Source organism: Microtus pennsylvanicus, chromosome 15, assembly GCF_037038515.1.
Source record: "Microtus pennsylvanicus isolate mMicPen1 chromosome 15, mMicPen1.hap1, whole genome shotgun sequence".
NCBI classification, from domain to species: Eukaryota; Metazoa; Chordata; class Mammalia; order Rodentia; family Cricetidae; genus Microtus; species Microtus pennsylvanicus.
The window spans coordinates 9,252,262-9,396,440 of NC_134593.1; the positions used below are offsets into that span (position 1 = coordinate 9,252,262).

The window sequence follows — 144,179 nt, forward strand, 5'->3', positions numbered from 1 at the left end:
TTTATCAACCAACGAAAGCAACACATACTCACTGTGTACATTCTATAACAATGCTCAACACATACAGTGTACAGAAAGACGTCCTATGACAATCCTCAGTCTTAAAGCATTGGTAACTCAGAAGTGGGTTTTTTTGTTTGTTTGTTTTGGTTTTTTTTTAATTTTATTTTTTATTTTTTGGTTTTTCAAGACAGGGTTTCTCTGTGGTTTTGGAGCCTGCCCTGGAACTACCTCTTGTAGACCAGGCTGGCCTCGAACTCACAGAGATCCTCCTGCCTCTGCCTCCCGAGTGATGGGATTAAAGGTGTGCGCCACTGCCACCCGGCTTAAATACCTCATTTTTCATTTTGAAGTTATAAAAACATTCATTCTCAGTCCTGAATAAAGCAATAACTGAAGAACTTTAAAACTAGATCTTTCCTTGTCATTGGGAAATATTTTCACGATGCCTATTTTCAGCCCAGCAGAACACTGGCTTTCTTGAATTGTCATCATAGCTGTAAAAATTAAACAAAATTGGTATAATAATAAAGTAACAAAAGTGACTGGCATGGTGGTACATGGCTTTAATCCTAAGGCTTGGGAAGCAGAGGCAGGTGGATCTCTGTGAGTTCAAGGCCAAGGCCAGCCTTGTCTACATAGAGAATTGTAAGCCAGCCAGGGTGATAGAGTGGGTTTTAAAATAAAACAAATTAAAAAGCAATAGAGTGTCTCAAAACAAAACGAAAAAAAAAAAACAAAGAAAACAAATTTGGTGGTGTATTCACCTGTAATCCCAGCACTCAAGAGGCAGGGGTAGGATTCTGAGTCTGTCTGGATCTTGGAGTGAATATAGTTCACACACACACACACACACGCGCACACACACACACACACACACACACACGCACACACACACACACACATACACACGCACGCGCACTTTAATGAATACCAGGTGAAGGTGGTACGTTTTAGTGTGCATATGAAAAGCATTAATGAGGATTTATCCACTCAGTGGTGGTGACTCAGGGTTCTTCAGTGTTACCATTTTAAATTGCAATTGCTTGTCTGAGCTTGAATTGATCCATGACCTTTTGGAGTAGCCCTCTCCCACAAGAGGTTGTCTTGCATGGGATCCTCTCCAACTTCATTACCAGCTTAATGAGGGGAAGAGAGTACATCCAATGGGAGGAATAAGCCATTTACTGTCATATCAATGTGATGGGCTGGCTGATCTCAAGTGGCTTAGCATCTCTGACCAATGAGCTGGCCTGGGACCACACATTGAGAAGGACTGTGAAGGCAGGAACTTGATGAAACAGTTTTTTCCTTCATCTTCAGCATCTCTATTACATATACTGTTTTCTATATTTTAGGTGGCTTGATACATGCTAGAACCTTGGCAATAGCCTACATAATAACATACTGTTCTTCTCTAAGATGGGTTTATGATTTTGTATTAAAATAGTATATATATGTACATATATATATATATATATATATATATATATATATATATCTTAGACTGTTCTTAAACTTGGAATCCTCCTACCTCAGTCTTCCAAGTCCAAGTGCTGGGAGTATATGCATGCATGACGTCAGACTCATATTTTTGTTTTGAGATGGGCTCTCATGTATTCCAAACTGGCTTCCAACTTTATATGCAGCCAAGGATGACCTTGAAGTTTCATTTTCCTGTCTCCACCTCCAGAGTTCTTGGATTACAGGTGTGCACCACCAAGTCTGATTTATTCTGTTCTAGGAATTGAACCCAGGACTTCATGTGTGCTAGGCAAACATGTTACTAACAAAGTTACATCCTCGTCTCTTCAACTCTGGTCACTCCTATTTTTAAAGGATTTTGTGAGAGAGAAAGGAAGCATACCGATGTAAAGCTAACTTGCAGTGGTTTATAGTCTGCCTTTACTAGGTTCTGATAATGTTAGAGGTTAAATTCTTAATTTCTTAAGTATTAAATAATGACCACAGTGAACCTGTTAGTCTTGTGATGAGTATAAATGAGAGAAAACCTAGAACGTTCTTAGCTTTGGACCTGGAACAAAGGGCACTCTAATTTTAGCTGTTCCTTTAAAATAGCTGTAAAACACATTTTAGAATTATAATCTTTGCTAACGTAGGGAGAATATATCCAGATGCAGTTTGTTTTTTCTCATCCTTTTTCAGGCTTTTAAGGATTATTTTCTTTCTTTATTAAAGATTTAGTCATTATGTATACTATGTTCTGCCTGCATGTGTGCCTGCAGGCCAGAAGAGGGCATCAGATCTCATTACAGATGGTTGTGAGCCACCACGTGCTTGCTAGGAATTAAACTCAAGACCAGTGCTGGGACTCCCATTCACACGGGTGACTGAATACAACTTATCCCTCAGCTGTAAGGTGTTTCTGTGTTCCTCCTGGATGCCCTGTTCCTCCGGGAACTGTACAGGAGTGTCTTGCCCTGGGGTTAGCTTTGGTGTGCAAGCTGGTCACAAGTTCTCTAAGAGCAGGAAGCCTGCTCCAGATAAACACACGCAAAGCTAGAGGCAAATTCCTTGTTGTAGCCTTGTACTAACAGTAAACCTCTCTCACTCTTTGGTTGAAATAAAACTGCTCTCTTTGGAAAGTAAAACTTTAATACTCTATGTAACGGCGTAAATGAATGCAAGCAGATTGTAAAGAATATATACTCAGCTTTAATGGGGAAATTAGACTTACATTACCACGGTTCAGAAGCAGGAAGGGCACGCGGGCTCCCGCAAGCCCGATTTATAAGTAAACATTCGCCGAGGCAAGCCCGCCCCCTAAGGGGCTGGCTTAACCCTACAACTCTAAACTCAGAGACTGGGTGGGGGGGGGGGGTTCTGCTCAAAGGCACAGAGTTTCTCTTATCTCTTAGTAACTTTTTCTTTTGGTTTTTCAAGGCAGGATTTCTCTGTAACTCTTAGTAACTTATCTTCCTCGCCACTGCCATCTTTCAGAATGGAGATCTACAAACAAAACTCCCTAGCCAGGAATAAATACTATCTTTTCTTTTAGCAGGCAAAATAAAAAAAAAAAAGTAAACACATTAGATTTACAAGGACTCCCTCATTATTCAAGAATTTTTAAAATAGGATTCAAATAACAAACTTAAGAGTGAACTGAGCTGCTGGGCAGTGGTGCACGCCTTTAATCCCAGGACTCAGGAGGCAAAGGCAGGCGGATCTCTGAGTTCAGGGCCAGCCCGGTTACAGGGGGAGTTCCAGGACAGCTACACAGTGTTTGGGCTTTAGTACTTTCAGTGCTCTGAAGTGTGACTGTGACTCTACTCCAGTTCTGAAACTTTTCCATTGCTCTACATAAATCCTGTAGCACTGCACTGTCCCCGATGCTTTCCAGCAGCCTCCAGCCTTCATTGTCTTCACTGTACAGTCTGTGCTGCACACCTGCCCCAATCCCGGCCTGCGCTATACACCTGCAGCGATCCCGGCCTGCGCTGCACACCTGCCGCAATTCCAGCCTGCGCTGCACACCTGCTCCGATCCCAACCTGCGCTGCACACCTGCCCTGATTCCAGCCTGCGCTGCACATATGTCGCGATCCTGGCCTGCGCTGCACACCTGCCGCAATTCTGGCCTGAGCTGCACACCTGCCGCGATCCCGGCCTGCGCTATACACCAGCCGGCCTGCGCTATACACCAGCCGGCCTGCCCTATACACCTGCCGCTGCACTCCTGCTCTGATCCCTTCCTGCGCTGCACACCTGCCGCTATTCCAGTCTGCGCTGTACACCTGTCCTGATTCCAGCCTGCTCTGTACACCTGCTTTTGTTTCTCTGAAGGGTTCACCCAAGTGGAGTCGCTGAGTTGTGTGGTGATTCCTTAATTTTTGAGGAGCTCCCACGTCAGGAGCTGAACCCAGCTCACGTTCCCTCCAGCAGTGCAGAGAGTGCTGACCTCCACACCCTGATGTCAGCTGTGTTTTCCTTTAATAAAAGCCTTGTAGCTCATCCGTGAATTCTGGTTGATCCTCTTTTTGGATCTTCTCTCTCATTAGGACGGCAGCTAAGCCAGATAATCACTCTCATATTTCCTTCTCTCTTCCTTTCTAGCTGCAAATCTCTGAACAGTCTGATCCCTCCAGATGTTTCAAAGTATTCACACACTAACAGGTGGTTGTTTTTGCTTTGTTTTTGAAGCAAGGACAGCTACATAGCTCAGGATGACTTTGAACTTAAGATCCTCCTCCTCCAGCCTCCCAAATGATAGATTATAGGCTTGCATCACCACACTTGGTGCTAACGGGTTTTTATTGTTTCTTCCATTAACCTCCTTTCTTTGCTTTCTGTCCCCCAATATATCAGATACCAATTTTTAATTAGCAAAGCCCTGCATTCACACAAGAACAGTCTATAACCCTCCCTGGGGTGTGCCCTACCTACTTTGGAAGGTGGAGAGGATGGTGGTTGAGGGCTGTTGGTGAGAGATGACTAGGGAATGATAGTTCTCGTTTCTGATCTGTTTTCAGTGCTATAAATCCATGTCAGTCATGTCATAGTTACTGACTGCTGACACCTAAGACTAAGAATGACGAGGGTGTAAATTTTCCCTCTAGTTACTCATATGTGTTGAAATCAAAACTCAGGGCTCAAGCCGGGTGGTGGGGGCGCATGCCTTTAATCCCAGCACTCAGGAGGCAGAGGCAGGCGGATCTCTGTGAGTTCAAGGCCAGCCTGGTCTAGAAGAGCTAGTTCCAGGACAGGAACCAAAAGCTACGGAGAAACCCTGTCTCGGAAAAAAAAAAAAAAACAACTCAGGGCTCAGATGGCTCAGAGGTTAAGAGCACTGATTGTTCTTCCAGAGGTCCTGAGTTCATTTCCCAGGAACCACATGGTGGCTGTTATGGTTTTGGTCCCTTTAAGAGACAAGCCACGCCCACTCCCTCCCCCATCTGCTGAGGCAGGCTGATCTTCAGCTTCTGGCCTGAGCTTGCTCTCTTTTTCATCTTCCTCTCAGAGAGGCAGCTTCGTTTCTGCCTCTCTCCCCACTTCTCTGCTTCCCCCCTTCTCTGTCTCTTCCTCCTCTTCTCTCTCCCTCTCTCTCTGTCCCCCCCCTTCACCCTTCCTCCTCCATAACTCCCTGAATAAATATTCAACCTCACCCTGCATGTCATGTCTATCCATGTTTCTGTCTTCTGCCCTCCCGCCATGTATCTCCCTGCCTGGGACCAGCCATTGCTCAGGGACCAGCAGCCGTCTCTGCCTGGGGCCCACTGCCTACTGCCACATGGCCCGCCACCACTGCTCTGAGACCAGCAGCCATCTCTGCCTGGGACTGGCTGCTTCCAGGGCCCGCTGTCTGCCACCACATGGCCCGCTACCACCATTTGGGACCAACAGCATTTCTGCTGCCTACTGCCGCGGGGATCTTACAGCATTTTTTAAAAAAGAATATTAGTGGCTCACCATCATCTTAATGAAATCCTGTGTCCTCTTCTGGCCTGAAGGCATACATGCAGACAGAACACTGTATACAAAATAAATAAATAAATCTTTAAAAAAGAGAAAAATATTGGAAACTCTTAAAACAGCCACACCTTGTCTAGGGACAAATAGGGAAAGAAGACATTAACCAGCAACGGGTGGATCCAAATAAGTTGTTTTTGCTGATAGCTGTGCTTACCGGTGTTGACAACAGCGCCCTCAGGCTTGTGGCAACACACTTGACTAACATTCCATTCATACTTCTACTGAGCCACGCGTGACTGAAGATGCAACCCACAGGGTGGGACTACCAAAGGAATGTCTGCTCTCGGGCACGGGTTTGGGGAGGCTGTGGGGACTGTGGCTATAGTGTCCCCTCAATTATTTTCTTCACTGGACAGAAAGACCAGTTATCAGGGACAGCTAAAGATATGTCATATGGAAACTATCAGAAAACTGGGTGTGGAGCTGGGTGGTGGTGGCACACACCTTTAATCCCAGCAAGGGGCGGGGGGGGGGTGGAGACAGAAGTAGGTGGAACTCTGTGAGTTCAAGGCCAGCCTGTCTACACAAGAGCTGCTCCAAAGTTTCCCTGTCCTGTCTTGAAAAAACAAACAAACAAAACCCAAAACAACAAAAGAAAACTGGACACGGTGTCACGTGCTTGGAATCCCAGCACTGGGGAGGCTGACACAGGTGCATCTAGACTGTGTCTGCCTTGGGCTCCTTAGCTTGACCATTTCCAAAACAAACAGCCATGGTAGTTAAACATTACATTCTATTTTGGCATTAAGAAAATGTTGGCACTGTTCTTATGTTAAAGATTTCTTGAATTTCTTTATAGGTGCCAAAGATGGTTCTGAGATCTACAAAGCATTTGAAAACCTGTGCTTATTCTAAAAAGGTTTAGGCAAACTTGAGCAAATCCTCGGGCTGCTCGACTCATGGTGATTTGGACAGGCGCACAGCAGACAGTCTGGGCTTTCTCCACACATTTTGTAGTCGTCTCCCATGTTTTCTCTTGGTCACCAAGATTGTTATTTTCTATTAGTATGCTAAGAGGATTGTGGTTTTTGTTTGTTTGTTTTGTGTGTGCCTTGTTTTAGAAACAAGGTCTGCTGTGTAGCTCAAAGTGCACTTATCTAGTTCTGTGTGAATAACCATACAGAAGAAATGGCAATTTCTTGCTCAAAATGACTCATGGGTTATTTAATTTAAAAAAGAATAAACTTATTTTAGAATTTGAACTATTCCAGGCCTTTCAAGACTGAGGAGTTAAATCAACACTTTATTTTTAAACATGTAATGCATTAAAAAGTGTTCTCTGAAGATAGCAATACAGAAAACTGCATATCTGGGTACTGTCTGTAATATCACAGCTATCAGTAGAAATCATGTATAATATTTTGCCTTCTAAAGTGCAGAAGAGACAGTATGCCGACCTTTAGTAACACATATTGTAAAGTCCTCTTGGGAGAGCCAACAAAAATATCCCAACCCTTAAAATTGTGGTTTGAAATGACCATATAAAATTGTTTATTTTAAAATCTTAAACTTTCAGGCTTAGGAAGGCTATTTAGAAAACGATACGGGGAATTTGGTTTTTTAAAAATTACTTCCAAACCTACCTGAATGCATTTAAACAGACCCTGGAGAAGGGGCAAAGAGTTCAGACCAGAGATCTCGCTGCGTTCTAGTCACTGACATTTGACGGCCAGCAGGGGAAGCTTGCAGGTAAGGGACTTGTGTGATTCAGGCTCTAGGCAGACTTCAGTCCCAAACTGGAGTATGTGGAAAACATAACTTGGTACCCAGGAGGTAGCTCTGAGTGCTGGGATGTGTGACATGGGGGAGAAAGCCCAGCTGGAGAGCAGTCAGAACTACTGAAGCATCTTTGAGAATGCCTAGTCCAGCTGGACGTACAGCGTCGCTTCTCTGTTCCCCTTTGGTTTAGAGGCACCTCCAACACTGATAAAAACCTCCGCCCTCTGAAGAAACTTGGAGGACATTCTAACAAATGAGCTTTGATTCTCTGAGGTCATGACCCAGGGGGCAGGGAAGGACAAGAGCCATTAGAATTCAGTTTTCTGATTGTGCTGCTGGTACTTGCCTGTAATTCCCTCACTCAGGGCCCTTCCACGGGAGGATGGGGACTCCAGGCAAGTGGAGGCTAAAGAAGGCAGTTTTCAAAAATATACAACTTTGATTTCCACCTTCCGTTTGGTTTTAATTGACGTGTAAAGTGTTAGGCTGCTATGGAGGTTTTTGATTAACCCTCCGGGGTTATGGATGTACAGCAATTATATCCACGAACCCCGACCAAGTCAGGCAGAGGTGTTAAAGGATTTTCTTCAAATGCCACAGCTATTAAGGAGGAAGGTGACTCAAACTTCAGCTCGTTCCCAGATCCAACGCTCTCCCAGATTTGCTTGTTGCAGTTTTAGTCAAAAACCTAAAAGTAACCACTTTCATGAAATGAATTCCCTTGTTGTGTTCCCGCGCCTTTCACAGAGAAGGCTTGGGGCATCCATTGCAATACTTTGCCTGACGTTCTGGAGTTGCACAGCTCCAGTCGGTGTGCCGAACTGCGCAGCCGCCTGGGGTGGGGGACGCCGGGGAAGAAGACCCTGGGAGCCCGCACCCCACGACCGTGGGCCTCCAGGTCCCGCCCCGGGCCTCTGAGCCACGCCCCCACCCTCCGCCCCGGCCTCCAGGCCCCGCCTCCGGGCCCAGGATGCACCTGGATGAAAACAAAATCCCACGTGACTGGGCCTGCGCTCAGACCATCATGGCGTCTCCCAGTGGGAAGGGATCCTGGACGCCCGAGGCTCCTGGCTTCGGGCCGCGCGCGCTAGCTCGAGAGCTGGTGGACTCGGTGGACGACGCAGAGGGGCTGTACGTGGCGGTCGAGCGGTGTCCGCTGTGCAACACCACTCGCCGGCGGCTGACTTGTGCCAAGTGCATCCAGAGCGGTGATTTCGTCTATTTCGACGGCCGCGACAAGGAGAGGTACGGCGGCCGCCACGGCCCTATTGTTTCTGCCTGTCTGTTTTCTTTGCTCTAGTGACCAGAGTCTGGAGCCTGGACACTCCAGTCCTGGCCCTGGAGCCGGGCGACTGTGGACAGAGAAAGTGGCTGTTCTGCGCCGGCGCTTTGTTGCCATTGAGTAGGGTGGGGGTGGGAACCAGGTGAGCGGAGGTCGCTGTCTTCCACCACCCACCAGAGTTTCTCCACGGCCCACTTGGGTAATAAGGAACAGGAAATAGTGTCCTGCTGGAGAAGTCTGTGCAGCCGTGTAGAGGAGTACTAGTTCTTTGCTGTGCTCCCACTCAGAAACTTGGCTTAACCTTTTCCCGTTTTCAGACGTCTATACTTTACTACATAAGGCACGAGTAGAGAATTTAATAGGTTAGGAGGGATTGAGTCCTGGGCGCCTGTGTCACAGGTGGACCTTGTCAGCTAGCTCTAATGTGTGAACAAGGACTCGGAGGTTGCCTCATCTACCGTAATCCCAAAGGTGATTTTGTGTCACTGGGGAATTGGGAATATGTTTTGAGTTGCAAGCCTAGAGTTTAGTACAACATTTTGTCTTTCTTTTGAATTAAAATAATTGAAAAATAACGCCTGGCGGTGGTGGTGCATGTCTTTAATCCCAGCACTCAGGAGGCAGAGACGGGTTAGTTCTGGTCTGCAAAGTGAGTACCAGGATGGGCTCCAAAGCTACAGAGAAACCCTATCTTGAAAAACCAAAAACCCAAACCAACCAAACAAAAAAAAATAATTAAAAAATAAATGCTTAGCCGAAGTCTTTGTCTCCTAACTTTTGTTTCAACAATGAGCTTCAGTGATAGTAAAGCATGTAATTTTTGTTTGGCTAGTTTGTTGTTTGTTTTATTCAAGAGTGTCTCACGAAGTAGCTTTGGCTCTTCTGGAACTTCTATGTAGACCAGGTCGGCCTAGCTCACAGCGATCCACCTGCCCCCTCCGCCTCCCAAGTGCCAAGAGGCAGGCTGGGTGCTGTGAGTTCAAGGCCAGCCTGGTCTACAGAGCTAGTGCCAGGATAGGCTCCAAAGTGACACAGAGAAACCTGGTCTCGAAAAACCAAACTAACCAACCAAACAAAAAAAGTCATGTGCCACTATGCCTGAAAAAGATAAATTTTTTTTTTAAGAATTAAGGTTGAATTTATTCCTTTACAGCAACCACACCTGTTATCCTTAACTGGCTACTGAGGAGAATTGTAATTTTCTTGTCCTGAGGTCACACAGAATTAAAATCCAAGCATCTTGTTTGTATCTGTATGCCTGTACATTTAACTGCTAAACTATACAACATGTAGATTTGGGGATGTTTTGAGTTCCCAGTATTCCTGTGATCATAGGTGGGGCTCATTTCTTTTTCATCTGAAGGTATTGGTCTAACAAAATCCTTTTAGTTTATTGTTGTGTTTTATGGATGAGCTTGATGATTTTAGACCATGGACTGCTGTCCTAAGTGATAGCTCTAAATATTATTTATTTATTTATTTAGGTTTTTTGAGACAGGGTTTCTCTGAGGCTTTGGAGTCTGTCCTGGAATAGCTCTTGTAGACCAGGCTGGTCTCGAACTCACAAAGATGTTCCATTCCGCCTGCCTCTGCCTCCTGAGTGCTGGGATTAAAGGCGTGCACCACCACCACCTGGCTGATAGCTCTAAAAACTAAACCAGTTCTGTTTTAAGAAAATCAGGTAGGAAAAGGGAATGTCTAGTTGTTAAATCTTATCAAGTATTTAGCATCTACACTTTCCCAGATTTATTCTTGTAATTTTAATACCATTTAGATGTTGAAGATGGTCAGTCCACTAACGGCCAGAGCACAGAATGTTACTCTACATCTGTATTTTCATTTTTTCCCCTCTTTTCCCTTTATCATTCTGATAGTTCTATTTTAACATGACCGTCTGAACTCCTAACTTTTCATGAATAAGTCTGTTTTTCACATCTTAATACAGTAAATTGTAATACCATCCTTCCTGTATTCAGTACTCGAAAACCCCTCCAGTCTTCAGAAGGCACCATGTCTAATCCATCAACAAATTCTGTCTCTGCAAAGCCCATCCTCAACCTGCAGCTTTGATCATTACACAGTCTAACCCGCTGGAGGATTGTTGCTTTCCTGTACTCTTCTTGTTGGTGTACGTTTTATAAGCAGGAGTAATGCCGCTCCATTCTTCTGTTCAAATCTTTTGGTTTTGTTTTATTCAAAGTGAAAGCTGAAATCTTGAACCAAAGTCCTGCATATAATTCCTCTGACATAATCCTTGTTATCTTCTCCCTTACCTATTAAGTTATACCTTTTGGCTTCCATGACGGTCGAAGCACACTCCTCCCTCAAAGCCTTTGCAGTTACACACAGACTGCCTAGAGCTTTTGCAGTAATCTTCATGACTGCCCCCTGTTCCCTTCAGACCTCTGGTAATACATATAAGACTCTTTTGGACCCTTCAACTAATGACCTCATTCCTACTTCATGTGCTTCATTGTCATCACCATTTGATTACTTATTGATAGTCTGATCCCCTTAGGTATGGACTCTGAGGGTGACAGTATTTTTTTGTACACGATTGTATCCTCACATAGCAGATTTAAGAATTCAGGGAATCTAGCCCTATTTCCGTCTGTTTCCTATTCCTACTGACCATTTCTGTATCATGTCTCTTGATCACTGGTTACTAAAGGCAAATCATTGAGTTTTCTTGGACTTTGCTTTTTATCTCTTATTCCTAGCATCCTAAGTCACTAACCAGCAGCCAGTCTAATTCTCCCCAACACCAAAGTATACCTTGATCTGTCTGTCTACAATCCAGGTCATCACCAGGTCTGTGTAGTCATGTAGTCCTTTCCTTATGCAGTTATGACCACCCCTGCTTTTCACCTAAAAAGTAAGCAAGATCCATGTCAGTCTGTTGCTTAAACCCTTCTCTTGCGTTCCACTGCATTTAAAATTAATCTGTTGCTTTGGCATTTGAATCCCCTTCCTTCCTTCTTTTTTTTTTTTTTTTTTTTTGGGTTTTTCGAGACAGGGTTTCTCCGTAGTTTTTTTTTTTTTTTTTTTTTGGTTCCTGTCCTGGAACTAGCTCTTGTAGACCAGGCTGGCCTCGAACTCGCAGAGATCCGCCTGCCTCTGCCACCCGAGTGCTGGGATTAAAGGCGTGCGCCACCACCGCCCCGCTGAGTCCCCTTGTGATCTGGATACTGTGTATTTCTCTAACTTTGGCTGTAAGGTTGAGTTAAAAAGATGTGCTGAGGATGCATGCTGCCTTGACTGGAATCCAAATTCCACAATTTGCTTTCTGATTTTGAGCACATTTCTTTGAAACTTATTTCATTTTGAAAATAGTTGAGTATAATATACTTCATAGGTTTCTGGGAGTGATTTTTAGAGCATGCTTTTAAAGAATCTAGTGTAACATCTAGCATGTAATAGGTACTAAAAATAGACTCAGGCCATGATTGCTCCATAGTTATGAGCCCATCCCCAGTCCTCAATTCCACAACTGAACATAGCCCTTTCTCGTTCCCCATTTTGAACATTTTTTCCTGTTAATAGGCACTTTATCTTTTGCCTCTGAATTTTTAGAATTAGCATACAAAGTAATCAGTTTCCTTCTGCATTTTCTTTATTTTAGACAGGGTCTCACTACATAGCCCTTAGCTGGTCTGGAGTTCACCGTGTAGACCAGGCTGATGGTGAACTCAGAGATCTGCCTGCTTCTGTCTCCCAGGCTCCGTACTAAAGGTGCGCACCCTCATGCCCGTCCCTCTCACAGCATTTTCACACGCGTCATCTCTGTTTCTCCTCCCTTCCCATATTCCTGCTCCCTCCCACTTGACTTTCCGCTGTTCTTTGTCTCCCACAATCATATTGTGAGTTTTGTCACCCTCCACTACATTTCCTAAAGCCTCTTTTTCCCTCTCCCCTCCACGAGCTCCTTTCTAGTTTTCTGGCCTGAGCCCACAGTCACGTGCGCGCACACACTCCAGCAGCTAGGATCCACGTATGAGCGAGCTCGTGCACTATTTGTCTTTCTGTGACAGTGTTATCTTGTTCACTACTGTATTCCATCCAATTTCCTGATAATTTTTATATATGACTAGATAAAATCTCACTGTGTTTTCATTATCTCTTGGTGGACACCTGAAGTTCAGCGTCACATCCTGATCCTCCGGCAAGGCTCTCACTTCCATCATCCCGTTTGCCATCACATCACTTGTGTGTTTTGTGGTGAGTGATGCCCCTTTTATGTGCAATATTATTTGAGTATAATGCCAGCAACTGAAGATGCCTTTCCATGAGGGCATAGCTTCCTTTTTGGAGGGGAGGGGTTGGTTGTTTTTTCGAGACAGGATTTCTCTGTGTAACAGCTCTGGTTGTTCTGGAACTTGTTTCATTGACCAGCCTGGCCTTGAACTCAGAGATCCACCTGCCTCTGCCTACCAAGTGCTGAGACTAAAGGTGTGCTCCACCACCACCCAACTACTTAGACATTGTTTTGTTTTGTTTTCCTTCTGGAGCCTGTTGTTGTTGGCTTTAATCCCAGCACTCAGGAGGAACAGGCAATCCCTGGGAGTTCAAGGCCAGCCTGCCTGCCTTTCTGAAGAGGGGTGTGTTTATAGTGGATTTCTTTTCCTAATTAAGCAGGAAAACGAGCAAGTCACTCGTTTAGACCGCGCAGGTCACCACAGTTATCTTCTGGGCAGCTCCCTCATTTGCATCCTTCCCTTTCTTGAGCTGTGTGTGCCTTCAGGTACAGTCTGTCAGTCTTTCTTTGTTTCCAGAACATTCCCTGGTGTCTTATAGGATGAAAGACTCATGAGACCAGAACCACTGTCCTGATAGCCAGGTGCTTGTAAGGCGTGTATCAGCTACGAGTTGCTGAGGAGAAAGGCTGGTTTGCTCTCAAGGATTTGACTGATTCTAGCAGGCCTCAAACCTAGAGAGCAAAGGTTGCTTGTGCTACTGTCTTTGTTATCTGTGAATAATTTTGTATTCTGTGCCTGTCTTTAGAGTCCTTTTCCTTTTCGCTTCATGAAAACCTCTGACTGTGCAGCCACTTGGAATGAAACCTGGTACAGTTAAGCCCTCATTTAACCTGGACCAGCTGAATATGTGGAGTTGAATAGTTTGGCAGTTAGGGAAAATTAGATAATAAAGTTGTAAATCTCACAATAATTAGGTCCTTTGAAAGAAATATGTGTCATTGTTTTGATTTTGGGGAGTGGACCTGGAATTATGTAGCCTAGGCTATTCCTGATTTTACGTCATCTCCCTGTCTTAGCTTGCCAAGTGCTGAGATTCTGAGGTTATAGGCATTGACCATCAACCTAACTAATATGTCTACTAGAGATGGCCTGAGTTTGAGAGACATGGAAACATTTCTTTTTATTGTTCAGGATTCTGTTGGTCTCGCCTGCCTTGTGTCTTGTCTACTTCTGCCTTTGACTCGCATAGGAACGTGCGTTCCTCCACCACTCCTGTGATGTGAGGCTTTACTTTCTCCCAGCAAGGTCTTCTCTGCATCTTGTGCTGCTGGATGTTTATGCTTCTTAACAGGAGTCTGATTTTCCTGGAATCTGCGCTTATCAAACTCCCCAAATAGCACTGTTGTGCAATAGAAGACTGACAGGTTGAGTAATTGTTTCCTCATCTGGGAGCACTTGTTGATCAGGTCTCAGTAGGTGGAAGATGGGGTGGGGGGTGGGAACGTGATCTGGCATTGGGGGTCTGCGTTAGTAGCAGTGGTCTTCTAGTGGGAGTAGAGAGAAACGCCATATGGTGAAGCCATGTTTAGAAGTACACGTTTAGGAATGGCGCTGTCTTACCTTCACCCATGACTTAGAAATACACGGTTGCATTTTTTGCCTGGAAGCAGAAATACAGGGACTACCCAAATTGATCTGGATTAAAGTCAGGAAAGGTTTAGCTGTTACCATAGATTTCAAGGGAAAGGCATGGCCAAAATGCATTTAGCTTCCTCTGCTCTTCTTCCAGTGTCTTCTTGGTTGTTCATCGCTGTCCTGTGGACTCACTTCCTGGGGTATCAGATGATTGACTGCCAGCAAGGAGTCTGTGTTTGCTGCGACTTTTCTCTAATTCTTGTAGACCAGGCTGGCCTCAAACTCACAGAGATCTGACTGCCTTTGCCTCCGGAAGGCTGGAATTAAAGGCAAGCACCACCACCGCCCAGCAATTTTTTTGTTTTGTTTTGTTATTAACAACATGGTTTCTCTAGCTTTGGAGCCTGTCCTGAAACTAGCTCTTGTAGGTCAGGCTGGTCTAAAACTCACAGAAAGCCACCTGCCTCTGCCTCCTGAGTTCTGGGATTAAAGACATGTGCCACCACCACCCAGCTCTGACTATAAACTGTTTTAATACTATGGCAGCGTGGTATCATTTAACTTTCCTATTGAATATTTTAAACACTAACATTTGGCTACTGTGACTGTAGTTGAATCTTCAGATGTAAATCTTTACTCATGGTTCCTTGGTTTCTTGCACTAAATTAGCTGATTGAGAGGGCTGAATATTTTTCAGAGTATCGGTTTCTTATTCAGAAGGTTACAGTATTTTGCCCCTCTGGGGAGAAAATTAAAGTTCATGAGTGTGTATCTCAGACTTCTGTTGTGGCAATCCTAGAGTCTAAGCTTGGCTGCGAAATGAGGGCCAGGACTCAGGCAGATTGTCATCTCTCTAGGGTTCTTTGCCTAGGACACGGGAAGTGCTCAGTAGGTGCTCGTAGCTATTGCTCATTGCTAATTACCCCTGCACCAAATCAGTACAGGTAGATCATGGAGCCTGTGGTTTTTTAGAAGCCCGGGCAGATTTCTGTGACTGGTCTGCCATGAGGGTAGATCTGCTCAGTTGCCCACGGCTGTGACTGTGGAATCAGGGCATTATGAGATTTTCTGCATCACTGCTCTTTTTGACATTCATAGCCCTGTCATAGCTAGCTGCTTGGTACAGAATCTCCTCTGCCTGGGAGGCCTGCTATTTTTCTGTCATCCTCATGCTTCAGTGTAGACGGGCGTTGAGTTCTCAGGAAGATCCTGGAGTTCTGAGCTGTTTCCACAGGCCACACTGAGTTGTGAACACCCTCTCCCACTTGACAGTTGGTTGGAAAGACTGCTGTGGTGGTTTGAATGGGATTGGCCCATATGCTCTTGTAATTGCACGCTGAGTTCCCAGCTGATGAGCTGTCAGGGTGGGATTAGGAGGTGTCACTAGAACTAGGCTTTAAAGTGTTAGAAGCCCATGCCAGCCAGGTCCAGTCTCTCTTTCTCTGTCTGCTACCTGAGAATCAGGGCGTAACTAGCTCTCAGCTACTTCTCTAGCACCAAACCTACTTGTGCGCCACCGTGGTCCCCATCATGTTCATGGACAAAGCTTCTGAAACTGTAAGCAAATCCCTGATTAAATGCTTTCTTTTAGCAGTTGCCTTGGTCATGGTGTCTCTTTGCAGAAATAGGACACAGAAGTACTTTTTAATGGGAAAAAGTCACAAAATTGTGGAATAATTTAAGAAACAGCAGTTAAAGAAATAATTATTTAAAAAAGGAATATATGCTAAAAATGTAAGTAAGGTCATAGAGTGGCACACGTTTATCCCAACAGGCTGGGCAGTGGTGGCGCACGCTTTTAATCCCAGCACTCCAGAGGAGACAGACGCAGGCAGGCGGATCTCTGTGAGTTCAAGGCCAGCCTGGTCTACCAGAGCTAGTTCCAGGGCAAGTTCCAAAGCCACAGAGAAACCCTGTCTCGAAAAAGGTGTAAGTAATGAGGACTGTAATGACTATCTCGATCTGAGAATATTGGCCTGTGCCACCACACTTGACTTTAGAAGCATTGAACTCCAGTCCTGGAGTCCACACCTTTAATCCCAGCACTCAGGATACAGAAACAGATGGAGTTCTCTGAGTTCAGGGTTGGACCACACATATAGTGAGTTCAAGTCAAGGCTATTTAGTGAGACCTTCTTTCAAAAAACAGGCTTTTTTGTTAGTTTAGGCTTGTTTTGTTTTTCAAGACAGGGTTTTTCTGTGTAACAACCCTAGCTGTTCTGGAAAAATAGGCATTTTTAACTTGGGAGGGAAAACAAAGTTTTCTGGCAGATGGATTTTCGGAAACAGCACAGCTAGAGTTTTTAAACAACAGCAATAGAGGGAGGCAGAATTTTCACAAGCAGCAAGAAAATCAGGATTTCACTGAATGAAAGTAAAATAGCTAATTTCGGTGGTAATCTTTAAAGAAAAAAGATATAGAGAATGGGTGAAGGGTGTTGAGCGAATGGCGGAACAAGGCGCCGGCTGGCTTCGACAGTGAAGTACAGGCAGGTAAATGAGCCAAGAGGATTGCAGAGACACTTGTTCAGGACTGGGGAGTAAGAATGGTCCTGTTAACCCACTCTTGAGGAGGTGACGTGTGTGAATGTTCTAGAGGAAGTTTTGAATATGAGTAGTCTTTGACCAGCGTCTTGTCCCATTTGTAAGAATTTCTCAGAGAGAAAAATGTAGAGCTCAATTAATATCAATAAAATAAAAGACAAAAAAGAAAAGAATTTCTCAGAAAATAAAAAGTGTGTAAAGAGTGCACTGTGGTGTGCATCTGTCCTGTTATGGTAGTTGTTAGAAATATTCCTAACAGGAGCTCTGTGCTGATGCAAAAATCCCAACGAAGCCAAATCACAGTAAACCTAATTAAAGGAGTTTCAGGTTTAATGGGATTCCTGCACTCTCGGGTAACACCCCCCCCCCCAAGGAAACCAGGAGGCCGCAAATGTGAACACTGGGGGGAGGGGGGAGACCACGAAGGGACTTTCCGGGGAGCAGTTTAAATAGACTGGGGGAGTGATCAAAATTTTGGCAGGCTGCCTCATCCCTCCTCTGGGGAGGGGTCAAGGTTTGGCTGGCACAGGGATGGGGCCTGCAAAGATGAAGACCCCAGATGGGGGACTTACATTACAGACTGTTTGTATAAAGGGTGATAGGAAGCTGAGGTGATATTTTGATTAACATTTAGGCTCTCTTAGGAAAAAGGGGCATTGGCTCAGAGATCTGTCTACTTCCTCCGGGCATGTGGTGAAGTGGGGAAGGGGAGAGCTGGGTGTAGGTGGGTCCATGCTCAGCGAGAGGTGTAGCTGGAAAGGCATCCTGTGTACTGTCATTCTGGAGATGCCAGGCGTCTCTTCCTTGGGGAAGGCAGGTGTCCTATGAGGTCCTGTCCATTGAAGTTCAAGAGACCTAGGAGCTAGCTAAGGATATCTCTACCCAGTAAAGGTACTGGGCAAGCAGGTATTACTAAGAAAGAATGAGCGAAAAATTGTCCTGCAAGAATGCAGGGCAGGCCGGGCGGGCGGTGGTGGTGCACACCTTTAATCCCAGCACTCGGAGGCAGAGGCGATCTCTGTGAGTTCGAGGTCAGCCTGGTCTACAAGAGCTACTTCCAGGACAGGAACCAAAAGCTACGGAGAAACCCTGTCTTGAAAATCAAAAAAAAAAAAAAAATGCAGGGCAGTGGCAAAATTTTAAGTGGGGAGGAATGGGCTTTGTCTACTCCCATAACTGAAATTGGTGAGAGGAACGTAAGGCCCGAGTGAGATGTTAGAACAGAATAGGTAGCTCCCATGTCCTGTAGAAAAGTAATGGACTTACCCGCTATCTGCAGCTTTACCCTAGGCTCCGATAGGGTTACGGGATGTAACAAGTCTGGGCAGCATCAATCCTCTGCAAGGCTGAGAGTTTGAAGGCAGGCACAGTTTCACTTGTCTATGTTGGTGGGGCCAGATGTCCATGGTGTGGCATAGAATTTTTTTTTCTGCTGTACAGAACTCCATTGTGCAAGTGTACCACATTTTCCTTATCAATTCTTTGGTTGAGGGGCATTTAGATTGTTTCCAGGTTCTGGCTATAACATAGTGCTGCTTTGAACATAGTTGAACACATGTCCTTGTGGTATGCTTGAGCATCCTTTTGGTATATACCTAAAAGTGGTATTGCTGGGTCTTGGTAGGTTGTTCCCTAATTTTCTGAGAAATCGCCATACTAATATCCAAAGCGGCTGTCCCATCCATTTAGAGGTAAGTATCTTGTATGTGTTAAACATAAGCATTTTAGAGAGAGTTGTCTGGCTTGATTTTTCTCCCATGACGGTGGTTCTGTTCCATGGATTTGTTTATGCTGGGATTTCAGGAGACACCAAGCTCTGTTCTTGGACTCTACACCATGTTAGCTGTTATTTGCTCATTTCCTGATTGCTTGCCTGTATTAGCCATACTTTCACTCTCAAATCCTAATTGCTTATCAAGCCACAGGTGTCCGGCAGCTGCATGTGTCTGGTGGCCACCATATCGAACAATACATCAGAAGGTCTGAGATTATCAGACACCAGCCACTGTCAACTCGCAGTTTATCAATATATATATCTATATATTGTAACCAACATATATATATATATACATAATATATATAGTACCCAATTACTGTAGAGATATTCTTTCAAGTGTACATGGAACTTTCATTCAGAATCTCATGGAGTATAGTCTGACATAACAATATTAAATTAGAAAATAGTAATAAGACTTAATCCCAGCACTTTAGACCGAGGCAGGTGGATCTCTGTGAGTTCCAGGCCAGTCAGGGCTCTGTGTGAGATCCTGTCTCAAAAACTGACCAAAGAAAGAAAGAACAGGCAGTGGTGGTGCACGCTTTTAATCCTAGTACTATGGAGGCAGAGGCATGCCGATGTCTGTGAGTTCAACAAGGCCAGCCTGGTCTACAAGTGCTAGTTCCAGGGCAGGCACCCAAGCTAAGGAAAAACCCTCAAGAGGGAAGATGGGAGGGAGGGAGGGAGGGAGGGAGGGAGGGAGGGAGGGAGGGAGGAAGAAAGGAAGGCGTAATAAGAAGATGTAATAAGAATGGCTACAAATATGGAAACCGCAGTGACCCTTTTATTTATTTATTTATTTATTTATTTATTTATTTTTGGTTTTTCGAGTCAGGGTTTCTCTGTGGTTTTGGAGCCTGTCCTGGAACTAGCTCTTGTAGACCAGGCTGGTCTCGAACTCACAGAGATCTGCCTGCCTCTGCCTCCCGAGTGCTGGGATTAAAGGCGTGCGCCACCACCGCCCGGCGCGCAGTGACCCTTTTAAATAATTATGTGGTGAAGCAGTTTTAAGCTAAATGATAACAAACATGCCCCTCCTCAGAAATTGTAGGCTGCAGCTGAAGTGATGCCAGGAGGGGACGTTTATAGTTTCACAGTCTATTAAAAAAGGAGGGGAGTGTTCTCAACAAGATGGTTAGAATTAGAGGTGATAAGTACCTTACACTCTACTTGCATGTGTGATCTAAGAGAGTTGGTCTTGGTTGAGAGTCTGACACTTACAGAGGCTGGGAAGGAGGGAGTGAGCCGCAAGCTAGATCAGTTATGGTTAGGAAAGAGCTGGGCCTCCTGGTGTGGAGTAGAATTGACTGTAGATAATTGTGTGAGATTTAAAAAATCTTGAAAGAATTTATCTGTACCATAAAGACACGACAAATATCTGAGGAGATTGATAATGCTTAATCAGGTGCAAACATTACACAATCCACTTATGTATAAAAACATCACCTGGTAAGTTTTAAAATAAAAAAATGTTTTTAGATTATTGTTTTCTGTATATGAATGTTTTGCCCGCATGTATTTATGTTTGTGCCTGGTGTGTGTGTGTAGGTTAGAAGAGGACATTGGGTCACCTAGAACTGGAGTAACAAACACCTGGTTGTGAGTTGCCATGTGGGTGCTGGGAATCAAACCTGGGCCTTCAAGAACAGGTGCTCTTGCTGGGCGGTGGTGGCACATGCCTTTAATCCCAGCACTTGGGAGGCAGAGGCAGGCGGATCTCTGTGAGTTCAAGTCCAACCTGGTCTACAAAGGGAGTTCCAGGACAGGCTCCAAAGCTACAGAGAAACCCTGTCTCGAAAAACCAAAAAGAAAAAAAAAAAGAGAGAGAGAGAAAGAACAAGTGCTCTTAACCACTGAGCCAGCCTTGATTTGTAATTTTATTTTATTTGTTTGGTTTTTTTGAGACAGGGTTACTCTGTAGCTTTGGAGACCAGGCTGGCCTCGAATTTACAGAGATCCACCTGCCTCAGCCTCCATAGTACTGGGATTAAAAGCGTGCACCACCACTGCCTGGCTTGATTTTTAATAATTAATGTGTCAGATTTTAAATTGAGGGGGTAAATTATTCTAAGTTACCTCTTTAAACTAAATAGAAACAAAACAAAGTGAAGTCGCTAGAAGGAAATAAAAATGATAGCAGTAGGCGACGAAGAAGCCTAGGAACTGAGTAGTGTACACACCTTCCTTCACTAGCTTGTAAGCATCCAGTGACTCACAAATTAATGAAATCAATTCTATTTAGAAGCTATAAGGACTCAATTTGTAGAGGAAAGCAGGGTTAAATTAAGTTTGGCAACTTAATATTCCTTTTGTAATGAAGCTCTGAATTTCCTTGCATTCAAATCCGCATTAGTGGCGCTGTACATGGTCATGCATTTCTTTACTCTCGTGCGGGAGGCGGAGGCAGGTGGATTGCTGAGAGTTCAAGACTAGCCTGGTCTTCATAGGGTATACAGTGAGACCCCGTTTCAAAAACAAAAGTTCATGTTAGTATTCTGATGTTTGCTTTGGAAAGCAGTGTTAAGGTACAAAATAGAGTCTACAAACATACATTATTATAAAGCCAGGAATGAGCTTTAAAGTTGATAATTCTAACTTGATTTAAAAAAAAAAAGTAACTGTGTGGTGGCGGCGCACACCTTTAATCCCAGCACTCCGGGAGGCAGAGGCAGGTAGATATCTGAGTTTGAGGACAGCCAGGGTTGCTACACAGAGAAACCATGTCACAAACAAACCCAGCTATTGTACCCTATTGAGAAAGTTTTTGCTTTCAGGAGATGGGCGTTTAGCAGGAGTTTGCAGAGTGATTAGCTCATGACTGGTAAGAGTCTCTCTAAACTTGGTGCGTCCGGGAGGACGCGTAAATAAAACAAGGCTCTTTCTTACAGGTTTGTTGACAAGAAGGAAAGGCTGAACCAGCTCAAGAGCAAGCAAGAGGAGTTTCAGAAGGAGTAAGTTTTTATTTTTAATCTCTAGAGGTCTCTAGCCAACCACTTAGTTTAGTCTTGCTGTGCTGTGCAGATATGGAAATTGCCAGCTCATTTAGCAGACTATCTTTTTAAATGTTGGAGCACACCCTGACAACTCAGTGGGTGGAGCACCAGGCCTTTAAAGTATGGGGGAAGGAGGGAGAGTTGTCTGGGAGAAGTGAAGCCCAGAATAGAAAATCCTGGCCCAAGACCTGAAGTCTTTCTCACAGAAGTGATCTGTGTTTGGACAGAGAAGTCACCCTTGGCCCCGCTCACTGATGGTGGCAGATGGGCCTACAGCAGCAGGTTTTATGAGATCCAAGTTAGTGTTCACAGAAGTGGGTCCCATAGGATGGTGGTCATCAGTGTAGGGCAGTAGAGTCCCAGGTGTCTGTGCTGAGATAGGTTTTCGGATGCAGATCCTTGAACTCCTAACCTCAGACATTCTGATGAAGTAAGTCCAAGTGAGGCCCACGACTCTGAGTTGTTAACCAGCACCCTGTGATTCCCTTACCGTATAGATTTTTCTGTAGAACTTCTGCCTAAACTGACCTGGTAGCTATCCTGTGGTGCCTGCTGGCATTGGACTCTTACTAAAAATTGTTCTTAGCCAGGGTTGGCAGTACGCACCTACAACCAAAAGGCTGAGTTCAGATGAGCCTGGGCACACAGCAAGAGCCAATATTGAAAACAAACCAATAAACAAAACAAAAAAAAACCAAAAAGATAAAGGGCTGGAGAGATGCTCACCCTTAAAGGGCTTCCCTTCTCCTGCATGTCTGCCCATCACTTGAGGCCCTCTGCCAATACTTCCCAAACCAGACCAATATGGACATGTCTTTACTGGTGAAGACAGCTGGCATCTGTCTGTACAGCGATCTTCACAATGGACTCCTTAAACACATTCGTGTGCAGAAGAAAATCCTCTAAAAAACATGCTTCATAAAAACCTGCCTGGTGTATTGGACCCGGCAGTGTATCCATCCGGAACCTTTTTCCCCAGAGTACTTCATTCCTAGGACGAATATGGAGAGGCACTGTCTTTGCCCTTTCTCTGAGAACAGATCTTTGTGTTTTAAGATTAAGAATTATTTTGTGGCTATTATTATTGATTATGACTCATAGAAATTACTGATTATGTCTGAGGACTGCAAGTTCTTGTTATTATTACAGGTGGTAAAGGAAGAAATGAGAAATTGTAAGGAATAAAGAATTTTGAAAATAATTTTTAGACCCACTTTGGCATTTCCAAGTTTTTCCAAACACCTACCTTAAAAGTTGATCATTAACCAGGCAATATGCACCTATAATCTAATGGCTACGTTCAAGACTAACTGGGCACATAGCATCAGGCAGTACTTAAAATGAAAAGGAAAGGAAGGGCTGGAGAGATGGCTCAGCTTTTGGGAGCACTGGCTGTTCTTCCAGAGGCCTCTGATTTCATTCCCAGCACCCGGATGGCAGCTCACAATCGTCTGTAACTCCAGTTTTAGGGGATTGAGCTGATGTCCTCTTCTGGCTTCCTCTGCTACCAGGACAAAATAATATTTTAAACATTGATTTATATCTTTTGAGCCTTTTTTATCTTAAGATTTTTATTAAGAACTTCAATCTGTCTTTTTCCCATACAGAGTACTTAAAGCTATGGAAGGAAAACAGCTAACAGATCAGTTGGTAAGTTCTTAAAAGTATTTAAGCTAATATTCTTCATACATGAGGCTATATGTTTTTAAGTTGATAGAGCTCAAAGGAATAATTTAACTTAGTTTTTCACCACATTTGGTGTTTAAATAGTGTGGCCTTCTAAACTGTTACATGGAGATAAACCAAATGGGATAGATAGGCTTGTTATGTAAGGATGACTAGACAGGACCGCTCTTTGCATAGTAATACAGAACCAGGCAGATCATTCGTCTTAAAAAACTACAATAAACACATGTGCAGGTAAGTTACTGATGTGCCCTTGGAGCTGAAGGAGGCTTGGGATGTGAAGCCAGCTGGGCTACGTGAGATGCCAGAGTAGGACAAAAAAGAATGTAGTAGTGGACTTCTCTAGTTTGGTGTTGATAGGACCTTTAGAAGCCTCAGAAGAAAGCATTTGGCACAGTAAACTAATTTATAAGTCTGTACATTAAGACTAACCGCTACGCTGAGAAAAGGAGCACAGATGTGTGAATTAGGGACTTTGACAGGACTCTGACACCTAATCCTGTTGGCAGCATCCCAGAGACACACTTGACTTGGGTAGTCTGGGGTGCTTACAGAGCATGTGTGTGCTCAGCAGGTTCCTCCTAAGAACTACACGGATACAGAGACCATGGGTAGCCAGCTAACTGTAGCGTGTTCTAGGTTCATGAGCTTAGAAGGACCCATGGCCTGTGGAGCTGCTTTGGTATTCATGGATTGAGATATCCCTGAGTCCCGTAACTATCCAATTAGTGTGGCAGTTCGAGTTTTAATGATATAAAAAACATGGTTAGCATACATATATCCAAAAGAAACTATGTCTGAGAAAATTTTTAATGAAAAAAAAGTAAGGGAATGCCATTCCCTCTGTGTGTATGTTAACTCTGCTCTAAAAATGGTACATGGTGCACTGGGGTGCCCAGCAGAGGACCATGCACTGAGCGCTCACAAGGCTCAGGCTGCTTCAGCCATATGAAGAAGAAACTTATCCCCGTAGAGGACAGACTCCGTACAACAGCCACATCTTCTTCCTGCAGTCTCTAATGGTTTTATAGGAGGCATCTTGTATAATTTTTCATGACACTTAAAGAATATTTATAATAGAAGTGACTCATGCTGTGACTATTATAATTAAGATGTTTGAGGAAAATTCTTTAGAAATCCTTATAACATACACACCTATCTGTAGAATCCTGACTTAGGGATGTGCATCAGAGAGTCGGCCTCAGCAGCAGGGCACACGTTTTTACAGCGAGACTGAGGGCAAGAGCACAAAAGCAATATCTGTGCCTTCGTATAAGCTGCCATGAGGTGTGGCCCATATCAGGATGGGTCTTCCAACCTCAACTGATCCAATTAACTAAGTATCCCTCACATGTATGGCCAGCTTGGGGTTTTAGTTAATTCCAGATGGAGTCAAGTTGATCATCAAGAATAGCCATCATAAGTCCACCACATCTTGTCATCTGGACACATGATTGTGCCTGCTTATGTCATAGTAATTTCCAAATGAAAACAATAACCAGGTCATGCTTATACCTAACATGATATAAATATCCCACATACAACTGCAAACATTTAGAAAAGGTGGCAGTGTCACTTGGGACTTTTTTTTAGTATTTCATAACGTAAATATGATAAGCATTGATATATCTCAATTGATGTTGAAACCAAGGAAAGGAAAAATGCCTATAGAAGCACATTCTTGACAAAATACAACAGAAACACTCGTGTCTGTTATAACCTATATTATTGCAGCTAGTCACATGGCCTTAGCTGATATTTATGATTGCCTTCCTGTACTGCCCATTCTGTTTCTTCCACCCTCAGCAAGCCCCTCAGCAGTTCTTGAAGAGTTGCCCACATCTTCATTCCTGAGGGTCTGTGACCTTTGTTACTTTACCTGGATTGAATTGTAGTTTTCCACTGACTTTAATCACAGGATACAATAGTACAAAGATAGGATCCCCTGCATTCCATCCTAAAGGATCTGCTGAGAAGCAATACAGATTTCCTTTGGTAATCTAGATCAATCAGCCCTCCTAACACTGTTATTCCTTTCTTCGCCTGATCGCTCAAGGGCACAGAAACCCAAAGTGACCAGGAGCAAGTTTGAGCTCCCAGTTCAGTGGAATGTTTGTTGCGTCTCCTGGCAGGAGCACTCCCCTGTCTGGAACCAAAACAAGAACAGGAAGCAAAAACTTGGTCACTAGGAGCAAGAATAGAACCGCTCCCTTTTCTACCCCTTGATTCATGAAGTCATGGATTCTGACTATGGGAGAAACTCTATGTTCCTGCTAATGTAAAGAGACGGCTTCAGTTCATGTAATTTCCAAGTCATCTTAGAAAACTGTATTTGCATTGTGCCTCAGCCAGCACAGAGTGGAACTCAGTCTGTTTCTGATGACACAAATTCTCTGAATTGCTGATTGTACAGTAGCCTTTAGCCATGATGTGTGGATAGTAGAGAAAGTGAATCTTTATTCCATGTATTATAATTGTATTTTGATGGCTTTGAAACTGGGCCTTATGTAGCTCAGGGTGGTTGGTCTTGAAATGGCCTCCCAAGCACTAGTTTTCTCTGTAAGCCAGCACGTCAGCTTAGGCAGGCCGTGTACTTGGTAGGAAAAGTTTAGAAGCATTTTTCTCTGCTCTAACCCATGGGAAGGAACTGAGTGCATTCTTTCTTGTTCATTTCCCAGCAGCTACTGTATTGAGCCAGGAAAGTGCTTTTCCTTGTAATTCACCTCAGGTGCAGACAGTTGTGGCAAATGCAGTTGTGACAGCTTTTTCCTCGCCGTCTCCTACAGTAGACCCGAGAATAAGCAGTAATTCGAGGTGGATAATCCGTGAGACTAACATTTGTGACATTTTTTTAAGAGATGGAAAATAATGTCATGCAAGATGAGGATTGAGCAGCTGAAACAAACAATATGTAAAGGAAATGAAGAAATGAAGAAAAGTGAGTAATTTCCCTCCCTGCTGCCCCAGTAAGAGGCCTGAGTGAGTCGCATGGGTTATGAGCTAGAGGGATAGTGAGAGGCAGGGTTGGGACAGGAAGTCTTCTGTTTTCTCATTGCTTCTGCAAAAAGCACCTTCTTTAAAGAAGGAAGGGTTTATCTGATTCACAATTGGAGGCTATGGTCCCTCCTGCCAGGGAAGTCATGGCTGCAGGGGCCTGAGGCAGTGGACACATGCATCCAGGCAGGAAGAAGAGAGGTGAGTGCTGACACTTAATGTGCTTTCTCTCTCGGTCCCTGACAGGCACGCCCAGGGTTTGTCTCTAGTGATACCTGGTCCTGTTGACTTGGCAATATTGACCATCACAGACTATCAGTGACTTTGAAGAGTTTACTATGGTTTTTTTTTTAATTATTTATTTATTTATTATGTATGCAATATTCTGTCTACATGTATGCCTGAAGGCCAGAAGAGGGCGCCAGACCCCATTACAGATGGTTGTGAGCCACCATGTGGTTGCTGGGAATTGAACTCAGGACCTTTGGAAGAGCAGGCAATGCTCTTAACCACTGAGCCATCTCTCCAGCCCTTTACTATGGGTTGAAAATATCAAATCCCTAATTTGAAATGCCTTTACAAGTATTTTGTATTTCAGATTTGAAATTTACGCGTGCGTGCGTGCGTGCGTGCGTGCGTGCGTGCAGAGGTGTGGTAGCGGGAGCTACCTGCTTCAAAGCAGGAAGCAGAGAGTTCAGTGGGAGTGGCAGGAAACTTTTTTTTTCCACTTTTTATTTTTTTTTGTGTATGTGTTTTTTAAGTGGGTTACATTGACAGATTTTTTTTTATTGAGAAAAGGAAAAAAAGTTTCCTCCTCCTCCTCAGCTTCCCATTTCCCTCCTCCTCCTCCCACCCTTCTCCCCCTCCCCCCACTCCTCTCCCCCTCCCTCTCCAGTCCTGTTGTAATAAGAGCGGCAGGGCTGCGTCCTCCAGTCCTGTTGTAATAAGAGCGGCAGGGCTGCGTCCCCGGCACCTGGCCGCCCACATGGCTAGCTCTAGCTTATGCCCCGAAATAATTACACGGAAACTGTATTCTTTTAAACACTGCCTGACCCATTAGTTCCAGTTTCTTATTGGCTAGCTCTTACATATCTATCTAACCCATTTCTATTAATCTGTGTAGCTCACTAGCTGGCTTACCAGGAATGATCTTAACCTGGTCTGCCTGGAGTGGGAGAATCATGGCAACTCACTGACTCAGCTCCTTTCTCCCAGCATTCTGTTCTATTTACTCCACCCACCTATGTTCTAACCAATAAAATGGGCCAAGGCAGTTTCTTTATTTTTTAACCAATGACCTTCCTCCATCACAGTCCAAAGAGCAGTCAGGGTTCCCTGCCCTGTGGAAAATCCAAGGTCCTCCCCCCTCCTTTCATGTCTAGGAAGGTGAATATCTAAACTGGCTAGGCTCCCACAAAGCCAGAACATGAAGTAGGATCAAAACCCCATGCTTCTCATCCTTGGCTTCTCATCAGCCCTCATTGTCCGCCACGTTCAGAGAGTCTGGTTTCATCCCATGCTTTTTCAGTCATAGTCCAGCTGGTTTTGGTGAGCTCCCAATAGATCAGCCCCACTGTCTCAGTGGGTGGGTGTACCCCTCGTGGTCCCTCATCTTCTCCCTCCTTCTGCTCCTCATTGGGACCTTGGGAGCTCAGTCCAGTGCTCCAGTGTGGGTCTCTGTCTCTATCTCCATCCATCACCAGATGAAGGTTCTATGGTGATATGCAAGATATTCGTCAGTATTGCTATAGGATAGGGTCGTTTCAGGTTCCCTATTCTCATCTGCCCAAGGAACTGGGGACATCTTCTTGGGCTCCTGGGAGCCACTCTAGGTTCAAGTCTCTTGCCAACTCTAAGGTGGCTCCCTTAACTAAGAATTGTGCTTCCATGGTCCCCTAATGGCAGGAAACTTTTAAACCTCAAAGCCAACCCCCGAGCCACACTCCCCAATTCTTCCTAAACATTTCTACTAACTAGAGACCAAATTTTCAAACATAATGAGTGTATGGGGCCATTCTCATCAAAGCTACCATAACTGCTCTACAAAGTTTAGAGTCCCCATCATGTCTATGAAGCCCTTCTCACTTAGAAGTTACTTTATAGTGGTGTGTGATGGTATCAGAGCTTCCTTGAAAGGTCCTCACTCTTATGAGGTGCTTGCATGGTATTGGGTGGGTGGGCTGGACAGTTAGAGCAGCAAGGCAGCATGACAGAGATGTGGATCATCAGGGAGAAGGGACCCCAGACTTTTGCTGGTATTCTCCAGGACTTGGGTTCTGTGGCTACACCATGGCTCGCCATCCCCCACCAATTTCCCGTGATGCTCAGGCATGTCTCCCAGCCTATTGATTCTGCACAGTATGCTGAACATGTCCATGCATAAAGTTTTCATCAACTCATGGTCACAGCTCTCTAAACTTTAAAACAAGGACTGCAGCGCACTATGGGAGTGACATTATGACTGGGACTACAGTGGCCGAGAAGTCTAGGGTCCACCTAGGTGTACAGCCACTTCATATTGCTCTGTTGTGAAAAGGTTTTGTATACGCTTACTGCAGATTCCCATACTGCTGTCAGCTCCAGTCCACGGACCTCACTTGGGCTGCTGTAGGTGGCTCAGATGACCCCCGGAGTTAAACTATTGCTTACTAGAAGGTGGCTACAGCCTTGGTGCCTGCCTCTAGAGCCTCGCACTGTGTGTGGGCTGTTTTAAAGGAGTTCACAGATTCTAGAAGTATTGAGAAGCCTAAGCTCACAGACGGAGAAGTGGCTACCCAGTATCCTTTCTCTTTATGCTGTGTTGTTGGAATATACTCCCTGTGTCCAGGAAAGGGCACAGACTGGCGGCTGTCGAGCCTCGTAGATGACTTCTCCAAGCCTTTAAGGGTCACAGTGCAGAATGATGCAATTACATTGAACCGCATGGCCAGGAGAGCTGGTTATGTGCATTTGAAGATGAGCTTGATCTGGCTGCGGACTTATTAGAAATAGCATCAAGTGCTTTGATGTTTTATGGGAGACACGGGGGGCGGGGGAGATAAGGGAGCCCTGAGTCCATCAGCACTGGCTGCAGGTGCGGTGCCTGAACATCCTGTCACCTGTGCTGGGGGAAGGTACTCTCTCAGGACCGTAGCTAGACAGGTTCTCATGAGTACTTTGAGGGCAGTAGAAATCACGGACGTGAGGAGAGAAAAGTAAGTCAAAGCAAGCTTATATGAGGCTAAGACCCAGAATGTTTTGCCAAGACGGGAGCTGGCTTGGGAAGAGGTGTTTCTGAGAGGAAATGGAAGACTAAGAAAGTTCATGCTTGTGCTAAACCATGAGCTTAGTCCTGAGAGGAGCAGCTCATGTCCACAGGTGCCTGTTACAGCCTGCTAGGAGGCAGCAAGGCTTCAGTGGGCCCTGGTGTGAAGAACTGAGAGCTGTATGCTTTAGAAGGCTAACACAGGGTCCAGATTGTGAGGAACAGGTCTGGGGGGCACTAATGGGCAGAGCCTTGCTAAGGAGGAAAAGAGTGGGAACCTAGTAAATAACAACGCGAACAATGGAAAGAGGGAAAGTAGGAGCAAACACGGCCCAGTCCCAGCAGGTAGGATTTGAATGGCAGTGCGGGGTGAGCCTTGTAGGACGGAAATTCCTCCAGTGTTCATTCGTCCGCTGCTCACTGCCAGTAGGGCTCCTCTGAGAAGAGGACCTGCAGGATGGAGGCACTGAACGTGGGGCAAAAGGGAACCGTGGCTATGCCAATTTGGAAGTTAAGTTTGGTTTGTGTTCAAGATCTGTCAGTCATTGGCTGTAGTTTATAGATTGTGCAAGGCCGTGCATGGTGACACTTCCTGTAATCTCAGCAGGCTGAGGCAAGAGGAGCACATGCATGCATGCACGCACCCAGGGAGAGGGAGGGGGCAAATAGGTTGGAATTGAGCCACCCTGGAGATGGGCAGCATTTAAGTGAGAGTTAATTAGCAACCGCAGTAAGAGTGGAAAGAAAGGCATGGGTAGATTGTAGACTAGCTAAGAGAACACAGCAGTGAGAGTGGAAAGAAAGGCATGGGTAGATTGTAGACTAGCTAAGAGAACACAGCAGTGAGAGTGGAAAGAAAGGCATGGGTAGATTGTAGACTAGCTAAGAGAACCACAGCAGTGAGAGTGGAAAGAAAGGCATGGGTAGATTGTAGACTAGCTAAGAGAACACAGCAGTGAGAGTGGAAAGAAAGGCATGGGTAGATTGTAGACTAGCTAAGAGAACACAGCAGTGAGAGTGGAAAGAAAGGCATGGGTAGATTGTAGACTAGCTAAGAGAACCACAGCAGGGGATTGCCAAGGCAACGCACAGGTGAGACGGAAGGGCTTCACACGTGTTCAGAGGTGGTGCTCCTGGAAGGCTCTGAGCTTGGTTTTGAACTTGAGATTGTGGTTCCTAGATGTCTGTCTTAGAGTGCAGTTTGGTTTTGTGACTCAGTTGAAGCTTAACTTGAGTATAATGATCCTAGCAAGCCCCATAGCCCACAGGCTCTCTCCAGGAAACCCTTAGTGAAAAGTATTCTTGGGCTTTACCCTGAGTGTACAGTGGGAAGGGAAGCAGTGCTGTACGGTGGCCTGCAGGGCTCATGAGGCATGTGATATGTTGTTAGATTCTGAAGGCCTTCTCAAAAACAAGGAGAAGAACCAGAAGCTTTACAGCCGAGCCCAGCGGCACCAAGAGAAAAAGGAGAAGATTCAGCGGCACAACCGCAAGCTTGGGGACCTGGTGGAGAAGAAAACCATTGACTTGAAGAGTCACTACGAGCGGCTGGCGTGTTTGCGAAGGTCCCGCATCCTAGAGCTCACCTCCGTCATCTTCCCAATGGACGAAGTGAAGACTTCTGTGAGGTACATGAAGTGAGAAGGCTTTGGTGTGGGGACTGTTTTCCATATGTCAGCACTTACTGGGCCTTGTTCTAGGGTCCTTGTTTTCCTGGTATGAAATTTGATTCTTATCATCCTCAGCAAACAGTAAGCCAGGGAGGCAGCCAGGGCACGGGGTGGGGCAGCCGTGTTGTCACAGAGCGCCCAGGTTACATGCTGACTCACCCCTGGCATGCCATCCCAGTGCTAGCCAGGACGAGACACAGCCTTGAACCCACGAACCCGATCTCTTTGTTAAATGACCTTGTATGGAAAGGAAGAACATACCTTGTGCCTAGACTCAGCCTTTCCTTGTGCTGACTTAGCCTTTCCTGGTGGTTCATTCTGCATGGCTGAGACAGCATGGTGATTTTAGTGCAGAGGGACTCCTCGCCTCGCCGTTCATCACAGGTATGCCTGGTGCTTTTGACAAAGCTCACCAGGGCCTAGTGCCTGACACCCGTAATCCTAGGGACTTGGGTGGTAAACCACGAGGACTGCAAGCTGGGGAACTTAACTGAGATCCTGTCTCAACTTAAAGAGAGGGCTGGGCTGTGTCAGCTATTGGAGTGCACACTCCTCCCTCCCCTCCACGTCTCAGAATTGTGTAGATGAGCGTGCACACTCCTCCCTCCCCTCTGTCTCAGAATTGTGTAGATGAGCGTGCACACTCCTCCCTCCCCTCTGTCTCAGAATTGTGTAGATGAGCGTGCACACTCCTCCCTCCCCTCTGTCTCAGAATTGTGTAGATGAATATGCATACCCCAGCCTCCCCCATGTCTCAGAATTGTGTAGATGAGCATGCACACTCCTCCCTCCCCTCTGTCTCAGAATTGTGTAGATGAATATGCATACCCCAGCCTCCCCCATGTCTCAGAATTGTGTAGATGAGCGTGCACACTCCTCCCTCCCCTCTGTCTCAGAATTGTGTAGATGAATATGCATACCCCAGCCTCCCCCATGTCTCAGAATTGTGTAGATGAGCGTGCACACTCCAGCCTCCTCCTCCATCTCTCAGTGCCAGAGACCCGTGTGATTCCAGATACTTGAGAGTTTTATTAGGTAGACTGCACATTAAGGCTAACCTGGGCAACTTAAGGAGACCCTTTTTCAGGGATATAGCTCAGTGGTAGAGCCCTTAGGCAGCTAGCAAGAAGTCCTAGGTTCAATCTCTGAGTGCTGATAGAAAGGCCATATACAAAATTTAGATACAAAGTTGCTAAGTGTTTTGGAGCAGTGAAGAAAAGTTAAATTACTAAAGTTTGCATAAAGACCACTGGTCAGGCCTTAGAGGGAGCTGGTGGAACAGAAGCCTTGTGCCAGCATTCCATCCTGGTGGATCAGCAGGAACCCAGCACCAGGCATGATTCTGGGTTTCCCTTCTGGACTGCAAATGAGGATCTTAACAACTTCAGAGTTGGATCGGGTCTGTAGATGAGTTGATAGCACTGTGCTGTAAATGACCCGATTTCTTTTTTTTTATTATTATTTATTTATTGTGTATACAATATTCTATCTGTGTGTATGTCTACAGGCCAGAAGAGGGCATCAGACCTCATTACAGATGGTTGTGAGCCACCATGTGGTTGCTGGGAATTGAACTCAGGACCTTTGGAAGAGCAGGCAATGCTCTTAACCACTGAGCCATCTCTCCAGCCCCTAAATGACCCGATTTCTATACCACAGTAGCTCGGCACACACTTTAGGAGTTCAAGACCAGTCTAGGATACATGAGACCCTGTCTTAAAAAAACCAACAAACAAAAAGATACCAAACGAATTCCTTCCTTACTGTATTTTGCTTGTTTTTCAGTATGGGAATTGAATTTAGGCTTCCTAATTTTGATTGTTACATTTTCCATAATTGGTAACTTGGGTAAAACTTTAAAACTTTTGCAATTTTCAATAAGGTTGAACTTTTTTTTCCAAAGAAAACAAGTACACATGTAGTTATGTGGCTCTTGATGACTGTGGGTTAACAAGACCACTTAGTGATGTGGTCTTCATTTGCACGAGGTCCTCTGCTCTTCCCAGTGCCACACTTGAGTGTGTTCCTCTTGACTGTGGACACATTTGTAGGGCTGCACAAGACGTGAGGAACAGCTTGCCTTCTTTGTTGTTGCCAGTCAGTAACCTTTTCTTAGCCTATAGTAGATACACTGTTGCTTTTTTAAAAGCTCAGCTGGCTCTGGAGTTCCTTGCAATCTTGCCTGTTTGCAGAGATCCTGCGGACGTGTCTTCAGAGAGTGACAGCGCAATGACATCGAGCATGGTGAGCAAACTTGCTGAGGCCCGGAGGACAACCTACCTCTCTGGAAGATGGGTCTGTGATGACCACAACGGTGACACCAGCATTAGCATTACAGGCCCTTGGATTAGCCTCCCAAACAACGGGGACTACTCTGCCTACTACAATTGGGTAGAAGAGAAGAAAACAACCCAAGGGCCCGGTGAGAAGCAAAACATTCTCTGAAAATGTATTGTATTTTGTGAGGTAAAATCTTCATGCCAGAGTGAACAGGGCAGGAGTGACAGCTGGGTTGCCCGCAGCACAGCAGTCTGAGAGCCTGAATTCTTCCTAGTTCTGAAAACCATTTCCTCATCTCAGAGGCCACATGCTGTGAGAGTGTTCTCGTCCCCTCTTCAGCTCTTCTAGCAATAGGCAGTCTATCCTAGACCACTCGGGAGTGAAATCATGCAGCGTGTGCATTTTTTTGTCTGCTTTCTTTGATTTAGCCTTCTTTTACAAAGTTCATACCATGGCTTATGTTAGAATTCCATTGCGTTAAGTGGCTGACTAGTGATCCATTGTTTGCATATACCACATTTTATATTTTCAACACTTGCTAGACCAACGATGTTTCACCTTTGTGCTTAATATGACTTAATTCATGAAAAAGACATCCTTAGACGATTTCTGGTAATTCATGCCTGTTTACCCTAACATTTGGAAGGCTGAGTCCAGATGTTAACTATGTGTACCTGTGTGTCTGTGAGTGTCTGTACACAAGTGTGGAAGTCGGTAGAGGGTTTCGGATCACCTTGGAGCTGGGGTTACATACAGTTGCCAGCCACTCGGCACTGGTGTGGGGAACTGGACTCTGGGCACTCTTAACTGCTGAGCCACCTCTCCAGCCCCATTATCCCTCCCTAGGCCCTGGTTTTGAGGAAGGGTCTCATGTAGCTCAAGATGGCCTCAGACTTCTGATTTTCCTGCCTCAGCCTCCCAATGTTGACATTAACAGGAGTCACCACAGTGGGCTAATCTGGTCACTTAGCAAATACATTGCCAGGCCCAATCAAGGACTGTTTGCGTCTGACCACGCAGGAAGAGTGAAACTATAAAACCACAAGTGAAAATCTTGGTATGTGTACTGATGTGGAGGTCCTCTGTGCCCTTTGTGTCCCTTCTCAGACATGGAGCACAACAACCCTGCCTACACTATCAGTGCCGCGCTGTGCTACGCCACTCAGCTCGTCAACATTGTGTCTCACATACTCGATATCAACCTTCCCAAAAAGCTGTGCAACAGGCAAGTGCCAATCCTGTCTTCATTGATTTCTCATGTTCCTGGTGTGCCCTTACACGAGCTAAGAGAAGGGCTTGACAGAAATAGAAATATTAAGATTGTTTCAGAAGATGTCGACAGTTTGATTGTGTTACAGTTGTGCGTGAAATCTGAGGAGTCCACAGAGAATCCATCTGGTTCTTGGAAATAACCAAAGGAAGGACCAGGGTGTGCAGGGAGGATGCTGCAGACCCGTGCACTGGAGCCAAGGGAACGAGACAGGACGGGGGGGGGGGGGGGGCTCTTTTGTTCTTATGAAGCTTACATGTTTGCATTATTACTTTTTTTTCCCAGACCGATTTTCTCTGTAGCCCTGGCTGTCCTGGAATTCTCTGTAGAGCAGGCTGGCCTCAATTCACAGAGATCCACCTGCTCTGTCTCCCAAGTTCTGGGGTCAAAGGAGTGTGCCAGCATTGCCCAGCTTTTTGAGACTTTGTTTCTGTATGTAACAGCTCTGGGTGTCATGGAATGGAATTCAATTCTGGTGTGGCCTGAAGGCTCCTCCTGCCTCAGTATTGGGATTGCTGGGCTTTTAGGCATGTGCTCAAGTAAACTAAGCGTAGCCTCTCTGAGGGTGATCCCTCACCGTGCAGGTGGGGAGCATTGAAAGCAGGAGGCGTGGGTGGTTTTTTTCTCCTGTTTTTGTTTGTTCATGTACTAGGGAATTGAACCCAGATGAGCAAATGCTCTTCCCTAGCTCAAGGCATGAAGAGAAAAAGCCATGGATGGGGATGCTAAGGAAGAAAGCTGCAGGCAGAGAAGGCGCAAAGTTCTGGGAGATGCGAGGCAGCAGAGATTTGTCCCATGGGACCCTAGTAAAAAGTTTCCAGCTGTCATTCTCCACAGAGCGGCTGGTGGTTGAATTTTTCTTACCCACAGTCCCCTGTTGGATCCTTCATAGAATGTGCCTCCCCCGTGTATCAGTTCATAGCATCCCTGTTTGTGTGACACGAGCTCCTGGCAGAGTTGCTCAGTCACCCAGGGACATGCATTTGTAGTTTCTGTCGATGACGGGAACTGCTCCCCATAAGGGCATAGTTCAGTACTTAGGAAGTGTCTGTTCCCAGCCGTTTACTATGGGGGAAGAGGGTGTGCTGTGCTGGCGCCGAACTGCAGTTAAGACGTGGCCTTCAAAAGGAACGTTGTAACAGACTTAGAAGTCCTACCCTTGCCTGGCGGTGGTGGCGCACACCTTTAATCCCAGCACTTGGGAGGCAGAGGCAGGCGGATCTCTGTGAGTTCGAGACCAGCCTGGTCTACAAGAGCTAGTTCCAGGACAGGCTCCAAAACCACAGAGAAACCCTGTCTCGAAAAACCAAAAAAAAAAAAAAAAAGTCCTACCCTTGTCTTACAGTGAGTTCTGTGGAGAAAACCTCAGCAAGCAGAAACTGACGCGCGCGGTGAGGAAACTGAACACAAACATCCTTTACCTTTGTTCCTCGCAGGTATGAGCCTGGGCTTTGCACTCTTTATTAATTTGCTGTGTGTTTGAAACTAGTAACCAAGCCTTTGCTTCTTCTAGCATGTGAATTTAGATCAGCTGCAACCACTGCATACACTCAGAAACCTAATGCACTTGGTGAGCCCACACTCGGAGCACCTAGGCAGGTAAGTTGTGTGTGTGTAGCTTTTCTCTAAGCGTTGTTTCTCTGTGGCTGCTTTAAAGTAGAACCAGGATGCACGCTGGTGTAGTATCTAGTGTTCCCAAGTCCCCGATTCTCTGGCAAGGACGAAAGTTGTACATACTCTGCAGAAGGAAGCAGTTGATCGCGCGTGGTCTTCTACGAGCGTGTTGCAGTCACTTGAGAGAAAGTTGCAATACAGTACGTTTAGCATGTGACATGAAGTAGAGGAGTCCCGATCCCTGCCCACCGCCTTGTGCTTCTCTTGACCCTGCTCATTTCTTTTCTAACTGGCTCCTGCAGCTGTGCTGTCTTTGTCCGCTTTCCTTTGTGCTTGCATATCCTCTGTCTGCTCACCATTTGTTAGAACTATTGAAAGTTTATAGACCGAGCTCACTTGAAATTCATCTGCTTAAAACAGAAATCAGCCAGATGTAGTGGTGCATGTCTTTAATCCCAGCACTTGAGAGGCAGAGACAGGTGGACCTTTGTGAGTTCGAGGCCAGCCTGGTCTACAAAGCGAGTTCCAGGACAGGCAGGACTGTTACACAGAGAAGCCCTATCACAAGGAGAAAAAAAAAAAGGAAAGAAAGAAAAGAAAAGAAATCAGTAACAATGAACACCACGCTGGTCCATGGTTTGCTCTAGATAACTTGTCAGTCACTCAGCCCCAAAGAGTGGCTCATCTTTTGTATCCTGGTCTAGGCTCTTCCCATCGTCCTTGCTCTCATCAGTATGCACATCATTTTGGTAGATGGGAGGCAGCAGATGTGTCTACACTATGGAAAATGGGGTTTTATTTGGTGATTCTGCTCAAACTGTAGGCTAATGTGAGCACTCTGTTTAAGTTAGACTATACTAAATGTTGCTGTTTCTTACTATGGTATATTAGAGTTTTTGAGCTGGCTAAATTGGCAAATGCCTGTAATCTAGCCACTCAGGAGTTGAGGTAAGAGGACCACAAAATTAAGGCCAACCTAAGCAACTTAGTAAGGTCTTGTCTAAAGGGGCAGGGGCGTGCTAAGTGGTAAAGGAGACTCATATTTTCAGCTCTCCAGTTGGGGAGCATCTGTGGAAAGAAAACAGTGAGGTTTTATTTGGTACAACTTCTTGAATGGCTTTTGGAACTGGATAAGGAGTTGTCTGGATGAAGCAAGTCTGAGGCACTGAAATCCTTCATTTTCTCAGCTAAAGATGTGCCCCTTCTTCCTAGAAGGGAGACTGGTGAAAAGAACAGCAGGTATTTCAGAGTGGACAGACTGACTCCAAAGTTCACCCCAAACCATTGGCAGTAAGGGCAGAGTAAGAATAATATGGTCTGGCCCCTTTCCAAACAGGGTATATAAAGTTAATTTTTAAAAAGGTGTTCGGGGGGTGGGGCCAGGGAGACAGCTCAGTGGATAAAGGGGTAAAGGTCCTTCAGCTGACTTAATTTCCACGCCCCACATGGTGGAAGGAGAGAGATGGCGTCCACATGCTTGCTATGGCACTCCCCCCCCCCCCCCAGCAATACAAACAAACAAAATAAAGAAGTTTGCTTAATCTCAGTTTTTGTGAAACTGAGGGAGAATGACTGTGACTTTGAGGCTAGCCTGGCTACATAGTAAGATCTCATCTCAAACACTCCTCCCCGCCCATTAAGAAGGATGCTGTAAGCATCTAATAGTGTGTGTAGTAGTTAGAAAAGAGAACTTTATCTTAAACAGATCGTGCGCCTACAGGCCTGTTCCGGCTGCCTGCTGAATTAGATGATCACAGTCAATACAGTTGGGCTAGTTGGCATCAAGTGAGGGATGGGTAGGGTTTATTTTTATCATATTTTATATATAAAAACAAGTTTCAGAAATAAAAGATCCTGTTTTTAAGTGATATATAAAAGACCTAAGAGAAAAGATTGGTCTATACTCATGGGTAATGAGAGAAACTTTAACCAAGCCAACACCTCAAAACCCTTTAAATGAAAGGCGCCACACACATTGCTATGTAGGAACTGCCTGACTCCAGTAGGAGAGGGCCTGTATCTTAAAGAGACAATGAAGAGGTTTGTAACATCTATACTAGAGCACAAATCAAAATCTAGAGGAGGTCAGTCTTTCAGTCGGCAAGGGAAAGCAACCTAGTAGGAAGGTAGACAGAGGATGCAAATTGCTTGCCTGGAATTCAATTTAAAAACTAATCCTCAATGAAGAGTAAAGATATGGGCTAGGGGGACAGTTCACTCGAGTAGTTAAAGTGCTTGCTGTACAAGGAGTGAGCCCATGAAAACAGTCAGCTGAATAAGGTAGCACACATCTGTACTCTGACGGGAGGCCCAGACAGGAGCTTGCCTGGTGTGCCCACATTCTAAAAGAAAAGCAGGAGCAGAGTCATTCCTGGGCATGGTACTGTGCCTGCTCCCCTGTGCTCCTGTTTGTCTCACACGGAATAAAGGAGTGCAGCAGGGAATACCTAGCTCACACGATCCTGGGGTGGAAGAATGGTGCTTATGCGGCCCCTCTGTGTGCACGCAGGTCAGGACCCTTTGAAGTGCGAGCAGACCTTGAGGAATCCATGGAATTTGTGGACCCTGGAGTTGCCGGAGAATCAGATGTGAGTGGAGACGAGCGTGTAAGCGATGAGGAGACTGACCTGGGCACAGACTGGGAGAACCTGCCGAGCCCCCGATTCTGTGACATCCCTTCCCAGCCAGTGGAAGTTTCCCAGAGCCAGAGTACCCAGGCCTCCCCACCCATTGCCAGCAGCAGTGCGGGTGGGATGATCTCTTCGGCTGCAGCCTCCGTGACCTCCTGGTTTAAAGCTTATACTGGCCACCGCTAATGAGCGTCGACCAGAACACACGAGATCTTTTCCACTGCACTCTAATAACCTTGTGTGTGTAGTCACCAGAGGGCTAACTAGTGTGAGGACAAGCACATGTGCCTCTCAGGTGGCTTGTGATGGGGACCATGCTCAGGGCCTCCTCAGCCCCGGTCCTAGACCTTAGACCCCACAGCGTGCTGCTGGGATGCCTAGAGTCTTCCTGACATAAGTTCTAGACTCTGTCAGGTCACAAGGAAGTGTTTCTTGGTAGTGAGGGATGAAAGACAAAAGCCGAGTTTGTTTTTCTGTCATCTGCCGCAGCTTTGGTCTTCCGGGGGAGGCTGGCATCGGGTGGTGGTGGCACCTGGAGGGCAGGCGGGGACTCTGCTCTAGCTGTCATCATGTATCACATTCCTGATTCTCTGCCACACCAAAGAAACCATGGCCTTTCTTCCACGAGTGGGGAGTTGTAGCTGCGACGTTTAGAGATGTCGGGACAGTTTTCTTGTGCTCTTGTTTAAGTCATTGCCGATGTCTGTGCTACACGCATTTAAAGTGGACTCTTCCGAACCATCCCTGGATGAGCTAAACGCTGCCCAGGCAGCTTGAACACAGATTAAGTGTTCGTTCTCTTGCTGCAGTTTCTTGAAGTGGGGCTAGCCAGTAGCAGGTGTTCCGGGGAACCCCCTGCTTGTCGTTGGGGTCTCCGTGGCTCCAGAGGCTGCACATGACAGCATGTGCAGCTGTCCCAGGAAGTGCTCGAGGAATTTCCTCCAAGAGATCATTTTAATGACAATCTTACAGAAAGTTATAACGAGAGGCATTATAGTAAAACTTGGAAATAGCCCTTTTTTATTTTTAATAACTTCAAAAAAGAGAGAAGTCCTATGTAACAGACCACAGAAACCTTTTGGAAACCGCCCCTCCCCTGCGGCAGTGCCATCCCTTCCCAACTGAACTGGTGTGTTGACACCTCAGGCAAGTCCTTCGGCAGTTTGCCGCACCCTGGCTTCTGTTCACTTCGTCGGTACGGTTGTTACTCTGCAGACTGAGGTGCTAGTGAGCATTTGCTGTTGTAGACCTGTAGGAAGCAAGGAGCCCCATGGTCCTGCTCTAGATACTCCCTGGGGAGGTGACTGCTTCCCTCCTGCAGGCGTCACTGTTCCATGCTCAGCTCCATCACTGTTGGAATCTGTAGGCTGAGTCTGGAATGAGCAGATACCAACTGAGAAAGGACCCGTGAGCTTGAGCCGCACAGAGTGCAGACATCACGGACTCATGCCTACAGCCTCAGGAACGGATGCGGGAGTGAGGCCTGATGGGTATTTGGTCTTAGTGTAAAGTAGAGGCACTTCTGTCACTTTATGTCACAGTCGATGACCGCCTAGGCTGCTGAAATACTCGAGGTTCATGATTTTGCACTGGATCCACCTGTTGTAAATATTAAATACACATTTCAACCACTGTCGTCCCCCCCCCCCCGTACTCTTTGCTGCTCATTGAAACCTTTGATGCAGGTGCCAGGACCATCTGTAAACAGCTTTCAGAAACAATGGAGCTGGTATTTTTGTAAACCAAAGCCATAGAAGTTGGCCGTGTTTTCCATTTTAAAATGATTTAGTGAAACAAGGTAATACTGCTAGAAACTCAGAGGCACCGCATAGGCTGCTTTAATGGTCTTATAAAAGGCATTTGCTGTAAGAACAGAACCAAGAGTGTAACTTAACGTAGAGACAGGCAGTCCCCGCGGTATGGTGGGTGCCGTGGGTGAGGAGTCGGGCGTGCTTTGGGGAAGGGTTGCAGTGTCGGAGCCCCCTCGCTGCACCTGAGACTTCTGTCAGGGTGAGCCACACAGACGTTTTCTAAGCTTTTATTGTATTCCTGCAATAAATCCTTTAACAGTACTGTGTGTGCCTTTTCCTGGTTACCGTTCATTTCTGCCACTCCACTCGGGTTAACGAGAGTGCAAGCGGCCGGGCGGTGGCGGCGCACGCCTTTAACCCCAGCGCTCGGGAGGCAGAGGCAGGTGGATCTCTGTGAGTTCGAGGCCAGCCTGCTCTACAAGAGCTAGTTCCAGGACAGGAACCAAAAGCTACGGAGAAACCCTGTCTCGAAAATTAAAAAAAAAAAAGAGAGAGAGCAAGCTAACCTGAGTGCTTCAGAGAGATTAAAAGAGTAGCCGTGAAAGATTATTCTGCTAGGTAAGAAGTTTGTTTTTAAAGTCACCGGTTATGGTGCCTTTAATAATGATGGCCTGTCTTTGGCAAACAAGAAAATATGTTTATCAGTTACATTTCATTCTCTTTGATAGCCATAACCTTGAGGCTTGACCTGGGAAAGGAGTGGGCCTCTGAGATGCCCACATGGAACCTGCTCACTCTTGGGGTCAACAGAAAATGTCAGAGGGCCTTCTCAAGCCGAAAGGAGTCTGCTAGCTTTGGGAAATCCTTTTTGTAATTAATCTCAGACAGGTACTTTAGCTTCCGGGTAGTGTGGACGAGTGGAGGGTATGAGTGACTGGGCTGAACAGTTTGGGCCCTCAGGAAGGACACTGAAGGCTTTTTCATGCCTTTTCATGTTTGCCTCGGACGGGAGGTTCTTCAAGAGAGTTTGGGCTTCACAGTTCCTGCCCTTCCATTTTTGTAGGTAGCAGCCTACAAAAGTTTCCACATAGTATACAAAGGAAAGGGGAGGTTTCTCATCCACAGTTACCTTTGTCTGATGCAGGAAGTGAGGCAGATGGGCAGGAAAGGGAACTTCTAGTAGGTGGAAGCGCTTCTGTAAAGTGTGACAGGATGCTCAAGCCTAGGCTTGGGTGAGACATCTAAGCACCTCAGCTATGAAGCCATCACCCCCATTCAAACATCTGGTGAGAAAATAGCCTGAAAGGGGGGGTCTTACTCAGAGTTAAATAGATGAAGTGCTCTGTAAACACCCCAAACCACCAGGGTGGAAAACTCAATTTTAAAAATTATTTTGTGCGCATACACGTGTGGATGCCAAATGAGAACTCACGTGAGTCTTCTCATCCTCCGTGTCCAGGGGTTAGAACTCACGTGAGTCTTCTTTCTCATCCTCCGTGTCCAGGGGTTAGAACTCACGTGAGTCTTCTTTCTCATCCTCCGTGTCCAGGGGTTAGAACTCATGTGAGTCTTCTTTCTCATCCTCCGTGTCCAGGGGTTAGAACTCACGTGAGTCTTCTCAGGGCTGCAGACTTGGCTGTGAGTACAAGGGACTGGGATGTGAGAGGGGGTCTGATAGAAAGTAATGTACTTAAAATGCAAGAGATTGAGGCTGGAGAGATGCCTTAGAGGTTAAGAGTGCTGGCTGCTCTTGCAGAGGACCTTGATTCAATTCCCAGCAACCACACAGTTGTTCCAGGGCACCCAATGCCTCTGGGTTTCATGGGCTGCATGTGCTGTAAATACATATTTGTAGGCAAAGCATTCATTCACACAAAGAAGTCTTAACAGATTTTTTTCTTTCTTGAGACAGAGTCTAACTATGAAGCTCTGGCTGGCCTGAAACTTGCTCTGTTGTCCAGGCTAATGTCAGACTCACAGAGATCTACTTGTCCCTGCCTCGTGAGTGCTGGTACTAAAGGTTCCCAAGCCCAAGCTAGAAATCTTTTTTCAAAAGCCAAGAAATTGATTGGAGGTTCAAGGTCAGTGGTGAGAATGGGCGGGCCACTTGAGAGAGAGCTCTTGGGTGAAGACTCTGGATACCCCAGAACCCACACCATCACCCTGTACCCTCACCTTTGAGTATGTGTTTTAGCATTTACTGACTTCCAAGGCCACCCAGATGTTGGGGGAAATACTTTCCTACACTTGTTTACTAGTGCATTTTCCTGACTTTTAAAAACTCTGAAGACATTTCTGAGGGTATAAACAAATACATGCATAGCTGTCAGTTTGGATAGTCGCTAGATGGTTTGGCAGCAGTAGCCAGAAGGCCGCAGCAGTGACAGGCAGATGATCTGAGCAGCAGCCGAGCAGGAGGAGGTCTCGTATTGACAGGGAAATAGGCTGTCTGTGGGTGCTACCGCTGATGGCATCAGGGAACTCTGTCTCCTTGATGGCCTTAGAGAAAGACCCCAAGAGCTGCAAGCTTCTGCTGCACTGGGCATGCCCAAGAGGCTTGCTCCAACATTGCTCACTTTCTACTGGTATGAGCCTATAACTGCAAAATCAGTATCAGCTTGGGAACTTGCTAGAAATTCTGCATCTGGGCACTCCTTCGTTCCCGTTAAATCACAACCTTTCTACACCTCTTTGTACTAAGATCATTGGAGTAGAGCTACACGGTCAAGGGGAAATAATAGAATTTTTTTTCTTCAAGACAGGGTTCTCTATATAGCAGCCCTGGCTGTCATAGAACTCACTCTCTAGACCAGGCCGGCCTTGAACTCTGCTTCCCAAGTGCCACCAGCAATAACAGAACTTATGCAGAGATTTGCTCATTGTCTCACTAATTAATTAATCAATCTGAAATTGGAATATCTGAGTACTAAGGGCCTCTGGAAGAGCCTGAAGACTTAGGCAATAGGTTTCTTCTTCCAAGCACAGAGGGGGATATTCTGAAGCAGCCTTTAAGGGGCTGTACATGGGGAAAGTCTCTCTGACACAGTGACTGTATTCTTGCTTCGTGTATTCTGCACAGGGCTTTCTTGGGTTATCTCCCATTGCCCCTCCAGGTTCACTACTTCCTGCTCAGTGGGCTGCATCAACTTTTGAAGCCTTCCTGTTTCATCTCGTCTATTTCTTCCATTCCTTCCCAGGCCTATGAGTGCTCAGACCTCACTATACACGAAGCTGCCACCTTGGACTCTCACTTCCAGAAGTTGATTCTATAGGTTAAGGATGAACCTTGAGCTTTGTCCTCCACAGAGAGAAGAGCCTTTAAGTGTTTGGTTAGGTGGGAGGCAGAGGTAGGTGTTTCTTGAGTTGGAAGTTAGTCTGGTGTGATGGCTTGACGAAAATGATCCCCAAAGGGAGTGCCACAATTAGGAGGTGTGGCCATGCTAGAGGAAGTGTGTTACTATGGAGGTTGGCTTTGAGATTTCACATGCTCAAGCTACTCCCATTGAGACAGACGGATTCCTGTTGCCTACAAACATGGTGTTGGACACGCAGCTACTTCTCCAGCGCCATCTTTCTGCATGTCACGGTCACACCATGATGGTAATGGACTGAACTCTGAAAATGTCAGCCACCCTAATTAGATGTTTTTCCTGTGGTCATGGTGTCTCTTCACCACAATAGAAACCCTAAGACACCAGGTCTACATAGTAAGCTCCCAGGATAGCCAGGGCTCCTAGTGAGTCTCAACAAGCCCTGCCGTGTGTGAAGGTGTGCGTCTGTGCGGGGGACAGAAAGGGGGCAGAGGTGGGAAAGTGGAGGATGGGATGAAGGTGGGTTTTCTGTCTTTGTCCTGGGCTTGGCAAATATTGGGGATGGCACACTCCTATATCCACACCCTTATAAATAAACACATGAACTTGCTCATTTTCTCTGTAGTCATTTGTTCTTCAGAGTCCGCTTAGCAGGTTCAAGAAGGCCAGGGCCAAGACTGCTGGCCATGGAAAAGGTCATGCCACAGGTCCCAGTGTGAACCCTGGGACAGCCAGCCTCCTGTCTGGGAGGGAAAATAAGGCAAAGTGAGCCAGCGACTATACTCCTTGCAGCCACTCGAGGACTGGAGATGAAGACCAGCGAAGACCAGCGAAGACCAGCAGCTTGGTCCCAGAATAACAGAGTCTGGGCAGTCCAAGCTTGGCTCGATTCCTACCAAACACAGCTATGCAGACGGGTCATGTGATACCACAATGTAGCAGGGACAAATTGGATTAAATGCAACTTTCCATTTTTCTGATTGTATCTGGCCACTGATTTAAAAAAAAAAAACATGAACATATACTCCATGATGGAGCCCATTATCAGGTCTTAGACTCGGTGCTTTGATTTTGTGGTTCAGTGTGTGCAGAAGAGGGAGGGAGGGAGGGAGGGAGGAAGGGAGGGAGGGAGGGAGGTCACTGAAAGGCACAGCTGATTGCACACCCAGTGCTGTTGCCTCTTCCCGAGTCCTGTGTCTGCATACTGCTCAGCACAGCCACATCAGCTAGCCTTACCTGACTGACATGCTATGTACTGGTAATAGCTGCCTTTGACTAAGTGGTAGGCACCACATTTTCAAGAGTAAATTTGGCCATATGCTACTTCCCCCCAGTGCTCACTTGAGAACCTAGTTCCCATGTGCTTATCATTGCAAGGTGAAAATGTTCAAGGGCCTTGTTTTGATTTTTGCAAACCCACCCTAAAATATAGTTTGATGTGTATAGGTACGATGGCATATCCCTGTAATGTCAGTACCTAGGAGTAGACAGGAGTATTCCATGTTCCATGAGACCCTGCCAGAAGTCAGGAGGATTGGGCGGTGGTGGTGCACGATTTTAGTCCCAGCACTCTGGAAGCAGAGGCTGGTAGATCCCTGTGAGGCCAGCCTGGTCTACAGAATGAGTTCCAGGACAGCCAGGACTACACAGAAAAACGCTGTCCCAAATAAAGAGGGAGCAGGCACGGTGACTCATCCAGCCCTGAAAAGGCTGCGGCAAAACAAGTTCAGCTCAGCCTGAGCAACTTGGAATCCATCTCAAAATTCAAATGCAACAAACCAACCTTTTAAAAGGCAGGGTTGCAGCTTAATGGTGACCCAGCCACCTAGCCTGGCTCTGGGTTGGACTCCCAGTACCAGTGGAAAACAAAGCCCCTCTAAAACAGATACCTTTGGAAACTCACTTCTGTTCTCTATTAAGGGGGCTTAGGAAAAGGTGAAAAATGTTTCATTGGCTTTTTAAAAAATTACAGTTCTTACTAGAGGGGGCCTGTGTGCTACAAACGTGTAGAGGTAAGACGACAGCTTTGTGGAGTCCACTCTCTGTTCCCCTAAGTGGCTGCCAGGCTCGCGCAGCAAGCGTTCACCCGATGAACCATCTCACCAGCCCTCACTGCTATGACTAGGTTTTCTCTTTCCACAAGGGATGCCACTTCTGCTCCAGTCCAGTTCTGTTCTCAGCTGCTAACTCTAGTGACTTCCCCCAGGTAGCACGTTCAGCCACCCAGAGTGGGGTGCTGCTCCAATGAGGTTCTGCTTCAGCTAGGCAAAGATAGATGTGGGGCACCCAAAGGTGCCAAAACTGTCTGCTCTTTCCACAAGGCTTTGCAAACATCAGCTCTGGCCATAAATGTCCATAAAGTTGGGAGTGGTGTGCATGTCAGGGGGGTGGTGTGCTCCCCACACTTCTAACACTAGCCCATCTGAACCCAAAGGGAACACGGTAGAATTCTACTGTGTGCACAACGTACAGCTGCACTTAGTAGCTGATGCGCAGTGGGTCACATCCATTCATTACTGGCACTGTTCAGTGCGAAGAAGGGCTCAGTGTCAAATGATTATGGTATATATGATGCAGTCGGTGGGTGAAGGAAGACAAACTGTCTGCTCAGCAAAGAAATGGCAAAAACTGACGTGGCAAAGAGCTGGTAGTCCTTGTGAAAACTGTCCAAGATGCCCGGAAGGCTAAGAGACACTGAAAGTCACATGACCAAAGGTGAGTAGACAGTGCCAGGCCGTAAGTACCTGCCCACCGCCACCATAGTGTATAGCAAGCATGCGTCATTGGGTTCAGAACAAAATAGCCACAGCTCCTGTAGGAACGTCTCTAGACAAGCATGGTTCCCTGGGATCAGCTCTGTCCAGAGGCAGAGATCTTAAAATTCTCTTCCGGGAGTCAGTGCCATCCAAACATGCCTGCACCTGTCACATTGAGTTGGCACTAGGAAGCCAGGTCTGGTGGTACATGCCTGTAATCCCAGGTACTCAGAAGGCTGGGGGCAGGAAGATCATAAGTGTGGGGATAACCTGGGCTATCTAAGACCATAGCTCGAAAAAAAATGTGAAAAGGGTTGGGAATTTGGCTCAACTATAGAGAGCTTGCTGATCAAACAGTTGCAAACATGAAGTGTGTACCACGACGCAGTATAGAAGCTCAAACTGGCTGCCCCATGGGTCTACGGAACTCCACACAGTGATACAGAGGATTGTGTTGGGCACCTGAGAGGCACCAGAAAAGGAAGTAGGACTGCGTTCCAGCAGATGCTGGGGTGCAGCTGTCAGTGCGCAGGGCAGAAATCAACAGGTGCATTATGTTCTGGGGTTCTGCTGGGAGGGTCTCACTGCGTAGCCAAGGATGGACTTGAAATGAGGTGGGGGAAGCACGGGTAGGTGAGGCTGGAGGAGCTGAAATTGCAGGTGTTCTTTGGCTGCTAAGGAGAGGAGGGCCCTGGAATGTTTGTCAGGTCCTTTAGCGATACAGAAAGGGAGCACCACGTTCTCCAGGGTGCTTCAGAGACGTGCTTAACACTGGCGGCTCTTCCAGAGCACTGGTTCGGTTCCCAGCACCTACAGGACAGAGCTCAACTGCAACTCCAGTTTTAGGGGAATGATGCCCTGTTTCGGCTTCCACAGGACTGCATGCATGCGGCACACATGCATGCAGGCAAAAACATCTTCATGTAAAATCTTAAAACCAAAATCAAAGAGTGGGCTATTTCTACATTCGACACTAGGGGGCCACACAGTCTTTCTCAAAAGCAGCATTACAGTCTGGCAGTAGGGACCAGCATGGGTGCTTTCTGACACAACCAGCAAAAGCCTCTATTCAGCACCGGGAACCCTGTCCTGCCACGGTCAAATCGGGCCATCTATTTCTGAGGTAATGCCACGTGGCATAGGGCCATCCTGTGGCCCGGCTCAGCCAGCCCAGCCCCACACAGCTGTCTAGCATGTGATAACCAGGTCAGGAATGCTGAGTCATGAAAACCCAGTTATTTATCCTGTGCATCCATGGGGAGAACCATGGCCAGCAACAGTTGAGCACAGTGCATGAGACACGCCACACTGTTTCTGCCCCGTGGGTTTCTCCTGTGGGATTTGACAGCGCAAACTTCCTGGATGCTGATTGCCAGTCCGCACAAATCAACAGCAGATGTCTTGAAGACGAGCTGTTCTCAGCCTGAGTCGGCAGGCCATCATAGCATGGCCCGTTTGTCAGGGGTGGCCTCCCTGGCATGGTCACTTTGCAGTTTCAGCCTGCCCTCAGCAGTTATGGTTAAGAATAAAAGAAAACCCAAACCAGAGAGATGGTTCAGCTGTTAGGAGCCACAAACCCAAGTCTGGCTCCCAAGACTCACATCATAACTTGTAATCCCATGTGCAGGGGACCTGACACCTGGCTTACTCATGCATGTACACACATACTTTAAAATCAAAACTCAAAACAACTAAATTCCAATTTGGAAGCCACTTTGCTCAATATAGGTCAAGCCAGCTCCACCTAGCTGTCGTCCTGACCTTTGCTCCCTGCGAGTCCTGGCCAAGTTTGTATCCTCCTTAAAAGGGAACCACTGCTCTCTCCTTCCCATTGCTCGCCCACATTTGTCATCTGTCCTCCCTGCTTACAGCTACAACAAGGTGTGTGACTGTGTGGGCGTGCGTCCTGTACGTGTGTGCTTCATTTCAGACCGACCTAGCTTTTGGATTATTTTTTTTACAGCACCAACTTTTGGTGCTATCTCCCTTTGAATAATTTTTTTAGGGTATGCTTGAAATTTTTAACCCAGGGACGCTTCAAGCTCAGCAATGCTTGCCTTGCCCCCAGAGTTCTGTGATTTCTGGCATAAGCCACCACAAATGGCTTCAAAACAAAACTTTAGAAAGTCCTTAACAGGGCTGGAGAGATTGCACCAGGAACACTGGCTGTTCTTCCAGAGGACCCGGATTCTTAGCAACGGCACAAGGGCTTAAAACCCATTCTAACTCCAGTTCTTGGGTCTGATGCCCTCTCTTGGCCTCCTCAGGCACCTGGGAAGCATACATCAAAGTTTGTTTTTTAAATTACAACTCAATTCCTAAGAAGCTTTAAAAACCTCCCATGCCAGAGATGGAGAGATGACTTCGGCAGAAGTGGGTTCGGTTCATTGGGTGACTCACATTGCCCGTGAGTCAAGCTCCACAGTGGAGGCCTGCCACCTCTGTCTCCGAGGGTGCTCGCACTCAAAGCAAGCACAGGCACACAGAAAATAAATCTTTGGCCTGCAATACCTCGGCAGTTAAAAGAACTTTTTTGCTCTTGCAGAGGACCCAGGTTTGGTTCCCAACACAGTTTCAGAGGGTCCAACACCACCCACATTCACACATAAAATCTAAAGAGATTATAGCTTACACCCCCCAAATCTCTGTAAACTCAGGCCCCATTTAAAGTGTGCATTTTTATTGAAGTTTCAAGAAAAAGAATTGAAACCAGACAAGAGGATGGACAATGTTTTGACCTGACTATCACATGACACTGTCTTATTCTGTGGTCAACTGTCCGTAGTATACAATATCGGGTTTAATCTGTCATTTACAGAGGGGCCAAAGCACTCATCCCAGGTCAAGGCGCTCAGGTTTAATGTGCACTTCCACAGCCCCATGCAAACACAACCATATATACACTGTAAACAGCACAGGGCACAAACTCCATCCGCAGGCGTCATTCTCACAGGATCAAGCATACAAGGTAGAAGGGAAAGTGCCCAGTTTTCGGGGTTAGGCAGAATTCTCCGAGGTTTGCTTTCTTCTCCACTCACTTCAAATACAGTTAGTACTGGAACACGTCAGGACCCTAGTGCAGACTGCTTGGTGAAGGAAAACAGGCAGTTCTGCACAGCTGAAAGGGTTAATGCGAGGCACTACTATACAAAACCATGGAATGAATCTCATGTACATTGGTAAATTCAGAGTTAAAACTGCCTGAGCCACGGGCGAGGGTGAGGTCGCGTGCCTCGGGGCTGACCCAGGTGTTTCACAGTCCCTGCCTCTCGCGTGGACTTCAGCACTCCTCTTCCGTTTCACTCCCTCTCGGTTTCTTATGGACTGCCCGGTTAAAGCTGTGGCAGGCAGGTAGCCAGTGATTGTCATGAAGGCCCAGCTTACAGCCAGGAAAGGCCTTTTGAGAGCGGTGGCAGCACATCCAGTACCCAGGTCCGTAAGGCAGCGCCTGGCAGTAGGGTTTGGGGTGCCAGCGGCACAGGGACACATCCCCTTTCACATACTTTTTCTTGCACTGTTTGCAAGGGTCTTCTCTATAGCGTGGGTCTCGAACCCACCGAGAATCTGCTGGCCTGATGTTGTAGTATTCGATGATGAACTTGAAATAGCGGCAGGTACATTTAAGAACTGCTAGACTCCTGGTAGGGAGTAGCCTGAAGATTTTCACCATGATGTGGTGAGGCAGGCACACCATGTACTGCTGTGGCTCCAGAAGCTGCTGGATTTTAAACCTGGTCTCCAGGAAGTCCTGAGACACCTGCTTCTTCCAACTGGATGCCTCTAACACTGGAAATGTATTTCCCCCCGCAGAGGCTGCTGGGACAAATGGCTCCACAGAAGCATCCTTCTCTTCACATACGCTGTTGCCCTCAGCAGCATCTTGAGGGTTATTGGCCTCTGAAGCCTCTTGTGCTGTGTGTTCTTTCAACTGGGAGCACTCTGACTGGTCCCGTCCAGGTGACAGGAAAAACAGCATCCCCGGGAGAGGCTCTTCACGGGCGTCTACAGCAGAAGGCTGGGCTGTCTCCACTGTGCACACGGTGATGCTCATGCACACAGTTTGCTTTCTCTGGGCAGGACTGGGCTTCGTGAGTGGTCCCAGGGCTCGGCTCATACAGCGGACGGCATCTGAGGGCACCTCAGCGGCTTGGAGGCAGGTGTGAGAAGAAAAGGATGGCTCATCAAGTGCGTCTGTCATTTCTATGTCATGCCGATTGCAGGTTCTCAGAGCTGTTTGCCGACCTGGTTCTAATTCTGTACTGTCCGTCTGGAAGCTCACAACTGCTGGCAATGAGGGACAGTCCTGAGACATACCATCCCAGGCCTGGACACCCACAGAACAGTGGTCAGCTGTGGAGGGTCCTTCACCCACAGACACCAACTGCATGGGGTGAGCCTGGGTGTCAGGTGCGTCTGTGGTGCTTTTGTCATCCTTGTCATTGGCCTGAGCACCATCAGTGAGCAGCACCCTGCCTACATTTCGACGGAAGCTGTTATTCCGTGACAAAGTCCCAGGTTCCCTCTGGCCCTGGTGCTTCAGGCACTCGGACTCCAGCCTGGCTACCATGTCAAGGACACGGACTGGTTCGCTCTGTGATCTGCCAGCCTCAGGATTTCCTCTTTCCGTGGGTTCTTCACAAGTTCCCGGAGCAGAGAAGGGCTCAGGTGCAGGAGGCAAACCTCGGGACTGGCCAGTAATCTTCACAATGGCAGGAGAATTTGTGCAGTTCTTTGCACAGCTAGCTAGCAGAGCACTGGCTCTCTGCTCAAGGAAGGCAACCATCTGTATCACCGACAGAGGCCTCCCACTGTAGACACCATCCCCACTGTCACCCACATAATGCACAGAGCAGTGCTCGATGCCACAGGCGAATGGCTCGGGCTGGCAGCACTGGCTGTTGATCTCTCTCATCCTTTCTAACTGCACCTTGGCTTTCTTAAGATCTCCTGATTTTTTCCTTCTTTTAGTGGCTCTCCCATCGATATCCCAGGAGCTTTTTATTTTCATAGATCCTATCCTATTGCTACACTGGTGGGCTGCAAAGAATGCAATTTTCTCCTTTGTGTTTCCAGGTTTGACAATAGCCCAGCTCCCAGGCAGCCCCTCTTCTTCACTCTGGTGTACTGTTGCAGACGGCACATTCTTTTTGGCTTTCACATTCAAGCTGTTCTCCACAGGACTCTTCCCACTCATACTGCACAGAACATTTGGAGAAAGGATCCCAAAAGGTTTTCTAGATGTTGCTTTGACAGGGGAGGCTGAAGGAAAGACAGCTGGTTTCATGTAGTTAGCTTTGTCTTTCTCATCACTGACAGCATTTTGGTGGCTTGCAGCTCTTCTCAGGGGGTCCTTGCTGACATCGAGAGGGTGCTCTCTTTTCTGGAGTTTCCAGTATGGCTTAAGGTGCATAACAGATGCCCTGGAACAGGAGAGAACAGAACTAACTTAGTGTAGCTTCTAGCAAGAGAAATTTGTTTTTCAATTTCTAAAGTCTACCAAAAGTCGCATTTCAGTTTGTTGGGGCTGCAAGTTAATGTGAAAGGCTCCTCTAAATACGCTGAATTTACTGAAACTGCTTTCTTATCACACCTTGGCACAGAAGTAGAAAGGACTAAACAACTTTGACCTTCTAGATTGTTCATTCTGTCTTGTTTTTAGGAGATAGGGTTTCATGTAGGCCACCCTGGTCTATGACTTTCTCATCCTCCTGCCTCCATAATCCCAAGATTACACATGATACTGAGGATTGAGCCCAGGACTTTGTAGATGCTAAGCAAGCACTCTACCAGCTGAGTGACAAACCCCAGCCCCCCCCCTTTTATTCCCCATAACTAGTGTCTCATCACATAGCCCATGCTGGTTCCAAACTTGTGATCCTCCTGCCTCAGCTTCCCTCAATGCTGGAAAATCCAGCATGCATACTATCCCCAATCCTAGTAGATTGCTTTGTTTGTTGATTTTTGTTTGTTTGAGGTCATGGCTCAGTATGTAATCCTGGGTGTCCCGAAACTCACAGAAGATCTGCCTGCTTCCCAGAGGGCTGGGATTAAAGGTGTGTCACTACTCTCAGCCCCTAGTATATTTTTAATCATGATCTTTTTAGGTCATCACGACTATCATTTTATCGGCTGCATGTAAAAATAACTATCATTTCTTTAACCATTTCCACAGTGTTGGCTATTCTGCTGTCTACAACTCTTTACTTGTCTGTGCTGTGCTATATTCTAGTCTAGGCTTCCTTAAAAAATCTAGTCATATGAACTATCCATCTTTATTGGCCCTTTGGCCAATTGTCAAATCTAAATGTTAAATCTCCTGTAGCTATCTTAAATAAAGCATAGAATCCATATTCCTTACTAATTCTAAAAAAAGTTTCAACTAATTTAGACAAAAAAAAGTCATGGTGCCTTTCTCTCTCTTCTTTCTCCTTCCTTCCTTCCTTCCTTCCTTCCTTCCTTCCTTCCTTCCTTCCTTCTTTCCTTCCTTCTTTCCTTCCTTCCTTTTTTCCTTCCTTCCTTCTTTCCTTCCTTCCTTCCTTCCTTCCTTCCTTCCTTCCTTCCTTCCTTCCCTCCCTCCCTCCTTCCTTCCTTCCTTCTTTCCTTCCTTTCTTTCTTTCCTGGCCAGAGGGTAAGGATGAAGGCATTTCAAAAGTGAGACAAAGATAATTCTTGGACACTGGCCTGTGCCCTGGTCTCTGCGCACCCGGGCGAGGCGCCCCTTCTGTGGTCTGAGAAGTGTGAGCTGAAGGTTGAAATACTAGACAGTCCAGTGGTACACGCCTTAGCCCTTGCCACACAGACTCCCCGGGACTGAAGAAATTCTGGTCTTCTGGAAAAATCCTCCCAACCAAAATAAGGATCTGCAGTCACAGGTCAGTGGGAGCGAGACCACACCTGCAGAGCTACGCATCGGGAGATCCACTCTAGTGGAAATTATCGCTTAAGACACGCATCCTGGGGGCAACAAAGTACAGCCCTTCACAGGCTTTCCGAGCCTTTACCCACCGCCACTGTCAGGGCTGCCCGTCAAGTGTGCATGCTGTTCTTTACCTCCCATTCCTACTCCCGCGGTTCTCTTAGCCCAGCCTCAGCTGCCCCCTAACTATGAAAATGTAAACTCTCAATTTTGGCATATAAAGTGCCTTTTAAAGTTTTTTTTTACATTTATATACATTTATTTCATTTATCTTATTTACTTATTGGTTTTTCGAGACAGGGTTTCTGTGTCACAGCCCTAGCTGTCCTGGAACTAGCTCATGTAGATCAGGCTGCCCTCGAACTCGCAGAGATCCACCTGCCTCTGCCTCCCGAGTGCTGATATTAAAGGCATGCGCCACCACCACTCAGCTACATTTATTTCTATATAAGCACAAGTGAATTCCATATGGTACATATGAAGAAGTGAGAGGACAAACGGCAGAAGTTGGTTCTTCACCATGTCAACTCCAGGGATGAGATTCAGGAACCCAGGTTTGGTGGCAAGCACCTCTCCACACGGAGCCATCTCTATCCTGCGGGGGATGCTAACAAGGGCCTCTGGTTGCTCTGACAGTTCGCAGCCTAAGCATCTGCAGAGAGCATCCCCTTTCTGCACCACAGCATTTTAATAGCTCTGTCATGGGCTATAATCTGGTCTTCCCAAAAGAACGATGCAGAATTCTTCAAGAACAAGATGATATATAAATAAATAACAGTCATATTGAGTGCTCTCTCTTTGTACCAACTATGTGCTGGGTTTTCATATTTTCCTGTAAGTGAATTGAAAGTAATGGCAAGTTGGATGTGTGGGGGAGGGGTAATAAATTATCACGTAATGATTTTATTACAGAATACCTGTGAATAAATTTGCACTTTAGCAATGTGTGTACTGTTTTGCACTGCACAATGTTTGCTTTGCCTCCCTGTGCCCTCACAGTATTTTAGGTGCTGTGTGCTGCGCTGCCTAGTTTCATGTCAACCTGACACAAGCTAAGAGGAGAGCACCTCAACTGAGAATGCTGTGTGCAGCGAGTCTCTAGGGCATTTTATTTAGTGATTATGGAAAGGGTACGGTCCATTGTGGGTGGGGCCTTCCCTGGGCTGGAGGTCCTGGGTTCTCTAAGAAAGCAGGCTGAGCAAGCCAGTAAGCAGCACCCTTCCATGGCCCCTGCATCATCAGCTCCTGCTTTCAGGATCCTACCCTGCTTGAGCTCTTGTCCAGACTTCCTTCACTGTGGAACAGTGATATGGAAGTATAAGCCAAATAAACCCTTTCTTCCCCAACTTGATTTTGGTCATGGTGTTTCATCACAGCAATAGAAACCCTAACTAGGACAGGTACTATTACTGATAGAGACATCTGCCAAGAAATTAGTATAATTAGGGGAGGCATTAGTTTACACAAAACCTGTAAAGTCCACTCTATGGACAATAACTGAATCAATAGTTTTAGCAAGATAAAAACTGTAGGTATCCCAAAGAAGGGAGTGAGGGAGTAAAGGTATCCATAATCCAACTGACTGCTGGGAGGGAGGCCTAGGAGGCACCATATTTGGGTGTTGCTGCTGGCTGAAGATTGGGGAGGGGGAGTCAACTTTCTCCCTTCCCCTGGTGAACCTAACAGTTCTGAGGGGGAAAAAAAAAAAAACCGAGGCTCTGGTAAGACTCAGACAAAAAGCATCTGAATTTTGGTTGATATTGGTGGGGAATTAAGGATATGATGCAGGGTACCAGGGCATCTGTTACAAAAACTCCCAAACTAGAAACAGATGGTATCACACTGCCCACTCCCATCCCACTCTAGAGACAAGCACAGTGGAAAGTTCCAGCCAGTCTTCCATGGCTGCCAGTCTCCTCATCTCTTAGTCAGAACCTGGTCCATGCTGGGTGCTATCTGTGCTAGGCAAACAATCACTGAGCTACATCCCCAGTTCTCAAAATTCTATTTTGAAAGTTTGCTCTAAGTAGCTAGGCCTGGTGGCACGTGCCTACAATGCCAGTACCGTACACAAGTACAGAGACAGGAGGATGGGGACTGAGACAGCGTGAGGGCACTGTCAGTTGTGAGCACCCTCAGCTACACAGTGATTGAGACCAGCCTGAGCTACATGACCCTGTTTTAAATGAAGTCTGATATAATCAAGTACTGTGGGATCCCTCGCTGAATGCTGTGAATACCATTGGTTACTAAAGGAACTGTCCTGGGCCTGCACAGGGCAGAATAGAGGTAAGTGGGGGAAACAAACTGAATGCTGGGAGAAAGTAAGGAGACATCATGTAGCCGCTGCTGGGAACAGATGAGTCTGAGCGGGAACTTTGCCAGTAAGCCACAACCACGTGACCAAACACAGATTACTAGAAATGGGTTAAATTAATATGTAAGAGTCAGCCAATAAGAAGTTAGAGCTAATAGGCCAAGCAGTGATTTAATTAATACAGTTTCTGTGTGGTTATTTCTAGTCTGGGCAGCCTGGAGTGAACAAATGGGCACCTGCAACAATCAAGTCCTCCTCTCGTGATTAAATAAAATGCAAACCATACAGCACATACGTATCAGCTCTTTTTGGCCCATATTCTGTCTTAAATCTTACACAGAAGTTGGAAGGGACTTTGGTGGCTGTGCCACATCCAACAAAAGGTGTTGGTGGGCTTTTGACTTCAGGCTGGGGAGCGAATGGGAGTTAGGCAGAGCTGTGTGAGGGAAGCTGAGGAAACAGTCTGTGCTGAGCCATCTACCCTAAGCTGGGTAAACAAAGATCAACTTCCTTGTCTCTCTCCTTGAAACAAAGCTAAGTGATGGATGGGCTTCTTATTGCCCAAGCCTTTAGCCTCAGCCACTCCGATCCCTTACACCCCCAGGCTTTGCTTTCCTTCCTAGCTCCTGATGTCAGAGCTCAGTTCATTCTGTTTACAGACCATGATTCCTTTTAGGTGATGTCTAGATGACCATTTCTAGCTCTAATTAGCTCCCACACACAGATGATTCTCCACCTCATCATTTCCTGTGGCATACTCTCTTAATGAGAGCCTGCTGTTGTCTGGTAGACTTCCCTCACCTGGATGGCTCAAAACCCAATACCACTATATGACCATAGCCTCAGGTACCCACACTAGCAAGCCAGAAGCAGTCACTTGGATTCCTCCTCCCTGGTCCTCCACCAGTCACTAGAACACACCCTCCCTTCTTGGCACCCTGGCACCCTGCTAGGTTTAGCACCAGTTCCTCTCTGTTGTACTGTCTGCAGAGGGCTAGAGTCCATCCCAGCCAACAGTCCCACTTACTTATACAACTATTAGGATGGGCCCAGAAAGATGAATGCTAACCACATCACTGATCAACTTTAAAGCAAGAGGAGCCATAAAACACAATGGCTTCAGAACTCATTCACAGGAGTGTCTCCCTCCTATCTCCTTCTCTCTGCTAGGGTGACTAACCACTCGCACCCCTACGACACAGTCACTGCTACAGAAGACAGAAAACTCAACAATCACAAGAGAGGGTGGTATGGGTGCTGGCTGTGAGAGTCCATGAGGGAAGAGAGGAGGGGTGGACATTTTAGAAGTAAGGCTACCAGCATTACACTCGAGGGGAAACAGGTCTTAGAGGCCCTTATTTTCTAAGCTACAGCCTTGAAATATAAAAGTCCTAAGAAGCACCAAAATAGATGTTGTGGGGAAATGCAGGCAGAAGGGTCTAGGCTAAGAGTCCAGCAGAAGAGAGATGGCATGTGCACAAGCAAGAGTCTAAGTTCATTACAATTGGAGGGTGCAGGAGAAGCATCAAAGGTCTTCAAATTTATGGCTTCGGCAACTGCATGAAGAATGGTTCCTCTGGGGATGGCAACAAGCAGGCTGGCCAGATCTGCAGGAGGGAAGGCAGAGTAAGTTCAGTTTCTCAGAAATGTGCCGCTTGAGTGTCTGTAAGCCAGGAGATAAGAGGTCAGGAAAAAGGAGGAAGACAGGTGCCACTTAAGTATTGTAATAAGAGATTGAAACAAGTTGTCTCAACAGAAGTCTCCCAAAATTCTGCACGATAAACTTTTATAATAGGGAAATGCATGTATTACTTTTGTAATAGAAGAATGTAGATCAATGGCATATGGTAGTGCATGCCTACAAACACAGCAACCGAGGAAGAGGTGGAAGGGGGAAGAATTTGATGGACACATGCATGCTCGCAACCCCCCACCAAGACTTCATCTCAAAAAAACCAAACTAATCTAAAATGGGACTAGTCACTGATTGTAGCAACACACAGTGCAGTGTTGAAGAGGAAATGTGTAGGAATTAAGAGGCGGAATGTGGTCAGAAGGGAGAGGACGGTGTCAGCTGGTGGAGCCCTCGGCCACCCACTGGGAGGAACTGCTAGGGGCAAAGCAGAGTTCTGTTGAAGGAAGCTATGGGAGCTGGGCTGTGGGGAGAACACACCTATCACAGGGACTCTGCAGGGCTGTGGGGAGAACACACCTATCACAGGGACTCTGCGGGGCTGTGGGGAGAACACACCTATCACAGGGACTCTGCAGGGCTGTGGGGAGAACACACCTATCACAGGGACTCTGCAGGGCTGTGGGGAGAACACACCTATCACAGGGACTCTGCAGGGCTGTGGGGAGAACACGCCTATCACAGGGACTCTGCAGGGCTGTGGGGAGAACACGCCTATCACAGGGACTCTGCAGGGCTGTGGGGAGAACACGCCTATCACAGGGACTCTGCAGGGCTGTGGGGAGAACACGCCTATCACAGGGACTCTGCGGGGCTGTGGGGAGATTAACAATCAAGTTACTCAGACTTGGACAACTTCACGAAGTGATGGCCAAAATCTGGTTTTCCAAAGCTCCGGTGTCCTGGTTAGATGCTATCTAATTCCAGCTCACAGAAGCTTGAAAACTGAGGTGGGAGAGATGCTCAGTGTTTACGTGGATGCTTTTACAGAGGGTTTGATTCTCAGCACCCACACAGTGGCTCACAGTCATCTGTAACCAGTTCCAGGGACCCAGTTCCCAATGCCATCTCCTGACCTCTGTGGGCAGCACATTACTCCTATGGTACTGTACACATAACAGACATGGAGGCAAACACTTATACATAAAAATAAATCTTAAGAAAAAAGTGGGAAAACTCATATGAAGATAGTATAAGCCACAAAAGATTAAATTTATGTGTTAAAAAATGTGTCTGGGGTGAGGTGTGGTAGATTAATCACACTTGTGATCCTAGCATTCAGGAAGGCGAAGATGGCTGTGAATTCAAGGTCAGCTGGCCATAGTAAGTGCCATGCCAGCCTGGGTGATGATGTAACACTTATCTCACCCCCAACTCCAGCCAAAAGTTGGGTATGAATACCAAGCCATCAAAAAGTCAAAGTAAGGTTTACATATGTACAGTGCTGGAAATCAAATCCAGAGCCTTGCACAGCTAGGCAAGCAAGGCGACTACCTTCATCCCTCTTGGTCTTTTGAGGTAGGGTCTGTGTGTAGTCCAGAGTTTACCTGTCTCAGCCTGTTGCTTGCTAGGATTACAGGTATTTACTGCCAAATAATAACTCTTGGTAGAGCGGTAGACTTATCAGTAAGGAATTAAAAGGCAATGTGATGAGAATAAAAAAAGGACTAAGAAGTTTTTAAAGATTCTGTCTCAAATTTTTTAAAAAAAAGTTTCTATGCTTGGCAATGTTGGCAGATGCCTTTAACCCCAGTACTCAGGAGGCAGAGGCAGGAGGATTTCTGAGTCTGAGGCCAGCCTGATCTATAGAAACCCTGTCTCAAAAATGAAACACACAAAAAGACTTCTAGAAAACAAGTATTGGCAGATTCTATGTGGGGTGGGGGTGATGATTTCTAGTTAACCTTGACTGTCACCTTGATGGGACTCAGACGCACCCCAGAAAGCAATCTGTGGGCATGTCCACGAGGAGTTCTAAGTACATTAGCTGCGGTAGAAGGTCTAATTTATTGTGAGGTCCCAGCTCTGCTTCATTGCTGCCTGCTTCTTGGCAGTGAATGCGATGTAAGCAGCAGCCTCCTGCCCCGCCCCCGCCCATCCCCACCGGACCGGAGTCGAAACCAGTCCTCCCTCCTGCAGTTGCTTTGGTCAGGCATTCTGTCACGATAATAAGAAAAATAATGAAGGTATGACTTCTGGAGAACATAGCTATGTCATGATAAAAGTAAGATTATATTAAGAATAAAACTGCAAACTCAGAGCTGGAAAGATGGCTCAGTGATTAAGAGCGTCTGGAGCCTTTGCAAAGGATGGGAGCTGGATTCTCTAACTCCAACTCCAGAGGGTCCACTAATGACCTCTCCTGGCCTCTAAGGCTATCAGGCATCAAAGTGGTAGCACACATACATATATACAGGCAAACATTTGTACACATAAAGGTTAAAAAAAAGTCTTAAAAACATAGTACCTCTGAAATTATTTTCCTCTCTTAAAAAAAAAAAAAAGGCAACCCAAAGTGGTAGCTCATACCACTTAGGAGGTTGAGGCAAGAGAATCAAGAACTGAGAGGCTGGCCTGGACTACACAGAAACACAAAACAAAACAAAAACAAACTTAAAACTCTTCTCACAGGTGCCTGCTAGGCACACACCTGTAGTCCCAGTTACTCAGGAGGATGAGTAAGACTATGTTAGCTCTGGAGTTAAGGGCCAGCCTGCACACCACATCAAGGCCTCAAATAAAACAAGGAAGTAACAACAAAATGTCTAGGTCCATCTACAGTACAAATAAAATTATACAGGATTCTGAGAGCATTTATCAAAAGAGCTTTTATCTCTGAAGTGAGGTCAGGTTTCTTCCACTGAATGACAGAAGAGCGAAGTGCCAAAACAGGCATCATCAGAGCAGAAGTCGGCACAAGACTCTCCACTGTGGTTACTGGAAAAGGTGCCAAGGCCAGGAGGGTGTGCATTCAGACAGAGGCACATCTCTAAGCACTGACAGGATGCATCCAACTCCCACAGAACACTAAAAAAAATCCTGTGTGTGGGAAAATAGCTTCTTAAAACGAGCTCCAGAAGGCGGGTTGACGGCTCTGTTCAGCTCCTCTTTGTCGTTCAGTTTCAGAGAACAATGTTGCTCAGGCTGATTGTGAATTCAGGGGCTCAGTGCCCTCCTACCACCCATGGAGCCAGGCTGCAGACACCTAGCCTTGCTCATTCACACATGGCTTTAAAGGAACACTGACCAAAGCATTTTTGGCTGAATTTGTCCTGGGGAGGGGAATCTCTCATTATCTCTTAATTGATGGTAAAATCAACCACCCAACCAACCACAACAGGGAGAATGGCCTTTGGAAACACGTGGTTCTAAAGAGCCTGATGTTCACAGCTTCCATCTTAGAACTGGCAAGACAGCAGTGCCCACTGGACCCAAGGTTAATTGTTACATGACTTTTATACCATAAATAAGACCAAACAAAACTAGCTTTCATAAAATAAGTAATTTATGACAAACTCCATGGGACAATGAAATAACCAAGCACAGGAGTTAACACTAAATTAGCCTTTGACCCCCAAAGCCTCATTTGAAGTCACTCTCTCCTCCTCTAAGGCCCTCTTTTTAAATTTAGTCACACCCTGAGATACGCCCTCACCTGAGGGCCAGGCCAGGTCTGCAGCAGACAAAGGAGAGGTATATCTCCTAACACTGCAGTATATAAAAGCTCCCCAAGTTTAACATGCCTTGGAATCACACAAAAGAAAAATGACAAATGGATCACACAACTCCGACAAGTGTAGAGGCAGGTATAGCTCTGTGAGTTTGAGGCCAGCCTAGTCTAGTGATGGGAAGAGACAGGGAAGAGAGAGGAGAGAAAGGGGAGAGAGGAGAAAAAGAGGGATGGAAGAAAAAAACAGAACAGGAAAACTAACTGATAGAAAGTCTGTATAATCTAAGATGATTCAAGGCCTCATTGGTGAGAATATAACGGAAAACTTCTAACTTACTGAAAAATACATATGGAAAGGAAAAAATGTTACATTCATGTCAATTAAAATCTCTTTTATATCAAGTACAGTGACCATATATACCTTTTTTTCCAGTCAGTAAATCCGGATCAAAGAAAATGAACCACTCCGAAGAAATGGCATGTGTCGTGAGGTCTGCCACTGTTTCAAGACAGCCACAAACCAGTCTGCTCAAGTTCATCAGGGTCCCCAGACTTATGTCAGGGGGCATTAACTTACAGATCGCTTGCTTATCGAAATGAAAAACCACGTTTGGGCCAGGGCTGTGACTCACTGCTGGAACAGTGCTTGTCTAGCATGCCGGGAGCCCTGGGTGACTCCTAGCACTGCAGACCCTGGTCATGGTGGTACAACTGGGACATGAAGGCAGAGTCAGACATTCAAGACAGCCTTCAGCTACATAGCAAGTCTGAGGCAAGCTTGGACTCCGTGAGACTCTCTTAAAAAATAATTACAAAACTAAAGGCCTCTAAAAAGATGAGCAAGTCTGACAACTTAAGCTTGACCCCAGGAACCCACTGTGGAAGAGACTCAGTTGTCCTACTGTGTACTACTGCACATGTGCACACACACAAGGATAAATTTTTTTTTAATCGAACAAAATGCTTGAAACTTAGATTGCCTTGAAAATGACGATGGAGAAACATGTTCACACTTAGCTATTCTCCAAGGCACCGGAAGATGCACAATCAATTCAGTAATGGATTTTTAACTACTTTGGGGTAAGAGGAAAAAAGAATCAATCTTTTGACAAATCTAAATTAGGGGTGGAGAGACGGCTCTGTTGGTAAAGTGTGTGCCTTATAAGCCCAAGGGCTAAGTCTGACACCCAGGGCCCATAAAAAAACCTGGGCAGAGGGCTGGAGAGATGGCTCAGTGGTTGAGGGCATTGCCTGCTCTTCCAGAGGTCCTGAGTTCAATTCCCAGCAACCGCATGGTGGCTCACAACCATCTGCAATGAGATCTGGTGCCCTCTTCTGGCGTGCAGGCATGCATGCAGGCAGAATACTGTATACACAATAAATAAATAAATCTTTAAAAAAAAAAAAAACCTGGGCAGAGTGATATGCACTTGTAACCCAACACTGAGGATGGAGACAGTGGACTGCTGGGGTTCACTGCCAATCAGCCTAGCCTACTTGGCAAAAACGAGGTGAACATTCCTCAGGAGCAGCACCTATAATTCCTCAGTCCTCTACACACGCGCGCGCGCACACACACAGTGCTCACAGGCATGTGTGTGCGCACATATACATACCGCAGTTGGGCATAAGTCACTAACAGGTTACCATTTCACCATGTCAGACTCACAGCACAAGGTACTACACTCCGACACTCTAAAAGCTGGCTGTACTTGCACACAGCAGATGTTCTGTCTCCAGGAGTGTTTAGACAGCCCTGCAAAGGAGAGGTGGAGGTGCAGGGTCACATTCCACCTGTGCAACTGTGCATGCCGGCTTCACGGGGCGGGGACTACGTGACTAGTTTAATACTACTGCCACAAAGCCTCGCTCCAACACTGAATCTGAATAATGTATTTTATATGAGGAAGCCTTAATACAGAAAAGGGATGCTACTGTGATAACCATCTGTACTGTCCAGGCTCAGTCAAATCTCTCTGGCTTTGTACTAGACCCAAGGCATTAGAACAGCATAGCAAAGCACAGAACAACTGGCTTCTAGTCACTAGGAACACTGTTACACTATTTTCTAAAATTACTTAAAAATTTAAAATGCTGGTAAATTGCTGAGAAACTTAAATTCTGCACTGGCAAAACAAAACAAATAAACAAACCATAAAAGCAATGCCTTCAATAAGCAATGCCAAAGCTACCTGGACTAATATATTATACAGATATAATATAGCCTCTATTGCTCAAATTTCAAATCAAGCCCAGAAATTATACTTTAGAAAATAAGAAAAAAAAGAAAATAAGTATGTAAATTCATTTTAAAAACTTACATATAGCTGGGGACATACATCTCAATAACAGAGCACTCGGCTAGCATTTTAAGGCCCTGGGTTCACCCCCATTCTCCCAGCACTATAGAAAAAGAAAACAAGAACAAGCAAACAGGTGAGGCCTTAAAACAGCCACTATAGTACCCAAGTACAGAAGTCCATGTTAACCTGAGCACAAACTGAACCCCACCAAGCTGAGAAATGAGTGTTATTAGGTAGTCTAAGGCAGCACCCTAATAAACTATAGGGAATCTGAAGTTGGACTGTTACCAACTACTCAATACCTGCTATACTGAAAGATCTAACACCAAGTCCTGTTACTGCTACCCACTGTCACAGAAGATACTAACTCAGCAAAAACACACTTAAAGCCAGCTGAATCTTTAATCAAAGTGAGGTTCCTCATGGGTGGTAGTTAAAAGAAAGAAGGAACGACAGAAGAAAAACGCCCACTTTGCAGCTTTTACTATATTAAGGACTAAGTCACTGCTAACAATACAAAACTGAAACACAGCAAGACATTAAAGGGACTTCTGGTGAGAGAGAACACTTTCAAAAAACAAAACCTACCAACTGTCATCTGATCAGTCCTGGAGAACCAGCCACCAATGTATAGGAAAACACAGGAGAACGGGAATTAGGAATTAGGTTAGCCACCTGAGGGAAATACAGAACAGCAAAATCCAGACCAGGGGAAGTTTTACAACTTTTTTTTTTTTTAAATCTTGATTCTTCAGATAGCTTCTAAACTCAAAATAGGAAAAAGGTAAGAGAGAATATAGTTAGTAAGAGTTCCTTTTGATAAAAGAATTAATAAACACATACTGTTAGCACTTGGGAGGCAAAAACAGGATCAGGAGTTCAAGGCCACCCTGGGCTATGTGCGGTAATAAACTGCTTTAGTTTCATTGTATAGAGTTTACTTTTCTATTTCTGTGGAGCTGAATCTTCCGATACTGTTGAAGAGACATACATACACAGAAGCAGGGGAATGCCCTGTGGGCGGGTGGGGCAGCTGCCATACTCCTTCCTGGTTCAGACAATGGGCACCAACATAAGTTCTCGCTTCATTCCACACCCATTACTGCAAACTGAACAGGAAGTAAACCAGGAAGCAACTTGAAAAGAAAGAAAGGGAGACACTAGGAAACTGGGTAATAAAGAGCTCACGTACAGCGACTGACAAGGAATGGGCAACAGCGACCAGTCTCTCTCTCCTTTTCTTTACACCAAGTTCTAGAAGCACTGATTTGGGAAAAGGTCCAGTCTAGCCCAGACTGGCTTGAATATGAGAGCTTCTAAGTGCTGGTATTACAGGCACGAACATCCATAGCTGGTTCAACCACTTCTTAAAAACATAAGATTTTCTTTCTTTTTTAAGTTATGTACATGGATGCATGGGGAGATTGGTATGTGTGTCTCGGCACTTGTGTGGTCAGATAACCATCTGCAGGAGTCCATTCTCTCCTTTACCATGTGGGACCTGTGCCTCAAATTCAGGTCTTCATGCGTGGTAGCAAACACTCTTATGCATCTTGTTGACCCTAGACAGGTACGACTCTCATTTCCCAGTCTGCATACTATAAACAGCCTACGTAGTACCTGAATCTATCTTATTTAAGTACTATTAACTTGTACCAACTTTAATGTAAGATATATGTAAAAATTTAATTTTGCTATTTAAATTTGCTATTTTAAACTATCTTGTAAACATCTTTCTATAACAAGAATCAGGAGATTGCCCACATTCACTCATGTGGGGAAAAAAGAAAAGACATTATTATGTAAATGTCAGTCAATTAGTCATTTTTATTGAGCACTGACCACTTAGCTAGATACAATTAATATTCTCATTTCACAATGTGTAATTTATCAATTAAATTTATAGCTCTTGGGAGTTAGAAAGATGGCTCAGCACTTAAGAACACTGCTGCTCTTCCAAAGGACCCAGTTTTGATTTTCCAGTACCACATGGTAGCTTGCTACTATCTGTAATTCTAGCCCTAGCGGGATCCTACACCTTCTTTTGGACTCCTCCAATGGGGCATACATATACATGCAGACAGAACACTCATTCAAATACATTTAAAATAGTAAAATTTATGGCTCTTGTTTGCTTTTTTGAGACAGGGTTATTATTATTACTACGTAGCCTAGGCTGGTCTTGAACCCATAATCTTCCTGGTTCAGTCTCCCAACTGCTGGGACTATAGTCATTAACTGCCTGTCCTGGCTAGGTCATTTTATTTTTAATACACAGTGTCAGGGTGTGTGTGAGACAGGTAGAATGCGCATTTGTGTCTGCAGAGCTAAGGATCAAACACAAGATATAGACCTAGTACGCTTTATAGCATTTAAAACAAAACCATGCATGTTTATATGAACCCATAAGGAACAACCAATAGTCATAAATGTCAAATGAGTTATATAATGAGCTGTACAAAAGTTCCTATCAGTAAGCACAAGGCATTTGATTTTTCTTTAACCCCACTTCTCCACTCTCTAAAAGGAGAAGTAATCACAGGTCAAAGTTCTCAGTGGGGCCTGGTGGCACAGACTTGCGGTCCCAGTGTGGTGGTCTGAGTAAGAATGACCTCCATAAGCTCTTATGAGTGGGTGCCTGGTCTCCAGCTAGTAGAACTGTTTGGGAGAGACTAGCAAGGGGTGGCCTTACTGGGGGAGGTGTGTCACTGGACAGGGTGGGGGAAGCTTTAAGATTTCCAAAGCCCACGCCAGGCCCAGTCTCACTTGCTCTCTGGCTGCACCTGTGGTGCAGAGGTGAGCTCTCAGACACGTCTCTAGCACCCTTTCTAACTCTGACGCTGGAAGCAAGTTAAATGCTTCTGTTTAAAAGTGGCCTCAGACATGGTGTCTCCTCAAACAAAGAGAACAGGTACTAAAACTCCCAGCTACTGGGAAGAACGGACAACGGAGCTAGGGTAGGAAGATTTCAAGTTCAAGGCTTAGCAAGCCAAATGCGGTTTCTAGGCTATTTGCATAAGAGTTTTTGTTTTTCCTCTGTGTATCCTGGCACTCGCTCAGTAGACCAGGGTGCTCTTGAACTCACAGAGACCCACCTGCCTCTGCCTCCCAAGTGCTGGGGCTAAAGGCGTGAGCCAACACTGCTGGGTGCATAAGTGCTTTTAGTTTCGGCAGTAATGCCGTTAAAGAAAAATCACAGGGTCACATCAGGCCATCACTAACGTGAAATGCAGAGAACTAAAGCAGGTTGCCTCTAATTACAAGTCCTAATGTTTATTACCCAGAATCTTGTCACAGCCAATTATTTTTGCTTGTTTGTTGTTTAAATTTGAAGACAAGAGTCTTACCCATGGCCCAGATGGACTGGAACTTGCTATAGAGCAGTCTGGCCTTGGCACCAACTGTCTGCCCCCTAGGCAGGACAGCATGCCCGACTCCTCAGTATCCTGCAGAGGTCTCTCATGGAAAGACGGGCTACTGCTGTTACCACCCTTCCTTGCACTTTTATTGTTAAAAGTCTATGTAGACACGCCTTTAGACAGCTGTGGTTGGCATAGTGAGGAATCATGGAGAGACCTTACAGCATTTCTAGTTAAAACTTGGTGTCTTTATACTTTAAAAACAGGATTTGGGGCTTTTGAAAGCGAGAGGGAAGTTGCTGAACACCTACATAACTATCTAGACTATTCTATCCCAGATGCTATTAGCAATATGAAAGTTGCTTTTGTTTATTTAATTTGGCATTATTAAAAAATAAATAAATGAGCTGGGCAGTGGTGAAACAAGCCTTTAATCCCAGCACTCGGAAGGCAGAGGCAGGCAGATCTCTCTCTTTTTTTAATATTTATTTATTTATACAATATTCTGTGTGTATGCCTGCAGGCCAGAAGAGGGCACCAGACTCCATTACAGATGGTTGTGAGCCCCCATGTGGTTACTGGGAATTGAACTCAGGACCTTTGGAAGAGCAGGCAATGCTCTTAACCTCTGAGCCATCTCTCCAGCCCCAGGCGGATCTCTTTGAGTCTGAGGCCAGCCTGGTCTACAAGAGCTAGTTCCAGGACAGGCTCCAAGCTGCAGAGAAACCCTATCTCGAAAAACCAAAAACCAAAATAAAAAAAAATTAAAATTAAAAAAGCCAAACTCTTATCAGCACACTTTCTGATAAATAGGCTCCTAAACACCTGAACTAGAGAAGAAGAGAATACCAAAAAGCATAAAAATACTTAGAGGGGCACCGAGTGAAACATCATTGTGGTGAGTGAGTGCTGCGGCACCCGGGAACAGCCCGCCTACACTTCCTGGTCATCCTACAGGGGCTATACTGCCCGATACCTCCTCTCTCTTCCTATCCCATCCAGCTTACATCCAGATCCCCCCACCCCGTCTCCCTCCCTCCCTCTCTTCTTTGGCGGCATAGTACCTCCCAGCTCAGCCTGCTTGGGCGCTGGGACCAAACCCGAAGCAGAGGGCAAAGGGGAGGGCGGTAGCTCCTTTGTCTCCATAGCCTGCCTGCAGCAAGCAGGGTGGGCCCGTTGTTTGTGAGCTAACCAAGCAGCAAGGAGATCCGATCTGGACACCAGGAGAAACATCACTGGGGAGTGACATCACTGGGAAGATACAGCAGTGGGCAAGAAGACCTGATCCTGTAAAAGAAGATCCATAGAAGAGTATAGGGAGGAAGAGATGGGGAGACGCCAATGCAAGAATTCACCCAACAATCTGAAAAACAACACGAAACCACCAGAAGCCAGCGACCTCACAACAGGACATGAACACCTTAAGAAGAAGTAGAAAAAACTGACTTCATGAAAGTGATTGACACCCTTAAACAGCATATAAAAAAACGCCCTTATAGAAATGGATGAGAAGTATAACAGAAAGTTCGAGGAATTGAGTAAATCAATGAATGATACCCTAGGAAACCAAAGAAAAACAATCAAGCAGATAATGGAAACAGTTCATGACTTGAAAACTGAAATGGAGGCAAAGAAGAAAACACAAACAGAGGGCTGGCTGGACATGGAAAATCTAGGTAAACGAATAGAGACTACAGAAACAAGCATAACCAGCAGAATACAAGAGATAGAAGAAAGAATCTCAGATTCTGAGGATAACATAGAGAAAATAAACGCACTGATCAAAGAAAACAGCAAGTCCAACAAACTCTCATCACAAAACATTCAGGAAATATGGGACACAATAAAAAGACCAAACCTAAGAATAATTGGAGTAGAAGAAGGAGAAGAAGTGCAGCTCAACGGTCCAGAAAATATACTTAATAAAATTATAGAAGAAAACTTTCCCAACCTGAAGAAGGATGTACCTATGAAGGTTCAAGAAGCATACAGAACACCAAATAGGCTGGATCAAAAAAAAACATCCCCTCGCCATATAATAATCAAAACACAAAATATACAGAATAAAGAAAGAATATTAAGAGCCGCAAAGGAAAAAGGCCAAGTTACTTATAAAGGTAAACCTATCAGACTTATACCTGACTTCTCTATGGAAACCATGAAAGCCAGAAGGTCCTGGATAGATGTACTTCAAAAACTAAGAGACCATGGATGCAAGCCCAGATTACTATATCCAGCCAAGCTTTCGTTCACTACAAATGGAGAAAACAAAATTTTCCAGGATAAAAACAAATTTAAACAATACGTAGCCACAAATCCAGCCTTACAGAAAATAATAGAAGGAAAATCACTAACCAAGGAGTCCAACAATGACCACAATAACTCAGACATCTAGAGACCCTTCACCAGCGCAACTCAAAGAAGGGAAACACACAAACCCTACTACTAAAAAAGTGACCGGAGTTAACAACCACTAGTCATTAATATCACTTAATGTCAATGGGCTCAACTCACCTATAAAAAGGCACAGGCTAAGAGATTGGATACGAAAACAGGATCCAACATTCTGCTGTCTACAAGAAACACACCTCAACCACAAAGACAGGCACCTACTCAGAGTAAAGGGCTGGGAAAAGGCTTATCAAGCAAATGGACCTAAGAAACAAGCAGGTGTGGCCATACTAATTTCTAACAAAGTTGACTTCAAACTTAAATCAATCAGAAGAGATGGAGAGGGACATTTTATACTCATAACAGGAACAATTCATCAGGAAGAAGTCTCAATCCTGAATATCTATGCCCCTAATATAAAAGCACCCACGTACGTAAAAGAAACATTGCTAAAATTCAAGGCAGCCATCAAACCGCACACACTAATAGTAGGAGACTTCAACACTCCTCTCTCACCAATGGACAGGTCAATCAGACAGAAACCTAACAGAGAAATTAGAGAATTAATGGAGGTAATGAAGCAAATGGACTTAACAGACATCTATAGATTATTCCACCCAAAGAGGAAAGAATATACCTTCTTCTCTGCAGCTCATGGAACCTTCTCGAAAATTGACCACATACTGGGTAACAAAGCTAACTTCCACAGTTACAAAAAAATATTATTAACCACCTGTGTCTTATCAGATCACCATGGATTAAAGTTAGAATTCAACAACAATGCTACCCCCAGAAAGCCTACAAACTCATGGAAACTGAACAGTCAACTACTGAACCATACCTGGATTAAGGAAGAAATAAAGAAAGAAATTAAAGTCTTCCTTGAATTCAATGAAAATAAAGAAACAACATACTCGAATTTATGGGACACTATGAAAGCAGTCCTAAGAGGAAAGTTCATAGCACTAAGTGCCCACTTAAAGAAAACAGAGAAAGCACATATTGGAGACTTAACAGCCCACCTGAAAGCTCTAGAAAAAAAAGAAGTAGACTCACCCAGGAGGAGTAGAAGACTGGAAATAATCAAACTGAGGGCTGGAATCAACAAAATAGAAACACAGAAAACAATCCAAAGAATCAATGAATCAAAAAGCTGGTTCCTGGAGAAAATCAACAAGATTGACAAACCCCTATCCAAACTAGTCAAACGGCAGAGAGAAAATTTGCAAATTAATAAGATCAGAAATGAAAAGGGGGACATAACCACAAACACAGAGGAAATTCAGAGAGTCATTAGATCTTACTACAAAAGCCTGTATGCCACAAAACTGGAAAATGTAAAAGAAATGGACACTTTTTTAGATAAATACCATTTACCAAAATTAAACCAGGACCAGGTGAACAATCTAAACAGACCTGTCAGTCGCGAAGAATTAGAAGATGTTATCAAAAACCTCCCTACCAAAAAAAGCCCAGAGCCAGATGGTTTCAATGCGGAATTCTACCAGAACTTCCAAGAAGAGCTAATACCTATACTCCTCAATGTATTCCACAATATAGAAACAGAAGGGTCATTACCAAATTCCTTTTATGAAGCTACAGTTATTCTGATACCAAAACCACACAAAGACTCAACCAGGAAAGAGAATTACAGGCCAATCTCACTCATGAATATCGACGCAAAAATCCTCAACAAAATACTGGCAAACCGAATCCAAGAACACATAAGAAAAATTATCCATTATGATCAAGTAGGCTTCATTCCTGAGATGCAGGGCTGGTTCAACATACGAAAATCTATCAATGTAATCCAGCATATAAATAAACTGAAAGAAAAAAAACCATATGATCATTTCATTAGATGCTGAAAAAGCATTTGACAAAATTCAACATCCATTTATGTTAAAAGTCTTGGAGAGATTAGGGATAGAAGGGTCATACCTAAATATAATAAAAGCTATATACAGCAAGCCGACAGCTAACATCAAATTAAATGGAGAGAAACTCAAAGCCATTCCGCTTAACTCAGGAACACGACAAGGCTGTCCACTCTCTCCATACCTCTTAAAATATAGTGCTTGAAGTTCTAGCAATAGCAATAAGACAACATAATGGGATCAAGCGGATTCGAATTGGAAAGGAAGAAGTTAAACTTTCGTTATTTGCAGATGATATGATAGTGTACATAAGCGACCCCCAAAACTCCACCAAAGAACTTTTACAGCTGATAAACCGCTTTAGTAATGTGGCAGGATACAAGATCAACTCCAAAAAATCAGTCGCCCTCTTATACACAAAGGATATGGAAGCAGAGAGGGAAATCAGAGAAGCTTCTCCATTCACGATAGCCACAAACAGCATAAAATATCTTGGGGTGAATCTAACCAAGGAAGTGAAAGATCTATTTGACAAGAACTTTAAGGCATTGAAGAAAGAAACTGAAGAGGATACCAAAAAATGGATGGACATCCCTTGCTCTTGGATTGGGAGGATCAACATAGTAAAAATGGCAATTCTACCAAAGGCAATTTATAGATTCAATGCAATCCCCATCAAGATCCCATCAAAATTCTTCACAGATCTGGAGAGGACAATAATCAACTTTAAATGGAAAAACAAAAAACCCAGGATAGCCAAAAAAATCCTATACAATGAAGGATCTTCTGGAGGCATTACCGTCCCTGACTTCAAACTCTATTACAGAGCTACAGTAATGAAAACAGGGTGGTACTGGCATAAAAACAGAGAAGTCGACCAATGGAATCGTATAGAAGACCCGGATTTTATCCCACAAACCTATGAACACCTCATTTTCGATAAAGGAGCTAAAAGTATACAATGGAAGAAAGAAAGCATCTTCAACAAATGGTGCTGGCATAACTGGATGTCAACCTGTAGAAGAATGAAAATAGACCCATATCTATCACCGTGCACAAAACTCAAGTCCAAATGGATTAAAGACCTCAATATCAGTCCGAACACACTGAACCTGATAGAAGAGAAAGTGGGAAATACCCTACAACAGATGGGCACAGGTGATCGCTTCTTAGGTATAACCCCAGAAGCACAGACATTAAGGGCAACATTGAATAAATGGGACCTACTAAAACTGAGAAGCTTCTGTAAAGCAAAGGACACTGTCACTAAGACACAAAGGCAACCTACTGACTGGGAGAAGATCTTCACCAACCCTGCAACAGACAAAGGTCTGATCTCCAAAATATATAGAGAACTCAAGAAACTAGACTTTAAAATGCTAATTAACCCAATTAAAAAATGGGGCACTGAACTGAACAGAGAATTCTCAACAGAAGAAGTTCAAATGGCCAAAAGACACTTAAGGTCATGCTCAACTTCCTTAGCAATCAGGGAAATGCAAATCAAAACAACTTTAAGATACCATCTTACACCTGTCAGAATGGCTAAAGTCAAAAACACCAATGATAGCCTTTGCTGGAGAGGCTGTGGAGGAAGGGGTACCCTCATCCATTGCTGGTGGGAATGCAATCTTGTGCATCCACTATGGAAGTCAGTGTTTCAGTTTCTCAGGAAATTTGGGATCAACCTACCCCTGGACCCAGCGATACCACTCTTGGGAATATACCCAAGAGATGCTCTATCATATGACAAAAGCATTTGTTCAACTATATTCATAGCAGTATTATTTGTAATAGCCAGAACCTGGAAACAACCTAGATGCCCTTCAATGGAAGAATGGATGAAGAAAGTATGGAATATATACACACTAGAGTACTACGCTGCGGTAAAAAACAATGACTTCTCAAATTTTGCATGCAAATGGATGGAAATAGAAAACACTATCCTGAGTGAGGTATCCCAGACCCAAAAAGATGAGCATGGGATGTACTCACTCATAATTGGTTTCTAGCCATAAATAGGGGTCACGGAGTCTACAATAGGTGAACCTAAAGAAGCTAAGTAAGAAGGTGAACCCAAGGAAAAACCTATAGTTATCCTCTTGGCTAAGGGAAGTAGACAAAATTGCCGGGGAGAAAAGTGGGATCTTGGGGGTGGGGTGGGATGGGGGTAAGGGGAGATGGGGAGAGAAAAGGTAGAAGGGAAGGAGGGGGTACTTGGGGAAACAGGAGGATTGGGATAAAGGAAGGTTGGATAGGGGAGCACGGAACCACAATTCTTAGTTAAGGGAGCCACTTTAGGGTGGGCAAGAGACTTGACCCTAGAGGGGCTCCCAGGTGCCCAAGCTGAGGTCCCCAGTTAGTTCCTTGGGCAGCTGAGGATAGGGAACCTGAAATGACCCTATCCTATAGCAATACTGACGAATATCTTGCATATCATCATAGAACCGTCATCTGGTGATGGATGGAGATAGAGACAGAGACCCACACTGGAGCACTGGACTGAGCTCCCAAGGTCCCAATGAGGAGCAGAAGGAGGGAGAACATGAGCAAAGAAGTTGGGACCACGAGGGGTGCACCCACCCACTGAGACAGTGGAGCTGATCTACTGGAGCTCACCAAGGCCAGCTGGACTGTTACCGAAAAAGCATGGGATAAAACTGGACTCTCTGAACATGGCGAACAATGAGGGCTGATGAGACGCCAAGGACAATGGCACAGGGTTTTGATCCTACTTAATATGCTGGCTAGGTGGGAGCCTAGCCAGTTTGGATGTTCACCTTCCTAGATATGGACGGAGGGGGGAGGACCTAGGACTTACCACAGGGCAGGGAACCCTGACTGCTCTTTGGACTGGAGAGGGAGGGGGAGAGGAGTGGGGGGAGGGAGAGAAGAGTGGGAGGAGGGGGAGGGAAATGGGAGACTGGGAGGAGGTGGAAATTTGGTTTTTTTTTATTCTCCTTTTATCAATAAAAAAAAGAAAAAAATACTTAGAGGTTTATGTTATAAAATATAATTAAGCTGTGTTCTATCATCATGTCCTGGTTACTTCTGTATAATAAGTTTATATTCATTTTAAAAACATATTATTAACCTCAACATAAAAGCCCAGTTTCCCTGGTTCAGAATTCTTAGAAAGAATGCACAGATCACATCTAGAACTCTTTAGTATTTCTGTTACTCACAACGGAGGCTGAGAGCAAAGATCAAGCTTCGCCGCTGGCTGAAGTAGAGCATGCTGTTATGGTGGGAGCGTGAAAGTCACCCAGGCTCCTGTGTTTGAACAGTTGGCCCCAGCTGGTGGCACTGTTTGGGAGGCTGAGAACCTTCTGGACATGGGAACTAGTTTCAACAGGTAAGGCCATGGGGCTGGTGAGCTGGCTCCGTGATTAAAAGGTCCTGGGTTCAGTTCCCAGCACACACACACACACACACACACACACACACACACACGGGAGGAGAGGAGGGGAGGAGAAGGGGGAAGTAGGGAAAGAGAGGGAGGGGCGGGGTATGCAAGCATGCACGAGTGCACCCCCCAAATGATAAGATGGAATTCTAGGGATCTGTACTTAGACTGTAAGTATCAACCTCAGTCTCAAACCACTATTAGTCAACTTGATATCAAAAGAGTATTTTGCTTGTTTGTTATAAAAGCAAACATAAGAGAACAGAACATAAAACTAGAAAACTGCATACATGGAAGGGCATAATTTAATACATTTAATAATGTTCTTTTAGATGGAATTTATTACTCAAATTTATTTCCTATGACTTTAGATCAGGAATCATCCAGTGTGGGAGAAGATGAGAACAGTGTAGGAAAAAGCTATTAACAGATATAAACCAGAGAGTCAATAAAAACCACAAAGTAACGATTTCCAAGGTGCAGCTCCTCCAGCTCTGAGCACTGCTGTGTAAAACTGAGAGCACCTGGTGAGCCTGCAGAAATCAGGCTATGAGAAATGCACTCTTAACTCTGAGGTCCCCGTCTCACTTAACAAGTGTAAAACAATGCCAGCCTCTAATCGGAACCCTCAAGTAAAACTGTTTCTCTTCCTCAAATCCCACAGTTCGGAAGCTTAATTATCTTTAGCTACCAAAGCCATGGTCCTTGCAGTCACGCGGGCTCCTGAGTACCTGCCTAGGTTCTAAGCATCCTTTCAGAGGCTAACACAATAGTAAGCAAATCCTCATCCAGTGCACCTTCTGATTTGGAGGTGAACTTAAGAAGTACACAGTACATAAAGAGTAAAGGCTACGGACAAAAAGGGCAGTGAGCACACACAGTGCAAAAGGAAGGCTTCACAAGCTACTCTGCAGCCAACCAGCTCACAAAATAAGGGCTGTTTTTTTCAGCTGTTGTTTTTTAACATAAAATCCATGAAGACAATATGAGCACTGAGGTAATGACAAACAAATAGGAAGATAAGATCAGGCTATTGCAGAGAAACAAAACAAACAGGAACATCTTTTGAGCGACTGAAGCAAATCCTGATACACAGTCAAATCAGCACTTAAAGTCTCAGATTTGAAATATTTAGGAAAACATATATGGAGACCTCCAACTACTAATAGGGAGGATGGAATAATACAGAAAGAAAGACCCCAGAAAGCAGGTTAAAAATCTGAATTTTTAAAGTGTTTCACATTAGCATAAGTGTAGAGGATTGTATCTGGATAGGAAAAAAATGATGTCATGCCTATATGATGAGACTTGGATGTAAACTTTTTTCATGATTCTCCTGCTCAACCTCCAGAGTACTGGGACTACAGGCATGCACCGCCACACCCAGCTCTTAGCTATAAACTTCTGGGGCAAAGTTATGGGAAAGCCATAAATCTAAAACCACACATACTGCCTTCTGCAGACTCTCATTTGGAGAGGGGAGAGGGAAGGAGAGGAATATCAAACATCAAGAAAACAAAAATCCAGGTAAGGCAAGCAGTAGAAATAGCTGTTTTTAATTTAATATGGAAAGGAAGGATAGCAATAAAGAAAATCACCACTAAAATTAACATGTTTCCTAATACAAAACTAACTAGAAACAAGAAATAAGAAGGGCCAAGAAGCTAAGAGAAAAATCTTTGAGACAGGGATTCGCCTAGGCTGGTCTTCAACGGGCCGTGCGGCTATATAGCCAAGGATGACTTTAAACTCCTGGCCTTCCTGCCTCCACTTTGCAGTGTTGGGATTATAGCCATGCATCACCATGCCTGGCAAAAATCTGGTATATACTACATTTTCAGAAAGATCACATCATTGTCAATTTCCCTTTTGGTTTTCACATTCACAAAGACTTTACCTTACAAAACGCCCTCCCACAAAAATCCATGTTTAATTGTTCTACCACATCTCTATAAAAACCCCTGAAAACTATGTGTCTCCTTAATTTTTTCCTCAAATAATTACGAAATAGAAATGCACGGACTAAAAAGTATCAAGAAACCTAAGGAAATATCCTTTCTACAGTCATCGCACTGCTTTATTGCCCGCCAACACAGTGTCCACACTGCGCAGAACTTGAACTAGAGCTCTCTAGATGCTCATTCCCTGATCTTGGGGCTGGGGAGATGGCAGTCTGTCAGCATGGTGCTTGTGGCAAAGCATGAAGAACTGAGTTCAAATCTCAACACCACACAGGAAACCAGCACAGGCAGTGTAATTCCAGAGCTAGGAAAATGATAATAATCCCTGGGGCTTCAAAAAATAAGGTGGGGAGTGATAAGAAACACTCCCCTTACAAACACATGTCTGACCTCACCCACCAGAACCTGCTTCTTGCTGGGCGGTGGTGACGCACGCCTGTAATCCCAGCACTCAGGAGGTAGAGGCAGGCAGATCTCTGTGAGTTTGAGACCAGCCTGGTCTACAGAGCTAGTTCCAGGACAGGCTCCAAAGCTACAGAGAAACCCTGTCTCGAAAAACCAAAAGAAAAAAGAAAAAAAAAAGAAAAAGAGCCTGCTTCTTTTTTTTTGTTTATTTTTATTTTTTTGTTTTTTTTCGAGACAGGGTTTCTCTGTGGTTTTGGAGCCTGTCCTGGAACTAGCTCTTGTAGACCAGGCTGGTCTCGAACTCACAGAGATCCGCCTGCCTCTGCCTCCCGAGTGCTGGGATTAAAGGCGTGCGCCACCACTGCCCGGCGAGCCTGCTTCTTGTTTCTTGGCAAGCATCCCATTTTTGTATAATCATTAAAGAAGTCAAATTACCCATTTTTAGGGGGAATTCCTTTATTTTTGTCTATTTTTAAATTGAAAATAGATTTTTCATACAATATATTCTAATTATGGTTCTCCCTCCCCCACCTTCCCAAGATACCCCCCTTTGCCATCCCAATCTATACCCTATCTCTCCTTATGCAGCAGCAGGCTGCTTGTTGGTTCCTGGCCACTTAGCCTCGAAATAATCACACAGAAACTGTATTAATTAAATCACTGCTTGGCCCATTTGCCTCTCACTGGTTAACGCCCACATATTAATTTAACCTATTTCCACTAATCTGTGTTATCACCACGTGGCTGTGGCTTACCAGCTAAATCTGTCTCTGGTGGGGGCTACATGGCTTCTCTCTGACTCTGCCTCCTTTCTCCCAGCATTCAGTTTAGTTTTCCCTGCCTAGCTCTGTTCCCCTATAGCTATAGGCCCAAAGCAGTTCCTTTACTAACCAATGATATTCACAGCATACAGAGGAGAATCCCACATCATCCTATTTTAATTCTCTACATGCACATCAAATAAGCTTCTCAGACTCAGCCATGTCCAAAGTAAAAGTTCTGATTCCCTTTGCACACCCCACAATCTTCCCCACGTTAATAAACAGAAACATTATTTTTTTCATTTCTTAACATCAGAAACCTTGACTTTTTCTTGGTCCCCTTTCCTTCCCCACAAATCGCACTAGGTCTGCCTTCAGACTTAAACAGTGTGTGTTTTCCTGCACATCTCAGTGCACCACATGGATGCCCAGTGTCCCACTGAGGTCCTAAGAAGGCATCGGGTCCCCTGCACATAAGTGCTGGGATTCCAATTTGGGTCTTCTGTAAGAGCTCTTCCTCATTGAACCATCTTCCCCAGTTCCCATCCTACCCTTTTCCACACTACACTCTTCAGAAGTTCCAGAAGGCAGGCCCACTTCCTATTTCTGCTTACCTGCCTCCTTTGTGCTTACTTAGTTTAATGGGAAACTACTCTTTTTCGAACATGACACACACAATCCTACCCCCCAGCTCTGACACTTGCTGATATAAAATCTGCTGCTTCCCAGTGATATCCACTTGTGTCTTCTCAGAACACAGCTAACTGTTTGCAGAAGACTGCCCCTCTATTTCTGTTTCACTCGTTCTGCACCCTCTCCCTCCCCCTCCCTCCTGATGTGTGCTCCAGGGCTCCAAGCTCCTGAACTAGAACAGCATTTCTAGTGGAGTCTGAGCTGTGCGCACTCCCCTATGAACATTTACAGATACACAAATATTGTCAAGTAAAACTTACACAAATTGTACAGGAGGCCTAAAGTTCAATTCCCAGAACTTTTCACTTCCCAAATTTTAACATCTCTTTTAAGTCTCTAATTACATTAAACTATCCACAATGTTTGTAATATTAGGAGTTCTCCTATACTATCTCCCCAAATTTTCCTGTTTGGTTAACAAAACGTAATGCTTTCTCAGATCATCCTACCTACAGATTTTATTTAGCTAATCCAAATTAATTATACTTTGATTTCCTCCAAACTCTTTAATTCTATTCATAAGTTAAAAGATGAAGTAAGCAACTGTATTTTACTAACAACCAAAAAAAAATTTTAATTTTTTTCAGCCTACAGAAACTAGGGTAGACAGCTTTGGTGACATATCTCAAATCCTTCTGTATTCCTTTTATTCTTCTCCCCAGCAACGTGCTCTCCTACACCTTTGCTTTATTTACTCTTAAAGAAAATCCCTAAGATGATGTAGGTTCTAAACAGCCTTGCCCATAGTAAGATCTAAGAAACACATTTCAAAATCTCAACCACACATTTAGATGAAAGACTGTGAGGGTCCCAAGGGCAATTTGGCCTAAGTAAAATCACTTTCACTTTTGTCCCATGAGATTCTCTTCTCCTAAACCCCTGCCAGTTAGCTGTCTTCAAGGTGGACTGGGAGGATGGAGATGGTAATGACACTTAACGGGAAGTAGTCAGGTTATCCTCAGGCACAGGTAAAGCCATCTGGATCTGATCTGAAGTCTTCACAAGGTGACAGAACCCCAGCTCTGGGGACTGTCCTTTCCTTACAATGCACCTGAGTTGTGCTGCCATATTTATAAGCCAAGGTTATCTGGACATGACTCTGAATAGAGCACACTCTCGAGTCTTCAAGAAGGCATTTGGATTGTTTTTATATTTCCTGAAAGCAAGAGACTAGAACCCTGCCTCAGAATAAACTGACTCCTTGTTACCATGGTAATGAGCTGCTTTGCTTAAAATGCAGAGCATTCTGGGGCTTTGTTCTCATCAAGAATGTGATAGGAGCAAATGAGTCAATTCTAGAGTATATTTATAAACATAAGGTGTTTTTTTGACTCTAACAAACATTTTAAATTGCTTGGTTCCCAGTAAGAAGACCAAAGAAAACGAAAGTGTTGGGCTATCTATATTCTGTTACGAAGAGCTTCACTCCATCACAGAGCTCAGCATGTTCAGACTAGTTACAAACTCAAAACATACTAGAAACCTCAAAGGTTCCCATACAACAGTCTTGTTAAAGAGCCACTAGAATGAAACAGGGAAGCAGGGAAAGCACAGGACAGAGTGCAGAGTGGCGGGCTGACATACTCCAGCGTGAGATGCTAGCTCAACAAGCTGCGCAGTCATGTTTGTGTGCCGTATGGAGAGCCCCTAATCCCCAATGTGATTATGTCTGGAGTGAGACTTTTCAGGCATCATTACATCATTAAGATGGAGACCTCATAAGCAGGACCCGCAACCTTATTAGAGACCTAGAACACCCCCTTTCCCTTCTGATAAAATGACCACCAACTCTCCAGGAGCCAGTTCTCACTGGGCTCAGTAAGATTTCAAGCATGAAAAACACAACACAGCTCAGTGCCACAGCAGAAATGCTATCTCAAGAAAAATACCATAATACTTTGTTTGGGCTGTTACTCAAGAGACAGGGAAGTGAGGGTGGCCATTCCTCTTGGCAAGCCAGGGAGAAGCTTTTCCCATTGTAAGGTATCTGGGAATAATCTCTTGTGAAGATGATTAGGTATTCCTGACAAGTAAAACACACTTCTGAAACTCACTGAAGAGTGGAGTTGTTTTTTGGTTTTACTCTTCTTCTTTTTGGGGTCCACCACCCAGCTCACAAATAAGTAAGTCACAAGCCTTATTCTTACTTATGAATGCCCAGTCTCAGCTTGGCTTACTTCTAGCCAGCTTTTCTTAAATTATCCCAGCTACCTTTGCTCTGGCTTTTACCATTCTCTGTTCTACATGTCTTTCTTTACTGGTCCCTGATGTCCCGTCCTTCTCTCCTCCTCCTTTTCTCACTCCCCCTTTTCTCTTTTTCTCCTTCTATTTATTCCCTCTGCCTGGCAGCCCCACCTATCCCCTCTCTCCTGCCTTGCTATTGGCCATTCAGCCCTCTACTAGACCAATCTGGTGTTCTAGGCAGGCAAAATAACACAGCTTCATAGAGTTAAACAAATACAACATACAAGAATGCAATACTTCTTTGCATCATTAAAACAGCATAAACAAATGTAACACATCAACTAATATTCCACAACAGAAGAGAAAGCAAAAAAGCAAAGGTCTCTATCAGCTTCTATAAGCAATCATCTTATTGAGATTCTTTTACTTCAGAAAGTTCATGACCTATAAATTGACCAATGGAGAAATTCTAAAGCCATCTTTGGTTATTTCCTTTGGTCTCGGTTTTTTGGGTTTTTTTTTTGTTTGTTTTTGTTTTTTAAGAAAATATCATATATCATGGTGGGCATGTAGAGGTTAGAACTATTCTGCTTCCACCAGGGGAGGAGACATGGGGAGCAAACTCAGGTCATCAGGCAGAGCATCACGTGCCTTAACCTGCTGAGCCATTTTGCCAGCCTGCTTTGTCTACTTTTGTTTTTCTCTAATGACGAATAAAACAAGATTACAGCATTAACAAGTTAACCCAAATGAAAAATATTTTAGTGAATCATAGAGATATTTTTAATTATGATTCAACCTACATTGGTTTCTTTTTGGTCTACATGTTCCCATTTTATCGCAGCCATCTGCCATACCAACAGCAGTTTCACAGAAGTTTGAACAAAATTATGACAGTGCATTAAAAACTACCAACTTTCTCACCTTAGAGCTGTACAGATTTGGAGGTTTTAGAGACAAGGTTTCAGTATGTTACCTCAGCTAGGCTCAAACACAATCTTCCTGCCTTAACATCCTCTCAACCCCAGCTTAAAGCTTATTAAAAAAAAAAAGCACCCACTAGGAGACTGCCCACAGAAAAGGGGTACACTAGTACACCCCAAAGCCCGCTCTATGTCTCAGAAGTGTCCACTAGGAGACTGTCCATAGAAAAGGGGTACACTGGTACACCCCACAGCCAGCCCTGTCTCTCGGAAGTGTCCACTAGGAGACTGTCCACAGAAAAGGGGCACATTAGTGCACTCCAAAGCCTGCCCTATATCTTGGAAGTAAACTGTAGAAGGCAAATGGCAGCGGCTTCTGGTTCTCCCACCACTCTAGAGCTGCCCACGTTCCCATCTAAGGCTGAAAGAAGAGCTTGTTGAGTGTCTGGTCAACCAGGTCCACACTGTCTTCCACAGGTTCAGTGCCTGACTAAGTTCTCCAGAACCCTACAGTCATGGCTGGAGGTGCAGTGTAATGGTAGACTGTTCTGATATGCATAAGGCTCTAGGCCCAATCCTCAGTCCAGCAAAAATAAAAAATAAAAACCCTATGTAATTCTCTCTGGACCATGCTTTAAAAGACCCTCCTTATTTATAGATTCTGTATTTCAAATGCATGTTGTAGGCAATGCCAAGGTAAATGAAGGTCAGTTTCTGGGGAAGGTATCGGATTGGTAAGCACAGGACCCAGTTAACCGCGTATAATCCCATTTTTTAGTGAAAGTAATTGGTCAAACATCCAAATCAAGGTGATTATTTATATGAATAAAGTTCTGGAGAAGGGCCTTTCAGATACCACAGAATGTTGGTCTCGAGCATAAACTACTAAAGAAACCTGGCCCAAGCCGGGCGATGGTGGCGCACGCCTTTAATCCCAGCACTCGGGAGGCAGAGGCAGGCGGATCTCTGTGAGTTCGAGACCAGCCTGGTCTACAGAGCTAGTTCCAGGACAGGCTCCAAAGCCACAGAGAAAAAAAAAAAGAAAGAAACCTGGCCCACTCCCCTTGATGCCCCTTCCAAAAAGAGAAGCAGGTCTGAGAGCCATAAATGGGAGTCACAAGAACTGAAAACAGCAATTAGCCCATTTAAGTCTGACCTAGATTTCATCACACAAACCAGGGGCAAGAAGAACAGAAAAAATCTTTTGCATGCAAAACAGAACAGTGAGAAAAAACTGAACAGAGAAGAGAAACTCATTTTATATAAATGCTTAATAAAACCTAGAGATTGAATATCCCCATCCACTGGACAGGAACCACTTGCTGTGGTGGTCTGAATGAAAATGGCCCCATAGGCTCATGTATTTGAATGTTTGGCTTCTTGGTTGGTAAAACTGTCTAGGAAGGATTAGGAGGTGTGGCCTTGTAGGAGGAGGTGTGTCACTGGAGGTTTCAAAAGTCAACCCCTAACCCAGTCTTTCTCTCTCTGCCTCCTACTGTCAGATAAGGGTGTTAGGTTCTCAGCGACTGCTCTACTGCCATGCCCAGATGCCTGCTGCCATATAACCACCCCGCCATGACAGCCATGGATTCACCCTACGAAGCTGTAAGCAAGCTCACAACTTTTGTAAGTTGCCCTGTGCATGCTGTCTCCTCACAGCAAAATAACAGTACCTAAGCCAACTAGCATTCTTCACAAGGTTGAACTCCAGGCTTCACCTGGTCCATGTGTAATTCACATATTCAGTGTTGAAAAGGATCTGATCAAGAATCTGTTCCCTCTAGTTACAACAGTCACTGTGCTGAACCACAAAAACTTTATAAATTAAAGCGAAGTGTGCAGTATGAGTATTTATCTCAGCAGTAAAGTATCTTTCACAGCCTGCTCCACTTTCCTCCCCTTAGTCTGATAGCTCCATTCAGGGTTCAGCTCTCTTGCTCCACTTTGAGTTCCATACCAGAATATGTACAGTCCCTCTACCTAGGTGTGTAATAAAAGTTCCATGTTCTTTGTGTTATCTACCAGTTGGTAGTATATTTGATGAATCAAAAAACGTATCAAATGTGTTTACACAAGTTTAACTTTCTTAACCAGGGACTACTAGTATGTTTTGCTACAATCAAAGACTAAACTAGGCAGGGGAATGTTGTTTGGTGGTCGAGAGTTCACCTCCGATGCAGAGTCCTGGGTTCGATTCCCATCACTGGGAGAGGTGGTCGAGGGCATGGACAAGGACAGATTGGGTAATGGGATAAAGAAGACATAAGCTGCAAACAAGAATCCCACACAAACAGGCACTGCTGGAGGTGGGACACTGCAGAGTGGCTCAGCATTGAAACCAGGTGGTCCAGTGGGCGTGAGTCCTCAGGAACACAGGGCTACTAGCAGGCCTGAGAGGACATGGAAAAGATGAAGCAGATTAATGAAATAGATAATATAACTATATAAATACCAGGGAAAAGCAGCTTTCTGAAAGTGCGCTAGCTTAAGTGAGGAGTCTCAGCACAGAAACACCGAATGACAATCTAAGCAAGCGGTAAAAGAGCAAAAGACAAACCTTTCTGGGGATGAGGAAAAACACTGAATCCTCATACCTGAAGCTGAAAAGTCAACAACCAGAATGTAGGAATTCTATTAATGCTTACCCATGGTGCAAAACCATGTAATCCCAGTAGCTGGAAAGGAGGCAGACAAGAGGCTCGAGAGCTCAAGGCCATCCTCAGCTACACGGTAACTTTGAGCCTAACCTGAGCTACTTGAAACCCAGGTCAAAATAAAATAAAATAAAGAAGAAACATTGCTGCTAATAACAGAGTAAGACAGGCATGGTGGCAAATGCCCACATCTCAGAGTTTAGGAGACCGAGGAGAGAAGACTGCCATGGTCTGAGGCCAGTCTGGGCAAGGAAGAGCAGTAAGACTATGGAGAAAATCTAAGCCAATGAAAAGGAGAACGCGAAAGCCCTGTCTCCAGGGGAAAGCTGAAGGTGAAAACACTAGTGCTTTTTAAATGCTGCTGTTCTTCAGAGCAACTCTTACAGAGCTGCTGAACATACTGCATCATTTAATATTAGATCAAAATACAAAAGTGTAACAAAACTTCAACTATTTAGGTCATAGTTTCTTTATAGAAGATTTTAGTTTTAACTGTGTGCGTATGTGTCTATTGTGTGGACATGTGCACTTTAGTGTGGGTACCTTTGGAGGCCAGACTATCCTATGCCCCTGGAGGTAGACACAGGTATTTGTAAACTACTCATGCAGGTGCAGAGAACCACACTCCCACACACTGCAAGAGCACAAGGGTCCTTAACAGCTGTGCGGCCTCTCTCATGCCTCCCTTGTAAAGCACAGCGCTGCCTCTCATGCCCCCCTCGTGACTCCTTTTTCACATGAATAATTGATCATTTTCCCACAGAAGAAATTCTCTTATTTTAGAAACATTATGTTTCTACAACAAAAACTATAGCTATCTGATTCTGTGTGACACTCTGAACTTTCCGTAACTCCAAGTTCTTTTTCATTGTTTTGTTCCCATGTCACAGGGTATACCTAACTCACCTCAGGAAACGAGGGAGTTACTTCAACGGCTGCTACAGTCAGTCACATTCTGGTTTTCCTAAGACAATATTCAAAGCACCATGAAGGAACTGTTTCCACTTAACATTGTGTAAGAAGTTAAAATGATCAACACAATAAATTCTCAAATGTACCCTACGATGGCAACACCTTTGATCTTTCATACTTCCCAACACTGAAGGTAATATTTTAGTACGTAAACAACCTGAAATATGAAATACACTGTTTTAACTGAATACCAATTGTTTCTAGTTTACACCTAGAAAGTCTATAAACGTTTTTATTTTATTATGATTTCTGAGTATGTGTATTCAGGCACATGTGTGGAGGTCAGAGATTTCTTTTGGGAGTCAGTTTTCTCCTTCCACCATGGATTCCTGGGATCAATCAGGTCATCTGAATTGAACTGTGCAGAAAAGCTATGTCTCACTGAGTCCTACCTGTCCACCTCTTTAGGTAGCTTTAAGGTTGATTCTGTTCAGTTAGGAAAGTTCCCATGGGTTGGGGATTTAGCTCAGTGACAAAGCATTTGCCTAGGAAGCTGAAGGCCCTGGGCTGAGTCCTCATCTCTGATGGTAGGGGTGTTACCAAGGCCTGAGTTTTCAAAACACAATTCATGCAGTAAATGATGCTTCCAGACAGGATGACGATGACTATGATGACATCATATTAAGGAGGAATTTGCTTAGCACAGACAGCTGAGACAATATGCAGACTGTAATCCAACCAAGGCAGCTACATGTTTGCATTTATTTCCTTAAGAGCGACTTTATTTGTTTTAATTTGGTATATTATTACTTCTGGATTTTAGAAAAACTCGTTTCATAGTTTGCTATGCTAGTATTCAGGCAGCCATAAAGTAATCCCAACATAAAAATTCTTTTGCTCCTAGATCTGAAATAAAATAGACAAACATAAAGGCAGCCTACCCTTTCACCCTTTTTGGCCTAATGATGCTAACCAATACCTTGTCTCCATTATTAATTAGTAAACCCTGGTGTTAAGAGCAGTGCAGTTTAAAAGTTCATGAACACTTCCCACTTCTAACACCTGGCAGAGTAATCCCACAGCATGAAATGCTATTTAAATTTTTCTATCAAAAGGCTGCTACCAGGGCCTGGAGAGATGACTCAGTGGCTCAGAGAGCTTACTGCTCTACTACAGGATCCTACCTAGTTCAGTTCTGGCACCCACATCAGGTGGTTCACAACAGCCTGAAACTTTGCCTTCTGACCTTTTTGGGCACGTGTGCACACACGTATCATACACTCACACAAACACACTTACATGTAAATAAAAATAAATCTTTCCTTTTTAAATCAAAGCTGCTACCAGATATTTTTTCTAATGTAAAATTGTTTAGCCAATTTATATAAAGAATCTAACTTCATTCGGGCAGTGCATTAAAGGCGGTGCATCCCTTTAATCCCAGCACTTGGGAGGCAGAGGCAGGTGGATCTCTGTAAATTCAAGGCCAGCCTGGTCTACAAGAGTTAGTTCCAGGACAGGCTCCAAAGCTACAAAAAAAACCCTGTCTCGAAAATCCAAAAACAAAACAAAACTAAAAAAAAACCCTAACTTCAGATCAGTAGCTGTTTTCAGTTTCACAGGCTTCACACTTCATGTTAACCTGCAGTCCTCCAGATGCCTTCTGGAAAGCTCACCACTTCCCTGGATAGGAAATGGTTGCCACCTCTGTCAATTCCCATCTCACCATCCCTAAGAAACAGCTTCAAGTTTTTGTTTTGTTTTGAAACAGTTTGCTTTTTTCCAACCTGAGTTTTCCCAAACTATTTCTGGGCTCTGACAATCCTGCGTGACTAAGTCTCCTCCTGGGAACAGCTGCCTCATTATCACTATTAAAACAGTCACTCCTATACCCACTGATAAGGATCTGGAAACTCATTGTAACCTATCTGCTAAAGATAAACTTGTAACACTTGGAATAATGGCTCACCTCCCCCACCCCCTCCACCTGACCACTCCAGCAGTCTTTGTGTTCCAATTAAGCTTTTCAGTTTTCCATAAATTCTTACTACCTTTATTCCTATTTCCTTCCTAAAGCCAGTTAATCCTCAACTACTGTCACTCCCCAGCCCCCTCTCACTCAGGAGCCAATGACCTCATATTTCTAAGGTAAAACAACTTCCCAACTGACCTGTCTCAGAAATATTTTGTATAGTTCATGTGTTATTTGGTAACTTCTGTTCCTGGCAAGCTAGTCCTCCTGCCTGGAAAATCCACAGCAGATAACCTCCAAAGGTCTTTTCCTAAAGCCATCAAATGGAACAACTACTTACAACCTTAATTCTTCCAAATAAATGTATCCAAAACAGAGATAAGGAAAACATCAATAAAAAGAAACAAAAGAAAAGCAGATGAACACAACCACCAATTTGTCTTTACTGCCACCCAAACTCAGTATGAGAGACATGTGACAACAGCAGAGATTATCTGGAAGTCCTTGATTCAGTCTGATAGAGTGCTACCCTAAACCAGAACCAAGTTGAGCTATTTAATCCTTAATCTTTAATCCAGGGGTGTGCAATAAACTCCTTTGGCAGAGCGTTCAGCTCTTCTTGGCATATTTTAAAGTGTGTGGATGTATCCACAAGAGAAAATCAATTCTAGAATTCAGTTGAGGAACTCAGGCATGCTAGGTCAGCAATCTAATACTGAACCACACGCCCAGTCCAGTTTCTTAGCATCAACACCCAAGGCAGTCTCGACTGTGTAACCCTGACTGGCCTAGAACTCAAGCGATCCTCCAGCCTCTGCTTCTAATTTTTCCATTTTAGCAAATTAAGTAGCATGCTCTAATAAGTTTTTACCACCTTAATTTCTAATTAGTGACTAACATAAACATTTACAAGATTTCTGCAGCAAGCAGGATGTGATAAAAGATTACTTATCCTGCTCAACAAGAGGGAAACTACACCTGGTACTGGAAACCTGGCTAGCTACTCTGCGCTAGTGAGGGCACTGCTATCGGAAAACCTACAACCACTACTTTACTAAGTGAGCACAATTCTAACAACAACCTAAACACTGTCTTTATACTCAACAAGCAACTCTTTAGCCCCCATGATGGAAATTTCTCAGTATAGCAGTCAGGTGACCACTACAGAAAACTACATCCAATCAAAACAGAGTTGTCAGGCACCCACCTCACGAGACATCTACAAAATACTCCCTAATACACCTAAGGCTCAGCAAACATTGCAGAAGAGGAGGTGGAAAGACTGTTAAGAGCCAGAAGATCAGGGAGTCTGCTCTGAGTGTGTCTCCAGCAATATCAGAAACTACACCCATAAGGCTTACCAACATGACTGCCCAAACAAGAGCTGAAAGATGACACCAATACAGATGCCCACGTGGAGAGAAAAGCTCACAAGACCTCAACCCACAGAGAACTACAAGCAACTAAGGGAAGCTGGGAATGACAAGGTTCATTTCCCCAGGGAAGAGCACACCTATTGATTATTCAATACCAATGGTCTACCCTGGAAACACACATACCAGTAACATATACATACAGACTTAATGCTATAGTTAGAAATGTATATGAATATACATATATGCATGTAATAACCATTAGTGTAAACAGCAGGAAAGAGTGAAAGGTATATGTCAGGGTTTGGAGGAAGAAAAGAGAAGGCAGAAATGCGATTATATTATCTGAAATTTTTTTAAAGAGAGTATTTCTACATTCTATTGATGATAATATCAAAGGTGTTGCTAACAGAGTTGGAAGAAAACATTGTCTCATTAGAAATTCGTGGAGGTCAAGTACTCTCCATCATGCAAACATAGATGCAGCCCCTCCCCACCACCTCCACGCTTGTAAAAACATACTCAGCAAGCCAGCAAGATGGTTCAATAAACAAGCAATTTATAAAATTCAATTTATAAAAGCCCCGATGAAGAGAACTGACTCCTAAAAAATGTCCTCTGACCTCCACATGCATGCCAGCACAGTTCCACACACAAATACACACAGTAAAAATGAAGTAAACAATAAAAAGCCATCATCAGTGTGGAGCATTTAAAGAGGTGCTGATGATCACACCTCCTACAATCTCGTCATTTAAATATCAGCAAACTAAGCAAGAATGTATGGTACTGATTGAAGTATTTCAACTCCTAAGTACTGGATACTGTTTTCTAGTAAACCACATTTTCTTCTGAAAATCTGATCCTCAGATATAGTAGTACTTAATTGATGGAGGAAGGGCATTGGTTAATTAATAAAGAAACTGCTTGGCCCTGATAGGTTAGAACATAGGTGGGTAAAGTAAACAGAACAGAATGCTGGGAGGAAGAGGAAGAGAGGTAAGACGCCTCAGACAGATGCCATTTCCTCTCCTCTCTGGGGCAGACGCGATGAAGCTCTGACCCAGGATGGACGTAGGCTAGAATCTTCCCGGTAAGTGCACCTCGGTGCTACACACATTAATAGAAATGGGCCAGGCAGTGTTTAAATGAATGCAGTTTGTGTGTTGTTATTTCGGGGTATAAGCTAGCCAGGCGGCCAGGAGCCAGGCTGTGGGAAGAGGCCCGCAGCTCTTACTACAGAATGGCGCCCGACGTGGTAGCAGCAATTTCTCGGGTCTGCTCTGCTTGCTAGAGGCAAGCAAGCACTCTCATCTAAGAGAGGCTTCCTGACTCAGCTTTAGCTGCAAAACCCTGCAGCTCTTAAGAGGTCCTGCTACGAAACACTTAAATGGTGTTGATAAAAGCCGACTGAATGCTTGTTTGTTTTCAGCCGTAGCAGGAAAAAAGTTGTGCTGTTTTAAAATGCCGGTTTTCTGGGCCGTCCTGCCAGGGCAAACTCTGACTCAGACTCAAGCAGGTAGTCTGATTAAATGTGGTCTGTGAGCAGAATGATGCAGTTTGCTTGCTGGCAGGGACCTTAAAATGCCATAGAGTTGTGGCGGTAAACATGGCTACAACCGGTACCTCCGCCATGAGGCTGGAAAGCTAAGGAATGGGCTGGATCTAGCTGCCAAAGCCATGGCTTTAATCCTACCCATATTTCTCCATAATTTAAAGGCTCATGTGTTCAGAAAAAGAGAGATACAGTAAAGAGAGATTCAAAAACAAAGAAAACCTCTAAATGATTTACAGTGTGTTGAAAATATATGCAGACTAAAAGTTAAAGTTCTTAAAGTAAAAAACAAAAAAAAGGAAGAAAGAGAGTAGTTAGGTGTGGTAGGACACACCTTTAATCCCAACACTTGGAAGGCAGAGGGAGATTGACCTCTGTGACTTCAAGGTGTGGTAGCACACGCCTTTAATCCGAATGCCTGGGAGGCAGAGACAGACAGATCTCTGAGAGTTCAAGGACAGCCTGGTCTTCAGAGTTATTCCAGGAGAAAGATACACAGAAAACCTGTCTCAAAAAGTAAAAATAAACAAAATAGAGTTAAAATAAAGCTGTAAAAAGATGGAAAATAAACAGAGAATTTTGATACTGTATGCTATTATGCTCTCTTTGAATTATTTGAATGCTGAGGAAGGAGCAATAGCTGCTAAAAAATATTTGTTTATAAATGCTGCTGAACTAATCCAACATAGATATTTTGAAAATACCTTGACTTCAGAATTTGGATCTAAGGATATGATACTTTGGAAAAGAGAGTCTTCTTTTGTTTTCACAGGGGATGAAACCCTGTGGATTGTTTCTATCCCAATATGGTATGATGGACCACCACCCTCCTGAAAGGTTACTGTGAACACCCTCAAAAAATTACTTTACTAAATTGACGACTAAGATGAACCTAGCACACAGGTTATACCCTGAAATATATGATTAACAGCGCCCCCATACAGAAGGAAGCAGTTTGGAGAGAAATGACTGCGCCCATATTTCCAAATATTGTTTATAAATGTTCTTTTACATTTAAAGGGGGATATGATATAGGTATAAATAATTTACATTGATATGGATTTTGCTTTAGTGATTTAAATTTAAGGTCAATTTTGTTATATGTATATGTATTTCTGATATTGATTAGGGTATTGTGATTGTGTAGTTCATTTAAAAATGTAATGTATATAGGTTGTTAATAGATAATCATTAATAATAATCAAGCTTGTAATCATGTTAGTTAGATTTTCTAGATGTGCATAGATATATCTTAGATAGACATTCTTCATATCTTTCAAAGACTACAGAATATGACATTTAATGTTTTAATAACTTAGGGCTTTTCATGACAATGAGACACTCTGCTCCTGGCAGCATCAATCTACTTCAAGAGGAAAATGGGCATCGAAGAGGATCCTTATGGAGTTTGATAGCCATTTGGGCAAGAAACTGCTCTTGCCTGGACTATTGCATAAACTGGACACAGAGAACCTGCAGAGAGAGGACTACTGAACTTGCCTAAAGGTGAGATGATCTTTTGGGGTTCCTGATTCATGAAAGAGTCTGTGAGACATTCTTCAGGACACAGCAGATAGTGACGGAACTGCCTTTGAAATTTCCTGCTTCATGGAAATGTCTCTGGATACTATGGGCCTGAAGGCCGAAGATGGATGCCCCAACGGTACAGAGGAACTTTGGGTGACTGTCCAGGCAGTAAGATATCTCTGTGATTTCTAGAGTTTTGTAAGTTGTTTACTTCTAATTTACTTAGGTAATATTATATCCTTCTGGAGTCTTTGATGGAGTTGAAGAATAGATAGTTATAGTTGTTTTCCTTTGTTATGATAAAAGATAAAGTAGATGTAAATATTGTAACTGTAATTCTTGCTTTATAACTGTTTTGTTATATGTAATTTTGCTATGTTAAAGTTAAAGCCTTCTTTTTTTGTTTAAACAGAAAAAGGGGAAATGATGGAGGAAGGTCATTGGTTAATTAGTAAAGAAACTGCTTGGCCCTGATAGGTTAGAACATAGGTGGGTAAAGTAAACAGAACAGAATGCTGGGAGGAAGAGGAAGAGAGGTAAGACGCCTCAGACAGATGCCATTTCCTCTCCTCTCTGGGGCAGACGCGATGAAGCTCTGACCCAGGATGGACGTAGGCTAGAATCTTCCCGGTAAGCGCACCTTGGTGCTACACACATTAATAGAAATGGGCCAGGCAGTGTTTAAATGAATGCAGTTTGTGTGTTGTTATTTCGGGGTATAAGCTAGCCAGGCGGCCAGGAGCCGGGCTGTGGGAAGAGGTCCGCAGCTCTTACTACACTTAATACTTATGATAAATGTAAATAACAATATACTTCAAGCTGAAAAAAAAACATAGTTTCAGTTTGTACTCATTCTCTCTCATATTTTGGTTTTAGAGACAGGTTTCTGTGTAGCCTTGGCTGTCCTGGAACTCGCTCTGTAGACAAGGCTGCCTTGAACTCAGAGAGATCACCTGTCTCTGCCTCCAGAGTGCTGGGATTAAAAGTGTATATGTGTGTGTGCACGCGCCACACACACACACACACACACACACACACACACACACACACACACACACATGGTACTGCAATCCCAGTGCCAGGGTTATTACAGTGCATTTTCTGAGAAACCAAAGGTACTACACTTTCTTCCTATGTGTACCATGTCATCAAATTCTGGTTTACTTCATATATTCAATATTTTGTCATCCAGTGGCTTTCCCAAAGGACAAAATGACCTAGTCACTTAAAGTAAACGTTTAAAGAAGGAGCAGAGGGGGTGGACTTAGCAACTCTGTAGCAGAACACTCAAGTACAAAGCCCTGGTTTCATCCTCAGAACAACAGTCTCAACGTGATTATGTATATGTATATACAAATGTATGCATACACATATGTGTATATAAACATATATATGTATATATATGAACTGGAATTATGTGTCTGCAACTCTAAGCAAAATGATTGTTTTTTCTGACCCTCCACTTGTCAGTTAATAAAATGGAAATGCTAATAGTCACATAAAGGTGCCATGAAGGTCTCTCCTAAAGAGGTCAGTGAGCAAGTATTATTGAGATAACGTTCTGAAGCAATACAGGCACTTTCCTGAGTTCTACGCTGGGTATTTACATTCTCCTTCCATATCACTTACTAGCTACAATAAAGGGAAGGTGTGGGGCCACATGCCAGCAATGCTAGCTTAGCAAAGGCAAGAAAACCACTGGATTAGGAGGTGTGACCTTTTTGGAGGAGGTGTATTACTGGGCATTGAGGTTTCAAAAGCCCAGGACAGACCCAGCCTCTCTTTGCCCGCTGCCTGTGCATAGGTAAGTTCTCTGCTCCTGCCCCAGCACCGTGCCTCTCTGCCTGCTGCCATGCTTCCTGCCACAATGTTCATGGACTCACCATCTGAAACTCTAAGTAAGCCTCCAATTAAATGCTTTCTTTTATAAGTTGGCTTGGTCATGGTGTCTCTTCACAGCAGTAGAAAAGAGAGCTACACAGCAAAACGGTCTTAAAAAAAGAAAGAAGAGAGAAAGGAAAGGAAAGGAAAGGAAAGGAAAGGAAAGGAAAGGAAAGGAAAGGAAAGGAAAAAAAGCTCTACCCCAAAGTGTATACTCTAAACGAGATAAAAGTAAACAAACATTTGATGGAGGAGAGTCATGCACAATTATTTAAGTGCTTAGCTGTTCAAACATACTAAGTCGAACATTTTGCTTCGCTTACCACTGTGAAAAGAATTCAAAGGGAGAGTGAAGCCAGTCTGGGCAACACAGTAAGGCCTCATCTTACAAGATAAAAAGGAAAGAAAAAGAAAAATGTCAATATGGTTAGATATACTGCGCACATGTTAAGGTTTGAGTGAGTCACAAACACATTTTAGTTAACAAGGAACAGAAAATACAGTAGGTAGGTCGCAAGGGAAACACAAAGGCATCGAAGTGTAGAACAGATTTTATCTAACACTGGGAGCAGAACTTTGACCTGCCATGCTCTCCTGTTGTGCCCTTTTATTTGTAGAAGTAACTACAAGCTGTGTAAAACATAATGGCAGTTGTTATTAGGGTCCCTTCATGCTGTGCCAAAGCACACACAAAGCAATTTTGAATAATCAGTCTTAAGTTCAGGAGAGCAAAGGCTGTAGCCTAACGAAATGGGTGGAGATCACATTTAACTATCTTGGAATTAGCTATTAGGACAAAGGAACAACTGGCCCTTCTGCAGATGAAGTGCCCTTTCTCCTTTACACAGTAAAAACTTACTACTTAAAAAGCAGTATCGGAAAAAGGCTTCCTTTTTCAAGACACAAATAAGGCCAGTTTTTAAAAACAGAGTTGGAAGATCATATTTTATTTCCTTCTATAATTTGTAAACTTATATGCATTGGATGCTACATGTGAGATACCATTTTCAAAAGGCTGCTTTGCAGAAGCAGTGTTAGTGAAAGCCTGTCAGGATACTAGGAGCTGCAGCTCGAGGACTTCACTTCAGATACAGTTAGCGAGGGCAGAAATGGACCGAGAACCCCAGGAAACAACAGAAGACCAAAAGTCTGGTCTGATGTATGCTACTGCTGTAACCGTCAGGAAACGAGCTATTTTCCTAACTTCGCTCTCTCCCTTATATGAAATCTAAAACATTAAGCAATTGTTTTTGACGCTGTTCACCTATCTCATCTATATGAATTGGAGAGATGACCCAGGTTAAATCCACTGGCTACTCTTCCAGAGAACCTAGTTTTAATTCCCAGCACCCACACGGCAGCTCACAACTGTCTGTAACTCCTTCTGACGCCCTCCTTTGGCCTACACAAGCACTGGACACAGGACTGGTGCATAGACACAACAAGGAGGCCAACACCCAAATACATAAAATTTAAAAATGTGTAGAAGAAAATGTCCCGCATACTTACATGCAGGCCGATCTGATGGAGGCACTTTCTCAACAGAGGCTCACTCTTCCCAGATGACTCAAGGTGACAAAAAGCTGAACACAGTGGCACTGCCATTTCTAAGGACTCATCAACTACCTCTTCAACTCGCCCACTTCTGCAGAAGCCACATGAACTTCCATCAAATAATCAGGTGTGTGCGCACACACACACACACGCGCACACACACACACACACACACACACACACACACACACACACACAGGCCAGGCTCAGTTCTCTCTTCTAAACTCCAGCTGTCAGGCTTGATAACAAGCCCCTTTCTCCACTCACTGAGCCCTAAATAATTACTTCTTTGTTGATCCATTGAGCTGTCCTCATCACAGCCAGCAATGGATGCTCTAAACCTCTCGCAGCCACTCAGAAAGACTGTCAGACGCAGCCATCCTACGGAGTCTTACTACGGCCACAGAAAGTACAGTAACAGCTACAGAAGCCACTGCTGCTGCTTCAACAGCGTCTCTATCAGCCACTGCCTCAGAGACTGCTGCAGCCACAACCACTCCAGATGTGCTGCCAAACCCCTAGGAAACTTTGCCCTCCACCCCACCCCTTGTAAAAGCTTTTACTCCCACACCCCGCCACCTCCCTGACTCACAAGAGACAGGACAGGCAAACCAAGTACTCCTGTGCAGCCTAGTATGACTGTGCAAAAAGTGTGTGCCTAGCAGACAGATGTACGACTACATGCATGGCTGCCTATATAGCCAGCCGTCCCCTCAAATGCTTCAGTCTGGGAGCCATGCCTTGTGTGCGTGCACTGCCTTCCTGTACTGTGTCACAGACCCCAACAAGACTTAGTTCAGTGACCTTACAGGTTTTAGGAACTACTCATCTTTTAGTGCAGTTAGAACAGGCTGAGCTGGTTACTGGAAGAGCAGATAACACCAGGGGGCAATTAGCTCTAAGCACACCCCCCAGCTAGAATGGATGAACCCTGGAGAGCAGTCAGGAAAGACAGAAGGTCTACAAAGACCTGAGACTGGGAGGGTGAAGGAGCAGCAGCAGACTGTGACAAGGCTACAGGAGCTGGCTGCTAAGCAGTCACCACAGTGGCAGGGAGCTGAGCTGCCAGCACTCAGGGGATACAGTAACACTGAGAGCTGTACCAGTAACACTTGGAGCTGCTAACCCTAAACAAACCTCACTTGCCTACTCCTGACTTCTATACAGTTGATCAACAAACCCCCAGCCTACTGGTGACTACCACTGATTTATTCCTCCAGCCCGTATTTCTAATCTCTCCCAAAACATCTGTGTGTACGCATGTGAAAGCAGTGGGCGACCTTGGGAACAGTCACCAGCTGTCCCGCACAGCCGCAGACAGGGCCTCTTACATCATCTGGAACCCAGCAAGTAGGTTAGGCTGACTAGCGAGCAAGCTCAGAAGATCGATCCACCCACCTATCTCTGCCTCCCCAGCACTAGGATTCCAAGCAAGTCACAGATTGAGCTGCCTTTAAAAAAAAAAATGGGTTCTAGAGATCAAACACAGGTCCTTAGGCTTGCGAGGCAAATATTTTACCTAATGAACCATCTCCCCAGCTTCTTCAAAACCATTTTTTAAAAAATTACACCAGCAGCCTGAAAGATGACTATAACAAAAATGGGTAAGAACACAAATTATTTGGTGCTTACAATGACTTAACGGGAAAAAAACAACACTTAAGACTGAAGCTGCTGGTAAGTCCTGAAGAAACACACTAATGTAAAAACAAATTAAGTCCCTTCATTTGCCAAAAATACATAACAAAAATTTTCTACATTATATACCAGGAATTTGAGTGAGGTTTTTTTGTTTTAGTGGTTTTCCAACAGGGGTCTCACGCTGCCCACAACCAGCCTGTAACTCTATGTATGTAGGCTAGCCTCAGACTAATGACAACTCCTTGACCAGGCCAGGACGACAGCTGGGAGCCATCATGCCAGGCCTGAAAGACACTTTAAAATAAAAAATAGGAAAAGAATAAAAATCAATATTCTACATATTTGGGACCTATTTATCTGACAGAACACAGCACAAAGACTAACAAACCATTTCACTCAGGCCCTGCACACACTCTGAAGTAGACACTGCTATTCTCTGGACACCGTGGAAGCTGCTACCTGCACATTTTGTGAGGGGTTTGTTGCTGTTTTGCAACTGATATCTATGAATCAAAGAACACCCATAATGACCTTAGATCATGTCTAATTAGCACCTCAATATATTCTTAGAAATATTTTCTCAGATGAGACTGACAGTAATTGTGCCAGTGATTTAGAGGACTAGTATTCCCAACTATTAACATACCCCACTACTGACAACATAAGAAAGAACAACACTCAAATACACAGCAGATTTTCTTTAAAGCTTTTAATGGTAGAATAAAACCACCATGGCAAATACTAAAATTAGAAGCATAATCATATACCTTCAGCCAGTTTCATTAAAATTGAGGTATTTACTAACAACTTTGTCTCCTTAGCAGTAGAATGCCATCCAATAACTAAGCAGTAAATTAGATGGTTATTCTTTCTTTTTTTTATTCTTTCTTTTGTGTACCTTAAAAGCAGAAAAATCACTTGTTCAATTTTTTTTACACAGAATCCAAAGTTTAATCATATGTTCTTTTTTTAAAACAATGTTTTGAGGCCCTTTAAAATTTGCATTTTAAAATATACATGTGTGTATGTTAAATGAGTGCATCGATTTCTCAATGTCTGGCTCAATCAGCTCCTCTAATGACTCCCTGTCTGGCTACTGTTTGGCCGATGGCTCATTAGATTACTCTGTAATGCCCCTCTACTGTCATCACAGACCCCATGTCCTCTACTGTCATCATCACAGACCCCATGTCCTCTACTGTCATCATCACAGACCTCATGTCCTCTACTGTCATCATCACAGACCCCATGTCCTCTACTGTCATCATCACAGACCCCATGTCCTCTACTGTCATCATCACAGACCCCATGTCCTCTACTGTCATCATCACAGACCCCATGTCCTCTACTGTCATCATCACAGACCCCATGTCCTCTACTGTCATCACAGACCCCATGTCCTCTACTGTCATCATCACAGACCCCATGTCCTCTACTGTCATCACAGACCCCATGTCCTCTACTGTCATCACAGACCTCATGTCCTCTACTGTCATCACAGACCCCATGTCCTCTACTGTCATCACAGACCTCATGTCCTCTACTGTCATCATCACAGACCCCATGTCCTCTATTGTCATCATCACAGACCCCATGTCCTCTATTGTCATCATCACAGACCCCATGTCCTCTACTGTCATCATCACAGACCCCATGTCCTCTACTGTCATCATCACAGACCCCATGTCCTCTACTGTCATCATCACAGACCCCATGTCCTCTATTGTCATCATCACAGACCCCATGTCCTCTATTGTCATCATCACAGACCCCATGTCCTCTACTGTCATCATCACAGACCCCATGTCCTCTACTGTCATCACCACAGACCCCATGTCCTCTACTGTCATCACAGACCCCATGTCCTCTACTGTCATCATCACAGACCCCATGTCCTCTATTGTCATCATCACAGACCCCATGTCCTCTACTGTCATCATCACAGACCCCATGTCCTCTACTGTCATCATCACAGACCCCATGTCCTCTACTGTCATCACAGACCCCATGTCCTCTATTGTCATCATCACAGACCCCATGTCCTCTACTGTCATCATCACAGACCCCATGTCCTCTACTGTCATCATCACAGACCTCATGTCCTCTACTGTCATCACAGACCCCATGTCCTCTATTGTCATCATCACAGACCCCATGTCCTCTACTGTCATCATCACAGACCCCATGTCCTCTACTGTCATCATCACAGACCCCATGTCCTCTATTGTCATCATCACAGACCCCATGTCCTCTACTGTCATCATCACAGACCCCATGTCCTCTACTGTCATCATCACAGACCCCATGTCCTCTACTGTCATCACAGACCCCATGTCCTCTATTGTCATCATCACAGACCCCATGTCCTCTACTGTCATCATCACAGACCCCATGTCCTCTACTGTCATCATCACAGACCCCATGTCCTCTACTGTCATCATCACAGACCCCATGTCCTCTACTGTCATCATCACAGACCCCATGTCCTCTACTGTCATCATCACAGACCCCATGTCCTCTACTGTCATCATCACAGACCCCATGTCCTCTACTGTCATCATCACAGACCCCATGTCCTCTACTGTCATCATCACAGACCCCATGTCCTCTACTGTCATCATCACAGACCCCATGTCCTCTACTGTCATCATCACAGACCCCATGTCCTCTACTGTCATCATCACAGACCCCATGTCCTCTACTGTCATCATCACAGACCCCATGTCCTCTACTGTCATCATCACAGACCCCATGTCCTCTATTGTCATCATCACAGACCCCATGTCCTCTATTGTCATCATCACAGACCCCATGTCCTCTACTGTCATCACAGACCTCATGTCCTCTACTGTCATCACAGACCTCATGTCCTCTACTGTCATCATCACAGACCTCATGTCCTCTACTGTCATCATCACAGACCCCATGTCCTCTATTGTCATCATCACAGACCCCATGTCCTCTACTGTCATCACAGACTCCATGTCCTCTACTGTCATCATCACAGACCCCATGTCCTCTACTGTCATCATCACAGACCCCATGTCCTCTACTGTCATCATCACAGACCCCATGTCCTCTACTGTCATCATCACAGACCCCATGTCCTCTACTGTCATCATCACAGACCCCATGTCCTCTACTGTCATCACAGACCCCATGTCCTCTATTGTCATCACAGACCCCATGTCCTCTACTGTCATCACCACAGACCCCATGTCCTCTACTGTCATCATCACAGACCCCATGTCCTCTACTGTCATCATCACAGACCCCATGTCCTCTATTGTCATCACAGACCTCATGTCCTCTACTGTCATCACAGACCTCATGTCCTCTACTGTCATCATCACAGACCCCATGTCCTCTACTGTCATCATCACAGACCCCATGTCCTCTACTGTCATCACCACAGACCCCATGTCCTCTATTGTCATCACAGACCTCATGTCCTCTACTGTCATCACAGACCTCATGTCCTCTACTGTCATCACAGACCTCATGTCCTCTACTGTCATCACAGACCTCATGTCCTCTACTGTCATCACAGACCCCATGTCCTCTACTGTCGTCATCACAGACCTCATGTCCTCTACTGTCGTCATCACAGACCTCATGTCCTCTACTGTCATCACAGACCCCATGTCCTCTACTGTCGTCATCACAGACCCCATGTCCTCTACTGTCATCACAGACCTCATGTCCTCTACTGTCATCACAGACCCCATGTCCTCTACTGTCATCATCACAGACCCCATGTCCTCTACTGTCATCACAGACCCCATGTCCTCTACTGTCATCACAGACCCCATGTCCTCTACTGTCATCATCACAGACCCCATGTCCTCTACTGTCATCACAGACCCCATGTCCTCTACTGTCATCATCACAGACCCCATGTCCTCTATTGTCATCATCACAGACCCCATGTCCTCTACTGTCATCATCACAGACCCCATGTCCTCTATTGTCATCACAGACCTCATGTCCTCTACTGTCATCATCACAGACCCCATGTCCTCTACTGTCATCACAGACCCCATGTCCTCTACTGTCATCACAGACCCCATGTCCTCTACTGTCATCACAGACCCCATGTCCTCTACTGTCATCATCACAGACCCCATGTCCTCTACTGTCATCACAGACCCCATGTCCTCTACTGTCATCACAGACCCCATGTCCTCTACTGTCATCACAGACCCCATGTCCTCTACTGTCATCATCACAGACCCCATGTCCTCTATTGTCATCATCACAGACCCCATGTCCTCTACTGTCATCATCACAGACCCCATGTCCTCTATTGTCATCATCACAGACCCCATGTCCTCTACTGTCATCATCACAGACCCCATGTCCTCTATTGTCATCACAGACCTCATGTCCTCTACTGTCATCATCACAGACCCCATGTCCTCTACTGTCATCACAGACCCCATGTCCTCTACTGTCATCACAGACCCCATGTCCTCTACTGTCATCACAGACCCCATGTCCTCTACTGTCATCATCACAGACCCCATGTCCTCTACTGTCATCATCACAGACCCCAAGCCTGGTGGTAAGGAGCTGTAAACCCAGCTAAGGCTACAGCTTAGGGATGGAGCACTTGCTGAGCATGACCCAAAGCTCCAGAGCCCCACTTCTGAGCAATACTGCATTAGCGGGAAAGGCTCCAATGCAGGAGTCCTTGGGAGACATTTCAGATTCAAACCACAACTCCAGATGAAGAGTGAAATCAAGCAAGTTACTACATTGCCATACCTCTCTCTGTTGAAGCCTTAAGGGCTCCAATAGGAGACATGTTTATTTGCACACTGTGGGACAACTGGAATCTAATGGAGTTCTCCCCACTATCCCATCCCTATTAAGCTGAAAAGATGCTACACTAGGCACAAGGTAGATGCTGTATTTTTCTTTTGACCTTTCAGCTTTGTGTGTATATATAGTGTATGTGCAGACGAACACGCACATATATGCACAGGTGTGGAGCCAATACAGGGTGTCTTCATCACTCTTTACTTCAATTTTGAGACCAGGGTCTTTCACTGAACCTAGAGCTCTCTGACTCAGGTAGGCTGCCTAGCTAGCTAGCTAACTCTACCTGCCTCCCTAATGCTGGGATTACAGCATTATTGTGGTGCCTAGCTTTTTATGTAAGCGCTGGGGATCTGAACTGAATCATATCAAGCCAAAACTCAGCTCCTTTTCCACCAACAGAATAAACAGTCTTTGCTGGGGATATAGCTTAGCACAGTAAACCTGTTCAGTATGTACAAGGCCCTGGGTTGAAGACTCAGCAATGCCAAAAGAGAGGGGGAAAATGTGTGTGTGTGTACACACACACTCCTTGTCTGTTTGTCCTTGCTATCATTACAGAACACAGTAGTCTCCAAAATAAATATTTTTTATTATTTTAAGCTCCTAAATTATTATTTTTATATTTATTTATTTGTTTGTTTTTTGAGACAGGGTTTCTTTGTGCAGCCCTGGATGTCCTGGAACTCATTTTGTAGACCAGGCTGGCCTTGAACTCTGAGATCTGTCTGCCTCCCTTGCACAGTTGCAGACCAGTAAACATTCAGGATAAGGGGTAGGTATGATCTTCAGATGCCCACCCTAGTGACCTTCTTCCACTAGCCAGGCCCCATGTCTTAACATGCCTTCGTGTGTACGCGCGCGTGCTTGCACATGTGCATGCCTGTGTGTTTTCCATTGCTTCAAAATTGTTCTAAAAGGCAGGAAACAAAGTACTGGGATTAAAGGTGTGTACCACCACACTGGGTTCCACTCCTAAATTATTTTTTAATTAATGAAAATACTTTTAAACACAAATTTTTTTCTTTTTTAAAAAAATATTTTCTACTTCATTTATTTATTTATTTATCTATCTATTTATTATGCATACAATATTGTTTCTGCGTGTATGCCTGAAGGCCAGAAGAGGGCACAAGACCTCATTACAGATGGTTGTGAACCACCATGTGGTTGCTGGGAATTGAACTCAGGACCTTGGCATTGAACTCAATGCCATCTCTCCAGCCCCCACAAATATTTTCTATGTAAACTATTTTGCTGCTAACTTCATAGTTACATTCTTCCTACCTTCTGCAGGTGACAAATGTCTTCTGAGCATTTGTTAAGTACTTGGAATGCAGTAGACAAAGAAACAAAGCTCTCAAGGACTAACAGCGTTAAAAAAAAGGCTACAAACAGCAGGCATGTATAAGTATTTCAGGCCAGGCACAGTGGCACACATCTTTAATCCCAGCACTCAGCACTCAAGGAGCACAGTGCTAAGGTAAAAAGATGGATCACAGATCTACCCACCTAAACTACACTTGTTACCCAGCATACACACTTGTGACTGCTGCCTCTGACTGACTGTAGTATTTAGGGAGGTGAAGCGCAAGGGAGTTGGGAAGCACAAAGGAAAATCAGCAGTGGCGATTAAATAGGAGTTAGATTTATCTATTTAATGACAGCAACCCAGACACGGGGAGGCACCAATAGGAATCTCAGGGCCAATGCTTGCTGGTCTAGTTAGTTAGGTAACGGTGGATGTCAGCAATGCGCAAACCATCAGAAGCTGCCCCAGCTTCTTAGAGCTCCAGTCTCCCCTAAAAAGTACGTACTCGTGAAACAAAACAACTTATGTACTCACTTAACAAATCTCTCTGTAACACTATGGTTTGTGCCATTTCAATGTAAAGTAAGCGGTAAAAACCTTAGGACGGACCCTGAAGTCACACAGCTCAGTAGCAGAGTCTTTGACATGCAGCCTTCACTGCCGTGCTGTCGAGCTCTAGGAAACAGGAGAAATAAGGAGAAATCTGACCTCTGGACAAATGAAGGATTCTGCACTGGAAGTATCTCAAAACCCCTGCTGTAGGTAATGGGTACCAAGCTCTCATTAAAGTTTCTTTAATTAGTGATAATTCAGAAGTATGATCACTTGCATTATAATATTTACGTTCCCTTCCCTCCTAGAAAGCACAAAACACTGCTACTGAGTTGGTCTGGCTGGAACTGAAAAGTCTGTTACTATCTTTTCTTAGGACACTTGTTTCCCGCCTAGGGTGGGCATCTGAAGGTCATCCCTGCCCCTTGTCCTAGAAGCTTACTGGTCTGTCAATATGGGAATAGGCCAGCACCACAGGCTCCCAGTTGAGGTCCACTCCATCATCTGCCTTCCCTGCCAAGATGGACTGAAATCCTTCTGGAACAAGGAACCATAATCAACACTTTCTCCTTTATTTCTCTCAGGTATTTGAGAGAAATACCAATCAGAAACATACAGGCATGTAAAGGTTCCCAATCAGAACATAACCCTTTTCCTAACACTTCCCCAAAATTCAGAGAGAAAAGCAGAGTTAATATGTATACTAAGTACAAGGTAATACATGCCGTATGCCATGAGAGCTAAGCAATTTCTGCTAAGCCCTCACCATGTGGTATAAAAATACACACACACTTTCCTTCATGGGGGAGGGGGCACAAGGCTCCTTATACAACCTAGGCTGGTGCTCAAGTCCTGAGCCCAATCTACCTTCAGACTGGGGCTATCGATCACCTTTTAGTAACTGCTCCGATCTATTTCAGCAGTAAAGATAGCTTGGAACACTCTCCATAGTATTAGCTGGAAAAACACTACCAACTTTTCTAGAGACCAACTCACAGTTCCTATTTGTACTTTTTTTAAATTAAAAAAAAAAGCAAAAACAAAGCAAAACAAAAACCCTCACTATGTAGCCCAGACTGGCCTCAAACTATTGGTCGGCCTCATGCATCTGCGTGCTGGAATTACAGGCATACCCTACCACACCCAGCAGAGAATGCACTTGAAACAACTCAACAGCCTACTAAAGAGTTTTGGCAAAATATATTTTATGTAATCTGAGGCCATCTGAACTAGAGAGTAAAAGGAAAATTTAGAGAATCTCAATAAAAATAATTACATGAAAAAACATGAAAAAAAAATAAAAATAAATAAATAAATTAAAAAAAGCATGCAAATTTCTGTAAAAGAAAGCTAAATAGGACATATGTTTATTACTTTGCTTTTTCCTCTTTAGGCTAAGAGAACAATTAGAAATCACAGCGCTGGGATGCTGAAGCAGGTGGACTAAATTTTCCATCTACAGGTTAAATGGATATAAAAGAAAAATAAGACAAAAAATAAAAAATTAAAGCTAAATTAACCTTGTGCCCTAATCTAGTTTTCATTTTCGCTGACAGAGGCTCTCAAACTCCTGCCCTGCGGCTGTACTGCAGCAGGCTGACACACTCCTGCCCTGCGGCTGTACTGCAGCAGACTGACACACTCCTGCCCTGCGGCTGTACTGCAGCAGACTGACACACTCCTGCCCTGCGGCTGTACTGCAGCAGACTGACACACTCCTGCCCTGCGGCTGTACTGCAGCAGACTGACACACTCCTGCCCTGCGGCTGTACTGCAGCAGACTGACACACTCCTGCCCTGCGGCTGTACTGCAGCAGACTGACACACTCCTGCCCTGCGGCTGTACTGCAGCAGACTGACACACTCCTGCCCTGCGGCTGTACTGCAGCAGGCTGACACACTCCTGCCCTGCGGCTGTACTGCAGCAGACTGACACACTCCTGCCCTGCGGCTGTACTGCAGCAGACTGACACACTCCTGCCCTGCGGCTGTACTGCAGCAGACTGACACACTCCTGCCCTGCGGCTGTACTGCAGCAGACTGACACACTCCTGCCCTGCGGCTGTACTGCAGCAGGCTGACACACTCCTGCCCTGCGGCTGTACTGCACAGGCTGACACACTATGCTTCCTCCACTCATGACCACGCTGATCTGAAGCATTTCTGAGTTCAAGCCTTTCTTCTTTTCCATCAACCATTAGTTTCCTGTTAGGACAATGAAATGTGCGGCATGTGTGTCAATCATCTGCTTGATGGACAGTCTGCATTTTCAAGGCGCTGTCAATACATTAGGGCATTAGGATAGAATTACTTTCTCTACCTATCCTACTGGGCCAATCAGAGATGGCCTTGGCCATAATTCCTTTATACTTATGAGATTAGCAACTATAAAAACTGTAACAGCAAGAAAAAGCAGATGTGCTCTCCAGCACCCTGTCCTCTGTAGCAGCTCAGCTTCTGGGGACTCGCAGACAGCACAGAAGTGGTGTTCACTAGGTACAGGAAGGTGGTGGCGGCTGGATCTCCAACCTCCCTGACTTCTCATGTGACTGTAACAACGCATCCCGGCTAACAAAACTGCTGTGAAGGGGCAGCTTCTAGAAACTTTCCTTTTTAAAAGGCTGGTATGTAACCTCTGCTCCTTGAACCCCACTGCCTAGAACAGTTCCATCTGGAGATCCAGATAGGCCCCCCAAGGACTTGGAGCATACATGAAGGGAAAGAACCCCAGAGCCTGGAAAGCACAGGCAGCACTTACAAGTACTGGCAATCAAAACCCCAGAGCCAGCTGTGCCATATACGTGCATTTTTCCAGTGTTAATTATACCTTAATTTAAAAGAGGCAGAGAGAAAGAGAACCATTACAAAAAGTGCACCAGGCCTAAGTGATTCCTGGACTCTTGCATCTGAAATACTTGCTTTTAACCCACTGTTCAGACTTTCTATCTACTTTGGTCATATACTAAGATGTAAAGAATGACAAAAATGTTTTAAAAATTAACAAAAGCACAGCACCATATATTTATTTTTTAATTTTTTTTAGATTTGTATTTTATGTGTTTGTTTTAATATATGCTGAAAAAGCAGGTAATACACAAGCAATTCTGCTGTTTCTAAAGATGGGACTGAGTAACCAGTAGACAGATGAAGGAACCTTTGGCATTCTGAACCATTTACAACACGGCCATAGTTTTACATGATTCTTTATGGAATTGCCTGAAGAACCACTATGTCTTAGTGTTCTATTGCCAGAAGAGACATTAAAAATGGGGCTAGTTTACAGTTCCAGAGGCTTAGTCCATTGTCATCACGACAGGGAGCACGGCTGCAGGCATGCAGACATGGTGCTGAAGAAGTAGTTCAGAGTTCTACATAGGGATGTGAAGGCAGCAGGAAGAGAGAAAGCCTCTGGGACTGGTTTGGACTTCTGAAACCTCAAATCCCACCCTCTCTGACACACCTCCTTCAACAAAGCCACACCTCCTAATCCCTCTTAGGTAATGCCATAGACTGATGACTAACCTTTCAAATATATGGACCTATGGGGCTATTCTTATTCAAACCACCTCATACTAGCTATAAGAGAATTAAAGTGTTGTAAAGAGGAAAGGGAATGGAAAGGCTGAGAAGTCAATTCCTTTGAGGAGGGATAAGAAAATATGTCCCATTAAGCTACACTGGGTATCTTTTAATGTCTCATTCACCTGTTTTTAATAGAAACAAGCAAAAGCAACCAAATGCAGTTAAAAAGCCAACAAGGGGCTGGAGATGGCTGAGCAGTTAATATCTGCTGCTCTTCTTCTAGATGACCCAGGGTTCAAATCCTAGCACCCACATGACAACTATCTATAACTCAAATGTCAGAGAATCTGACGCCCTCTTCTGGCCTCTGTGAGTACTGTATGCATGTGTTGTACAGATATACAAGCAAAAACTCAAAGACATACAATGAAAAATAAATAAATCGGGTAACTTTTAAGGAAAAAAATGATCAACAAAAAAGAGGTCCCATTAGCCAAAGGAATCATTTAACAGGGCTTATTGGGTGGGGAGGGCAAGAATAGAGATCCCGAAGAATTGCAAATAGGAACACTTTCAAGCCTGCAGATGGATTTCAATGTGGGTATTAAAAGCATGGGACACTATGCCAGATCAATATCTTCACAAGTGTGCACTCCCCTTCTCACGTCTCTTAAAGAGGGTCAAGGGTGGGGTAAATCCTTAAGCTTCATTCTCTACATTAACATTTAATCAGGTAAATGGATCAGCAGGGTAAAGTGTGTCTTACCCAAACATGAAGAACTGAGTTCAAAACCCCAACACACACAGAGAAAAAAAACCCAGGGCATTTCAGACCAACTCTGTAATCCCAGCACCAAGGGGACAGAGACAGAGGCTCTTGTGAGTGTCTAGTCCATCAGTGAATTCCAGATTCGGTGAGAGACCTTGTCTCAGAACATAAATAAGATCAAAGGGGGTGAAGAGAAAGCTCGACCATTAAGAGTACTTGCTACTCTTGCGGACCTGGGTTCAGTTCCCAGCCCCTACACATGGGCTCACAACCATCTTTAACTCCAGGTCCTCTGGGATCCAATGCCCTCTCCTGGCCTCCACAGGCACTGCACACACATGGTGCACAGACACAACAGGCAAGACACACACATAAAACAAAAACAAATCTTTAAAAACAAAAAAGGTAAAGAAAGAGAAACCCCCAGTGTCAACCTCTAGCCTGAGTGTGCTCAGCCACATACCCAGACACACTCTACACACAAAGAAATACATTTCAAGCAAGACAGGCAAGCTAAAGATTCCCAAAGGCACATACTGTCTCAAGTAAACAAAAAAACTAATGCATTTAGCATCAATGCTATTAAATGGGTGTGCATTTCCCAGGAAATAATGGATAGTAAAATTCCACAAATGAAAGCATCAACGCATTTCTTTTTCATCAAGCTAATCATTATAACATGCCAAAGAACTCGGGGTGCGGGTCAAGTTCTCAGACCCTCTTTCAACTTCTTTTCCAGATCTTTTGATTGTCCTCTTCATAGTACCCCAAAGAACCAACATTATCACAATACTGAGAGAGTGAGAGAGCTGTTCATCTCAAACAGCCAACAACCTGGACCACAGAACCTACACTCTACGACTAAGTGAGTGGGGACTGTGAAGGTACTGAGAACCCCCAGGGACCAAGCCTGATGTCTCAACTTGAAATAAGATCTCCTGCCCTACTTTGGAAATTGGTCTGCCTCTCCTGGTTCTTCAGCAAGAAAGTAAATGGGTCCTCTGAGACATCCTTAGCAAATACAGATTTTATCTTAAGAAATTCCAGCTAATCAAAAATTATCTCTATAGTTCCTAGAGTGATTCTATGGCTTCAAATAAGCAATTATATAAACATAATCATTTTAACTTTGAAAAAGCACTTTCTTAGCTCATGTGAAACCCTGGGTTTAATCTCCAGCACTACACACACACACACACACACACACACACACACACACACACACACACACACACAATTAACACACAAACTCCAACACCCCAACGTGTTAACAATATATCTCAGAGTTAGTAACAGAGTAGAAAACTTTAAGAAACTTTAAGGATACAAATTTAAATAACCTGCGATATTATAAGCTTATTAAGGAAAAGCTAAATCTTCAATTACACGTCTGCAACTTAGGAACATAATAACATGTGATGCTTATGATTTAGAAGAGAAAATAAGGCTAATACACACGAGACAACTGGAGAACAATTAAGCAACTGCACATATGTTGAAACAGAAATACTAGGTAGTTAAGTATTCGATATGCACATATAGGGGTTTAAGGAACCGGAAAGGTGAGGCAGACCTGAGGACCCAAGGAAGTTTGATAGAAACAGATTTTTCTTTTTAATAGATTACTGTGGGTTTGATTACTGTTTTTTTTTTTGAGATAAGGTCTCACAGAGCCCAGGCTACCCTCAAACATAGCTGAGCTTGGCTTTGAACTCCTGATGCTCCTTCTATCCCCCCACCTCCTATTCTTCATTCCCCCCTCCCCCTGTCCCAATGCTGAGAATGCAGGTGTGTCCTACCATACCTGGTTTTAACTGACTGTATGTGAAGCAATGTAAAAGGACAGGGTCGGCTGAAGAAGAAGTAGAAGAGGGTGAGGCCATGTAAAATAGTTACAAAAACGGTTTTTAAGTATGATAACCAAAAGTCAGGGTAGGTTCAAACTTGAGAGTAGCATCAGTAGGTGAGGGGCTGAGTGTTGAAGGAGCTGCGGGCTGCGTTCCTGCCACCCAGCTCCCAGCCGCCTGGCTAGCTTATGCCCCAAAATAACAACACACAAACTGTATTCATATAAACATTGCTTAGCCCATTTCTATTAACATGTGTAGCACCACGAGATGCGCTTGCCAGGAAGATTCTAGCCTACGTCCATCCTGGCTCGGAGCTTCATCGTGTCTGCCCCAGAGAGCAGAGCTATGGCGTCTTAGCTCACTTCCTCTTCCTCCCAGCATTCTGTTCTGTTTACTCCACCCACCTAAGGGCTGGCCTATCAAATGGGTCAAGGCAGTTTCTTTATTAACCAATGACCTTCCTCCATCAGCTGAGCCAGGAGACTGTGACCTCTAGCTCAGCTTAGGCTGTACCAGATCTAAGACAGAAAGTGATCATAGAAAGGGGAGGAAACAGTACCTCTGGAATTTTTGTCCAAAACCACACACACACAATGATTTTCACAGACACTGGAAATTGCACGTATGGCTCACACTGTATTTTCACTGCACAGACTACCATATATTTATCCCCACCTCTTCTAACATGCCCATTCCCACTCTCACCGTGCTCATAAAACAAAGGATAGTTTTCTTTCTTCCACCCACCAGACTAGCCTACTACATCCGAGGCTTAGGAAAATAGCAGATTAAATAGGAAAAGATAAATTCACGAACAAGTGCTTGGCTGATGGGAGCAAGGAAAAGGTGGACTTAGGGCGGCGTAATGAGCATGTGCTGTCTGCAGCTACCAGCCTTGGCCTTAGGAACCCCCTCTCCAACAGCAATGTGTGAGTAGTATGTTAGTCAAGTTCTTCTCAAGAAAATGGGTCCCAGGCTTCACACACAATTCCTTCCCCTCTGCACATGGCATGAGGACATGAGATCTGAGCTATGACAACTGTACCAGGACCACAAAGGGACAAAAAGCATAAAAGTTGAGCTTATTAAATAAAGGAAGGAAAGCCGGGTGGTGGTAGAGTATACCTTTAGTCCCAGCACTTGGGAGGCAGAGACAGGCGTGAGTTCGAGGCCCCTACAGAGCCAGTTCCAGGACACCCAGGGCGATTAAAGATAAAAAAAAAAAAGGAAAAAGAAAAAAAAGGAAGCAAAATTGAGATCAGAACACACAAGACACAAGTATGCAGTCAGTCAAACTCCATCCTTGGACTTCTCAATGATACTAGCTTGTAAATGAGCTAGTTTTCTGTTATAACAACATTTTAAAAAAACAAACGTTACCATTGATTTCACTAGGCTCACTCAGAAAACTACAAGCCATTGCTTTGTTGAGAAGCAACAAAATTAGAAAAGGCTTTATTTTCACACAGGCTAATATGGGAGAATCACTTCCGTTCTTCACATAGGACATTGCAGACAAACTCCAACTGTGGCATCACATGGGAACAAAAGTCTCACATAAAGACAGAAATGACATTCTCTCCAAAGGACTGCCATCAAACATAGCTGCAGCAGCTCCTGGTTCAAACATCGGCCCCAAGGTCTGTGTTGGCAGTAGGCATTTAGCAGGCAAGGCTCTGCAGTCACTCTGGTAGAGGCACAATTTAATGAAGCGAGTCAGCCCACCACTTACAAATGTTTCCTTATGAATTCCCATGGCCACTACTGTAGAGAATGCCATCCATCTTGAGCAGTTGATGTAGGTGCGTCTTCTGTCTATGTGTTACTTTATTGGTTAATAAAGAAACTGCCTTGGCCTTTGATAGGACAGCAGTAGACCAAACAGAATGCTGGAAGAAGGAAAGCAGAATCAGGCAACCGCCATGAAGCTCTAGCCCGAGATGGACGTGGGTTAGAATCTTCCTGGTAAGCCACAACCCTGTGGTGATACACAGATTACTAGATATGGGTTAAAGCAAGATATAAGAGTTAGCCAAGAAGAGGCTAGATATAACGGGCCAGGAAGTGTTTAAATGAATACAGTTTTGTGTGTTGTTATTTCTCGGGCTAAGCCGTGTGGAAGCCGGGCAGGACGAAAAGCAGGCCTGCTCGCCTCATCACTACAAGCAGTGACCAAAAGTGAACAGACACACAAAAGAGGTTCTCCTCTTGGCAGAGGCAACCTTAGCAAATATAAGGATGACTCCTGAAAAGCCCTTAGAGGGTCAAGGACACAGGACAGTCTGAATCTGGATGGCAAAAAATTGCCAGCAAAGGTAAGAAGACAGGCAGGCAAGAAAGAGAGGAGAGCACAAGAAACAATGTCATCAACAAAACGTAGGATGACAAATAGGCAAAGATGTCACTAGAGTCTGGTTTTCACATCACTCCTTCCTCAAATCATGTCATGAAGGGGCTGGAGAGATGGCTCAAGGGTTCAGAGCACTGGCTGCTCTTCCAGAAGACCCAGGTTCAGTTCTCAGCACCCACATGGCAGCTCCCAAACATCTGTAACTCCAGTTCCAGGGATCCCAATATCCTCTTCTGACCTCAGCAGGCACCAGGCTGTACATGGTACACATGCATGTAACAGGAAACCACCCACACTTGAAAACCAGTTTAAAAACTTCTCCCTAAATTCTGGCATTCCTACTAGTGATACTTTAGACCAAAACTTCCAGGCATTTTAAAAAGAGACAAAAAGTTCACTTCTCCGACTCCATAAATAAAGGCCTTTGTCTGGTAATGAGGAGAATGAACGATTTATGACAAATTTCTCATAGTTCTTAAGGCTGGGACTCGATGATCAATACAAGAGCAGAGAGGGCCCATTCTTCCTAGCCAGCACCTTACTGTGCTCTCACACGGCAGAAGTGTCAGGGTTCCGCCAAGAGTCTTCTAAGCTCTAGCCTTCATGAGGATACATCTAACCACAGCCTGAAGCTCCTAAGAACCCTTCACTTGAGATTAGGATCCAACGGGGGGGGGGGGGGGTGTAGGAAGGGTACACGCACTCAAGCTACAGACTTCCACCTCTAGTCCTCCAAAGTCACACAAAATAGCTTTACTCCTTAGCAACAACCCCAAACATCTTGACCAATCGAAGCAACAACTCAAAAATCTAACATCCAGGCCTTCATCTAAATCAATAAATGAGAGTCATCATGAAGCAAACTGCTGTCTAGCACGGCCTGCAACACCAAACAGTTCAAGTGTTTCCAAACTACAATGGTAAGTCAGGCATGGTTCCAAAGGGGAGTAGAACACACATTAAAAGATAAATAAATCACTTCTTAAAACTACTGCAAGCACAGAACCTCCCAGAGCAGTTAAGCCTCAAAGTTCCATAGTCTGACTTGATATTCCGCCTTCCAGACAAACCATGCTGGGGACTGGACCCCCAAGGATACAAGTAGCAGCCACTTCCATGGTTTCACTGGATGCGGCACAAGTGCTGGAGTTGTTAGATGGAGATGCCACAGAGGTCACAGGGACAAGCTCCGTCCCTAAAGAGCCACTGAGCTTTGCCCTAGTAGGGGTGCTCTCGATCAGGGCCCACCCATTGCAAGGGTAGAGTCTGTCAAGAACCCAAAGTTCTCTAGAGCGGACTTTGAAATCTAGGTGAGGCCGGGGAGGTGGTGGCGCACGCCTTTAATCCCAGCACTCAGGAAGCAGAGGTAGGCGGATCTCTGTGAGTTCGAGGGCCAGCCTGGTCTACAAGAGCTAGTTCCAGGACAAGCTCCAAAACCACAGAGAAACCGTCTCAAAACGACAACAACAAAAAATCTAGGTGAATACAGAATGTCCGTCCTGTCTACACTCTTGGTCGTTCTCTCTCTCTCTCTCTCTCTCTCTCTCTCTCTCTCTCTCTCACTCACTCACACACACACACATTTAGGCACTCCGTTCGCTCTGAAGGAGCCTGAACCACACAGCCAAAGTTTAAGACCTCCAGCGAGGTGGCCGTTGTAAACAAGACTGCACCTGGGGAAGTTGAAGTCGACACTGGAATGTGAGGAACAGAACCCTGAAGTCATCCAGGGCCTGCGCAGGGCAGGGCTGCTGTAAGGAGCAGACATGCCTTGGGGATTACTGTCGCCCTAATCTCTTTATCCAAAGTTCACCTGGCTACACCCTGCCTGCTCTGTACTGAGTATCTCTCTCCATTTCTAACAGGGCCAGTCTGAACTGTGCTGACTCTCTACTCTTTCCATCCCTCTTCCTTATCAAGTGTCCTGCATAACTTGCCTTTGTCACTACATATCACTCTAAGCAGTTAGAGAGGCCACTTTGCTGAAGTGTCTCTTCTGCCACACACCTAGCGTTCGGACAGTGTGGTCCTAAAAGCACCAGGACACAAGAACAAACCCCCAGTTCTGCCCACTTTAGCATGGACTGCCATCCCTACCTTTTCCAACACACTCTGCACTTCACCTGAGGCTACAGTGGTCCCAGCAGCCCCACTCCCCTCAAAGCCACCCCACAGTTTTAGTTCTGGCTTCCAGGGGCCACTCTCCACCCTCACTCAACAGGACTTCTAAAACAAAACCCTCTCCTAGGTTCTTTCACAGAAGCAAAGGCTGTGCTCTCTGGGCAAGGAAGCTTCGGACTCCCTCACAGGACAGACGACAAGGTCAGACAGGTCTCCAACCCCTTCAAGGGTCCACTCTCTGTCATAACAGTGTGCACTAGGAGAGCAGGGAGGAGGGTTTAAACAGACGGGGCCAGAAGGCCTCACGAACAACAGGAGCAGAGGATGGAAAGCCACGGACGCCAACTAGAGACTTTCTGTGGCACCATAATGCTCTATGATCCTGACAGGATACACGGCTCAGGATATGTAGACACAGACCTGGACACTTTACCATACATGTCACCTAAAATCAAGTAAATAATAAGTATTCTGAAGGATTTACATGTGAAGTATACTTATTATAAAATACAACAAAAATCTAAGATTGGCTGGTAGACAGAGGGAAACGAGCAGGCAGTAAAACAGACCCACCTATTTCACGGAAGACTATGGAATTACAGATATGGGTATGTAGATATTCAACATTCAAATATTTTTCTGTAATGATTAACGGTTTCCCCATAAAATGTCAGGAAGATATGACAAATGAAGGCTAGGAGCTCAGGCACTTCTCAAGTCCACAGACTAAGAGAACTCACTTAATGAAAACGTCCACACACATCTTAAAGTAGAGACAGGCATAGTGAAGCTTGCCTAGAGTCTCAGGCCTTGAAAGGCTGTGGTAGGGAGACCATGAGTTCAAGGCCAGCCTGAACTATGTGATTATACTCTCATCTCAAAAAGCAAAAAATTGAAGGGAAGGAAGGCGAAGAGAGGACAGATGCAATTTTGACCGCCCAGAGACTAGCTCCAGCCTTGAGCACTCATCCTTCTCACTCACTCCAGGAAAATACACATCAGTGATGTGATGAGTCCTTTGTCCGAGCCTACGATAACTACTCCAGCCTTCCTACCTGAGTTTCTAACCCTCTTCACACTGGCACTCGGGATGGAACACCTGGCCAGCCAAGTGCAACAGCAGCAGTCTGACTAAGCCCGTGAGTGAGCATTAAAGGTGACAGAACCGCGCACACAGCTCCGTCGGTGAGGGGTAAAGTGCTTGCCACACCAGCATGAGGCCCTGAGTCAGATCCCCAGAACCTGTGCAAAGCTGAGCACACTGGCACAGGCCTGGATCACACTTAGACTCACACTGTGCGGGCACACTGGCATAGGCTTGGAGTCACAAACTTATATTGTAATTAAGGTATGAAATGGACAAGCTAGGTTATGAAGCTAAGCATTTCTGACGTGAGTGCAGTAACTAGAAAATGAAGTTGAAAATGAAAGGTTAAGTAATTTTAGTGAACACTAAGAACCACATACATTTTAATTAACTCCACTCCATCCTGGATGATACAGTAGGCTCATCTGCTTCAACATCCCATAGACAACATAAGTGGGAAGATAAGGTAGACAGGACCGACAGAAATCCATTCCAAATGGCCCTCTGTTGTTGCTCCAAAGGCCAGCACGCAGCTCATGCACTTGGATTCTGCCTGTCACAAATGACCTAACAAAGAAGGCATTTATCACACCATAGTAGCTTCCCCCACGTATCTGGCTTTAAACAGCTGCAAATTTTGGAAAGTAGCTAGCTCTAAATGAAGTCTCTCGAGTATGTTCTCCTACCAACAAATATTAAGACACAAGTGAAGCCCAATGGGATTCCAGTATTATAGAAATTAAACTAGGTGAGCATAAACTAAGTTTGGAAAATAAAGTAGAAACTGTTTAGCATGTTAGTAAAACAGCTGAGCCAATGAGCATATCCTAAGGACTTCTGTCTAATAGCACACTCTGCTCACAATGTTGCCTTATTCATCACAAAGATGCCACATTACTAATGATGCTTTAGTTCCTTCAAATTCTGTGAGTGAACTAAATGACAAAATGTCTTTTAAAAAAATAAGCTTAATCTCCAATTTCCATAAAATAATTTAAGTAAAAGCTGCTTCCTGGACCAAAAACTGCAAGACGTGGGTGAGAAGCACCGAAGCAGAAGCAGGTTATAGAAATGTTCCATAGTCATGGCTTGTTATGCAATGACACACATGCAGGAGGCTTTCTTGTGCCCACCACTGTTTCTTAGTAACATCAGAACACACTAAGACTTTCATTCTCCACCCAGTAACTCTTCTCTTTCCATGTAAAAATAAAAACTAACACCGAAGCAAGATAGACAGTGAGGTGGCCAAGCACTGGCAAGCACAGCAGTCAGCGTCAGGGTTTCTAACTCCCGTTTACACTGACCCCACCCCTTCCATTTATATTAGCAGTGTCCATTTACACAGAGCGAGCGATCCCTTCACAGGGCTCACACCCAGATATTTACAATTCATAACAGTAGTAAAATTAGTTATCAAGGAGCAAAGGAATAACTTTATGGTGGGGTCTCCACTACACGAGCAGCTGTATTAAAGGGCTGCGACATTAGGAAGGTTGAGAACCACTGACAGCCAGTCAGATCCAACAGTCAGGGCCTGGGAATGTAGCTCAGTGCCGATCGGTATTCCTGCAGGAGACCCTAGACTTGTCTCTCTGGACACACATCCAAATCCAATATTAACAGATAATTTTTGCTTTCATTTCCTGTGCTAATTTGCGTTTCATCTGCATACTGATGCAAAATCCAGAAAGCCATTAAAAGTCTTCAAGGAGCCAGGTGTGATGGCACGCACAGGTAATCCCAGCACACCAGGGGCAGGCTGAGGGTTCAAGGACAGCCTAGACAGCACAGCAAGTACCACGCCACTCAGAGCTAGAGACCCTGACAAAAAAAGTTATTAAGGATATATTTGCCTATAAAGATGCAAATATTTGAAGAGCAAATGGGAAGCAGAAAGTATTGGAAAGAGGGGACCCTACTATTGCAAGTAACTGTGCATGAGGAGGCACCGACAGTTCCAATGAAGGCTCCCTTCTAAGAACCCTAATTGTAAGCATGCTTCGGTCTTAAGTCTGCTACCTTTGAACAAGAGTCTAGAAGGAAGAAAGGCTGAAAGGACTGAGTCTCTGGAATGTCTCCTGCAGGTTAGTTCAGCACACCAGCTTCTATGCAGGTCAAAGCCAAGAAAATCATCATACACAAAATCTCCTAAAATTTATAATTTCACATTCAAAGCACTACTGATGAAATTTTAGTTACCAGTCCCAAAAAGCAATCTTCAGATGTGTTATTATATTAAGTTACAGCCCAGTCTGTTTTTTTTTTAAAAAAAAAAAGCAAAAAAATAAAAAAGTCTTGTTGCTGAGCTATAACCACAGAAAACCTCCAATTATCCTTCATGGGGGGGGGGGGGGACGAGAAACACTTGGATAAATTAAATCCTCAGGTGATTATTATTTAAAAAGAGCTCTTATAAGACAAAGTTCGTTTAAGATCTGCTTGCCACGGCCATTCGCTAACAAAAAGGCTAACAAGCAGATCACTAGCCAGAAAAAGGTAAATAGAGCCAACGGAATTATCGGCACTCCAGTTGGTTCTGCCCCGCTCACCCCTTCCCAGCAACTGCTGTTATCAAACCATCAAACTGAGTTTAGCTTCCTGAAAGACACTCAGTGAATACCCCAAAACCCCTTCTCCCGCCTCCCCTCAAGATCTCCCACGATTTCTCTACTTCTAAACCAAATGTCCTTAAATTGACACTAACGATGCTTTCTGAAATGAAGTTTAAACACCTGACAATTATTACATTCAAATTCTACGAAGCCGATATCCACGATTTCGGTTCAAATCTGCGAGGACTGAACTTCCTTTTTCTCCCCGCGGGTCCTCCCAGCCCTTCCGCGCGCCAAGGTCGCCACTCCGGGCCTGCGGTGACATCACGGTCTCTCCGGGTAGAGCCCTGACATCACAGGCACACACCGAGCCTCGGAACTGTGACCTCACCGCCGCAGGCTCACACGGCGGGGCCCGGGAGGGTGGAGGAGACGCACCGCTCACCTGCGCCGGGACGCCTCCCCCCACTCCCCGCGCCCGGCAAGCAGCTCCCCCGCGGCGGCCTAGCTCGGGTCGCCCGCCTCGGGGCCCGGGGACCCGCGAACGCACGACCTCGGGGCCAGGCCGCGCGGACGGCGCCCGGGAGGACGCGGCGGCTGCACCCCCGAGCGCGGTGCCCCGCGGTCCCCGCCCCCAACGCCCGGCCTCGCCGCGGGGAGCAGCGGGAGCGGCCACAGTGTCCGCCCGCCGCGCGCCCGCGCCCCCGCCCGGCCCACCTGTGCTTCTGCCCGGCCGGGGCCTGGCCCGGGGCTGCGGCAGCCCGATGCGGCGGCGGCAGGCCTGACTCGCTCCCCGAGACTGAGGCGGACCGGGAGCTCAGCGCAGCGCGGCGGAGCCCAACGCTCGCCCCGAAACCCATTTGTTTGGCTAAACCGGCGTGACATCACGCGCCGGCCCAATCGACGGTTGCCCGGGGGCGGGGCCGCGGAGCCTGCGTGCGCCGGCGCCCCCTGCCGGCGGCCGCGAGCGCTGCGGAGAGAGGTGGACGGTACCGAGGGGGGGGGGGAGTGTGACCGAGGGCAAGAACCTTAACCCTAGAACAAGGTTAGAGTGACAAGTTTATTAGCGCTCAAGGGTGGTCCAGAAGTCGAAACGTGCTTGACACTGAGATGTCCAAAATACCTGGGTCCTTATCTTGGTTCTGCCACTAGCTTATATGGTTTTATTTCAAAGTTCAAATTTGTAAAAAAATTTGGGCTGTTGCTTCACATCTGTAATCCCAGAATCTGGGAAGTGGCTGCAGGTGGATGAGAAGTTAAAGGTCGCAGGGCGATGGTGGCACACGCCATTAATCCCAGCGCTAGAGAAGCAGAGGCTGGCGGATCTCTGTGAGTTCGAGGCCAACCTGGTCTACAGAGTGAATTCCAGGGCAGCCAGGCCTGTTTCACAGAGAAACCCTATCAACAATAAAAAATAAATAAATAATAACGTTCAAGGTCACTCTCAATAACAACAACACAAATTTGAGATCAGCCTGGACTGCTCTTCTGGGGGAACTCAGTTCAATTCCCAGCACCACACAGTGGTTGGTTCACAACTGTCTAATCCCAAGGAATTAGATGCCCTCTTTTGGCCTCCATAGACACTGAATGCATATGGTGTACAGACACATGCAGGCAAAACACCATAAACATAAAGAAAATTTAAATTTACCAGAAATTATATTTTACATGAAATTATAACAGAAGTACCTACCAGAAAGTACATAAACTTTGAGGTTGAAATACTAGTCTACAGCAACCTACAGGCTTGTCAATTTAAAAAAACATCCCAGATTTTCAATACTTATATTCAAGTCAGAGAATCAATAAACTAATTTTTAATAATCTTTAAAATTATTGTTTCCATTGAATAATTTTAACCACATTGGACAGTATGCTGGCTAGTTTTATAATAACGACATAAGCTAAAGTCACCTGAGAGGAGGGAGCCTCAACTGAGAAAATGCCTCCATAATATCAGGCCATAGGCATGCCTGTATACAGCATTTTCTTAATTAGTAATATGGGAGGGCACAATCTATTTGGGTGGTGCCATCCCTGGGCTGGTGGTCCTGGGTTCTACAAGAAAGCAGGCCGAGCAAGCCCGGGGAGCAAGTCATAAGCAGCACCCTTCCATGGCCTTGCATCTGCTCCTGCCTCCAGGTCTGTGTGTGCAGTGGGTGGGTTCCTGAAGTAAACAGAGGAGGGTATCAGATTCTCTGGATCTGAACTTACAGGTGGTTGGGAGCCTTCTGGAGGTTAGCCCAGGGATTGAGTATAAGTCAGTGTGTGAAAAGTCCTGGGTTCAAATCCTAGCACCCAAATCAGGAAACTGGTTTTACCAAGCCCTTTAAGAAAGCAGGGGCTGGAGAGATGGTTCTGCAGCGAAGATCACCCACCTATTCTTGCAGGGGACCTGAATTCTGTTCTGAGCACCCTCATCAGGTGCTCACCTGTTACCACGTGTAATCCCGGTTCCTGGAGAGCTGACAACCTCTTCTGGCCTCTGCAGGTGTCTTCATGTACACAGTGCCGGTAAAGTCATGTAACACACACACACACACACACACACACACACACACACACACACACACATTATAAACATTTGTGCTAGCCACTTAATAAAAAACTACTCTTGGGAATGCTTGTTGGGAGTCTCAGGCAGGAGGCTTCCATGTGTTCCAGACCAGCTTGTCCAGTGTGTAAGACCCTGACTCTCGGGAGTGGAAAGATGGCACAGCACTAAGAAGTGCTGGTTGCTCTTCCCAGGGACTCAGCACCCACATGGTGGCTCAAACCATCTGTCACTTCAGTCCCAGGGACTCTGATGCCCTCTTTGGGCACCAGACACATACCTGGTGCACATACGTGCAGGCAAAACACCCTTACACATAAAACATTTTTTTAAACCTTACTCAAACCAGGCGGTGGCGGCACATGCCTTTAATCCCAGCACTCAGGAAGCAGAGGCAGGGACATCTCTGTGAGTTCAGGGCCAGCCTGGTCTACCAAAGAGAGTTCCAGGACAGGCTCCAAACCTACAGAGACCCTGTCTTGAGAAAAAAAAAACTTAAACTATAGAAAACAAACTTCTTGTAAAACATATGTGTATGACCTGCACGTGAAGTTTAAGTGTCAAAATGTCAAAATCGTGCCCGTGAGATGGCTCAGTAAATAAAGGTGCCTAACATCAAGCCTGACACCCCGAGTTCAATTCCCAGAACCCACCTGATAGGAGGAGGAAACTGATCCCCAAAAGTGGTCCTCTGACCTTCACATGTATACCATGAATACCCACACAGACACTTAAAAATAAGCCAAGCCTGGTGGCACACATCTGTAACCCCCGAATCTGGGGACCAAGACAGGAGATTGCTAGCAGTTCAAGGCCACTCTAGGCGACATTGGTACTAGGCCTAGTGGAGACTATATCAGTCACTTTCTCTTTGCTGGGATCAAAATACTTCACAAAAACAACTTAAGAAATGCAGGGCTTATTTTGTGGGGCTGGAGAGATGGCTTAGTGGTTACGAGCTCTTGCTGCTATTATAGAGGACCCGACTTCAATCCCAGCACCCACATGGCAGCTCACAACCGGCTATAACTACAGGTGCAGGGGCTCTGACTCCCTCTTCTGACCTACAAGGGCACCAGGCACACATGACACCTACACATAGGTGCAGCAAAACTCGTAAGTATGAGATAGAATTTAAAAATCTAAAGCTTTCGGGGGCTGGAGAGCTGGCTCAGCGGTTAAGAGCAGTAGCTGCTCTTCCAAAGGTCCTGAGTTCAATTCCCAGCAACCATATGGTGGCTCACAACCATCTGTAATGAGATTTGGTGCCCTCTTCTGGCGTGCGGGCATACATGGAGGCAGAATGCTGTATACATAATAAATAAATCTTTAAAAAAATCTAAAGCTTTCTTAAGATAAAAAGAAGGGTTTATGTTGCTCACAGTTTGAAACGAAGAAGGTGCAGCGGCATTAGCTAAGCAGCTGGTCATATGGTGTCCACAGTCGGGAAACAGAGGTAAATGACAGCATTTAGCATCTTCCTTACGTTCAGTCCAGAGCCCCAGCCTGTCCAGTGGTGCTGCCCACATTTAGGATGAGCCTTTCTCACCTTGCTGAGGAGGTAGCATCTTTGGTTGTTTCGGTTCCTAAGCAGCAGAAGGCTTTGTATGTATGTGTGTCTAGGTTCCAGGGATGGAACTCTAGGCATGAGGCTTTTGCAGCAAGATCTTTGACCCACTTAGCCATCACTCTGGATGTAGTTTTAAATTTTTATAACAAAAACAAAGCCCTATTTTTTTTAACACCAGATACTACACTAGAGCCCAGAAAATCAAAAGGAACTTTGGATAATGAGATGCTACCAGCATGCAAGCCGATGTCCTCTCAGTACAGTGACATCTGTGAGATGCCACCAGTGTGCAAGCCGCTGTCATCTCAGTATGGTGACATCTGTGAGAGCTACCAGGAGTTCCAGGTCAACCTGGACTATATACTGAAACCTTCTACCAAAAAAAAAACAAAACCAAATCAAACAATAACTATATGAAAATGTCTGTAACATAATATCCAGATATAAATGCAATTAATGTTGGGTATTAACAAACTGCCATGCTAAGCATGCATGCCTGTCCTAGCACTGAGGAGGCAAAGGCTCTGGATTACTGCGAGCTCCAGACCAGTCTGTTCTACACGCAAGATTCTGCCTGTTCTGTCTGAAACAAACGAACAAACGAACGAACCAAAGCAACAGCAAAATAACCAAGCTGTAGGGCCGGAGAAGAAGCTCAATTGGTGTTTTGAGAACCCGAGCTCAATCCCCAGAACTCACATTAAAACAAACAAAACAAAACAAAAAACCAAACAATAAAGTGGCCAGGTCGTGGTGGGTGGTGATGCAGAGACAGGGGGATGTTTGTGAGTTCAGAGACAGCCTGGTCTACAGAGTGAGTTCCAGGACAAGTCAGGGCTACACAGAGAAACCCTGTCTCAAAACAAAAAACAAAAACAAACAAACAAAAATCTGTTTGTCATCCATCTTCCACATGCCTTCCACATAAACATACATACATATGAATACACAGAACATGCATAAAATTGTTCTGCCTCATTGCCAGCTAGTAAAGTCCCAGACCAGCCGCTGGGGTGTGGCGAGCAGCTCTGGTCTAACTCTAAAGCATGACGTCATGTTAGGAAAGTGCTCCCTTGCCTCTCTCCATCTGTATAATAGCAAGAAAAGGGCCAGGAAGCCAGAGCAGTACACAACACCACGAGCCCTGTGATAGACACTCAGGAGACAGTGCGGCAGGGGTGCCTGGGGGAGGCTGACGATGATGCAGAGAAACCCATAGGAGATAAAAGAGTCCAAGGTGGCCCAGCAGCAGAAAAGTAAAAATACACCATACCAACTTTTATTACCCTGCCAATGACTAGAACTGAGTTTTCTCAAACCAACAAACACTATAGACAAGGTTAAATTAATAGCAGCACAGTGGCTTTGGTCTTACATAGGCTTTTGTTTCACTGATGTTCTGTGCCGGGGTGTGGGGAACACAACATCAACTAAGAGAAAAACTAAGACATACCACTTCCTGTTTAATAACCATATTCCTGTCTCCAACGGAGGTAAAAACCATCCCAACCCCCAATCTAGTCCATCTTTAGCTTCTTCCTCAAGCTCTTAATGTTCACAGGTCTCACTTCCCCCATCTCCAGGGAAAGGAAACCAAGACACAGAAGGCAGACTCCATTAGGCCTTGCATCAAGACGCGTCTTTACCGCAGAACACAGGCCAGCCTGTCTACTTGGACTGTGCAGTTGAGAAGATCAAATAATAAGGGCAAAAGTGCTTTCTAAAGTCTAAACGCAGGGCCAGAGAGATGGCTCAGCCAGTCACGGGTTCACCAGCAAGCAGGGAGACCCAAGTTGTAACCCCAGCACCCATGTGAAGGACCAAGGCCTGATATCACAAGCTTGTCAACACAGTTGGGGGAAGTCGAGACATGAAGAACCCTGGGGACCGGTTGGCCGGTTTAGCCAGATCATCTAGTTCCATGTTCAGTGAGAGACAAGGTCCCCCCAAAATGGGAAGGAAGCTATAGATGTATTTCAGTTTGGTAAAGTGTGTGTCTAGTGTTCATAAGGGTGTAGGGCTCAGGCTCCAGCACCATATAAACTGAGCACGGTGGGGCTCAGCTATGGCCCCACCACTCTAGAGGTGGAGGCAGAAGGAACAGGAGTTCAAGACCAGCCTCAGTCACATAGTAAGTCTGAGCCCAACCTGGACTACATGACACCCTTTTTCAAAAATAAGTCAGTAGGAACACTGAGATGGCCCAGCTGGAAAAGGTGTTTCCTGCCAAGCCTGGTGGTCTGAGTTCACTTCCTGGGTGCCACATGGTAGAGAGAGAGAGCTGACTCCAGTACGTTGTCCTCTGACCTACATATGTCTTGTGGCACACACAAACACACTAGATACATAAATAAATGAAATAAAAATACCTCAAGTGACATACATGGATCTAATCTACATGGGAAGTAGAAAAAGACAACATCTCCTGAGTAAATTGGGAGCATGGGGGCCATGGGAGAGGGTTGAAGGGGAGGAAGGGCAGGGAGCTCAATAATAACAATTTAAAAAAATCTCAAGTGAATGAGTAAATAAATGGAACCAGAGAGGTAGCTCAGTTGGTAAAGGCCCCGCTGTCGAGCCTGATGGTCCACTGATACCTAGAATGCACTGTGGGAAGTGGAGACTTGACTCCCCCAAGCTGTCTTCTGACCTCCACACACGTACCATGACATGTGCATTCATGCAAGTGTGAGCACACACACAAACAAATGTTAAAAAATATTTACCTAAGGACTGGACAGATGGCTGAGCGGCAAGAGAGCTTGTTGCAGAGGATGCAGGTTGGATTCTTTGCATTTACTCGGTGATTTGAAACCATCCATAATCCCAGTTGCAGGAGATCCAATGCCATCTTCTGACCTCTGAAGGCACCGAGCATGTATGTGGTGTACATACACACATACAGGCAAAAAATTCACACATAAAATAAAATGAATAAATTAAAATTTTAAAATTTAAGTAAATAAGTGCCGGGCGGTGGTGGTGCACGCCTTTAATCCCAGCACTTGGGAGGCAGAGGCAGGCGGATCTCTGTGAGTTCAAGACCAGCCTGGTCTACAAGAGCTAGTTCCAGGACAGGAACCAAAAACTACGGAGAAACCTTGTCTCAAAAAAAACAAAAAATAAAATAAAATTAAGTAAATAAATTAGGTAGAGAGTGACTGAGGAAGACGCCTGGCATGTACTCACATGTATGCATACACACTTGATCGTGGGCACGCATGAAGTTTAAAACTGACCTGCATGGTGGTGGGCATCTGTAATCAAGCACTCAGGAGGCAGAGGCAGGAGTGCAGTAAGTAACAGGTCAACCTAGGCTACAGGAGAGTAAATATCCCTTAGGTCTACTTACTTTAGTTCATCCACACTTTCATAAAGAACATGTAGACTGATTATTGACAACATCATGGCAAACCTAGTTAAGGCGCTAGGTCTCCTGATGCCTATGTCGTCACCCACAGAAGCTCTGATTGTCAGTGTCCTGAGCCTTTCAGCGGCATTAGGAAGGTAGCTTTTACCACCAGCACTGGGGACCTAGCAACTTCCATAGATATTTCACTTCCTGGTGACACGGAAGAGGTGGCTGATTCCTTCTTCTGCTACAGAATTCCATGAAAGATTTGGGCCAGAGACTTCCCATTCCTATCATAAAAATTAACACCAGGGCAGAGTCTGATAACAGGATACAGTGCTTCCCCAATGTGCCCCTGCGTATTTGACTTTCGACTAGAATTCTGGGCATAAGCAACAATCTTCATCCTGCCAGTCGCGTGACCTTCATTTCCCAAGCCTCCTGCTGCTATCTCCCTGTTTGTTTGCTTGTTTATTTATTCAGACCTGTTTCTCACTGCAACAAAAGCCTGGAACACAAGCTCTTGCTACCTCAGCCTGCGGCGCCCTGGGGTACAGGTGTGTGGCCCTGAGCTCAGCTCCTAGTGGATTCACAGCCAGTCTGGGATACAGGAGACCCTATGAATGATGAGAATGGAATGTCGTCTCTAGCACAGTTCAAGTGTAGCAGAACAGGACTCAAGGAAGTCAGTTTGTTCGGGCCTTTTCCAAGTTGAACAATCCCTGCTCACTCTCAAAACCTGTTCTTATCCCTTAGCCCGGAAGGTTCCTCCCTGCAACTGGTTAGCCACAACACTAGTTTAGGTGTTGGTTTAAGGTTTCCCTAAAAGCACTTAAGATGCAGTGATCTATGTGTTAAGATGGGGTTTGACTTGCTTCATTTACTAAGCAAGTGCGTCTTTGGCTGAGATTCCGCTTGTCCTTTGAGGAGTCGTGGAGACACAGCTGAACTTCCCTAGCCATCCTAAAAGTGTGTTCTTTCACAAAGCCGTAGCGTTATCTCTCAGCATGAATGGCTCTCATTTTGATGTACCGTTTCCTGTGGCACAGCTGCTCCTCAGACATGGGGAGCTGAGTTTGATTCATCTTTATACCATGCAGCTAACCTCAAGTTCTGGTGCTTAGGAGGTATCCGGTAAGCAAAGATTGAAAGGGTTCAAGGATTTTCCCGTAGGGACAACAGCGAGCTGTATTGAGGAGCATTTAGCCCCTCCCTGCAGTTATAAGCGTTTGAAAAATAGAGGGGAAGACAAGAGACATAGTCTCTATCCCAAGACTCTTCCTGAAACTTCCCCAGAGTCCCTTAGACCGTGAAGTCAGATGAAGAGAGAAAGCCGAAGAAGCCACAGACCCTGAGGTCTGAAGCTGACCAAGCAGAAACACGGAAATTGTGACTTCTTAAAACAAAAGGCCCAAGAGTTACATCTAGAGAACCAAGAGCCGAGGTAACAATGCTGATGTAAGAGTCAGAGTAAAACTCACAAAGGAAGACGGCAACCTTGTGAATCCTGACGGTTATTATAGCACACAAGGAATTAAAGCCAGCCTCGCTCCGAGGACAGAACTATATCAGGCCAACACTCATCACACACAAGTCACCACTGTCATCACCATCGCTGTCTCCAGGCTCTTGGTTCTTCAGTCTGCACTCAGAAATGTGGCCCGTCCTTGTCAGGCATACTCTCGTCCCCGTCCATTCTCCCGCTTCCTCCTGTCTTAGCTAAAATGTCTCTCCTCAGAGAGCTTTCCCTAACTGTCAATCCTGGTCATTTTCCTTTATTAATACACATCCCCGCCATAGCAGGTACCCAACACATAGCTGTTGAATTCATTGAACGACTCATACTTTTCCTCATAGTTGACTCTGGGACATGAGAACTAACCTCAGCGGATAACTGACAGAAGAGATGAGAGTAGAGAGGCCTGGCTGTTGGGAGGAAGGCACGGAAGAGGTAGATTCTGAACTGCTGCACAGATACCCCGACGACAGGACCACCTGCATCTCCTAGAGACAGCAGAGCTACACTTCACTAGATATTCTCCATCACTGATGGCAAAACTACGTCACTGGGCAGTTACGTTAAGTGGTTCTCGACCTGTGGGTCACGACCCCTTTGTGGTTGGATTGATACTTTTACAAGAGTCACCTAAAACCATCAGAAAACACATTTATTTACAATACAATTCGTAACAGTAGCAAAATTACAGTTTTGAAGTAACAACGAAAATCCTCTTATGGTTGGGGTCACCACAACATGAGGACTGTATTAAAGGGTCGCAGCATTAGGAAGGTGGAGGACCACTGGTTTAGATAAACTAGCGTTAACTGGGAAAGCATAGGTAACTGATCGCTGCTGGCCTTCTGTGCTCCAGTGCGGTGGGTCTGCACCGGTGGAGTGAACACCGATTGCCCTAAGCTAATCACTTTCCCATCACAGGAGGATTGATTTCACTTCCAAAAGGCTTTCTGTGTTTCTAGAGACTGGTTGTCACCATTCAAGGGGAGACACTGTAGGTGTCCAGTCCAATAAACACTTAACATTGGGCATCACGAAGTACAGTTCCCAACACACACACACAGTCACGCCACCCAAAACGCCAACAATCCCTAACTTGAGAAACCCTCCCCCAGCAAAACAGCATTGGCCAATATCCCTGTAACGGATTGGCTCCAGTGAGTGAGACTCAAATCTTGGCAATAAAATACAAAGGGAAGTTTGCTGAGATATTGTTGGAAAGGGTGTTATACTTTGTTTTGGTTTGTTCAGAAGGAATAATGCTGGCCTGGTTTCTCTGTCTATCCACAAATTCCCAGACATCCTTCTGGTTCAGTCTCCTAACACGCACATACCTCCATGCTGAGGTGAAAAGACTTTTCTTAGCCTTAAAGAAGACAGGTAAAATGCTTCACACATGTTCCTGTTTGTGGGGAGGGAGGGAAGGGAAGTAGGACATAAGACGGTGACGTAGGTGGCGACCCTGTTGTGAGACGCATGCCGGAGATGTCAGAGTCTAGAAGAGTGCCTGTCTGGAATCTTGGAACGTCAGAGGAGTTAACAGAAGAAACTTAACAAGGACAGCACAACAGAATAGGAGATGCCTGTATCCTTCAGGACATCCATGAGACTGATTAACCAACCCTTAAGACTTCTTGTCATATGAGGCAATACATCCATTAAAACAATTTATGGGGCTCCAAAAAATCTGTGGCTGAAAACATCCTAGAGTATTTTTTTTTAATAGGTTGAATAGAAAATAAAACAAAGGAAGGAAGACTCTGGTGTATTCTTTTGGGAACAAGCTCGGTAGTCGCCTAATAATAAAATAATTTTTATTTTTGTGCTCCCAGAATATTCTTGACTTCATTATAGCGGATAATAAAATTCAGGGATAGGGAGAGCTTTTTCTATTAAATGCTTACGGCAATGTTCTCTAAATAAACCATGAGGATCTCCTGTGCCATTCTGAAGCCTTTGAGAAGATGGCATTTCCTAATGACTGCAGAGTAAGTGGAGGAGCCGCCAGCATGCACAGGAGGCCAGCCAGCCTGCCCCTGCCCTTGAGGAGTGCTCGCACCTAAATAGCAGGCACCTGCGGCACCAAGGAGGCGCTGGCTTGCTAAAATAACCCGGCTACATAGATTGCTAAAACGGCCCATGGCTGGATTTTTACTCAGAACTGAGTTCTTTGAAAAAGCCAGCAACTTCTGGTGCAGCTTCTGAGTTTGCTGACATTTTCTTAGCAGCCGTAACGACACCTCTAATGCCAAGTCTTGCTTGAAAACACCAACAACACTTTTCAAAACGCTTGCCCGCATGAACACGCCCGCGCACATGCGCACACACATGCACACGCACACACACTGAATAAATGTGATGAAAATTAAAATGCATGTGTGACTGAGACCTATGCCAAAGGCAGCGTTCAGCCATAAAGAAGTCCTTCTCCCATCATGCTTAACACGGAGTAAGAAGGGGAGGGAACGGCAGCAGAATGAGCCCCAGCTGGAGGGGACTGGGCCAGTCCAGCCGACCATCTGGTCCAGCTTCACGCTGTTCTTTCCTTACCTCGGGGACCCAAAGAGGAGCAGGCTGCAGACGCTTTGCCCCTGACCAACTGGGGAGCGCTAGAGATGCCCACACATCAGTGACTGAAGAACAAGGAAGAATTGCTGCCAAGGGGCCAGGGGTCTGAGGATAAAGAAGGGCTGGAGGCGGCTTGGGGGAGTTCGGCAGCAAAGACCCAGCTTGATTTACACAACACTTGCCTGGATAGTGGTGTAAATCCTCCCACCCTGGTCGGTTCAAGCTTTTAATGTGTTGGAGTTGGGAACGGAAATCCAGACTTGGCCCTCCGCACTTCCCGGGTGCTGGTCCGGGTCATGTGGAGTGTTTGATAGGGAAGCTACAACAAAGAGAAAGTGACATTTTATGGCCTTTGGCTTTTCGACTTCTCTGTAACATCAGATCCATGACAGGAGGATAAGAGAAGGACCACTCGAACCAGTGACCCCAGTTCAGGTGGCGATTGGAACGGATAGATAATTGTCAGCATCTGTAGCATGATGAAGGCTAGGGTAACGCCTTTCCAGCCTCTAGGAGATGCGAGTCAAGATGGGGTTCACATAAGTGAACAATCTTTTGTCGGAGGGACTCCATCCCTAGAGGAAACACAATCCATTTAGGGCTCTGGACCCTTGATCTTGGCAACATTGTTGAAGAGTCCTTCATTGTGGAGATGGTCAGTTAGAGCGTTGCTTCCTTCGTGATTAGCCTTGGATCTCTGACCAGTTGGAAAGCGAGGAACATAAGGGTGTTTTCCAAGTACCTAAATGCATAAATTTTCTCTTCTTAAACTCCAAGGATTCTCCAGCCTAAAGAACTCTCAATCAGTTGCTTTGAGTCTTCCTTTTATAAAGAAATAAACTAGATTTGATGATGTCTCATCAATTCTTTTCAGTCTCTGCAAGGAATTTAGGTTTTGACTTTTGGTTCTTCTCATCTTCCTATCATGATGCTTCTATCCCTGATCTTTATCTCTGTTTCAGAAAGAGTCTGCACTGTCTGTATAGAAGAAATTGCATTGGAATTGTTTTTTGTTGGTCTTTTTTTTTTTGATGAAATTTCATTTCTTTTCTTGACGTTATTCTGAAAGAACTTGGAATTCCGTCATAGCTTTGGCTTCTCCCTTCCTGGGAGCTCTGTGTTCATTTTGGTTCTGGTTTGTGGTAGAGTAATGTTCTAACACAAAGAGGACATCTAGTCAAAAAGCGCCACTCTGAGGGCAATAAGATCCAAGGGCAAAACGATCCAAGGGAAGCAACCCGGCCACGTCCTGGTGACAGTAGGAAAAGTCCCTGAGACTGGAATAGGAGACGTGGGTAAAAGAACTACTTGCTACCTTCTGCTCTCACGTTTGGTCAATTTAGTTCTTGATCTGGAATCAAATTCATCTTTGAGCTGAAGGTGCCTCTTTTTCCCTTGCTTTCTTTCTTTTCTTTCTTTTAAAATATTTATTTGTTTATTATGTATACAATATTCTGTCTGTGTGTATGCCTGCAGGCCAGAAGAGGGCACCAGACTCCTCTACAGATGATTGTGAGCCACCATGTGGTTGCTGGGAACTGAACTCAGGACCTTTGGAAGAGCAGGCAATGCTCTTAACCTCTGAGCCATCTCTCCAGCCCCTTGCTTTCTTTCTTATGAGCAATGTCATTCTGCAGCAACCGTGCCTCTGTTGAGTCAGCCACACCAGGACTTCAGGAGACTTCCTTCCACAGCTTTGTCTGCCGTTCCGGATCAGTGTCTCTACCGTCTGTGAAACCGTTGTCCCTGAGGTTGGGAATGGGTTCCATTCTACAAGCAAAACATTCTTCCTTGACGCCATTTCTTCCTTCAAACTCTATCACCATTTCCCCTCTTCGTGACCCGTGTTCTGTAATGTTTGCGACTGTCTCTCCAGCTCTCCTAACAAAATGGAACCTCTTCTTTCATCCTTCCCTCCCTTGCTTGCCCTCCACCCCCACTCTGCTTTAGAGAGCTTGACAATTTGTGTCAAGCCCAATGTTGCTGGGGTTTCTATTCCCTCTCTAATTGCCCGAGGGGCTCAGAACCCTAACATCTCCTTCCCTTTCTTACCTTCTTCTTGGGACATAGATGTCAGGGCTTAAGTCATGGGAGGAAGGCAGAAGACATGAATAGAGCAGAAACCAGCAGGTTGAAAAATAGTAACTATGGTAACTCGAGCACTGGTTTGGAAACGTCTATGGTCACCAATTGTACCGATTTCCTCCCTCCCATCTGTTAACGGACTATATACATTTAGTTTATTTTTTCTTCAAATAAACTTTGCATGAATAAACTCAACTGGAGCAACCCATTTTTTCCCACACTCCATTCAGGCATCCAATTCCAAATTCCTTTCTTTCTTTTTGGTTTTTTGAGACAGGGTTTCTCTGTAGCTTTGGAGCCTGTCCTGGAACTAGCTCTAGTAGACCAGGCTGGCCTCGAACTCACAGAGATCTGCCTGCCTCTGCCTCCCGAGTGCTGTGATTAAAGGCATATGCCACCATTGCCCAGCAATTCCAAATTTCATATATTTTGTGGTTTTCTTCCAATCTTTCTTTCCAATGGAGTAAAATTTCTCAATTTTTGGTCACTTTCACCCATTCACTTGCCTCCCTGCCCCCCAATTGTTTAGAATTTGTTCCGTATATCCTAAGCTTCTAGATTCTTTTTCTGTAGGATAAATTCATTCAATCTCTAATTCTGTTCTTCAGCTTCTTGTGAACATGATTTGACACATTCTTGAAAACCAGAATTTTCATCCAAACTTCCTTCTAGAGCTTCTGACGTTGCTTGCGTTTCTGTCGCACATTCTGAATTCTGTTTTGCATTTCTGTCATGCATTCTGAATTCTGTTTTGCGTTTCTGGCGCGCATTCTGAATTCTGTTTTGGTAGCAGTCTTGTGTGTCTTGTCGCACCTGAAGTTCAAATCTTTCTCGTGCTGTCAATCACATTCAGTTTGTTTTGAATGCTTGCATCTTTTCTCTAAATTCCTGGTTTCAAGCACCAGGGAAGAGCTGGCATAGACCAGGTCATCATCAAATAGCACTTCAATTAAAACTAATGAAAGTTTTTCAGTCCCCTTTTCCTTCTCCCCTGAAAGGGACCGGAATTATCGCACATATTATATATATTATTGGAACCCCTGATGGAATTTAACGGCAGCCTAGGAAACAGTAGTGATATTTACCAATGTTAACCTCTGATTTTGATGATTATATGGAGGAAGATTATATTGTTTGTTTATTCGTTTATTTGGCTTTAACACCCCACCCCAGCCCTCTTCAGACAGGGTCTCACTGTGAGACTGTAGATTAGTGCTACCTTACCAAGCTGGTTTAAGACTTTTTTTTTTTTTTTGGACGTTTTCTGTCTTATCCTTGCAACCTTTCTTTTAAACTTTCGTTTTTTAAATGAACAAGCTAGACACTTACAGTAATTCTTAAGTTCACAATGAATGGGAAGTCCAAGCTCCCATCCACGCACAGCATCTTCCATTGTTTACAGCACAGTGGTGGTGTTTGTTACAGGGCACAGCATATACAAAACCATCTTCATGTCAGAGTTCTCGCAGTGCGCATCCTGTGTAGGAGGAGGCCACTTGTTTGTTCCCCGCTCCTCAGCCCCGAAATAACCACACAGAAACTAAATTAATTAAATCACTGCTTGGCCTATTAGCTCTAGCCTCTTATTGACTAGCTCTTACATTTTAATTTAACCTATTTCCATTAATCTATGTATTGCCATGTGGCTGTGGCTTACCAGCAAGATTCCGCTCGTCTGTTCCCAGCGGCAGCTACATGGTGTCTCCCTGGCATCCCCCTGACTCCGCCTTCTTTCTCCCAGCATTCAGTTTAGTTCTCCCTGACTAGCTCTGTTTGTCATGCTATAAGGCCCAAAAGCAGTTTCTTTATTAACCAATGGTAATCACGCATACAGAGGGGAATCCCACATCAATCACGTTCCCCTAAAGTTCATCACTACGTCAGAGTTATCACTTGGTGTCATGTAGTCTTCAAGTTTGGTGCGATGTGTGATGATATGCATTCATCATTGCAGTATACACAGAATAGCTTCACTGCCCCACAGCCCTTCTATGCGTGGGCTGCTCATCCTTCCCTACCGCATCCCTGGTGATCAATGATTTCTTTTGTCTCCATACTTTAACCCTTTCCAGAATGGAGTCTAGCATACCGTTATTTCTTTTTGTTTTTTCTTTAAACTTCAGTTGTTTGTTTTTACAGTACTAGGGATGGAACCAAGCTCTTCATTAGTACAGTGGCATCAGGCATTAACCTCAGTTGGCGTGATAGAAAGTGCTAGTAAAACATGAGCCAATGACTCTTTTCCTCTTGTAGCTGTTTTATTCTGAAGCCTGAAAAATTATGATGCCCATAAAAGTGAGGATAAGAATTCCTCATTGTATTTACCAAGATTCTCTAGAGGGAAATACTGAGAGAATGAATGTATGTTAAAAACCTTCAGGTTCTGACCCAGCTAATCCAACCATAGCTGTCTATGAAAGAAAGAATCCAGTAGTTGTTCAGCCCGCAAACCTGGATGTCTCAGATGGTCTTCAGTTGCTAGCACCAGTGAAGAAATGAAGCTGGCAGCACGCAAGCAAAGGGCATCCTTCTTCCCTGTCCTTTATGTAGGCTGCCACCAGAAGGTGTGGCCCAGACTTGAGGTGGATCATCACACCTCAAAAGATCTGGATTTAGAATGGCTCTTCCTACTTCAAATGATAAAAAAAAATCCCTCACAAATGTACCAGTGGCTTGGGTTTCAGCCAATTCTAGACGTAGTAAAATTCACAACCAAGAATAGATGTCACAAATCCACCCGTTGCCAGCTGTTACCCAATCACATCTCCCTAGGTCATGCTTAATTTCAAAATTAAAATGACAACCAGGCCATAAATGTGCCGAATGTAATATAATTACTCCATGTATGACCACAAATGCATTATAAATTTTAGAATAGGTGGTCATGTCCCTTGAGGGACATTCTTTTAGTGTATCAAAACTTAAACATGATAACCACTGATACTCTCTCAATTGACATTAAATTACATGATATAGTAATTGAAGAAAGAACACACAAATATCTTCACAAGCACATTCTTAACAAAATGCGACAGAAACATGCATATCAATTATATAATCCTCTTTTCTGTAGCTGGTCACGTGGCCTCAGCTGGTATCTGTAACCCCCTCCCTCTACTGCCCATTCTTTATTTCCTCCTTTGTGGAGCGGCAATCCAATTTCCACGTGGTGATCTGGATCAATCACCCCTCCTAACACTGTTATTCCTTTTTTAGCCTGTTGGATTAAGAGCATCAGAAACATAAAGTGGGGTTGAAGAGATGGCTCAGCCATTAAGAGCACTGACTGTTCTTCCAGAGGACCTGGGTTCAATTCCCAGTGCCCACATGGCAGCTCACAACTGTCTGTGAATCCAGTTCCAGGAGATACAACACCCTCACCCCTAATGCACATAAAATAAAGTTAAATAAATTATAAAAAAGAAACAAACCTAAAGTGACCAGAGTAAAGTCTTGGCTTCCAGTTCAATGGAATATTTGTTGTGTGTCCTGGCAGAAGAATTCCCCGCTCTGGAACAAAATTTCTAAGCCAGAAGAACGTAAGGTCTTGGGAACAGGAAGCAAGAATTTTCCGAGTGGGTCACTAGGCATGAGAGTAGAGACATTACCTTCCACCTCTTGGTTCATGAACTCATATACCCTGGCTATGGGAGGAACAGTACCATACTGGATGCTGATTCAAAGCTTGTGTCGTCTTCTGTGTCTTCAAAAGGCTCTTTCAGGTCAGCTGCTTCAGAGTGTTGAGAAACACGGTGACCAATAGATTCCATGGCTGTGGCCCCACTCTGATGCGTCTTTGACTGAAGTGAGTTCCTTGTCAGAAGCAATACTGTGTGGAATGATAAGACAAGATAATGACATTCTGTAAGTTCATGAATGGTGGTTATGGCAGAAGCATTACCTGTAGGAAAGTCAAATCCACAAGCAGATCCTTATATCTGCAAAAGTAAGGACAAACCATTGTCCTTTCTATGGAGAAAGGGGCTCAGTACAGCCAACCTGCCACCAGGTCACTGATGGTTACCTAGAGAGTGGTGCCATACCTGGGGCTCAGTGTTGGTCTCTGCCGTTGGCAGATCTGGCACTCAGCAACAGCTGTAACTAGGTAGCTTTGGTGACTGGAAGTCTATGTTGTCGGCCCCCACATAACCTCCATCTGTGCCACCATAGCCACATTGCTCAGGAGCCATTTGGGCAATGGCAGAGATGGCTGGGGAAAGACTGGCAAGTTGATTCCTTCACTGACATTGGAGGCTACTTCTTTGGGATTCCTGAATATTCTCAAAACTATCTGAGGCATCTATCCTTGTGGATCAAACAACTATTCGATCATTGGGTTTTATGCTTGAAAAGAAAAGTATTGACTTAGGATCCACAAGGCCAAGTGCTCAGCACAAAGAAGATTTATTTTCCCCAGAAGAACAGAGGACAGGAAATAAAAGACAAAGACAGGAAGTAGAGGACCAAGGAGAAGGGGAACGGAACAAGGAAAGGGAAAAGGGGTATTTGTCCCAGGGCAGGGGGGACAAGGAACTGCCTCTGGATAGAGGGGAGACAGACGTGGCACACAGGAAAATGACAGTTTATAAAGGTACAAAGGAGAATTCCTGTGTTAGGATGAGGACTGTAATCTTAACTGAGCTTGTTAATTAGGTGAGTAAAGGGCATTTTTGATTTCAATACTTTCATAGCTTGACCTTGGTGGTCAGCCTCAGGAGGGCTGTCTTAGTCAGTGTTCTATTGCTGTGAAGAGACACCATGACCACAGCAACTGTTATAATGGAAAAGCATTTAACGGGGGTGATTTACATTTTCAGAGATTCAGTCTGTTATCATCATGGTGCAACATTGGTGGTACCCAGGCAGACATGGTGCTGGAAAAGTAGCTGGGTGTCCTACATCTTGATCTGAAGGCAACAGGAAGTGATCTAGACATTGGGCATGGCTTGAGCATGTATGAGACTTCAAAAACCTACTTCCACAGTGACACGCTTCCTCCAACGAGGCCACACCTACTCCAACAAAGTCACACCTCCTAAGAGTGCCACTCTCTTTGGGGCCTTTCTTTCCCCAAATCACTACAAGGAGAAAGTGGCCAAATAAGGGAATAGACCTTGGTGGCTAACTTTAGGAATGTAATCTGATGGTTTTTAGCAAGGCAGAAGGAATGGGGTAGGAGGGCAAGGCCCGCCAGGGTCACATACTCAAGTGTCCCTTCCATGTGGGTAGACAGCCATTGTTGGAATAATTAGACCACAGCCTGAAGCCACCCTAATACATCCCCAATGCTGGGATGTTGGAAGACCCCTAATATCCTTCTCCAGACTCCTAATACCTGTGATTGACATGAACACCCGCAATATCACATACACACACACACACACACACACACACACACACACACACACACCCATGCACGCACACACCACAAAACTGAAACAAACAAAAATGTGCAGGGGATGCTTACAAATGGGGAGCAAAGAGCCACAGTCACCCAACTCAGACGCGCGTATATGAGGTAATGGTGGTGACTTTCTAGGTTTTCTGCATCATGTGCTCTAAGATTCCGGGGGAGGGGGTGTCCGGGTTGTTTGTTTGAGAATATAACATAAAACTCCCATCATAGAAAATGACCAGGACACATCTCAGCTCTTAGACTCTGAAAAGGTGAATACAAAAAAAGATAAATGCGGCCCAGCGTAGATAATTCTAAGTGCCCGAGGGCTGCCCAGTGGATGTTTGTTCATAAAGGGACGCACATCTAAGTTATTTCTGATTGTTCAACCCCTAGTGCTCCTGGGAAGGCTAAGGACCTGCTCTGCATGGAGTTTGCAGAGAAGCGCGGTGCGGCCCCTTTTAGAGAACAGACTGGGGCTGTTGGAAGCCCAGAGTGATACCCATTCTGGGTTTATCCCTGATCCATCATCACCTCTCTCTCCACTCCTCTTGTGCGTACGAGGATGATATCCAAGAACCTCAAACCCTGGGCTCCCTTTTTCTGAGACTTCCCATGGGAAATGACCAAAGAGAAGCATGGCCCCACACCCAGAAATCAGAAACTGGAGAAAAGTCAGGAGTTAGAGCCTGTGTCCCTCTGGTCGTGGCTGCTGCTCTACAGCCCCAGCTGTGACGGAGGGGTCTCTTTCCAGCTGCAGCTTCCCAGGTCTCGGTGCTCCTGTTCCCTCCCTGGTCTCTGCAGATGGACAGGAGCAGATATCAGCTGGTGTTATCCTGGGTCTTTCCCTGCCCTTTGCTGAATCCCTTAACCTGGTCCATACTTTTGAGAACAGTATCTCCATTAAACCCTTCAACACACCTCAGCAAGTGGGGCACCCGTGACGGCCAGAGCCTGGCTGTGGTGTCATGCTCATATTCCAAAAGGAAGTTAACTCTGCTCTCATCGCCAGAAAAGTCTTCCTACCTCGACCTCACCAAGCAGGTCGTGTTCACACAGTATGGACACAGTACAAAAGGCCTTCTGTGCCTGTGCAGATAAAGGGCACCTCAGCTTCTTTCAGTCTACTCCCTAAATTGTCTCCCTGGGGCCAGATCTCAGCTCCCCACCCCAACTCCCTACCCCCCACTTCCCCCACTCCCACCACGCCTTAGTGCAGCGCTAGATTCATTTTCTCTCTTTCGGATCTCCCCTTCTCCTGAGCCCCCAGGTCCGCTTGCTTTTTATGTCAACTGCCACTCTTCCGATTTAGTCTGCTTCTTCCAAAAGAATTTCAAAAGGAATTAGGATTTCTAATTCTGGAGATCAAAGTAGAAAGGGAAAACGAGGGCGCAGGGAGGACTTCTAGATGGTCTGCCCTCGGGTTGTGTAATCTATAGAGTCACCAGGTTCCACAAGACACATTAGCCACCATGGCGGTGCTTCCTACACCACCTAGTTTGCTAACAGTGACCACTACCAGGCTGGCCCAATGTGTGTCTGATTCTAGGAAAAGAGAGTAGAGAGGAAGCTGCTACTTTGAGGAACAAGGCCCTGAACTTAGCTGTTGAGGATGAGGGTGACAGGTGACATAGACAGGTGACATAGGATGTCACACTGAAATCTAAGCTGACCTCGAAGGCTCAACATCCTCCCACTTCAGTCTCTCAGTTGCAGGGATTGCACACATGAAACACCACAACTACCTCAGATTCAGCACTGAAGGAAAGGTGATCTTAAATCATGTCTAAGAAGGAAAGGAATTCCCGAACAAGGTCAAGGATGTGAGCAGCAAGAGCATAGAAAAGTGGCAAGAAATGATCACGGCACATTGATGTTAGAAAGAAAGGAAGCCAGATGTGGTAGCTCACACCTATAATTCTGGCATTTGGGAGGCTGGAGCAGGCAGACAGCCATGACTTTAAAGTTGGCCTTGGTCATATAGTAAGTTCTAAGCCAGCCCAGGATACATACTGAGTGCCAGGCTAGCCTGGGCTAGAGAGTAAGACTTTATCTTTAAAAAAAATTGAACAAGCCAAGCTGGGCATGGTGGCACATGCCTTTAATCCCAGCACACAGGAGGCAGGGGCAGACGGATCCAGATCTAAGCCAGCCTGGGCTACATAGTGAGACCCTGCCCCCTCTCCAAGGTGGAGGTCGCACGTGCCATAGAAGGATTTTTAAAGGAGTCTTTAAGGACTCTTAGCAGGATTTTAGAATTCCATATACTAGGTGGGGAAAGAGTATGACGAGCTAAACAAGCACAGTCATCTAGATAGGAGATTGATTGGTCAGGGCTGTATCAGGTAGTGGTCCTCGAGTTCACTGCAGAAGAAAAAAATTGCACGTAATGGGCTAAATACGGTTGGAAGGGGGGAATTGGAAGATAAGGCTTACTTCAGATTTGGGGGTGCAGGGAGACTGGGAATGTTTCAGGGGAGAACAGAGGAAGGCATTTGGGAAGAAAGATGAGCTCAGTGCATCTGGGTGACTAGTGTGCTTCGGGTGCCCGTGGAGTGGGGGCTGAAACGCAAGGAGCTTTGAGACCTAAACTGTGAGCGAACAATTCTCAGGGGACAATGGCATGTTAATCAGATGGGTGAGAAGCCACGTGACTCCACGGACCACTCAACAGAAAGACATGCAGCATCTTCTTCATGAATGTTGTCTGGAAAGCAAAGGCCAGTCTGGAGGAGGGTTGGGAAGATGTTTGTCAAAAGACACAACTGTAGTTACATAGGAGGAATAAGTCCAAGAGCTCTGTTGTAGTTAGTAACAATGTACCATACGCTTGAAAACCATGGAGAAGCAGGCTATCAGTGCTCTACAAAAATATGTGTGGAATAAAGTATGTTATCTCATTTTAGCCATTTCACAATGTGTTCAAATTTTAAAATATCATTCTGTCCACCACAAAAATATTTTTACTTTGTTGCAAGGAGAGGGCCTGCTTTTTGCCCCACCCGGCTAGCTTAGCCCTGAAATAACCACACAGAAACTGTATTCATTAAAACATGCTTGGCCCATTAGCTCTAGTTTCTAATTGGCTAATTCTTACATCTTAATTTAACCCATTTCTATTAATCTGTGTATCACCAGTGACTGTGGCTTACCGGCAAGATTCTAACCAGTGTCCATTTCAGGCAGAAGATCCATGGTGTCTCTCACTGTGCCCTTCTTCCTCCCAGAATCCAGTTCTGTTTTTTCTGCCTACCTAAGTCCTTCCCTATCAAAAGGCCAAGGCAGTTTCTTTATTCATTAACCAATGAAAGCAACACATAAACGGAAGAACCTCCTACACCATTACTTGTCATTAAAAGAGAAATATTTAAATTAATGACGAACTGAGACGTTGAAAGTACCCATCTTTTTGAAACTTAGAGAAATCTCTTTTAAGGGGTTCACCATAGACAACATCCAAGAAATGGGCAAAAAACATGTAGGTGAATGGAACACCATAAGAAATAAATGCAAGAAATGTGGATGTCATATAGTACCCTAGAATCCCAGCAGTTGGAAAATGGAGGCAGGAGGATCAGGAATTCAAGTCCAGCCTCAGCTGCATATTCTGTTTGATGCCAACCTGAGTTACATAAGATTTCACCTAAGCAACAACAAAAAGATACTCAAGAAGGGAATTCAATATGCCCATGCCTTTAACATGTAACATACCTTGTGGGCCATTTTCCTGTTAAAAAAAGAAAAAGTATAAGAAGACAAGTGAGGGAGATGGCTCCGTCAGGAAAGCGCTCACTATGCATGAGGACCTGAGTTTAGATCCCCAGTAAAACAATCAAAAATAGAGTGTGCAGTAAATGTCTATAATACGAGCCCTGGGGTGGTAAAGACGAGAGGCTCACTGGGGCTTGCTGCCAGCTAATCTAGCTGAACATAACTAGTGAGTTCCGGGTTCAGTGAGAGACCTTGTCTCAAAAAACAAGGTAAGTAACAGAAGAAAACACCTAACATCGACCTCTGGCCTCAAAACCCAGGAGGACACATGTAGGAGTGCACACGCGCGTGCGCGCGCACACACACACACACACACACACACACAAATAAATAAAAATAAAGAAAAGGAAGGAGATTGGCATGGCGGCTCACATCTGTAAGCCAGCATTTAAGATATCATAGCCCCACAATTCTTAGTTTGACCCCATTCTGGGCTATATAGCAAGTTTCCGGGCCACCTGGAATTTGTTGTAAGAAGCTGCCTCAACAAAATAAAACAAAAACAAAGAAATAAATGAAGAAGAAAGAAAGAAAGGGAGGGAGAGAGGGAGGGAGGAAGGGGAAATTCACAAAAGAATGAATTTCCAAAAGGAGTACCCTCTGGTTGGGTGGTGGTGGCGCACACCTTTAATCCCAGCAGTTGGGAGGCAGAGGCAGGTGGACCTCTATGAGTTCAGGGACAGCCTGGTCTACAAAGCGAGTTCCAGGATGGCCAGTTCTAAGCTTACACAGAGAGACCCTGTCTTAGGCAGGGGCAGTAACTTCCATGTTTTATATCCCTTGGATCTCTATTTTTCCAGCAGCTACATTCCCCTTACCTTGGTTTCTGTACAGCTAGCGGCTTCCGTGTTTGCATGTGGAACGGCATTATTTCCGGAGGAGAAGGTGACTCTGCCAAATTTCCAATTATTTGTGTCAGCCTAACCAATCATCAGGAGTGCAGAAAGGCCATGGGTTGATTGTCACTAATGAACAACCACACCCATTATTGAGCCAGTTCCTTACGCCCTGCTGAAATGACCTGGAGTAGCCCTGTCCCCGGGAGGGTAGAGCTCTAGATGTGAGAAAGATCATCTCATTTACCTGCTATACTGATTGATGGTAACAGAAGGCAAATTAGTGCTGGGGAATCGACGGAGCCCACAGAAGGCTAATACATGTGAACCTAAGGATGTCTCTAGGTAAGCCAGAATACCGACGGATCAAAGAGAGTCGCTCTCTCTACTAGCATCTATAACATGATAGTACAAAATTGAGCCATAGCTCTCTCCATTTTCCCTGAGACCCTTGAGTCCTGGCCCTGATGGCATTTCTAGGCTACAACCTTCACTGTCATTACCCCAGGCAGATCTCTGCTCCTGGCAGCAAGATGGAGAATATACAAGGAAGAAGGAGCGTAGGGGCACCTTGGAAGGAGGCCCACCAACAGCTGTGCACATGACCGCCTTTGCCAAGTGACCATGCTCACCTTAGAAGGATACTCAGAGACTTTACCCCAGGGAGGTCATTTTCCTGTAAACATTCTACAACTTGGAAATGAGGGGAACTGAATTTTAGGAACAATGTGCATTTTCAGCTGCTCTAAAGAAATGAGATTGGCGGAGCTGATAGAATGATCTCGAGCCTGGCGGCACAAGAGCTGACCTGTTAATACCTGGTAAGGCAGTAGTCTGTTTCGAGTCTAGTAAGCAAGACAGCATGAGGATAGAGAACAAATCCCAACCCAGAAAGATACAGTAGTGGAAAGGGACCAATAAGTGATGAGTTAAAAGAACTGTGTTGGGTGCTGGAGGGGATGGTTCAGCTCTAACAGAGGACCGGGGTTTCATTCACAGCAAGGACATGGCAGCTAACACACATGCGCAGCTCCAGCATCAGTGGGTCTGAAGTCCTCTGGCCTCCTCAGGCACCAGGCATACATATGGTGCACAGACGTAAACGCTCATACACAAAGATAAAATAAGGTGTCTGGATTCTAATTTTAATAGCTAAGTGACCTGTAACAAGTTACATTATGTTTGGTTGTTTGTTTGTTTTGTTTGTTTGGTTGGTTGGTTGGGTTTTTCGACTTTTTGTTTTTGTTTCGGACAGGGTTTCTCTGTGTAGCCGTGGCTGTCCTGGAACTCACTCTGTAGATCACGCTGGTCTTGAACTCAGAGATCTGTCTCCCTCTGCCTCCCGAATGTTGTGATCAAAGGTCTGCTCCATCACTGCCTGGCTAACAAGCTACATTCTTATCGAGCCTGTGATGTACCTATCAAGTATCAACAATGAGCCAGGAGAAATTGGGACGTGAGTTCTTGGGTGCTTTGTAAACCACGGCACCCAGGCAGATAAAAGCTGTCTTTCTTAACAGCAAGGCTTACAACCATGTAGTAAATACTTTAGAACACATCTGTTGAGTTAAAAGTGAGATTTGAGTTTTTTCCATTACTTCTTCAAGATGGTGTCCATGGCTAAATGAATTTAAATTTTTCCACGATTTTGCCCCACTGGTCAGATCTCATTGGTCTAATTTGTATGTCCAGAAAGAAGTTGAACAGCCATTCCCGCGCAGTAAGTCTGTAGGCAGAGCGGAAGCAACAAGTAAGACGATTCCAGCTATAATACACAAAGCAGCAACGTCTTGAGTGAGATTAATTTCTTAAAGCTCTCATAAATGGAGTTCATCTGTGACTTCTACACACGGAGGAGGCATTACCAGAAAAGAAAATGTCCATGTTTTGGATAACATGCTTTTTACAGGTTACAGTAGGAGCAGCAGATGGGGTGCCTCACTATGGAGACATCATTTTCTCTCCTGGTTTAGCCACAGTGAAGGTGGTCATTGGTGGGGAAATGGTTTATATGCAGGGAGCTTATCTGAGGGCGTTGCGATCATAGGCACCATCTTTGTTGTGGTCAAAGAAGAGAATTAATACAGGAAGGGGGCTCCATCCTCCATAATGAAGATACAAAGAATACGGGCGGTGGTGGCGCACGCCTTTAATCCCAGCACTCGGGAGGCAGAGGCAGGCGGATCTCTGTGAGTTCGAGACCAGCCTGGTCTACAGAGCTAGTTCCAGGACAGGCTCCAAAACCACAGAGAAACCCTGTCTCGAAAAACCAAAAAAAAAAAAAAAAAAAGATACAAAGAATAAATGGTTGACTTTCTGGGAGAGGGTAAGGTCAAAGTGTTCCTGGAACAGCTTGCTGAGCAAGAAAGTAAGAAAACACTCAAAGAATGATGAAGTGCTAGAAGGCTAGGAGCCAGGGTGAAGGTCTCCCATTAGCTAAACCTGAGACCTTGTGGGTGTCAACAGCTGAAATCTGTACTGGGGGCATAAGGAAAAGCTTACCCAAGGAACTTCTGCCATCTGGGCATCTGGATGGATGTACTTCTCTATCATACACACAGCATGCTTTACAGACCACACTCCCTGTCCCTGGCCCAAGCAAATACAAACAAGATTGTCAAAACAGGGAGGAGGAGGTGAAGGATCAGCATAGTGGAATACAATCATAATCTCAGAACTTGGAACACTGAGGCAGGAGGATCCTAAGTTTAAAGTCTAACATGCCGAGACCCTGTCTCAAATACACACACAGAGAGCGTGAGAAGAACTGAACCTGAGTCTGGTGATGCCTCTGGACCTAATGCCAATTTCTAGCTTTTTC

At 45.0% G+C, this 144,179-nt stretch overlaps 2 protein-coding genes across 11 annotated transcripts; one reads left to right on the forward strand and one right to left on the reverse strand.

The window, feature by feature from the left end:
* Window positions 1-8,214: 8,214 nt before the first annotated feature.
* Window positions 8,215-44,177, forward strand: Atg14 (autophagy related 14). 3 transcript variants are annotated; one of them, XM_075949184.1, is made up of 10 exons: window positions 8,215-8,453; window positions 21,531-21,593; window positions 23,243-23,285; window positions 26,178-26,259; window positions 30,950-31,187; window positions 33,422-33,651; window positions 34,617-34,738; window positions 36,129-36,215; window positions 36,293-36,378; window positions 43,972-44,177. In XM_075949184.1, exons 1-10 carry the CDS (start codon window positions 8,233-8,235, stop codon window positions 44,036-44,038), a joined length of 1,239 nt encoding a protein of 412 aa, XP_075805299.1. In that variant the 5' UTR covers window positions 8,215-8,232; the 3' UTR covers window positions 44,039-44,177. The 3 variants fall into 3 exon arrangements, with proteins under 3 accessions (XP_075805299.1, XP_075805298.1, XP_075805297.1); XM_075949183.1 differs by lacking the exon at window positions 43,972-44,177 and adding an exon at window positions 38,903-41,095 and having other exon boundaries at window positions 34,617-34,734; window positions 36,125-36,215; XM_075949182.1 differs by lacking the exon at window positions 43,972-44,177 and adding an exon at window positions 38,903-39,354.
* A 5,328-nt stretch (window positions 44,178-49,505) lies between these two features.
* Fbxo34 (F-box protein 34) lies at window positions 49,506-118,590 on the reverse strand. Of its 8 annotated transcripts, XM_075949352.1 has the most exons (4): window positions 118,426-118,557; window positions 63,759-63,840; window positions 57,577-57,681; window positions 49,506-52,261 (listed from the first exon to the last, which is right to left on the reverse strand). In XM_075949352.1, exon 4 carries the CDS (start codon window positions 52,249-52,251, stop codon window positions 50,122-50,124), a length of 2,130 nt encoding a protein of 709 aa, XP_075805467.1. In that variant the 5' UTR covers window positions 52,252-52,261; window positions 57,577-57,681; window positions 63,759-63,840; window positions 118,426-118,557; the 3' UTR covers window positions 49,506-50,121. The 8 variants fall into 8 exon arrangements, with proteins under 8 accessions (XP_075805467.1, XP_075805465.1, XP_075805466.1 ...); XM_075949350.1 differs by lacking the exon at window positions 57,577-57,681; XM_075949351.1 differs by lacking the exon at window positions 63,759-63,840 and having other exon boundaries at window positions 118,426-118,546.
* Window positions 118,591-144,179: the final 25,589 nt, after the last annotated feature.

Bases quoted from the DNA above. Each gene is read 5' to 3' on its own strand.
- Fbxo34 (XM_075949348.1), bottom strand. From the start codon at position 118,568: ATGGGTTTCGGGGCGAGCGTTGGGCTCCGCCGCGCTGCGCTGAGCTCC. The intron at 52,262-118,425 runs GTGGGCCGGGCG...CTCCTGTTCCAG, and splicing joins CCGGCCGGGCAGAAGCACAG to GGCATCTGTTATGCACCTTA.
- Atg14 (XM_075949183.1), top strand. From the start codon at position 8,233: ATGGCGTCTCCCAGTGGGAAGGGATCCTGGACGCCCGAGGCTCCTGGC. The intron at 26,260-30,949 runs GTGAGTAATTTC...ATATGTTGTTAG, and splicing joins AAATGAAGAAATGAAGAAAA to ATTCTGAAGGCCTTCTCAAA. The intron at 36,379-38,902 runs GTAAGTTGTGTG...GTGTGCACGCAG, and splicing joins CACTCGGAGCACCTAGGCAG to GTCAGGACCCTTTGAAGTGC.